General features: G+C 38.7%; 2 protein-coding genes across 4 annotated transcripts; one reads left to right on the top strand and one right to left on the bottom strand.

Annotated features, from left to right (window-relative positions):
• Positions 1–14,060: 14,060 nt before the first annotated feature.
• On the bottom strand, positions 14,061–42,621 carry LOC104588263 (uncharacterized). 2 transcript variants are annotated; one of them, XM_010246120.3, is made up of 8 exons: positions 42,053–42,617; positions 41,167–41,223; positions 40,953–41,063; positions 40,649–40,878; positions 40,315–40,573; positions 31,606–31,785; positions 14,610–14,774; positions 14,061–14,531 (listed from the first exon to the last, which is right to left on the bottom strand). In XM_010246120.3, exons 3-8 carry the CDS (start codon positions 40,995–40,997, stop codon positions 14,355–14,357), a joined length of 1,056 nt encoding a protein of 351 aa, XP_010244422.1. In that variant the 5' UTR covers positions 40,998–41,063; positions 41,167–41,223; positions 42,053–42,617; the 3' UTR covers positions 14,061–14,354. The 2 variants fall into 2 exon arrangements, with proteins under 2 accessions (XP_010244422.1, XP_088747553.1); XM_088891427.1 differs by lacking the exon at positions 31,606–31,785 and having other exon boundaries at positions 42,053–42,621.
• An 8,677-nt stretch (positions 42,622–51,298) lies between these two features.
• DGS1 (dgd1 suppressor 1) lies at positions 51,299–133,197 on the top strand. 2 transcript variants are annotated; one of them, XM_010246117.3, is made up of 14 exons: positions 51,299–51,659; positions 55,908–56,022; positions 56,159–56,362; positions 75,294–75,431; positions 75,604–75,774; positions 79,051–79,245; positions 89,945–90,045; positions 97,157–97,246; positions 117,324–117,396; positions 117,482–117,510; positions 117,585–117,708; positions 119,551–119,661; positions 132,475–132,575; positions 132,678–133,197. In XM_010246117.3, the coding sequence occupies exons 1-14, from the start codon at positions 51,430–51,432 to the stop codon at positions 132,796–132,798; spliced, it is 1,803 nt and encodes a 600-aa protein (XP_010244419.1). In that variant the 5' UTR covers positions 51,299–51,429; the 3' UTR covers positions 132,799–133,197. The 2 variants fall into 2 exon arrangements, with proteins under 2 accessions (XP_010244419.1, XP_010244420.1); XM_010246118.3 differs by having other exon boundaries at positions 51,300–51,659; positions 75,607–75,774.
• Positions 133,198–144,179: the final 10,982 nt, after the last annotated feature.

Below are 144,179 nucleotides of genomic sequence, written 5' to 3'. Positions count from 1 at the left end.
AGGGGCACAATGATTTTATTCAAACTCGATGTCACTGAAACAAGGCTTTACATATGCCAAGCTAATCAATAAGAACCGTGTACCGTGGTGAAAAAAAAAATTGCTTTTTTGCTTTTCACGTACTCATCAGTGACTCAAGATACTATGAGTGAAAGGCCTAGCTTTCATCTAAAAAAGGCCAAAGAAAGACTACTTGTTGATGACTTTGACCAGCATTAATTCAATGGGTTGCTATGATATGTCCTCTTCACTTTATCTACAATGTTGGTTTGTGTTTTCTAGTCTAAACTATCTTTGTTTGCTGGTGAATTGAAGCAAAAACTCATGTTAATTGGTTGTATATTAATTCTTTTTTTGTTATTCTTCACACTAGCTAGCTGGTACAACTTACTTAGGCAGTTTATATTGTTATCTCTATACCCAATGTATATATATACCTTAAAATTTTATTAACCAAAAATATTATAAAAATTACAGGGGACATAGCCCTGCCTTGCATGCCCCAAATCCCAATAACAATAAATTCTCTCTGAACCTCTCGGGCCCATCCAAAGCATTAAAAGACTCTTAATATAGGAAGGCCAGTAGTATCTTCAAACATTAGGGTTTTATGCAAAACTGAGTGTAATAATTCATAAAATATACTATAGCATACATAGATTAATACAAAATTCTTAGGCCTTCTACAGTTCAACTATAATTAGCACATCTCATATAATGTAGTATATATACAAGCAAGTTGATGTCATATTCATTAATTTGCTAATTCTTGTAAACAAAACGTTATCAATCCATAAAATGAAAGCTTGTCAAAGTTGTTCAGCTTGTTTCTTATTGCAGAATTTGAATCTGGTGTTTTAGAAAAAAAAAAAAAGGTAAATTAAAAAGATATAAAGGTTGGGTTCACTTTCACATTGCATTGCTTTTAGACATGGTAGGTGCATGGTAGCTGAGATGAAAGGACCAAAGCCATTCATGTAGTCCCCCAGCCAATTGTGAGCTCTTATTCACTTCGAAAGTTTTGCCTACAAGGATCTCAGCCGCATCCCAAAAGGGAGCCTTTTTCTTGTCTTGTTTTATTGAAAACGAAGAACTGAAAAAATTTGACAATTGTTTTCAGCTGGGAAAACTTAAATACGCAAGGGCAATGAGCTTATATGGATAAGGCCACTTTTCACTAATGGACTAACTGATGAATGGATCGTGTTATTCGTCCACGTGCAGAGAAGAGAACTCATCTTGCATTAGGAGTAGGACACATCAGCTACTTTCAGCTATTAAGTGGAAAGATTGGAATTTAATATGCTTGGGAAATTGACCTCCCATTCTAGTTGTTTGGTTTCATCCTCAAGATACTTTTTTAGCAGAAGATATATTTCACCAGTTGTTTTGGATAACTTTGATCGTATTGATGTTGTAAAGAGACGTTTCTCTTGGTTATACACTAGAAAATTGATCGAATCATGAAACAAATACAAAAAGTAAGTGCTAAATGGTTATCCTATTATCCAACACTACCTCCTTTTCATGTTGTTTTAAATTCATTAAATATTATATATTTGAGTCTTAAAAAATAGGGATGCATGGCAATTTCTGCCTTACCCGGTGGGTATCCGCCCCTACCTTACCCGATGGGTAGGTTTTTTTGTTTGAAGAACGGGTTTTGGAGAGGAAACGGGTTTTAGGATTCTACAACCCGTATGGATACAGTATTAGGCTAAATCCAATCCTCCCCGACCTGCATATTTGTTTGAAAGTATAGAAACTTTATATACCAAGTGTTGAATTTAATAAAATTTTGAATTTTATGTGAAAGATAATTGATAGTTCATGTTTTTTATTTTACTTATTTATTGTTTATATATGACAAGAAATAATAAGAAATTAGATATGGGTTCCAAATCCAACCCTTACTACCCTTAAATTCAGGGAGGGTTTTGTGTTTTCATGTGAGGATAGGGTTTGGATTCTCAAAATCCAACCCACTACGGGTTTTGGGGTGGGTACAGGTTAGGAGGTTTAGGGAGGCAGATAGGGTCTAAAATTTACAAAACCCTCCCCAAACCCGCCCCGTTGCCATCCCTATTTTTTTATAGAGAAAAGATAAAAGTTTATTAAAAGAAAAAATGGGTAAATACAACGGATAAGCCCAGCAAAAAACAAAGGTTACCACCCAAAAAGGCCCATAAAAGCAAGACAAGGAAGGCTCAGCTCACAAAAAGAAAAAACCACCCTGCAAATCTCCTTATTAGAATCCATGGAACAAAGACAAGCAGTCAAAGTGGGCAACCCCTTGTTGTGTAGTACCATGAATCAAAAGAAAAAAGAAAAGGCAAGTAATTGAAGCATGATGTACTGATGGATTTTTTGGTTTTATATTTTGTATTCTAGTTTCATGATTCATCATTAAAAAACAAATTCTTATTTATCGCACTTTGTTTAAGATTATGAATATATAATATTAGATATGTGTCTAACTATTTTCTATAATTTTTTTGTAATTTTGTTATTTTTAAAGTTTTTGTTTAATTAAGACATCATGGACTAACCCATTTAACCCAAAAAGTTGAAGCACTAGCGCAACAATTGGATAGGAAAATGGTTTTGCTTCCAGGTTGGTTTTAAATTTTATATTTCATTTTCATCTTTAATATAAGTTATTCTTATTTATCACATATTTTGGTTTAATATGATGAGTATATAATATTAGAGATGCCCCAAATGTTTTCTACAAATTCTCTAAACTCTCCATAATTTTTTTTTTTTTTTTGTGTGTGTTTCTATTTTTTTGAAGTTTCATTATTTAATTATGACATTATAGACTGACCCATTTGATTTAAAAGGTTAAACCATTAATCTACCACTTGGATAGAAAAACAATTTCATGTTTTGGACAATTTTCGATTTTTATTTTATTTTCATCATTAATAAAAAAAATCCTTGTTTATAGCAATTAACTTTGTTTACTATAATCTATATATAATATCAAAGACGAGAGTTCCCGTTCAACAACATTGATCCAAATCGTTAAGTTTCTTGATTAGAAAACTCAGCACTAGGTATAGAAGCCTCCTCCTAAGAGTCATCAATCTCAATCTAAACCTCATAACCACAACCACAAGAACAAGTTGTTCAACAAGAAGGATGAACCAAAACACTCACAAGATATACTCTAGGAATGGTCTCTTTACAAATCACGACTTCTGGTAACAAGAGATTAATTGTTGGAAGTGCCAACTGTCACAAGTCTTGCTAATAGTAATGTTTCCCCCACGACTCCTTGGAGACAAATCATGATACAGCCCAACCCAGATTCTTTCCACCAGAATCAAGCCTTGATGAGACTGCAACAAAGGCACCGGTGGTTTAGAGCAAGGTGGGCCCTCCCCCAACAAGAGAGAATCAATAGGAAGCAAAAACGACTGAGGAGCTAGGGAAAATCCTAGAAGAAGCCTCGATTGGGTTAAGAAAAACGACGCAGGTCAAACTTGGAACCATGGTCGTAGGAGCCCCATAGATCACCACTCAATGTTTTCAAAACTGGACTGAACCAGATGGTTAGACTGGAAAAACCATGAATCAGTCATTTGATCGGTTCCGTTTTATCCTAAAACTGTTGTTTGACCAAAAACCGCTGATTTGGTAATAAACCATTGACCCGGATGGTCAAACCGTCGAACCATTCAACCTGAGAATGGTTTTTAGCAAATTTTTGGGTTTTTATTTTTTTTAATTTTTTTGTCAGAGCAAGCCATCTGTTCAGACTGTTCAACCTAGAAACCGGACCCAGAACAGTTTCCTATCCAGTCCGATTTTAAAAAACCTTGCTTTAAACTCATCCAGGACCACCATTGCATCAACGGCAGCAAGAGGAACCCTTCCTCCGTTCTTTATTTTCTTGGGTTGCCATCTCCATCATCTATGAATAGCCTTGTTGCATCAACCATCCACTCTTGGATTGAAGGTGCCTATAACTCCAAGCTGGCCCTTCTTCTTAACCGTTGGTTCCACCCTTCCTAAACCGAAAGGATTTTACAAAGAGGAAGACTCTAAAGCCAACAAGATAGGTTTCTACTTGAAGGGATTCGAGTTCCACCTTCCTTTTGAAAGTAAGCAATGTCCTCGACAACAATTCTCAATAAGAATCTCATCTCTAATTTGAAGCTAAGGTCAATCTCATCATTGCAGTCATTCCTGTCTTTCTCATCCTCTTCTTTCTACCATGAATGCATAACCTTTTTTTTATTTTTTGAATTAACTCTTCTTCTTCTAAGCTCTCAGGGACCTCTCTAACATGTTCTCCATGAATGTTGTGTCTTCCCAAGTGTCAGCACCCAATTTTTGTTCAGTCCTTTCACCCAAACTTATATTTTCTTTTAAGACTCTAAACTTGAAAACATAACCAGAACAACTAAAGACCAAAATTCCCTCTTTTTGTCACAATCTATATATTCAACACCCAACTAAACTACACTAGTAAACTTAATCTTTATTAACAAGAATATTAAAATCAACATCTGGCACTACATAAACTTTAGTAATCCAATCAAATACAATTCCTAGACTTAAGAAACTAAAACTTAATTACACATTGAATTTCATGTCCAAACTACAAAGATCCTTTGTTCATTATACAAATTTTCTTTTCGACAGTCCCAATTTATGCAATTTTTGAATCTTGACTTCACAAAATTAAATACGATACATCCATTGCCTCAAAGATGCTAAGATACAATCAACCTCCAAATTTCACCTCAAATCTATGACGATCAACCATAAAAAAATCCAAGATTCCATTTCGACATATGTCAACACCCAATTATCCCTACGGTTCATCAAATTATTACTTACCTCTGATTCGTAACCAACAATTGTGTTGTCAATTATGCCTCTGATCCCCTAAATTTCTAAGTATGTTACTAAATTACATGATATAATATTTTTTCTTCTTTCCTAAAACCAACAATATTTTATGTTTTAGCTTAAATTACAAGTAATTTAATATTTAAGAATCCAAGTACATATGCATAAACACTCTCTATATATAAAGTAATATTTTGCATATCCATTTGATTTAATAACTTCATTTTTTTACAGATGAAGTAATATTTTACATCACTTCTAATAGCATTGTTTGTACAAGTTAACAATATAAACTCTCATAATTAAATTTACCATTAATCTCTTTATACGTCTTCAAAACATTTTTATCTTTTATCTAAACTTAACAACAAACATAATGTTAGTTCTAGTTTCAGTAACTCAATGAATGCACAAAGAACTTCTAGTTTAAGAATAAACTAGGGAATGTATGTTAATGGGGATCGAAGAATCCATACGAGGCATGCTTGGTCTAGACTAGCAATACTTATGGATATAAAACATAGAAAATAATTTAGCATTATATTTTTATTAAATAATTAAACAATCAAAAATAAAAAAAAAATAGTTAGTTATACAAACAAACAAAAAAAAAAATTGCCAAAGGTTCCAGTTGGAGAGTTGCTACTTTGTGCATTTTTTATGCCAAAGATTAGAACCATATCCAGTACACCCTTTCCAAGGCCCCATATAGTTTGGACCAACATGTAGTAATGGCCTTTCTTATAGAAACAAAAAAAAAATGCTTAAACGTATGTAAAATATGAAATTAAAAAAAAATAATCCATTTTGGAATTATGAAAAAAATTCTCAATTTGTATATTGAATGATGCAATAAACCTAAAAATAAGGCATATAAATAATAATTTTCTATTAATTTTGAATCAGTGAGTTTGAAACTCATTATTTTTATTAATTTTGAATTTAACATGATCAAACTTAAATTTTTCTTGAAAAAAAATGCATATTTTTTGTCTTAGTTTTGAACTTTATCCATGGCATGCAAACTTATGTTATAATCTAGGCTATCGTGTATCAGCAATTTTAATAAATCAATTCATTTTTGTGAAATTGCTCTTGTTAACAATGAAAATTTGATGAAGACATCCCCATCACTTCTTAAGGAGCGTCAAGAAAACTAAGCCATGAGACACCATAGGCCATAACCCATGTGACTGTGAGGCTGAAAGGTTGTTCAATAACTATTGAAGTGGCTGAATTGAACGAAGGGGCATTGCTTTGGTTATAAAAAAGGGTAAAGCAGGAATTAAATTTATAATTTAATTGAATGATACACCATTTCATATGATTCCAGAGCGTTCAGCCTTACGGCAACCGAACACACTTGCTGAAGTCACCAGATCCTGGAAGGCATCATCAATTCAGAGTTAAGGTTTCAGCAGTAACAAACAGGCCTTTAATGGATAAAATAATTAAATTATAAATTCAAAAGCACAGTAATCATCTAAGTTTGATCTTCAGCCATGATGGAGCACCCAACCTACTTCTTGATAACTAATTAATTCACTAAAAGACAAAGTTATGAGTAATTTAGTTCATCAACCACTTGAGTTGCTATCAAACGACCCCTCTATATATCTTAACTCTGCTGATAAACTGAAGATCTTAATTACTTGGCTGATGATTTGAGTAGTTGGATATCTTTATAAATAATATCAGAAGGAGAATTAACAGAATGAATCGTACAATGTACTATGTTTCAACTTTCGTGAGTGGATGGTGATACGAATCGGAAGAAAAGGAAAAAAATGGTAAGTTTAAGTATGGTTTTCTTATTAAATTATATATCAATTAGAGTGTTAAAGTTGATGAAGAGGCTTAATTTGGCACCATTATATATAGTGAGGATAAATATCAAATTGATTACAAATCTAACTACGTGTAAACAAATTCTGTTGCACATTATCTTTAGAGTAAGCACTTTCTTTATTGGAAGGGATTTAATTTGTTAGTGGTTCCCACATCAGTGTAACATCATCTACTTTCAGCCTCGACTATGTATATCAATCCCTGTTAGCCCTGTCTCAATTCAACAATGTAAACTCAAGCAAGTTTTGCCACAACTAAGACACACTTGTACGTACATTGTCACCAATCATGCAGCAGTCCTACCACCCAGCAGCAATATTGCACATATTTTTTGAGGTCTGATGAACATTCATGGAAGTAGGAACTCACAACCTCCTTAATAACTTATTCACACTTATATATAAACAAAGCGATCAATCACTTCAGCTGTTATCAAATTCAGCACAAACTACTGTTATGGGTTCGTGTCAATTTTTCATTTTTGTTTTACCTATACACATGGAAATTAAAGGGTCAAGTGGAGCTAGCCTTTTCTTTTGTGCTTAGTGCATGCATATAGAATATAGGGCTAAATGTGTATATATATATATAAGCCAACTGAGACAGTATATCTAATGGCAGACCTTCTAGATAAGCCACATGTTTAGTGTCTATGTCTATGCCAGTCCCATAAGAAAACAACTCTTTAATTTCCTTACTTTGGTCACAGATGGGTCTCAATCTTTCCATCAAGAAAAAATTATATGGCAAAACACTTGGAATCCTAGACCCATTAATTTCTGGCTGACATGCACCTAAGTTACAATTTATGACTAACTAATCTGGTTTCAGGACATGGTTTTGCCTTTGTATGATCAGAATTCCATGCTTCAATTATAGAATATATAGCCTTTATGTAAGAAGAAAAGATTTTGTAGTTCATTCCTTGACACCCAAAAAAGCATGCAAAATGATAAAGGATGCAATTTAATTAATAGAGAAAGTGGATTACACATACCATGCATCCTGTCACCTCAAAGCATAAGGTGACCAAGAATTCTCTCATGGCGGTGAGTGTGATCATCACATATAAACATCATTTCAAGAGTTATTTTATTCAAGAATGGGTGAAAATTTATATATATATATATATATATATATAAAGCTAGCCTCACAGCATCAACATGCATTAAGTCCAATCTCTAATGTAATATCATCTCTTTCATGACTTGAAAGTTGAAACGTATGGAGTTAAAATTATTGGAACCAGCTGACTGCTGAAAGACGGTAGTCACATAATATTATCATATGAACTGAAATAAAGCCTCAGATGTTTCCCTTCTTTCTCCATTGGACAGTCTAAACCTAACCTGCAGAAGTGTCCCTCACGAAATAAATCAGGCAGAATATATATATCCACACAACTACTGAAAGTACAATATTGATTCATTAATCTCTCCTCTATGGGTTATTAGTTTAATGTGAAATCCAATCTTCTCTTTGACAACCCCATATGTATGATTGTGTTAATCATTAGTCTCTACAGTCAAGATTGTAGATAATTAGCCATCTTCAACTGGCTACATGTATAAATATATAATTAATGGGTGGTGATAGACGTGTCGTCCAGGTATTGAGTGTAGATAATGCTGTTAGGTAACAAATTTACAAGCTCAGATTATTTTCGATAAAAAAGGAGGAGTGGACCAGTTGTTTTGCAAATAAAATCTAAGGAGATGGCCAGTCCACACTCTGCACAATTTCCCTAAGAGGTCAAAGTAAATGATACCTTTAATTTGCTTTGTGGATTTGTCTCTAATTCTATATATATTTGGTTCAGGAGACTTAAATGAGTTGCACTAAGGTTTTGAGACGGGTCAAGAATATAAAATAAAATATTATGTAACAAAAAAATTAAAGAGAGAAAAGAAAGCAGGTGGAGGCCTTTCTTGCTCCCAAAGAATACTAAGATTAATTGGTTGGGATGGTTCCTGGGAAGTTGTATTAACCGTTAAGGATGGTATTAATTAGATGGTCAAAATTCCAATTATTCCAGAATTTTATTTAAAGTAGCCGCCCCCTTGTAAGAGTCAAGGTTCTCTTTGTTTCAAGCTTCATCTATATACAACACTTTAATACACTTGTTCTATCTAGGATATTTAGGCATTAGACCAATGTTATTAGGATTGTAAATTCTAATTCAGAAATAATTAATTAATTTACTCATAAATAGGAAAAATATAAAAAATGGTGACAAAAGCAAATTTTAAGAAGGGTTTCTTAGATATCACCCACCACTTTCAAGGGAATAAAGAAGCAAGCCTGCTTTAAGTAGATATTGATTATATTCCTTTTGAGGAGGGGAGGTGATCACTGATCAGATAGGCAAAATAGATTAATTCCTTAAATTGAACTATTTAATCTACAATTTTTAAGAGAATAAATAAAGAAGCAGGCCTCGACTCGTGTAAGTAGATATTGATTCCATAAAAGATAAAACTAGGTTGCTCTTCAACCATTTGGCTGAGTACTGTGTATTCAATTCAAAGCATGAATGGATCCAATGATACTGACAAATGACAATGGCATCGTCGTTGTTGTCTTCATCAACATCATCCTAACCACATAATATATAATAGTAAGTTGGAATCATTTAGATGCTCCTGAAAAATTAATCACTTTGAATCATACAGATTCTTCTCCAAGACCAAAAATGAAACGAACTCATGATCAGTACTCAGCGCAGCCGCTCCCATCATTCATGTCAATTGTCAGGCACCAAATTAATTACTTTGAATCTCTGCAAATGCCCCTCAGTCCCTCAGATTCTGGAGAGCGTTTTTGGAGAGGACCCAAACAGCACAAATTCATATTTGACTCTTTCTTCAGAAGTTCAGAGTGGTTCTTAATTGGCAGTCATTCCATATTCGTGGATGAATACTTCAACACTAGACAAGCAAGCATGTGAACAATGTGCATCAGAAGAGAAGAAAATGAGTAGAACGAACAAAGCCCAGGTTCAGAGATCCAGAATCCCTTTAATTTCCCTAATTAAAGGACAAGTTGATGGTTGACTGATAGACGGTTCTTTGAATCTTTGAAACCACTTGTGCCTGCAGCCTGCTGCCCATCCCCTCATCACAAAATTGGTACGTGTTTTTGGAAGCAATCTCAGTTACTGGAATTGTAAGTGGCCCACTGGTTTTCAAGAAATCCCTTTTCATCGTTATCATCGTCATCATCATCGTTGTTGTTATTGTTGTTGTCAAAAGTAAAGGTAGAACCCAATTTATATGATCATTTGGGAGTAAGAGTGTCAATGGACTAGTTTTGGATTGGACCCCGTCCAGTACAAAATCAATTTGGATGGATTAGACGGACCAACAAGATATATTGGATTGGATCAGGTCTGTTCGTAATAAATTTATATTGGATTGGGTTGGATTAAGCCAATATCTAATCCATTGATATAAGATAAGAATATAGGTGTCAATGGACGAGGTTTGGGTTGAAACCAATCTAAATCAAAATAAATTTGAACAGATTGGATGGTCTAGACATTGAATTGGATCAGTCCAAAATTGTCCAAAAATTTTATTGGACTGGATTGGACCTGGTCCATTTATAATGGACTTACATTGGACTGGATCAGATTGGACCAAATCCAGTCCAAATGACACCCCTATTTGAGAGGGTTTTCATGCAACAGCTACTGGGCATTGCAAGGTATGACCAACTTTATATGCCCAAAAACACTTGCATTGAGCTGAGAAATCAACTATCCGATGAAACTAGTTTTGGTAGCTTCTTAGAAAAGGTTTAGTCAATGCAGCTTAATCAATGCTGAAGCCCTCCCAAATAGGCCCTATATGAGAGAGAGAGAGAGATAGAGAGAGAGAGAGCTGATTTGATGTAAGAGGAAGGTGGAGCAAATTTTGCATCAGCTTTTGAGATACAAAATTTAGTAATTTACACTCCTAATGAGTGCAAATGAGACAAAAACAAAAACAAAAAAAAGTATAAATTTTGTGTTAGGTAGGAGTGCAAGTTACAAATAAACAGATGCAAAACTGAATCAGGTGCAAATTTTGCATCTGATTCAGATTAATTTGCACTACACCAAATGCAACCTAAAAAGGATAAAGTCAAGCTTGTCTGTGGACTAGAATCCTCTTTATATAAAGCATCTTGTTGTTAAGAGGGTGATTTCTTATAAGTTCAATTATGACATCGGAAAGACATTATACCGAAAATTTTTACAGCAAATCAACCGATATCATAAAAGAGGGTGACCAATTGGGTGGTGTTCAACAAAATTCACAAGATACTTTGATTGCTCAAAACTCTTATGGTACCATCTTTTTCAGTTTCATAGTTTTTATTTAATAGATTGGAGAAAATAAGAAAACAAAAATTGACCATGAAAAGTAGCTCATTTACCTCAAGAGAAGAGTATCAAAAACTGCATTAACAATTAACCCTCTTTTAAATCCCAGATCCACGATAAGCCCTGGTTGTTGGCATGGTACACAGTTTCGATACGAATATAGTACAATACGTATTGGTTTTTTAAGTTGCCAATATGTCAAATGGTGAGAATTGATGGAAGTGCAAAAATAATAGTTTCAAACAAACATGCAAAATTGAATCGAGTGCAAAATTTTTAGCCGGTTCAGATTAATTTGCACTGCAACCAAAATACAAGGCTTTGCACTACATATTTATATTTGTATTTTTTTCAATCCAAGCCTAATGCTGTGTTTGGATGCAATGTAAATAAATTTATAGTTATACATTCAAAATTATGGCAGTGCAAATGATTTGATTGTAAACTCTGATCTTTTTTTGTTTTAAATTTTAGCTTATTTTGTAAATTAAGACATAGAGCATAATAAAGTAAAACCTAAAACAAAATTAAGTGAAAATTTACATTTTTTTCATCTGCACTTGCATTTGTACTAGTGCAAATAAAATTGCACTGCAACCAAACACAGCCTAAAAGAGCAAAATCAAATCTGTTTGTGGATTAAGATCCTCTTTATACAAACCATCTTAGGAGTAATTTCTTATTTAATCGATTAGAGTAAAAAAAAAAAAACATGTTTGAAACCAAAGACACCTCGGTGCTTCTTCTCCTGAGGAAGGTCTCCCTAAGTATATATTTTTGTATCTTTATATCCTTATGAATTGATTCTTTGCAGTTCTAACTTCTAACATCGAATTCTTCTCAAAAATTGACTTGCATAAAAAATCTCATTCTTTTTCTTGACGACTTCGACCAAACCAGATGATCCCTTGTTATCATAATTCATAACTTACTTCCATGGTTTTCAAAATCAGACCGGACCGGACAGTTGGACTGGAAAAACCGGGAACCGGTCACCTGACCGGTTTCGTTTTCCTTCAAAATCGTTTTTTCCCCTAAAACTGTTGATTTTGATCAGTAAACTGCTGAACCAGCTGGTTAATCATTCAAACGATTTTGACCGTTTTCCAATTTTTTAATTTTTTTGTCAGAACGGGCCAGCTGTTTGAGTCGAATGATCGAACCATTTGAACCGGTAACCGGACCCCTGACCAGTTCGGTCACCGGTTCGTTTTTAAAAACCATGCTTACTTCTGCAATTGAGTAATTTTCTTCAGCTTCTACATTCACGATCTTTTCCAAACCAACTAATTTGTCAATTTCATGAGTTTCATCCAAAGCGATCTCTTTGTCTCTTGAAACACAACCTTTTACAAACAAGTATGAGTGTATCAGCCGATGCACTTGATGGGAATAAATTTCGACCATTCCACTTGAGTTGCGAATCAGTAACCCTAAAAACCGATACCATTGATATGTATGTTCTTTTTTTTTTGTAGCCAAATAGTTTCTTTTTTTGTTTTCTCTAATAATATTTTTTATTATTAAATAAAAGCTAGAACCACTCAACAGGGTGCTTAAAATCACTCACTCACCAAACTTGGCAAAAGCTATACGAAACCAGTTACATTCCTTTAATTCATTCCTCCATATTTTTGCACTATAACATAGACACTATAAGGTTGGACTTGACCAACCCAAATAGAACTTAGAAAATTGAAAATTATAGAATTTCCGTTTCTAGTATCCTAAGGATTTCTATGCCAAACTACCTAAATGTGGTTTCCTCCTTGTTCATTGTTGTGATTTCTTGTTTGTCTCTGCAGTTGTTATTTCATTATATGGTTAAGGACTTCTGGTTTTTTTGGCTTCCGCTTATGCTCTCTAGGTAAACTAGACAGGACCAGATGGTCGGACCAGAAAAACCAGGACCGGTTCCGTTTTATCCCAGAACCACTTTTTAGCCAAAACCATTGATTTGGTCAGCAAATTATTGACCCAAGTGGTCAAACCGTCAACCTGCCAAGCCAGACAACGGTTTTTGGCCGTTTTTTACTTTTATATTACTTTTTATTTTTTGTCAGAATGGGCCATCTGTTCAGTTTGAACATTTGGACCATTCGACCCTGGAACCGGACCCAGAACGGTTTCCTGTCCGATTCAGTTTTAAAAACCTTGCTTTAAACAGCATTTACCAAAAAAAAAAAAACAAAACTTTAAACAGCATTACAGTGTAGAAACCCTTGCTATACCACTGCTGATATGCCCAGTTTCCAAAATCGCAATACACCAAAGGTCTAAAACAAAGATTATGGGTCGAATAAAATTATTTTGAAAAAATAAAAAACAAAAACAAAAAACATGGTTCAAAGTTCAAACCATCGATATGTATCATACCGTATCATACAATGTGTATCGGTTTACAGGGTCACCAAAACAATAAATACTGGAAGTTATGGCCTTTTAAATTTTAATAGGTTTAAATATTAAACATTGGGCTTTTCGCAAGATAAATGACCAAGTTTTCTCAATTAACAAAGTCGTTGATGTTTACAAAATCATGTTCAATTCGGTGAGTGGGAAAATTCCACAATTTTCTTTGACTAAATTGCCCTTTGCTAAAAAAGCATTGCTCTCCGCATGCTTATTTTTTACTTCTTTTCTTCCTACATTCCTCTCCTTTGACCTCTGTTATAGGAGAAAGAACACAGGTCGATTTTTTAGAGCAAAAGAAGGAAACTCTCTCTAAAAGGCTTTTGCCTTTTATATAGGGCCACTTTTGTATGAAAAAAAAGAAAATATTGATTTTTGTCCTGATCCCGATTACCTGTTTGGTCCTTATTTTGGAAACATAAGGGAACTTGACAAATTAGAAAACTCAAATCATTTATTTTGTAAAAAGTCCTTAAACATTAATGCACATCTTAATGTATCTACTTGCGATCTATGAATTTATCAAACTGAACAAGGAAAAAGGAAAAAGAGCATTGCACATTGAAAACTCTGGATCTCAAAATCCATCATTTAAGATTTCATCAACAAAAAGGAATTCAATTACAACATCAGAAACTATTGGCCCTTTCAACATGATGAAATAAAATGGAGGAAAAACGGAGGTTTTTCCAATCTAAAAGTGTATTGGCCCTTTCAACTTAATTTCATAAAATCTAAACTAAGATATCAAATATTGAGAAAATAATAGTGCATTACAATACAAGTATGTAGGCTATATGATAGAAGATGCGCAAAATTGTAATAAATATACAATGACAAACTGATGAGAAGAATTACAATGCTACTAGGTATTGTAATCTGTGTGGTGGAGAAAATGTTCATACCGAGTGTCTTTGAGTATCTTGTAAACATCCTCCCAATTGTCAACTTGCTCTGCTGGGGGTTTTGTATGAATTTTAACTTGCCGGCTCGTTAATCTTCTAATTGGAACTTTAAGAAACTCTTGAACATCAGCTAAGGCCTATTAACAATGATGTGAGTGACTGAGTGTAATCACCAGATAACAAATAAGCAAGAAAAAAAAATTATTGGCACTTACAGTTTTCACCCTATGGTTATTGATAAGATCTTCATAATACAGGATTATATGCCGAGTCCTATTGAAATATTGCAATGAATCTGCCATGATGCGTTCAGCATGACTAAGGTCAGGCAACAACCCAGTGACATTGATCGTTGGCTTGTATCGTGCCAGTATCTCAGCCTGAAACAAGTTATTGAACGAGTGCATCAGCATAAATAAAAATTAAAAATATAGATAAAAATAAAACCTCAATGGCAAAGATAACCTACAAGGAAGACAATAGTTAAACTTGATTTCTTTTACGAAAAAGATAAGATCCACCAATGATTGAAAGAGGATAAAAGCTACAAATGGATCAGCGAAAAGATTCTCAAGTAAGATGCTAAAGAGAACCCAAATCTATACCTCAAAGAGAACTGAACAAGAAAGGGGAAAACAGAAGGCTACAAAACATAAAGCTACCCAAGGAGAGAGGTACCCCAATTCAATTATTGCCTTGCTAACCCTCCCTAGAAAGGCAAGAATAAGGAGTTAGCTCGTTTACAGATCCAACTAAAACTCTACAAGCTAGATATCAGGCCTCCGTAACTGAATGTCCCAATCTCTAAGGCTCTACTATGTTTCCTCTCTAATGCAGGAATTGATAAAAAGAAAGACACCATGGAAGAGGATATCAAGTTTCTTTAAATTCTTATACCAATGGCAATTTTGTGGTTTTTAATTTAGTTACGGCTGCAACTTGGGTGGGCTTAGGTTGAGGCTTTGTTAAATTTTGAATGGACCCGTCCTGAAAGCCAAAACCGATGCAATGTAAAATCTTCAACTTGGATACCTGAGTTGGAGAAACTTTGGCTGTTTGGACCGTTTTTGGGCATGACACATCAATCCATTCAGTCCCCTAATTGTCTTCTTGGTCAAATAAATACTGAATGTATTACTCTTTTACTCCAAACCCATGGTAATGTGTCATGCCCGAGGACACTTCCAAACAGCAAAAGTTTTTCCGAGTTGCACCCATAGACTTATTTGAATTTTGTCAATTTGAATCTTTTAAGAGTTATTTTCTAATTTGTCAGTGTCATAGTAGTAGAGGAAATCATTTTATAGGGCCATAATAGTTTAAGTGTCTTTATAGAGAGTTTTTAAAATATGAACTATGGCTGTTATCAGTTGAACTTGGGTTTAATTCAGTGTTTTTCTTTTTCTAATTCACAGTTACAAGGATAAGATAACTTTTTTATCATTATTAGTAGGAGCAGTCTTGTAACTAAGTTTCTTATTCCATTACATGTACATATGAGGGAGGGCCAATGGCCCTCAGGTGCTATTTTGCAATTACAATCTTTTTCCTCTTTCTTTCTTATTCAATTCTCTCCTCTCTTCTGTTCTCTCCCTAAGGGGTTCTCTGCCAACTACTGGTGCCAGTTTTCTTTCTATCTAATCTTCAGGGGTCAAAACTTGTCCATTTTACCTGATTTTGGTGTCATCAGATATGTTATTCAGTTATCTATCCAATGAGACCAACATCTTGTAAGTTGTAAATCTGATTTATTCTGGGAGTGAAGGCTTTTTTTTTTATACATAGGTTAACAGTCTATGACAGGATTTCAATTTTCTGTTTTTTTAGATCACTCCTGGAGTTGTTTTTTGTGTTTTTTTTAGTTTTAGTAGAATAGGTAATGGGTTATTAAGTTGTTTCAGGAATTGGAGTCTTTATGGGTTATCTACAGGTTTTAGTTTAAAAGTATCTAGAAGTTTTATGGGTCAGTTTCCTAGTTCAGTTTGAAGTCTATAAAGGGAAATTTGAGCTCTTATGTTGAGTCTACAAATAGAGCCATTACAATTGCAAATTAAAAAAAGTTCATTTGATGAATAAAAGTTTCATTAAGGCTCTGTTCGCTTTTCGGTAAGTTACTTACCCAGGTAAATGTACTTACCCGGGTAAGTGTTTCCCAGGAAAGACTTACCCGGGTAAGTACATTTACCCATGTTCTTTTATTTCCCATGTAAATAAGGCAATGACCATTTTAGCCATAAAAAACCATTATTAAAAGGGGCATTTTTGTCCCATTCAAGTGTTGGCAATTTTCTCCCCAGGTGGGAAAATTACTTACCCACCTAGGAGATGGGTATCACTTACCCGGGTAAGTGATCCAAGAAAATAAACTTTCCCTGGCCCCTACATAAATCTAAAAAAAAGAACATGGGATTCTTGGTCAATGGGAATCAAAATCCCATTGACCAACTTTCCCCCCTCTCAATATCCAGAAAAAGAACGCCCCCTAAGTGGCTTCTGGATTTTTTAGATCAATAAGTAAATTCTGGTTGTCACCAGGTATTTTTTCTATTTTTAACCCCTCTCATTTATTTCTTCTTTTAAGAAATCTATCTCTTCACTGGTCACTAGAAACAAAAGTTCTTTTCTTCTCTACATCTCTAATCACCTAAGTTGTCTTCCTTCAACTTACAAAACTGACAACTGGATCTGAAAGTAATAGAATCCTACCTGTCATACATCAATCTAATTAAAGTCCTTTACTAGATCATCTAAAATCTAGGGATTATATAAACCTTGTCCTTGAAGAAGTTCCGCCATATTGACCCTATAGAGTCCCCCTCCCCAATTGACCCTAAGCACACCAGGAGAACCTCTCCTCTCCGGTACTTAAAGGCTCAACCAGTGCCCAAGGATCCCAGGTTCCTGAGTGAAAAATCCATCAGAATTGAGATCAATAATCATTGATGGGACATGGGCCTTCCACAACAATGAAAAGGAATAAGTTGCAAAGCCTACCAAGGAGTTGTAGGAGTCCACTAAAAAAAGGCTATTATTGTCAGCCTTCCAACATCTTGAATCCCCCTTCCCCACACAGATGGTAGATCACCTTAGGCATTCATGTAACAATATCTAGGTGTTAGCCTCCCAGCCATTAACACATGCGATATAGGCAAGGAGCTCATACCATTGAATAACTAATTAGATCGTAATAATCTTTTAGTATTGCAATTTTGGATGAATCCATGTTAAAAAGACTTGGGAACTCAAGAATTAAAGGGTGATCCCCAAACCAGAAATAGACTTTAGAGCCTTTGACGCAGCATGGAAGCAATGGAAATCGGAGCTGGCTATGCAAGCACCGGGCGATCGCTAGCTTCTAGCGAAGAACACCGAATTCTCTAGGAAAGAGAAAAGGTGGCGAAAACTCAAAGAAGAGAACTTGAAGAAATTTTGAAAATCTGAAGTATGAATTGATGATTAATTCTGGGAAAATAGCAGTATTTATAATACATTTAGAAATTGTAAAAGAACTAGGAAAGAACATGAATCTTGATCTTGATCTTGATCTTGATCTTGATCTTGATCTTGATCCTCTTGGGCTGTCTTGATAAGGTCGAACCCTCTTGTAATTCTTGGGCTTGATCTTCCACCGTCCGATCTCCCTGGCTCTCCTTATGCATGAATCTAGGAGTCTTGGATTTCTTGATGCTTCTTGGAGTCTTTGTTGGATCTTGATTGGAGTCTTGAATTCTTGCTAATCTTGGAAGAGTTTTGATAATCTTGGATTCTTGATAAGTCTTGGAGTCTTGGATTAAGTCTTGAATTATCCTTTCTTGACTTATCTTGGACTCTTGTCCTTATCCTAGGAGCTGCCGCCCCTAGGGGTGAGATGGGCCTTGGGATGGACCTCCATCATTCTCCCCCACTTGGAGAGAACTCGACCCCGAGTCGTGACTAGGATAGGCAAGTGTTATCTCTGGCAGGTACCGGTGAAGGTCAGCAACGTTGAAGGTCTTGGATATACCCATATGATCTGGTAGGTCCACTATATAGGCATTATCATTAATCTTCTTCACGGTCTTGTATGGACCATACTTCCGAGGCTTCAACTTGTTGTAGGTACCTATGGGAATTCTTTCCTTCCTTAAGAAGACCATAACCTCATCACCTACATCAAACACTTGAGACCGTCGGTGCTTGTCTACGGCCATCTTGTACTTGGGGTTGGATTGCTCAAGCTTTTGCTTCATGGCCTCTTGGACGGACTGGATTTGTTCTGCCATCTGTTCTGCTGAGATACTGTAGCTGGGTACTCTGGGTAGCTTCACTAAATCCAGTGCATGGTTAGGGACCTTCATGTACACGATGGAGAATGGGTATCTGCCTATAGAACTCTGCACTGCATTGTTGTAGGCGAACTCAGCCTGGGCTATGGCGAAGTCCCACTGTTTTGGCCTCTCCCGACATATGCTGTGAATTAAATTCCCTAAGGTCCGGTTTACCACTTCCATCTATCCATCTGTCTGCGGATGGGCTGTACTGCTGAAATTAAGTGATGAATCAAACAACTTCCATAGGGTCATCCAAAAGTGACTGAGGAACCGTGTGTCACAATCTGATGTGATGGTCTTGGGTACCCCATGCAAGCGGACAATCTCCCTAAAAAACAATCTGGCTGTTGTGGATGCATCTGCTGTTTTCTTGCATGGGAGGAAGTGAGCCATTTTTGAGAATCTATCAACCACCACGAAGACGGAGTCCATGTTCCTCTAGGTCTTTGGCAAGCCTAGGACAAAATCCATGGACAAGTCTTCCCATATAGCAGTAGGAACGGGTAGGGGCATGTAGAGACCTGTGTTCTGGGTTTGTCCCTTAGTTGTCTAACAAACATAGCACCTGCTTACAATGGTAGACACGTCCCTTCTTAATTTCGGCCAATAATATCGCCCCTTAACTGCTTCTACTGTTTTATCCCTTCCCAAGTGTCTTGCTAATCCACCCCCATGCAAATCCCTGATGATCTTTTCGCGGAGGGAGGTGCAAGGGATACACAGTTGTTCCCCTTTCATAAGGAACCCATCATAAATAAAGAAGTCCTCTGCTGGCTGCTTATTCATGCATTTCTCCCATACCTGCTGGAAGTCTTCATCCTGGGCATATAAATCTTTCAGGCACTCAAAACCCACAATCTCAACACTGAGGGTCTTGATGAGAGCTACACGCCTGCTAAGTGCATCAGCCACTTTATTTTGCTGTTCTGCCTTATACACAATTTTATATGGGAACTTGTCTAGGAAGGCAGACCATCTAACATGCAAATCACTTCTTAATTGCTTTTGCCCACTAAGATATTTTAGGGCCTGGTGGTCAGTGTAGAGAACAAATTCTTTTGCAATTAAATAGTGTTCCCATGTTTTCAGGGCTCTAATCACAGCATAAAACTCCTTGTCATAGGTGGACCACTTTCTTCTGGCTTCACATAATTTTTCACTGAAGAAAGCAATGGGCCTCTTTTCTTGGGACAAGCCCCTATGCCAACTCCACTGGCATCACATTCAACTTCAAATAACTTATTAAAATCTGGCAAGGCAAGAACAGGAGCAGAACATAATTTTTCTTTTATGAGAGCAAAACTTTGTTCTTGTTCTTCTCCCCATTGAAATTTACCATTTTTCAAACATTCAGTAATGGGAGCCATGATACTACTAAAATTCTTAATAAAGCACCTATAGAAGGTTGCCAACCCATGAAAACGCCTGACATCTGTGACAGTGGATGGGGTCGGCCACTCCCTAATGGCTTTCACTTTTTCTTCATCTACTTTCACACCATCCTTGCTTATAATAAATCAAAGGAATAATAAATTATCATTCATGAAGATGCATTTCTTCAAATTAGCTTATAATTTATTTTCCCTCAATGTTTTCAGGACCTCCCTAATATGTCCCACATGCTCAGTGATAGATTTGTTGTATATCAAAATATCATCAAAATAGACCACCACAAATTTACCAATGAAGGGGCGCAATACCTGGTTCATCAGCCTCATGAATGTGCTGGGTGCGTTAGTTAGTCCAAAGGGCATGACTAACCACTCGAACAAGCCATCTCTAGTCTTGAAGGCTGTCTTCCATTCATCTCCGAGACGGATCATGATTTGATGATAACCACTCCTGAGATCAATCTTTGAGAAAACTACAGCTCCGTTAAGCTAGTCCAGCATGTCGTCCAGCCTGGGAATAGGAAATTTGAACCCAATGGTGATCTTGTTAATGGCCCTGTTGTCGACACACATTCTCCAACTGTCATCCTTTTTAGGTGTTAATAAGGCAGGTACTGCGCAAGGACTCGTGCTGATTTGAATGTGTCCCTTTTTCAATAATTCTTCTACCTTTTCCCGTAAGATTTCATTCTCCTTAGGACTCATCCTGTAATGTGGGAGGTTAAGTAGACTGGCACCTGGAACAAAATCAATATGGTGTTGTATGTCTCTCATGGGAGGGAGTTCATTTGGTAACTCCTCTAGAACTACATCATTGAATTCATCCAGTAATCCATGTACTTCTATTGGAATTTTATTTTCATCATTAACATCTTCTCCTTTTACTACTAGCAAATGTCTTTCATGAGTATCCTTACATTCTTTAACAAATTCAGCATGATGATGGGTGATGGTAAGCAAATTCTTCTCATGTGTTTTTGGAACAGTTGTAATATTTTTTCAGCTATGTGTAACAAAGTATGACGTGTACCTTCTTTTTCAAGTTGGTAGGTATTCTTCCTACCCATGTGCCTTGCATCTGTATCAAACTGTCAAGGCCTCCCTAACAAAATATGGCAAGCATCCATATCAACAATATCACAATATACTTCATCATGGTACTTATCAATTGAAAAAAGTACCTTGCAGCGTTCTTTCACTCGTATGCCGCCTCCTTCCTTGATCCACCCAATTGTGTATGGGTTGGGATGTTTTTTAGGAATCAGCTGTAATTGTTGGATGACATCCCTGCAAATAATATTCTCCTGACTGCCACTATCAATAAGTAAATTAAATAATTTTCCCTTGACAATACATCTGGTACGAAATAATCTGTCTTTGAGAAGTATCTTTAGTTTTCTAGGACAACATTAATTTTCTGACCACACAAGTATACTCCTCATGTTCGTATGAACCCTCTTCATCCTCCCCATCAGGCCCACAGTATACCTCATCCTCCCTTTCTACCATATTAACTGCCTTCCTCCTGGGACAGTCACTTGATCTATGTCCAACCTCATTACATTTAAAACATTTAATAGGAGCAGGCCTTGCATAAGGGTTACTGGGTTTAGGAGGGTTGGAAGGATTACCTCGAGTATGTCCTCCTGTAGTAGCCTTACCGGCGTTACTGGTGCTTGCCGTGTGAGAGGGTTGCACTGCTGGGACTGATTTGTTCCTGTCGACAGTTGCCAGTCTGTTGTCGCTCCCGCTGTACCAGCGGTAATTATCATTGTGTGCCTTGTCTTGAAACATTAATTCTGCTTTCAAGGCTAGGTTCCTTGCTTCCTGCACACTAAGAACCATTTGTACACCAATTTTGTCCCTGATGGACAGTCTTAACCCGCTCAAATAACGGGTTGCCTGCTGGTTATCACTTTCAGACAACTGGTTTCTTTTTGCTAATCTTAAAAATTCTGATGTGTACTCATTAACACTATGTGAACCCTGCGCACACCGCTGATAAGATTCAAACATATATTGTTCATAGTCAAGAGGTAAAAATCTACCTCTGATTAACTGTTTCATGTGCCTCCAGGTTCGAACAGGACCCCTTCCTTCTCTGATCCGGGTCTCTTTCATCCGTTCCCACCAAACAGATGCGCCTCCCTTTAATCGGAAAGCTACCAGTTTTACCCTTCGTTCCTCTGGTATTTCCATGTAATCAAAGAATCTGTCAACTTCTGTGATCCAATCCAAAAGTCCTTCTATGCCAAGATCTCCACTAAAGGTAGGAATATCTACTTATAAGTTTGAATTCATCATTATTCCTACGGGGATTGAAATTACCTTGATTGTGCCAATTTCTGTCGTTTCTGTCATTGCCGGGAAGAATTGGAGCACCACCAAATTCGAAATCATCACTGTCGTCGTCAAGAACTAGACGTCGGGACGCAGTAGCGACGGGTGGTCTGTTGATGTCTCCTTCGATCTGCTGTGGATTTTCCCGGTTCCGTGGGACAACCTCCCGTAACAAGGTTCGCAGTTGCTCAGTCACCTCTGCCAACTGTTGTTCGATGTTACGTGTGGCCGTGTGTTGTTCTTCAATCGCTCTCCAAACAGTTGGGAACCCCTGATCTCTGTCACGGGGTGGGTTGCGACTGCTACCGTTTGGGTTGGACATGACTGGGCGAATTCCCTACTCTGATACCACCTGACGCAGCATGGAAGCAATGGAAACTGGAGCTGGCTATGCAAGCACTGGGCGATCACTAGCTTCTAGCGAAGAACACCGAATTCTCTAGGAAAGAGAAAAGGTGGCGAAAACTCAAAGAAGAGAACTTGAAGAAATTCTGAAAATCTGAAGTACGAATTGATGATTAATTCTGGGAAAATAGCAGTATTTATAATACATTTAGAAATTGTAAAAGAACTAGGAAAGAACATGAATCTTGATTTTGATCTTGATCCTCTTGGGCTGTCTTGATAAGGTCGAACCCTCTTGTAATTCTTGGGCTTGATCTTCCACCATCCGATCTCCCTGGCTCTCCTTATGCATGAATCTGGGAGTCTTGGATTTCTTGATGCTTCTTGGAGTCTTTGTTGGATCTTGATTAGAGTCTTGAATTCTTGCTAATCTTGGAAGAGTTTTGATAATCTTGGATTCTTGATAAGTCTTGGAGTCTTGGATTAAGTCTTGAATTATCCTTTCTTGACTTATCTTGGACTCTTGTCCTTATCCTAGGAGTTGCCGCCCCTAGGGGTGAGATGGGCCTTGGGATGGGCCTCCATCAGCCTTCTCCAGTTTATAGGTGATATGCTAATGAAACTCTCTTAAGTCTTACCTGCATATTTCCTTCCATAAGGTTGCCCTATGGAAGGAAATATTCATCAAAACTCTAATTATTCATCAAAAAAGGTTGTCCTATAAGATGATTAAGTAGTAAGGAGTCGCAATCATATCCTGACCTCCCACATTTAATGGTTCTCCAGGCCAAGGAGTGTTCCATTCATGATCTGAAAATGTTGTAATCCCACCCTTTCTCCTTGAATGTGTACACTTTTGGCCATTTTCACCTTTACAGGGCCCCATAACCCATTTGATCTGTAATTAGCTCCTAAAGAAAGAGCCAAAAATTTTGATGGGAGTGCACCTTATCTGGCCATTTCAGCAATGTCTAGCACCACAACTGTACTTTGGTATTGACCCACATTTTCGTAAGTTAATATTTAGCCCGTATGCATCTACAAAGTGGCTGAGTATGCATCTTAGGTAAAGGTCTTCATGGGCATCCTCTTGTAAAAGTAATGGCATTGTCTGCAAATTGACGCAATGATGTGATGGGGCTGTCATTGCAAACCTCAAACCTTCAAGCCATCCTCCTGATTCTGCCCACCAGGTCTTCACGGCATCCCTATATGGCCCGATTACCTGAAGCAGTAACCTAGAGCTGGGTTTGATAGGTCCAAGGCTGCTCTTATTCAATTGAGGTTTAAACAAGCCCAATCTGACCACACCTTTTTACTTAATAAGTCTGACAATCTTCTCCCTACTCTTATTGTTTATGTGGATGATATCGTTGTAACTGGGAATTACATCTCTAGCATTGCTGAGGTGAAGCAGTTTTTGAGTAGGACCTACGAGAGCAAAGATATTTCCTAGGGATTTTCTTGACAAAAGGATATGCTTGATTTTCTTAAGGAGACAGGAAAGCTTGATGTTAAGCCTTGGATACTCCTATTGATCTAAAACCATAGGCTTTCTGGTGAAAGTGGGAAACCTAAAGGACAAGGGGAGATTTCAAAAATTGGTTGGCCAACTATTGTATCTATGTATGACGTGACCAGATATTTCCTATGTTGTTAGTGTCATTAGTCAATATATTCATTCTCCCAAGGATGTTCATTCAGCTGCAGCAGAAAGGGTTACGGCCTAGTAGTGCCTACCTTAAGGGACAGCTTAGACATGGCATTCTTTTCTCTAACTATGGCCACATGAGGATTAATGGGCTTACTAATGCAGATGGAGGCTAGCCAGTTCCATGGATGATAGAAGGTCAACTTCATGTTATTGCCCTCTTGTTGCAGGTAATTTGGCATCTTGGAGGAGTAAAAACAATCTGTTGTGGCATGGTCTAGTGCCAAAAATAACTTCTAATTAGCCCATAACACAGTTGTCAAGGAGTTAACCAGATTGTTTTTTGGGCCAGGCCAATCTCAAGGGTGGACCATCAGAAAGTATTAATAATAGTATTGCCAATGGTTTTAGGAAAGGGACTTCTTGAAAAAACAAAAAGGAGTGAGGAAGGTGATCGAGAAGTTGGAAGGGGGGCTTCTGCGGCATTTTCATTTCCAAGCAAGGAACAGAGGAGGAATGGGCGTGGGTTGTTACCAAGTATAAAGGGAAGGAGGCAGTGAATCAGAGAGGTGTTCCAAAGAGTCTGAAAAGCAATAGTGATGTTCAAGGTAAGGAAACTCAAATAGATGAGGGGAAGATTGATCAAGATAAGGGTGCCACTAGGAAAGATGAGAGCAGAGGGGGTAAAGACAAGAAAATCCAACTGACTAATGTTGCAGAGAAGTTTCATGCTTCATAGGTCAAGTTTCATCATTGTTTGAGTGCTGCTTTCGTTAAATCTACAGAATGGATTGATGTGGTTAAATCAGGGCTTGAAGATCAGTATGTGAAAGAGAATGCTAAGATTAATATCGAAGCTGATGTTGAGCATGGTGAAGTCTTGGCTGAGGAAGGTGGCTACAGTAGGGGGTGGGGACGCCAAAGATGGGCTAACAGTTGTTCGTTCAGGAACATTGATGTGGTTTAGAAGGTGAGTTCATAAGTGTGAGGAGAGGATGGGGTTAGAGGTAAGAAGAGGATGGTTGTTCAGCAGGGAGGGTGGACAATGTGTTGAACAAGAGTACAGGTGGTTTAGAGGGTGGACAGGCAGAAGCTGTGGGCAGAGAAGGGGGCAAGGGGTTGAGTTTGGATTGGACAAGGGGTCTTTTGAGTGAGTGGGGGGATTCTACCAGGGTTGTTAGGTTGAATGGTGGTCTGAAACAAAAAGGTTTCAGGGAGGGTAGTGATAATAATGGGAACAGAGAAAGTAAGAGGGGAAAATAGTTGGTTGGGATGATGTAGTCGGTGTAAAAATTGTGAAAGAAGGAAAAAATGCAGGACTTTTTTTTGGGTACTTGGTGCATTGCACCAGTAATAACCCTCCCCTTTCCCCAAATGGGTGGTTGCAGGAATCGATTCCACGTCAATGCTGGAGCGAACCAGCTAACATACCAACGAGCCACCCCTCGGTTGGTTGAAAGAAAAAACAACCAAATGGATTATGTGAGTTTAGATGAAATGCACATAGTAGAGTTTGATTGACACCGATGAGGTTGTGAACAAAGAAGTGGAGGTGAGTAAAACGTTGGGGTTGTCTTTTCTTTGGGGGGGGGGGGGGTGAAGTGTGTGCAAGGAAGGTGTTTAAAGAGCTCGAGGAGAAGGATCAGGAGAGTGATTAATTGGATCTTGGACAAGGTGGTTTTAGTTTAAGGGTTGAAGATATACAAGATAGACAAAGGTCAATTAGATGTGCAGGGGGCATTGACAAAGAGGGTGGAGAGATGGATGCAGTTCAGACCCTTGAGAAGAATGCAGTGTCAAAATCAAAGAGAATCATTGAGAGATCTAAGGACTTTTTTTATCCAAGGGGCTACAGAACGGGGGCAGTCAATCCACCAACCCATAACCCCCCCCCCCCACCCACCCAGGTGCAGGTGGGACTCAATCCCAAGTCTCTGCTACAACCAGCAGGAGACCTTACCAACCAACCAGTTGGCACCTTGCAGAGATCTAAGGACTTGAGAGATTGAAAAGGAGTGTGAACACAGTGAGACACTTTAGTTATCAGAAAAAACATTGAGTTTTTCAAATTTCAAAAGTATTCAATGCATTAAGAGGGGGTTTATTTGGGGTTGGGCCTAACAAGAAAGTGAAGAAAAAAAAGTTAAGAGATTGCTGCTCAAATCATTGGTGGAGATGAGTGTTAGAGCAAAGTAACAAGTTTTTAAGTTCAAGTGTAAATTTGGGTGGGAGGCTGTGGTCTTTTTGTTGATTTGGAGTTGTGATTGTTGTAATGTCCATTTGAGTTTTTGAGGTTGAGATAGGTTCTGGTTCCAGGAACAAGAACCGATGGGTCATATATATATATATATACTAAATAAATTAATATTATATATAATATTTTTAGTAGGTTTATTATAATCAGGACCATTGGGTCAGAGCCGGTTGTCCTGAGAACCGATCAATTTGGTTCTGGATCTAAAATTACAGACCGTATCGGGTCCAGTTCAGTTCTGGTTCCTTAATATTTTTTGTCGGGTAGACTCCGGTTCTGCATGGACCCAACCCTGACCCGACCCATTGACAGCCTTAGGTTAAGATTTTGGCATTGAGTTGTGATTGGGTGGTGGGATGTTTTGTTATTTCTTCTCTTCGGGTGATTGCTGGTCACCTTCCTTGTAACTTTCATTTTTCCTTTTAATAGACTTTACTTTACCTTAAAAAAAATGTTGTATTGTGATAATCAAGCTGCTATTAATATTGCCTATGATCGAGGACAACATTACAGAACCAAGCACATTTAATTAAGTCAGACTAGCATTTTATCAGGAAACGTGTAGTTTCTCAAGATGTTTGTCTTCCTTATGTCAACACAGATAGGCAGCCCGGATTGAGGGAGAGAGTTGAGAGAACGAACTCTTGATGAGCCTGCTATGTATTGTTATTTATTTATTGACTGGCCTGATAGTGTGTTAATGGGCCTAGGGCTGTCAATGGGTCTGGTCTGGGTCGGAATCAGCTGGAACCAGAACCAACCCAACATGAAATATTGAGGACACGGAACCAGACCCAATATGGTCTGTAATTTTTGGACCTGGAACTGAACTGATCAGTTCTCAGGACAATCGGGTCTGACCCGACAGACCCAATTATAATAAATAAAAAATAAATATTTATGTTTAATATATATTAAATATTATATAATACATATTATATACTATATATAGTGTATATATATAATTTATTTATTTAATGTATTATACATTATATATCAGGTCGGGTCTGAATCGGTTCGGGACTAGGTGGAACCGGTTCCGAACCGATAGTAATCGGGACCCTATATCAGGACCCAGAACTGACCCATCTGTTCCAGTTCCTGGAACCAGAACCGGCCCAATCAGTTCAGGTCCGTTGGATCGGACCCGACCAATTGACAGCCCTAAATGGGCCTTAGGCCCTACTTGTATTTTTTATTTAGTTTTATTCACATCGAAGAAGTTAATATAAGTATTAGTGGGTTCTCACCTTAAGATCCATGATCTTGAGGTGATTAAATTTGGATTAAATTTAGTGGATTATTGCTTGCTAAATCACAAGTGTTGTATAGCAAAGATGTTCCCCTTCATTTCTAGGGTGATGCAATAGATAAAGCTGTTTACCTAATAAATAGGATGCCACCCAAAGTTCATCATCTAAGCTTTGTCCCAACTATGTGGCATCAGCTACACGAATCTTATTTTGCCATTCTGTTCTACTCATAACTAATATCCATTGTTGAATTATTTTTTGATAATAAAATAAAAATTTTAAGAGAGAAAAAAGAAGAGGATACAAGAGAGGTGACCAAAAGATCCAGAAGTCACCCGAGCACTTCTAGCCCCCTCAACATGTAATAAATCACTTCTTACGGGTATTGTAAATGGTCTATCTCTACATATGACCAAACCATCTTAGTCTACCTTCTCTTATTTTATCACCCACTGGAGCTCCTAGGCTCCTTCAAATAACTTCAGAAATATAGAATTGGAACAAGACTCTGCAGTAGTGATAAGTAAACTGACAAATAAGGAGATGGTACCATGGAAATAGGATCAAGAGTGGAAAAGTCACTAAATTACAGGCACTTTTTGGTAGAAGGGACTCAAGGGTAGTAGCTGGTTGGTTAAAGAACAAACAACAAGGGCAATGGAAATTTACAGACACCATTACAGAATGGGATAATTACTTATATACCCTGAGGTTTGAGGAAACTACTTATATGTACCCTGTAATTTCAAAAAGTACTTATATATACCTTGTAAGATGGTCCCACATAACACAAATAGGCAATCTGTTAAGGAAACATTCAGGACTGTTTCACATGCCCGTTATTTTTTTCCAAAATCCCAAATGTACCCTTCTATTGTTTATCAAACTAAGATGTTGTGTTTCTGTTACAAACCACTACAGCAATTTCTCATCAGTGACGCATGAGACCACTGCAGTGATCAGGCAAGGAAATCCCTTGGGACTCTTATCCTATGAGCACTCTCTCCTCACTCCTTAGTACCCCAATGTTTTTGTCTCTTGTTGGCACAAAAGGTCAGATTAAGATGTTTTTCTACTTTCAACGGGGGAGCAAGGAAGACCCAAACCTGAGATTGTGGCTCTGCTTTAATCTGGAGAACCGGCTGTGAACGAGGAAACAAAGGTGTGGAGTGCTCGATGAGAAACCAGATGAGAACATAGCAGTGACGGGCTGTAATAGGTTCGGTTTCAGACCTGGCTTTAATGGAGCGGAGATGAAAACCACACAAGTAGATGACCACCAGTGATTGCAGCTACATATTACCAGCCACAGTAATAGATCAAGGTAGATTTCTACCTTCTCTGATGTCAGCCAGGTGAGACTGTTAGTCTATAGCAAGTGACGGAGCTTCAACTGTCAATGAATGGTTCAAACTATAGAGATCCAGGCACATCCTCTGCTTCATCTATAAAATAGTGTAGAGGGTGACCTCCGCTCGGCGGCAGTAATGAAGAGGGAAGAGGAAGTAAATAAGTAAGACAAGGTGTTTGATGGTTGATAGTGACAATGGAGATGCAGTTGGTGACAGTGGCTCAGTTACAGTGGAAGTGGAGCTTATTTCAACAGTTGATGATGCTCAGTTTATGATTTGACTGCAGTAGCAATGGAGAATGGGGGAAATGAAAAAGAAAAGGAAATAGAAGAAGAAAAGTGGAGAAAATGGGAAGATATCAATTTTGATTAATTTTTAGAAGGGAGAAACCTAAGAGAACGAGATGATTGGCAAATTTGTAGGAATTTCTTAAGGGGCAAATGAAGAGTGCTCGATTTCAGGAGGAAAGGCCCATCGTCGTTTTCTGTTGCTCATCCTCAGCGACCACCGTCCTTGAATCCTTCTTTGTTTTGTTTAAGTGGGTGCCCATTACTGTTCTGAAAATACCACCACGAAGAAGTGGGAAGATATCAATTTTGATTAATTTTTAGAAGGGAGAAACCTAAGAGAATGAGACGATTGACAAATTTATAGGAATTTCTAAAAGGGAAAATAAGAGTGCTCGATTTCAGGAGGAAAGGCTCATCAATGGTATATTTTGAAAATTTAATTAACAGTTAAGGACATCTTGGCCCTTTACGTTTTGTCTGCTATGTTTAACGTTTGAAAGGTCAACAAGGTACATATAAGTAACTTTTGGAACTATAGGGTATATATAAGTAATTTTTTAAACTATAGGGTATATAAGTATTTTTTGAAACTGTGGTATATACAAGTAGTTTCTTCAAACCTCAGGGTATATAAGTAATTAACCCTTAAAGAACTGCAGTGCTTGATTTGGGAACTGAATGTGACCCTCAATTGGGTTTTTAGATCAGCCAAAGGTTAGACTGACACATTAGAAAAACAAGGGGCAAAAAGGGAACATTTTCCACGGGCAAAATGTAGGGTCTGTTTGGTTCACAGTCAGAATTGGAATCAAAATCAGAAATGGAATGGTCAATTCCCATAGTCTGTTTGGTTCAGACAGGAATGGGAATCAGCAGGAATGAGATTTCATTCCCAAGGGAGGGGGATGGAATGGCCATTCCCTCAAATGGGAGAATGCCATTCCACCAGGAATGGGAATGGGATTCTGATTCCACCCAACCAAACAGTTGGAATCGGAATAGCCCATTCTGATTCCAATTCCAGACCCCTATTCTTACAAACCAATCACAGCTGTAATTAATGATCAAAACGGGGCTGGGGGCTGCCAGTCCAAATCAAGGGTTTCTGTTTGACTGTATATTATACATAGCCCATTCTTTTATTCACTTAATAAAAGTCGTAACCTTGCCAATTAAAAAATATTAAAATTGTGAAGTTGTGAACCATGACAGAGAAAAGCTGAATGGATCACAAAGATACCAACCAGACAATTTCAAAACTTGAATTTCAATTCACAACAAAGAAACTTCCTCCTATTTTCTTAAAACTGAATTAATATCCAACGTAAAGTTAAATATGATGAGGACTGAGGAATAATCATGCTAAGGCATTCAGGAAGTTGAGGGTTCACCACTTACATGGATCCTGCCGACAAAGAAGGCAAAGCAACAATCAGAGTTTACAGATAACACAATTATGCTTTTGACTGGGGTTCACATGGACAGTCAGGTGGATGACGGCTCTATTAATTCACCAAAAAATAATGTGCATATCTGATGGTTTACAATCATTTGATGTGCTGATTTCCATAGAACTTTTGAATGTGAATCATCCAACAGTGGTGCAGAATTCTCTGAACATGGACCACATGGAAGTAATGCGGTCCAGACCAAGATAAATGCGTACGTGCATATCGTGAGGGAGGGAGGGAGAGAGAGAGAGAGAGAGAGAGAGAGAGAGAGAGAGAGAGAGAGAGAGAGAGAAGGCACATTAATTCTGAATGCTGATAGAAGATCACTTTTGTTGGATTGGATGATGACTCATCTGGACATCAAGGATACCTCTAGAGTATTCTTCAGTGATCAGTATTGGACTAAACAAGATTATATGCATGTGCATCTGCGATGTATGTCTCTGAGACATTTGTTTCACTCTGTAGTTGAGTGTTTTCTCAACACTCTCATCTCATGTACATTACCATTTTTTAGTTTAATAAAATTATTGTTTTATTATCAGAAAAACTAGAATGAGAGAGAGAGAGAGACCTCTTCCTTCGTATGCACATGAGACTTGTGTGTGCCATTCAGCTGCTTTGCATCTTTGTCAAAAACATTTGCCAGTACAGAGATAAGTCTTCGCAAAAGATTTTTCCGGAATAGAATTATCACAGAAACCCCCTTCCACTTGAAATAGTTAGCAATTTGCTGGTGATAATCCATAACAGCCTAAAAAGATATAATCCATAATTTAAACAGAAGGAATATCATAGAGATAGAACATTTTATGCATTTATCCAATGAAATCAATACAAGACATAGCATCAATTTATATAATTAGTGTTTGATCAAAATTAAACTGTAGAGCATCTACATTTGAGTATAATACAAATATATAGCCTCAATTTACTCTACAATATCAACTTCAGTGATACAATTGTCAAAAAGCATAGAGACTGGGACACATACTGCAAGACATGCTTTTCAAACAGCAAAAAACACAATCCAACAATTTACTGTTAGAGGAGATTGTAGAGATAGTGAGCCAAATGGCCTTTCCTCTTTATTTGTTCCCTTATCAGTCTTTATTTTTGGGTTAACGGGCCTCCTTTTTATTGGCGTGTCATTGAACCAGCTGCCCTATGCCGGCACTCTTGTAATTGTACCTAAAGTTATGATTGGTTCTAATAAAACACAATTGGGGCACTGAGAGAGAATGAATAGCTCTCTTCTCTTCCTTTTCTTCTTTCTTCTGAGCTTCTTCCCTTTTCTCTCTCTTTTCTCATTTTCTTTAATTCAGGATCAGATTTATTGCTGGTTTGGTTTTCAACTTGGTATCAGAGCATGTCTCACTTTCTTCTTAGGCCCATGCACAGCGTGTATGGAGAATTGATTGATGATTGACTGGTGGTTTATGTAGCCTAATTGGAGGAGGAATACACATTCAGATTGAGGCCCAAGACAGGCTCTTGTAGATTTTCCTAAAAACCCTAGCTAACTGGAGAAAGCGAACTAGGGTTCTAGAGACTGATTCAGGTTGGTGCTTGGGGCTTGAAAGGAAGCTTTTTGATCAATTTTGAGATCGATTCAGGTTGGTGAGGATTCTGGAGTTCCTGGAACAAGCTGCCACAATTTCTCTTCTTCTCCCAGGCTGAGGGTTTTGTGAAACCCTAGACTGAGGTGATAGAGGAGTTGTTTTCACTTCAGGTTGGTGTTTTGTGGTTAGTAGTACCATATTCTTGTTTTCATTTATTTTAGGGAAATTTTTCTTAAACTGCCCTTAGGGTTCCATCACAATGCGCTCACATGCTACATGACTGTTATATTTTGAGAAAATGACAGTAATACCCTTTCCGATACCAGTATTGATTTATCATTGAAACCTTTTCCAGTGCCGGGGTGTTTTCAGTAGCTCTCTCTCTCCAGTGAAGTTTTGAAATTCAGCAGGGAGCTTGTCACTGCGCATTTCTGGAAGCAAAATCGCAGAATAATTCATTAAAACGACTTGACCTGCTTCGGTGGTTGCAACATGTTGTTCATGTAGCTTCTTTACAGCTACAACCCACCTGTCATAGAGCTGGCGGAGATAGACGGATTGCGGCATATTGCTTGTGTATCTAAGCCTCCAAAGTTCTAACCAACCAGAACAGAGAATAGAGAATTTTAACTTTTCAAACGAAAAATAGAAATCTGACAGTTAAAAGGGGATCTAATGAACATTCTACAACTTTTCCAAGTTTTCTTTCTGAGATTGATGATGATTTCTTTTGGTAGGTGGGATTTTGCTCTACTTTTTGTTTGGGATTTGGGAAGGAACCCACCTCAAGTAGACCATTGGGGCTTGGGGGATCGTGGGAGACAATCAGAGCATTAGACCAGCCTGTTCATTTCTAAGAATGATTTCTACGGTGCAGATAGTTGTAATGGCGCTTACTGTTATCGACAAATCAATTGACAGGAAATACAAGACAGGTTATGTATGGCAAGATTTGGTGGATGACGACAGCCAAGGACGCAGATGGAGACGGAGACAGAGATGGAGATGGAGATGGAAAACGGAGGCAGAGACAAAAACGGAGACAGAAATGGAGATGGAGACAAAGCAACCTATAGACTCTGGGTTTGGTCAAGGAGGGTTTGTACTCTATAGAGACATTATTAGATGCAATGACTATTGTGAAACTAGACGATACCAACTTTTGGCTAGGTCTCAGTTAGTGAGAATTCATGTCTGCAATAGAGGAAAATAGGGGTACATCATTGTTAGTAAGAAGAAACCTAAGAAGGATGACCCTACTTATGAGAAGTGGATGCAAGAAAACTACAAAGTTATAGGATGATTAGTTCTATGCAGCCTCATGTCAACCAACACTAAGATTCTAGCAAAAGATGAGGTGACCCTATCTCAAGCATATGCTTTGATTAGTAGTGAAGAAAGCAGAAGACAAGTTCAGATGGTAAAAGATCCAATTGACTGCTTTGACAATGTCAAGATGAAGCCAAATGTTGCTAATGAGAAGAAGGATGTTGTGTGTGAATATTATAAGAAATTCCAGCACACAAAGGACACCTATTGGAAGTTGCATCCAAAGCTTTTACCTGCAAGGTTCAAGAACAGTAATAATGGCAAAAAGAACAGGAGTAGGAGAGGCAGTAATGCTAATGTAGCCACCTCTTTAGAGAATGAAAAGGGGCCTAGTGGTGAGAAGTATGTAGGGAGCAGCTTGCAGCCACCAGAGCAAAGTATGAGAGATATGGCCAAATCATCATTCACTTAGAGTCTACTGCTACAGCTCTTACTCCTCCAAGCAACGGCTCTTCTTCTGCTTATGCACACTCATATATTCATCCCACCACAAACCATGCTTCCATCTCAGGTAATCATAGGGTCCCCTAGATAATAGATTCTAGTGCTTTTAGTATATCCCATTTATTTACTCCCTACCAACTCCTATCTGGCCAAAACAAAATTTCCCTTGTTTTTTGATGAATGAATAAACATTTTATTAATCTAGAAAATTAAGAGTTACAGGCAGCCCGAGGAGATGAACATAACTACAAGGTAGCCCAAAATAAAAATAAAAATAAAAATAAAAATAAAAAAATCCCAAGAGACCCCCTGTTTAGCAAGTGAGTCAGCCATCAAATTTGCTACGATGGTTCATTTGCTCCCATCTCAGGCAAGGGAGACATCAGGACCTCAGACTCCCTTACCTTGTCTTTTGTCCTTCACATAACGTAACCTTTTGACATACTTATTATGTTTTTCAAGACATGAAATCTCAGAAGGTGATTGAGAATGGCCATGAAGCGAATAAGATACACCTGCTAGGCATGCTTGAGCAAAGCCAAGTACCACCTCAAAGAGCAACCTTTGGATGAAATGTGTTCGAGTCAATTAGTTGTGTCATGTTATGTCACTATTGCCTAGGTCATATTTCTTTTTACTTGTGAGTTTTATGAATTCTCAAAGCATCGTAGAAACTCTTACCCCACAAGTAACAAAAGATCTACTTTCCCCTTTAATATTGTTCACTCTGATGTGTGAGGGCCTTACCATTTACCTTGCATGGAGGGGTGATCATAGGCCGAGCTGGGCTTTGCACTTATGATATGGGCTCCCGAGTTCCAAGCTTGAAACATAAGCCTGGGTCCAAGCTGAGCCAAGCCTATGTCATCTATATATAAAATATTACATATATATAATATTTCATATTAAATGGCATATAATATGCATATAAATTTACTTTATACATTATATAATATAAAATGTTATATATAATATATTATAAGTGTCATACTATAATATTTATGTAGAAAATATATAACATAACATAAGATAACATATATACATGTGTATACATTATATAAAAAATACATATCTTTACATATATGTGGTCCAACCCGAGCTTGGGCCAGGCTTGAAGTATCAGGCTAGGTCAAGCTTGAACACAAAACCAAGGCCCAAGCCTGAAATTTCCAAGTTGGGTCGGGCTGTAATCATCATCCCTACTTGCATGGGTGGCTATAAATACTTTATTTTGTTTATTGATGATTTCTCCCATTATACCTAACTTTACCTTATGCGTTCTCATATTAAAGTACTAAAGCTTGTAAAGCAATTCGATTTGTACTCATCCAGTTTGATACCCGCATCAAAATATTTCGATCAAACAATGCTAAGGAATATTTTGAGAAAGACATTAGCTCTTATATTAAGAAATTTTGGGGTTGTTGGGGTTGTTCACCAAAAAAGGCAAGTGGGCAGCAACCCCTCATATTATTTATATTAGGGCAGCCATAATAAAAGGGGAAAAGATAGAGCTACCCCCAAACACTAAACCAAACATAAAACAGCATAAAAACAGTATATCGATAGTATAAAGGACACTACAAAAGACCCCCTCACGTTGGATTACACAATATCAATCATTCCCAACTTGTTACAAAGCTCAACATGACGAACAGAAACTCCTTTTTGTGAAGATGTCACTATGTAAGCTAACTAGTTTGTGAAAGTAATGTAAAGAGTACAAATTTCACCCATCTCCAACTTCTCTTTGATAAAGTGCTCATCTAATTCAATATGCTTTGTTTTATCACGAGGAACAAGGTTGTGAGTATTGCATGATACCAAGGGCAATGGCAGCTTTTTTTATCAATAAACATGTATTTTATTTAAATTTCAGATTGTAAACAGCTTATACAACTTGGTGATGGGACTGTTGATCCCTTTAATCACTCTATTCTATCCCTCATTACAGTGCAGCCCAAAATAATTGTTGTCTCAAATCTCAATGCCCCTGTTTTGATAAACAATCAGCTAGCCCATTTGCACTCCTTCAGACCCATTTAAATTCAGCCTCGACCTCCTTTGCAATTTTCTCCTGTTCCCTAATCACATGTTTAAACGTCCACGGGGTATGGCTGTTGTTTGCTGCCCAGGAAATTACTACTTTTGAGTCCCCTTCCACCTCAACATGTTTGTATCCTAACTGTTTGGCTAGCTTTAAACCTTGTAGTAATGCCAAAAGTTCAGCCTTCAGTGAGTTTTTTGTGCCAATCAGTCCTGAGAACATACCCAATATCCTCCTTTCAGAATTTCTGAATACTCCTATTCCTAGAAGGCCCGGATTTCCAAAGGAGCTCCCATCAAAATTCAGCTTCACTTTATTGCCTTCTGGTGGCTTCCGCTCCAGCCTTACTTTCTCTCTTACTCTCGACGACTGTGCTTATTTCAGACCAGGTTCTTAGCATGTCTGTGACTGAGAAGACTTGAAAGCTATCCAAGGATTTTACCCAATGAGCTACTTTCACCTTAATGCTGTCAATCACTTCCTCTACTATTTTGCTTCTTTCCAAGAAAATCCTGTTATTCCTCTCCTCCCATACTATCCAACAAATTGTTGCTTTTGTTGCTTTCCACATTACCGTCCCTCTTTTCTTTCATTGTCTCAAGAAGTCACGGTTGAAGAGTCTTGCCACATCTTAAGGGGGAGCCCACCTACAGCCAAAGAGAGTACAAAAGAATTCCCAAATTCAAAGCACAAAAGAACATGATATCATTAAATGAGATAGGGTCTCACCACTTTCCTTACACAGCACACATGAGGAGAAAGGCAAATGTATGGCCTTCTTCTTTGCAGCATATCACAAGTGTTTACCTTACCAAGGAATATTTCCCAACAAAAGGCTTTAATCTTTGGGGAAATAGGCTTGCACCAAATTTCATTCACAAGGAAATCCCCACCTAGGGGGTTGGGGGAAGCAAATGCTCTGAAGAAAGAAGAGCAAGAAAAGAGACCGTCTGGAGAGCCTACCCAGATTCTAGAATCTAGGTATAAGGCCATTGGGTTGGTCATAGGAAGCCCCAATTCAAGGAGAGTGTTCTTCACCCATAGCGTTTCAATCACCCCATGTGCCATTACACAGTACTCAACTTCTGCACTTGAATGAGCCACCACTTATTGCTTCTTACTTTTCCATGTTACTAAATTTCCTCCCACAGAAGTGCAATACCAAATGTTGACCTCCTATCATCTAGGAAGTATACCTAAACTACATTTATATAGGTTTCAACCTTCTAGCGCCCATTGTTAGCATACAATATGCCTCTTCCAGGGTGCTTTTTTAAATACCTCAAAACCCTTTTAGCAGCTAAAACATATGAAGTCTTTTTATCAGTAAAACATATGAAGTGTTAAAGCATGCACATGCTAACTGAGGACACCAATGACATATACAATATCTGGCCAAGTCATAAAGAGGTACAACAACAGCCTAACAAGTCTTTGGAACTGTCTTTCATTCACAATTGTATCTCCTACACCATCTCCTAGCTTGTGGTTAGGTTTAATAGGAGTGTAAGTTGGTGTGCACCCAAGTTTACCTGCATCCTATAAGAGATCCAAGATATGCTTTCATTAGGAAATGAAGAAGCCTTTCTTGGGCCTAGCAACCTTAATCCCAAGGAAATATTTGAGGGGACCTAGATCTTTTACCTCAAACTATGAGCAAGTAACTGTTTCAACTTATATATCTCAGCCTCCTAGTCACCCGTGAAAACAATATTATCCACATACAAGTTTCTTGCCTTCCCTCTTCACAAACATTGTATGGTCTAATTGGCACTGTTTAAACCCCATTTGTTGAAGAGCATTGTTGAACTGGCCAAACCAAGCTCTTGGTGACTACTTCAACCCATACAAAGAATTCCTAAGACGATAGGCAAACCTTCCCTCCACTTCCCTTCTCATGAAAACCTAAAGGTTGAATCATATATACTTCTTCCAAGTCCCCATTCAAGAAGGCATTCTCCACATCAAGTTGATGAAGATGTCATCCTAAATTGCTTGCCAAGGACAATAAAACCAGTACGGAGTTCATCTTTGCAACAGGTGTAAAAGTTTATGTATAATCAACACCATACATATGTATGAAGCATTTAGCTATAGAGTTTAGCCTTAAATCTCCCAATAGACCCATCCGCTTTGTGCTTTACTATGAAGACCCACTTACACCCAATAGGCTCCTTCCCTTCAAGAAGATCAACTAGTTCCCACATGTTGTTCTTATGTAGGACATTAATCTCTTCTAGCATAGCTTTAATCCATTCAAAGATTCTATGGCCTCTATAAGAGATTTAGGGATAGAAACACTAGACACAACAAAAATGCAAGCACGATATGAAGGAACAAAGAATTAAGAGAGGCATAACGAGCAATAGGGTGCCTAATGGTGGAGATCTGACACCCTCACAATGGACAATAAGAACATCAAGGCCATTAATGATAGCGTAAAGGTAAGGGAACAATACCTAGTTGTGAAGAAGATGGACTACAATGTGGATCTGCCTCCTAAGAGTCCATTGGCATTGATTGCACAACTTTTGGTTGCTCTACACTTTGATATACATATTAGACCTAATGACGATGACAATCACGAAAAAAGTCCACGTCTATCTTGCATAAAATGTCAAGCCTTCCCCCTCTGCACCTAAAGTCAATTAGTTCATTTGAAACTAGGACTCCATTCAATACCTCTCTCCCTAGCATAAATGCATTCTAAGGGTTAAAAATAAAAACAGCCAGCACCTCCTTCAACTCACATGCAAATATTTTCCCTAGTATTTTGTAGAAACCACTGATCAAGTTTATTGGCCTATAATCTTTCAACTCCACTACCCCCTCAATTTTCGGAGTTAGAGTAAAGAAAATCACAATTAAGCTTCTCTCCAACATTGTACACCTATGAAATTCTTTCATCCCGTTCATCATGTCTTGCTTCAGCTTGTCCCAACACTTCTTGTAAAATAACAAAGTGAAATCATCATAACTTAGGATTTGTCCCCATCAATCTCATTAGTCATCCACCACCCCTCTCCTTAAATGGGTTCTCTAACTCATCTCTTTTCCTTGTGTGTCCAACTTCCCAAAACTTACCCTTTTTAGAGTCAGTCTTCTCCATTCCTCCTTGTAAAGCCACTTGTAATAGTTTATAGCTAAATCAAATATGTTCTTTGACAATGGCAATAGAAGAAAGGAAGTATAAATCACTAGGATCCATTTGAATATGACATACCCAATACAAATCCATCCAGTAGGACACACACACACACAGACAACAAAATTATAGCTACATGCTTATACAACAAAAGTACCATAAACAGCTAACCTTGGAGAGTGGTTCCCCAATACATCCTAAATCATCCAACACCATCTCATGCCAGATTATCAGCCAGTTTTGCTGATTTCCAAATCCATCTAAATGAGATGTTTACCAAGGATATCAAAGCCGAAGCCTTTCTGATATAATGACAAATTCCAAGAGCCTTCCACCTCATCTCTAGAGCAGCTTATAACCACATAAGACTAAGAGTCCCTTTCCACCTCCATCTGAGATGGTCCTACCATGGTCAATGGTTGAAGGCCCTAAAGCATTGATCCATCTAATCACCACCAACGAGACATCCTCCACCACATGCTCAAGGTTTAGTGAATGCATCAACATGAGGCCTTGGTGTAGGGACAGGTTCTTTGCTCTTGCAGTCTCCAATACCCAATTGGGGCAACAAAGACATAGAGAGACTAAAAGTAAATTATATTCTGCATCACCCCATAATCACAGGGCATAAGCTTAATCAGTATCACTTTTCTCATAATTAATGCAACTTTATAGTATATATCATGAAAATAAAAGTAGACATTGTACATGAAAAGACACGGGAAAGATAATAAAGAATAGAAAATTAAAATAAACCTGGTTCAGCATCCACTTGAACCCAACTGCAGCCACACATTCATTTTTAGCGGCACTACTATTCCATTCTAAGTTATAGATGGTATCCAATGTTGTTAGGATGGACGAAATATTGCTTCTCCTTTGTTTTGAAGAGAAGATTTCCCCATTAGAACTAATGTTTGGGTGACTGTTCAGCAAGGTCTCAAACCACCCGCTTCCAGATCTCTGCATGGATAAAATAACAAAGAATCGGACAGGGGTACATGCACATTCCGCCCTGTCAAAAGTCACTCATGAATTAAACCTTGCAAATAAGGCAAAAAAATCATAAACAGTAATGACATTGTACAACCTGCTATAAGTTCTGGGTTGTGGAAAATGCACAAAGGGGGTTTCCTCAGGTGGGATGCTATGTATATCACAATGTGTCCCAGCCTTCCCTACAACCAGAGGGGTATTGTTTGGCTTTATCTGTCTCAGGCTTACATAGCAAATGTACACTCCAAACGCCATTACAAAGAAAAAAAGAACCATACGCAGAACAAATGGTGCCCTTTTTGAGGTCTTGAATGAAAATATGTTCTGCAAAGGGAAACAAAAACAGTTAGAAGGTTGACAATACGGGGGGAAAAAATCAAACATCACATGGAATTTACCTCCTTTTCCATTGTCCTGTCTCTCACATGAAAATTTACAAGCATGGAACATCATCTCATCCTACTTTCTTGCTTCTCTATGACCAGAATAATATATCTCATCCATAATGCCTGGCAAAAGATTTCAATATTTCGCATTATTATTGCATTATGCTGATGAAAAGATAGGATGGCATTTCAAGAATCTACAAAACTAAAAATAATGCAAAATTACCAATTCAGAGAATGATCACTGTGTTGGATATTCTTCGGTGCTAAATCTCCAAATAGACTGAAAACACAAAGAAAGGGAAAAGAATCAGCATTACAATTTTAAGTAGTACAAAACTACCAACAAAACAGAAGTTCTTCCTTTTTTCAAATCAATTTATCATTTCAGTAAGAATGATAATAGACTGAACAAAGTAGATGAAGTTTGCCTCTAACAATTTTTTTTTTCTTTTTTTCTTTTGTTCTGGGGATGATTATTAAATGTCAATAAATTCAGTGGACCAAATGAATCCATTACCTAATTGAAGAATCATCTAATTGTAACTGAAAGGGATGCCTGAGGAGACATGTACATTTACTATCTCATCAGGAATAACTTACAACATCAAGGAATAATCAAGACATGTCAATGAGACAAGATGCTTATGTATTTGGACTACTAATCAAGACATGTCATCAAGATGAGCTCTTAGTTACTAAGGTGGGTGCGTTTGTGCTTCATATATAGTATAGGTGTCCATACACTGTAATATATATACTATATAAAAAGCTTATATCCTAGCATTGTGCAAGAAACTGGCACTGTGGACATCTCCATTGCATGAACACTACTTCGCTGTTCCCACTGCAACACAAGATCGTATATACTTGATTCTCTGTTATTTCCATTCACCATAACTCCAATCCCTCCATGTGACCATCTCCCATTCCCAAAAGTATAACTCTTGAAAATGAACAAAAGGGCAACTTTAACATGATTTGCCATGAAACTTTTCAACCGAAATGTCGGTCGTTTTTCATTAGTCAGGTCAAATTTCTTAATTGGGACAATCAAAATCAGAAAGGAAAAAAAGAAAAGAAAAGAAATACAGTACGGTAATTCAGCTTACCAGGACGGTTTTCAAGCGAGTTCCGACCATTTCTTTACCCCTTTTTGGCAAATGCCCCTAGAGCTCTAGAAATACCATCGATATCGAAGTACCAAAGGCGCAAAACCCTGAAGAAATTCCTCTAGTCTCTGCTCAGCGGACAGCAACAGTGAAAGGCGCAACGATCGTAAGGAAGAAAGCGCGTGAGACTAAAAACAGTGACGCAGACGCAGTCAAGGACACAAGAATCGCAACTCGTTTCTGACCGGAAATGTCCGGTTTCGATCAATGTTTAAAACCCAAGGGGTGTAGTACTGTAGATCAGTACTAAAGCTCAAGTGCTTGACTGAGCTAGGAAGCTACTAAGAGCCCGTTTGCGAGGGTTTTTAGCTTTGATTTTACCACCAATCTCACGAGTCGGGATCTCCTGCCCACGCCTACCCACAATACACTATTCCCGTGAATTAAGAACATCTCCCCCGACATAATATTATGCAGAGGATGAGGTATTCTCTATGTATAACTGCAATAAATGTATTTCACGGAAGCTTCAGCATTTTTTTTAAGGCAGGCTTCAGCAATTTAACCTATATTTTTTTTATGAATGGGTATTTTACCAAATATATAGCTTGTAAGCTTTTTCATGTGTGTGTCCAACTTGCAGAGTGATTATGGCTTAACGGGTGAGATCTTCGGCAGAGACTCCAGATCAATTCCATTCCCACTGCCACTAGGGTTGGTGCCTGGGTGGGCAAGGGTTTGGGGAATGGGGGCCACCCCATTGTATAAACCGAAGAATATAAGTACAAGTGAGGGGTGAGTGGGTATGATAGCCGGTTCAGTCTAGCATAGACACTGATTTGATTCTTGCAACTACCAAATTTGAAAAGCGGGATTATTAGTGTGGACCTGTGGTATATAAACAAAAAAAAGAGAACATAACTACCCAAAAAATTGCAAAGCAAGAAGCCACAGTTGGACCATTGGATTCAAAAACACAACACATTATAGAGACTACAATATCAAACACTCTAATCAAGATCGACCTGATTTCTTATCTGAGTGACAGTTCACCAATTGATCCACTTTGGGTGTGTTGAAGCTTTAATTTAGCTACTTCCATTGATCCACTTTTGAAGAAACTACTAAAACAAGTTTCACCTAAAAAGCCTTTTATTTTACTTTAGTTGAACAATAGCATATTTAGACATTCCAGATCCAGATTTTCACCTAACATTGCTTATTTATTACTATTTGCTGTTCATATTGAGCTACTTTCATATGGCTGCTTTGGATAAGCCACTAAAAAACTTAAGCAGAATACCACATTTTTGCATGGTTTTCAAGACCGGACCAGACCGGATAGTTGGACCAGAAAAACCGGGAACCAGTCATCTATTTTTTCTTAAAATCGGATTTTTTCCAAAAAACGTTGATTTGGTCAACAAACCACTGACCTAAGCGGTTGAACCACTTGAACCGTTCAACAGTTTTAACAATTTTTTATTTTTTTAATGTTTTGTTAGAACGGACCGACCATTCAGTTCGAACGGTCAGACCATTCGACCTGAGAACCAGACCCCTGACTAGTTTGTTGTCTAAGTCAGTTTTAAAAACCTTGCATTTTTTGTTATAAAATAGCCTTTTTTAGCTTTCCATGCTTATCAACCAAACATGTTTATGGGCTATCCCGATGAGGCCCACCTTGTAAAGGTGTTTAGAATATGTATATCAAAATTGTGCTTCTATCCAACAAGAGACAAAATATGCTGACCACAACACATTCTGGCCACATCAGAATAACTGCACATCAGTGGCATCTTTCATGAATGACAATATAAAATACAGGAGAGCCGATGTGCAGATATGTTTATGTGGCAGCAATGTGTTGTGGCCAGTACGTCGGAACTCATCCAACAAACCAAATTTCCAAAACTTTCAATGCGTTTTTCAAACAAAAAATGGAGTGGCCATTAGACGCTTGTTTTCCCTTTAAGCTGAACTTGGTTGAAATACAAATTTGTTTGCACTAATACAAAACTATGATAGTGCAAATGACATGGGTGCAAATTTTATCATTAGTGTTTTAAATTTTACCTTATTTTGTTTGATTTCAATATAAATGAAGTAAAATTAAACCTAAAGCAAAATAAAGTAAAACAAAATTAACCCATCATTTACATTATTTATTTGCATTACCATGCATTTGTCAATTGCCATAGTACAAACTACAAATAATATTGCACCACAACCAAATGCAGCCTTAGATACAAAACTATAGGGCAAACTAAAAAGTGTACAGCCATACACCCTCTACAGGTCCCAACATCCTCTCTTAATCTTGTGAGAGGGGGAGCCAGGGGTGGCACCCTATCCATATTTGATAGCTTCTGGCCTATCCATATTTATTAGCTTTTGGCCCTCTATTCATATTTATTAGTTTTTAGCCTCTCGGATAAAAAATCCTAACTCCGCCCTAAGGGCTGTGTTTGGTTTCATCGGTGTTTTTTCAATAACCGCTGCCATATCAGTGACATATAGACATTTCTGCTTATTGCTATTTATTGCTTACAAGATTACTGCTTGGTTATAGTGTTTATCAAATAAACACAGAAAAACAAAGACGCTTTGATTTATGTGAATGGAGCCATCGAGGGAAGTCGCTGCTGAGCTGGTGTGGCGTCATGGCGTGATTATGATTCGGTGCATTGCGGGTCACCGTTCTAAAAGAAAAATGCTACCTAAAACCCTAAACCCAACAACACTTCAGTCTGAGAAGAGATCGTTGTCACCCTAGCAAAGAGAGCTCCTTCGCAAAACCTTGTTGTGGACGCCAGTAAGTCTGCCCTCATAGAGAGAATGTCGTCATTTGAAGCCGGCAACTTTTTTTTAGACCTGCTTTGCTTTCTTCCTCTTCCTCTTCCTCTGGTTCTCTTACTTTGCTTTCTTTCTCTTCGATGGCTTCTCCCTTTGCTATGCTGCCTTCTATCTTATTCTTATCTCCTTCCATCTATAGTAATTCAATTCAAAATTCAACCTTGGGATTGCCTTCATCTAGAATTTAGGGATAAGTGGACTGCAATCCACTTCAGAAATCTGAATGGCAGCCCTTTCCTAGTCTATTAGTATCATCCCTATAAATTGCATCCTGCCCGTAAATTTGACATCAATCCACGGGTAGGATTCAGACCACCTCTATAAATCTTAGCTCCACCCTAGGGGTGGATTGAACTATAAAAACCCCTAGAATCTAAGGATCGAATCTTATTCCCAAATCATATTTTTTTGTTTGTCACTTACTCCAGGAGTTAAGATGGTGAATTAGATTGCGTCAATCATAAAATCATGAACAATTTTGATAAGGTCATACAAACAAGAAGCCAAATCTCCGCTCCTGTTCTATCGCTGGACCAATGGGACGACTCACGATCAATTTGTTCGGTGTTTGTCTCCACCGGCGAATTTCTCAGTTGCGGTCAATTTGCGAAGGGAAGAACAGCATGAGCACGACAACGAGTGGTTTGTACATATGGATTGGTCAATTAATTCATGGGAGACTCCGGTGTATGGTGCAGCTTTGGATAAGGACATGGCTGACATCTTTGTCGAAGGCTTGAATCTTCGGTTATATAGGGAATCGGATCTAGCCCAATTCAGTTGCCACTTTGGTTTGGACCGTTAGATTGACTTATGGCACTCAAATATCAAGAGCATATACCAACACTATAACATTCATACAAATGTTTCTTGAAATGCCACACCAAACACCCAAACTGCAGAAACGTTTATTAATGTAGACGTGGAAAGTAGCTTTATGGGTTAAACGCCCAACCAAATAACAAAAAAAAAAAAAAATAACATGTTTAAAGTAGTGTTTTTCAGATAACCCCCCTCAATAAACGCCAATCGAATCAGACACATACTTTATCTATTAACATTTGATACAAATAGCATATTTGAACAATTTTTTATTTATTTTTCTAGTATAAATCATATTTCCACCCATCAAAAATGCATGAGATGTATTTCAAAAAGGTCAAATTTCTTAAGCTATCCTTACAGTTTAATTAATTAATTGACTAATTCTATCTTTAATGTTTATATATTGTCTTAGTATATGTTTGGCATCGATGTTGCATATTTGTTTGGAAACTTTGCTATCAAGTAGGACATTTACTAGGCCAATATCAACACCTTATGTTTGGTACTAGTGCTCCATATATGTTTTCAGCATTGGTACCCATTATAAGAAGTCCACCTCACTACTACATTATGTCCTCGTTGGCAATAACAACTCCAAATTGAGAAAACGTCAAATTCAGCGTTTTCCCAAACCACACCTTCTTGATTTCCAACGTATGGTTTGGAAAAATGGTTCCAAACATATTACCATTTTCTAGAACACCAATTTTACCAACGTGGTGCTGATGTGTCACCGTTTTCTAAAGCAACGACATCGATGCCAAGCACCGCCTTAAAGCATCCCTATTGTTTCCCACAATTGTCTAAAACTTCCCCTATTGCTAACTTTCTATCATATGTGCACATAACTAATATATTTTTCAAAAATTTATAAATACCATTTTTTTAATTTGGATGATCTTCTTCCTTGTATTTGAGATAGTGATAAGGCTCTTAGAGTACATCCAAACAGTTGAATGACTTTTTGGGTTGTACTTGGTTCGATTTAAGCAAGGTGCCAAAGCGAAATGGGTTCCACCGGACAATGATGATTATTCAAACTTGTCCTTTGATCAATGTTTTCAAAACTGGATCAAACAGTTGGATCGGAAAAGTCGAGAATCGATCACCTGACCAGTTCCGTTTTACCCTAGAATCGTCTTTTGACAAAAAACCATTGATTTGGTCAGCAAATTGCTGACTCGGGCGATCAAACCATTCAAATCATCCAATGGTTTTTGATCATTTTTTATTTTTTTGTCAAAACAAGCCATTTGTTCGATTTGAACGATCAAACCATTTGACCTAGAAATCAGACCCCTAAACGGTTCATTGCCTGATTCAGTTTTAAAAACCTTGTCTTTGATGATCATACAAAATCATGAAAGAAGAGTGACGAGTTAACACGTCTCCTGAGAGTTCTACGAGAGTCACGATTCGAAGAATAAGCCTATGCATACTATCAAATGATATAAAGAACAAACACCCCACAACTACAACAATTATAGCATGGTGGGAATGCTTATGTGGATATGGATATGCTAGAGTCAGACCCTCTCCATTTTGAGGTTATCTAGTAAACCAAGAGACTGCTTATTGGAGCCCATCGAACTATGCCATAGCCGTTCACATTTTACAGCTTGTTTCAAATTCTTGCAAATGAATTGAATCTAGTAGGATGCACATCTAGCATAGAGAAAAACTCTCAGACCTTGATTTGGAATTCAGATATAGAAAATATATAAGAACAATTTTGCACCTCAGTAAGAATGAGAGGTTTTGAGATTACACTTCCATCCACAAATGCCAAAATTTAGAATAGCATAATATAAGAACTATGATACTCCTTATGTCGATTAAATAGGTGTTTGGCATCTGGGAATATCACATCATTTTCAAAGAAAGCGGTGCTTATTTTTTGTTTAGAACCGGTGCTACTACATAGGTTGTTTTTTAAAAAAATAGCATTGGTTTTGTTTAGTACCATTGCTGTAGAACCATTTTCAGCATTGGTCTAGATTATTCAACGTTCAAAATGATGTCACATTGATGCTACATTATTGCACCGTTGGCAATAATACGCTGTTTTCTCATAAAACTTTAAATTTAGCGTTGTTCTAAGCCATACTTTCCCAATTTTCAAGGTGTAATCTGAAGCAACGTTTTTTTTTTTTGAAAAAAAAAATGTTACCAAACAAGAGGGTCTTTTCTGAAACACCGTTTTCTCTTATATGACACCATTTTATTTCTTAAAAAAATGGCATTGATGTCAAACATCACCTAAACTCAAATTCATTTATTGGAAATGGCATAGACATCTCCGTGGGCTGTGACATGTTCTTAGAGCAGCTTGGTACGTTCTCCCCTACCCCATACGGCCCATGTTCTCTTCCAATTTTCAACCTCCCGTATCCTCACTTTTCTTTTCTCATTTTCTGGTAGGTAGGTGGCCCCCGAATCAGGTCCACGCAGCTTCAGATTCTTCACATTCTATGTCCCCACTTGATTATGGATTTGGGATAGGTGGGTATAAATCTTTCATCTCCATATAATATAACGTTTGGGATCACAGTCGATCATTCGTACAGGAGTGGCTGAAACAGATGAATAGATATTGCCGCTTGTTACAACTTACAACCGTCTCCGTTGTTGACCTGAATAGTGACCACCGAACAGTTTTTCTGATCTGCAATCTTTTTTACAGTTGGGTTTTATTTTGAAAATGTGAGAAGATATAAACTCGATGTTTTGTTTTTTTTTTTTTTCCATAGAATTAGTCAATTAACTAAACCACATGGGTACTTTAAGACATTTAACCTTTCAAAAATCATAAAAGGTGTTCCAAAAAAGATAATAAAAAATAAATACAAAAATAGCTATGGTAGCCTCCTGTTTAACAACTTTGTAACGCTTATGAATTATGATCAATGATCAAAACCTTTGAGAGGGAATTCAGATTGAGGAGATGTTTACTTTGTTTTAAATGGATAAAAAACTTTCAAAAAGCATAATGCATTTGTTCATTTATACCTTCAATGCTCACTATATATGCATATTTTAGCACTTGGAATGCAATAATATATTTATTTGTTGTTGAAATGCAATAATATATATGAATGATCTATTAAGACCCTTGATCCATCAACGATATATGTCAAAAGAATAACTTTTTTTTTTAGTTTTTGATAATTTATAAAAACTACAGAATAATTATTTAAGCAACTAAAATTCAGGAACTGCTTTTGATGTGAAAAGTATCTAATAAAATTTAATGGGTCTGGTATAGTTTTTTAAATTAAGATTATATCTATGTAAAATGTTAAAAATTTAATTACAACAATAAAGAGATCTTTATTGTTTATAAAAATAAAATATTGAAAACAAAACTAACTTAATTTACATTAAGTGGGGTGGGTCAACCAAAATAAACATGAAAAGAAATCCTAAACTTCAACACTAAAGTTAGCACAAGTTAAAGCATACAAGAATACCTATACATGTAAGGGTATCATGACAAGTGGGGTGGGTCAACCAAGCCTAAACCAACCTTAGATTAAAGAATCAAAACCCTAACCTAATTCTTGGGTCAAACGACATTTACCATTTAACTAGACATAATCATGAGATTCCTTGCAAGCAAAAGCTCTACGTGCACATACACATATACACACATATACACACAAAGGGGGTTGGTCGGTTCGGTTCTATTGTAGAACTTATACCATAATGGTATAACCTACCTTGTAGGCAGGGGCGGAAGTAGGATTTTTTATTGGTGGAGGTCAAAGCATAATAAACTTGGATAGGGGGGCCAAGAGATAGGAAACATGGGTATGAGGGGCAGAATATATGTGAAATTTAAATGACTACTATAGGGAATTTCAAGGCATAGGGGGGGGGGGCATGGCTCCCCTCTACCACCCCCTGGCTCCGTCCTTGCTTGTAGGGGTCAATTCCAGGTTTCTAGAACGAGAACCTACCATGTGAAGGTCAATTACATGGGCCGTTTTTGGCCTTGGAGCTCCAGGGTCTACCCTTGGAAACCCCATTATTTCCTTACTCTCTCCCTTAAAAAAAACATATTCTCTAAAAAACTTAATTTTCAATAAATATAATATATAGTTTAAAATCCATATCATCTTTATTAATTAAATTGAGCAATCTAATGTGTAGATTATCATAATATATTAATACATGTTTCAAAACTTATTATTAAATTTTAAAATTTGTAGATATTTCCTTTTGCATTATTTATTGTACACATTTAACTATTAAAATGAAAACAAATGATGAAATCACAAGTAGCTCAATGGTCAAGAGAGACCATAGCCTTTGTAATCATGAGCATTTGGATTCAAACATTTCCCATCCTTAAAAGCATTGTGAGGTTTATTTCAAGACAAAATCGGTTCCAAGGCCAATTTAGTAAGTCGATTCAAGTAGGGTAAATTGACCTTGAAACCGGACTAGGTGGGGAGTTTCAAGAATTTGAAACGGAACTCTACTCTCTAACATAATACATAGGGTCGATTCAAGGCCAATTTGAAGTCAATTCCATTCCATTTGCTCACCTATAACACACACACTCTAAAATCACGAGAATTCAGCCGTACATTGAGACCATGAATTTTAGCATAGGAGATGCAAGGTTAAAATATTGTCACATATCGACTGATTCGTATCGTATCAGAGCCTTGTCAATATGCCTCTACAAGGGGTGTTTCAGGTTGACGAGTGGTTCAAGGGGTAGACCGGCCCCTCCGAACTAGATTCTAAAAAAAAATTAAAAAAAAAGGTACTAATACAGGCTAATACACCCTACCAACATATCACCTTATATCAATATTTTGAACCTTGAGGAGATGTTCCCAATGTGCAACTAGATGTGATGTCAACAGGGTTTTTGCAAAAAAAATATGGGTTTGCCATATACGAAACTACATCACTTGCCAACAAAACACTTTCCACCCCCTACCAACATGATCTTATACGGAACGTCTCCTACATGATGGATTCCACTTTTATGAAGGGTCCTAGTCAGAGACTTGGATCAAGTTGTTAGAGAGTTGGAAAGTGTTTTCTTGGCAGAAGATCCCAACTCGGCATTGGTAATGGGGACCGTGGTTGAGTTGGGATCACCTGCTAGACATTCAAACTCTCTCCAACGTGATCTAAAACCGCACATGGACCTACATAAAAGTGGAACCTGTGTCATGTAGGAAATGTACGGTGTCAGATTATGTTGGGAGGATGTTGGACCGTTTGATCTACACTCACTGTTAGGGGTAGCCACAAGCTTCATAAGCTTTTCAAGTTTGGCTCGGTTTCAACCGAGCTTGAGCCGAATTTATAGGCTCGATTAATAAATGAGCCAAGTTCGAGTCAAATAGAGCGAGGCTCATGAGCCAAACTTGAATATATATAGAGAGAAATAAAATATATATAATAAAAATATTATAATTCTTAATTTTTAAATATTAAATAAAAAACAGTTTTTATTTTTTATAAAACTATTTTTCTCAAATCGAACTCAAGCCGAACCGAACTCGAGTTTTTAACTCAAGCCGAACTCAACGTTCTACCTCGAACCGAGCTTTATAGGGTCTCTTCCGGAAGTCGGAAAATGCGCCATATTCAAACGCCTGAAATTCTTCCTCATTTCCTCGGTTAACGAAGTCTCACCGGAAGTTGCAGAGCTCGGCTAGAGAAAGAAACACATGGCTGCTTCACCTGCAAACCCTGGAAACAAAGCATTGGATGTTAAATCCTTAATCTCCGCCTATTCGAGTGGAGCCTGGACAAGACTTCTCAGTTTCGTTCCTTCATTCAATTCGAATTTACTCGCAAAAGTTTTAAATCTATATGCACGAACATCCCGTTCAAGATATCGGAGGCGGAGATCGGGCCTTCCTCTTCCATTGCCATCAAAGTCGCTAGAATTGTCTGTGTAAGTTTTTGTTCTTCCCTGTGGTGTATTCTCTTTTTCTTTCTCGTCATTTGGTACTTCTTATTACCTGTTTTTCTATATTTACTTGTTGGTCTAGAATGTGGAAGAGAACAATCTCTCCAGTCGATTGAATCGTCTTAATGGAAGAGAAGAGAACGAGCCTACAAAAAAAAAAAAAAAAAGACGAGAACAAGGTCTTTTGAAGTCATTTATTGTATTGCTCAATTGCCATCTATATGAATCCCGACTCCTATTTAAATGACTGAATTCATGAAGCAAGTCAGCATGTTTATCTGAACCAGAAATTTCCACTCTCAAAGCAACTTGTGATATTCTGAAAATTAAGGCATAATCTCAAGTTTTTGCCTGATAAGTGAAAGCTTTATTTTTTGAACGAAGTCTTGAGAGAAATGGGTTCTGTAACTGACAAGGAAATCAAGGAGTTCATTTATCTTTTCTCTATCTATTCATTCAATATTGTTGGGAGTGGTGTAGCGGGCAACACAATTATTACATGCTCAAAAGGAAGGGAAACACCCAAAAGAAAGAAAGGAAGAGAGAACAACAGATTTAAAGTGGTTCGGCCAAATTGCCTATGTCCACGGATTGCACCTTGAAGCTTTCTTCTTCGCTATAAAACAAGAGAACTACAACAGCATCACCTCACTAGAATTTCACCCTTACAACCCCTTACAATTTAACACATAACCCCCACTCAATGCCCGATACTTTGTACACCTGAAGTACAAAGAAATGAATTGTTGAGAGGTTATGAACTGAAGTGAGGTGCCCTATTTATAGTTTACATTAGGGGCAGAAGTGGAATTATAAAAATTATTTTGAGCCATATGATCTACTGCCACTCACTGCCAATGTAATGGGGGGTGTGGATTAATGTTTGACTGCCCCACCATTATACATTGATGTTTCATATAGCAATGATGAAGAAATGGTTATCATTGCATGTTTTATCAAATGGTGGATCATTTGATGGGTTTTAGTAGGTGGAACCAACTTCACCTCAACATTCTCCCACTTGAAGACCATATCCCTTCACAATGAGAAAAACATTCTTGAGAACAGCTTCCAACAGGACTTTAGAACCAGATAGACTTCTCTCTTGTCATTGGTTTCGGAAAAATATCAACAACATTGTCATTGGTGTGGATCTTAAAGTATGAGATCTAGCAATCAACTACTTTACAGACAAAATGGTACTGTAAATAAATGTGCTTAGTTCCAAATTCCAATATGGTTCCTTGAAAAGACTTTGATGCAATTCCTAACACTGTCCTTTTGCAACTACCATAGCCCCTTTAGTGATCTTCAACTGGCTTTTCTTTCTTGCAGACTTGTAGCTGTTCTCATCAAAGTTTCCAAATTGTAGGAGACCTTTTCAATTCTAGAACATATTGTATACTAGAAATTTAAGTGATGCCATCAAATATTGTGATTTTGACATCTCCAACTCCCACTATTTTGCATTTGTTGTTGTCACCCATGTAAAATATCCCGGCATTGTACGATTGATATGTGTATAACCAATCTCTGCACGGTGCCATATGAAAAGAAGCGTTAGAATCCAATATCCAGTTATGCTTTAAGCTTTCACGTGGATCAACTAATAACACCTCACTGTCTTTTGATGAGTTGCCTACTTCAACAATATTTTCTCGGGAATTCTTTGAATAATCTACAATCTTTTTGAAGATGACCCTTCTTGCTGCAATTCCAACATTTGAGCCCCTTACTTTTGCCTCTCAACTTGGATCTTGTCTAATCTATACCAGAGCTATTTTTCTCACTAGATCTTCCTCTTACCATCATTACACCAACAGGAGATTTCTGACCAACTTTTTTATAGGACTCTTTTGTGAGCAATGTAGAAACAATAGATTCCAATGACAGATCTTTTGTGTTGCTCAAGTTCATAATCAAACTATCCCAAGAATTAGACATAAAACAAAGCAAAAGAGCAAAATTCTCATCATCATGATCAATGAGTACTTCTACAATTGCTAATTTGCTTACTAGATTGTTGAATTCATTCAAGTGTTCCTGCAGAGAGGCTCTTTTCTTCATCCGCAGGTTGTAGATAGACATTGATTTCCTTTCATAGAGATTAGGCAACTTGTCTCACAAACCCTTGGAAGTGGTTTCCTTGGACATGTTGAATAAGACTGAATCTTCTAAAGCGAGAAGATTATCCACCATGATTATTTGGTTCTTATCAAATTCTTCATCTTTCATATTGATAGACTTCTTCTTCTTTTTTTTTTCCTTCCAAAGTGGTTGCACAATCTTCTTTCACTAGCACTACATGCATCTTCAACTTCCAGAATGCATAGTTGGAGTTGGAGTTGTCGATACTTGGCACATTGAACCAGGTAGATTTTGAACTTGCCATTTTCAACATGTGTAACACCGAAGAAGAAATACAAATTGGTGCAAAATCCCAGTTTGTTGGGAGTGGCACAGTGGGCAACACAATTTCTACGTGCACTGAAGGAAAGAGAACACAAATAACAGAAAATCAAAGGGAGAGAAAGAGAGAGCACTAGATTTAAAATGGTTTGGCCATATTGCCTATGTCCACAGGTTGCACCTTGAAGCTTTCTTTTTCACTAATAAGAGAAATGCAACAGCATGACCTCACTAGAATCTCACTAACGCACACCCTTACAACCCATTACAATGCTATACATAATCCACACTCAATGTCCAATAATTTGTACATCTGTAGTACAAAGAAATGAATTGTTGATTGAACTGAAGTGGGGTACCCTGTTTATGGTTTACATTAGGGGCAGAAGTGGAATTGTCAAAATTATTTTGAGCCATAAGATATACTGCTATCCACCACCAATGTCATGGAGGGTGTGTATTAAACAGTGAGTATTAGGTGGTGAAAATGTCTGACTACTCACAATTTTTTATCGCATTATACTTTGATGGTTTTTATATAGCGGTGATATAGAAATGGTTTTCACTGCATGCTTTATCAAATGGTGGACCACTTGGTGGGTTTTAACCTGTGGAACTGACCTCACCTCAACAAATATGCTGGTTTAGAATGGAATTCCATGTAGTGCATTCAAAGGATTAGCTCTGACAGGTCCATTAGGTTATGGAAAAGGGCACTGCTGCTCATGCATTAAAATGGCTATATGTTGGGTCATGGTAGTGGGACAAAAATAGAGAGAACATTGTTTGTAGCTTAGAAGCATAGGTGATCTGATTTGGCACTACTGGCCTGTCACAAACCGGGTCCTGGATACCTCAAAATATGTGGTTGACAGAGTACTTTTTTTTGATAAATAAAAATAAAATTTCACTAAATAGAAAATAGAATACAATCTGAGTAGGTGTTAAGGTAACACCTAACAACAGAACATTTAATTATGATCCACAGGTGTTTACTTTCACTTTCACTATGATTTTTTTATATGTTATGCTTATGTATTTTGATGATCTGAGATAATAAGATTTTTAAAGCATTTAAGTTATTTAAAGTTCAGGTTTCTATATTTTTATGTATTAGTGTTTTTTTACTATTTGAAACTTTAAAAAAATTTGTTCTTTGCTTCATCCATGCGTGCTACTCTCTTCATCCATGAATTGTGGCTATGTTTTCGGGGCCAATAGGAGTGGACGCATTGAGAGCAGAGGTGATGGCCTTGCTTCAAGGTGTTAGATTTGCCAAACAATTGGGAAATTGGTGCGTGCTTTAAATATAGAAACCTGAATTAGCTGCAATCAGGTAAGTTGGGAGCCTAGATTTATAGACAGCCCATAAGGGAAATCCTCAATATAATAAGGGAGATTGGCTAAACAAGGGACTGTGAGGGAGAGTATGTTCTGGGCAGTTTTGTAATAAAGATAATGGGGACTCAATACCTGTTTAGGGGTTGACAGTTGTACTTAATATTGTATTAATGAAGGTACTGTTTCCAATAAAAAACACTGGGTGTTCTTGAAAGAAGCACAAAGTGGATCTGGGGCGTGGTGATTTGTCTTCATGTGAATGGGTCTTAACTTAGAACCTTGACAGAAATGCTTAAGCATAAAATTAACTAACCAAACTCATAACAAGCATTTTTACCAAATTAGTGTTCTTGAACATAATGAAATGTATGGACAATGACAACATGTTTTTTATTTATTGGAGATGAAACCTTGCTAAATTCATAGATTCAGACTTTAAATCTGGAAATATTCTAATCATAGCTGCAAACTTAACATGTGTAGGGGCCTTACCAAAGCATCTAGAATCTTTGATGTTTTGGATGATATTTTGGAACACATCTTGACAAGTTTGCATCACATCCAGAAGAATTTACACTTTTGGCAATCTAGAGCTGAGGTTAGTACATAATGGTCCAGACTCCAGAGAAGCAACAAGTGGCAATTTTTTTTTTTTTAAAATTTGGAGCAAACTACATTTTGGTCCATATTCCATGGTAATATGGTTATTCTAATTTGTCTTATTGTTGTTTTAGGGATCAGATTCCCAAAAGGTATACTTCATGGTGTTTGAGAGAGGTCCACAGGCATTTATTGATGGAACTTTTCAATTGATACGCGGTTGTTTCACAGAGGGGTCTTCTATACAACATCTTTGTTATTCTGCAGCTGCTCAAATATCTGAGAGGATAGCTGTTTTAACTAGCCTAAGATATTGCCTTGCTACATTTCTTGCACAGGTTTTCTTTGTCTTGTTCTCTTACTTGCAAGTAATTTGTGTGTCTAGGATTATCTGGTCCATTTTTATGCTGTCATTATGAGTGGGCTTTACCCTTTAATATGACAGTAATATTAACATTTTAAATTTCTTTTCTTCGATGCTATCCAGATCACTGGGTTATATGAATTATATAAATGATGGATTATAGTTGACATCAGATTTAGGATAAGATGAATGGATGCTGGGAAAGGAAATGTAGGATTTCTTAATTCTGAACTCCGAACTGAAAAACTTAGACAGTTACATCCTATAAATGTAATTTGTTGATTGGATCAAATTTTGATGTTTTTTTTCCTTATCTGGAAGATCTTTCAGTTTTGGTGTTATTTTGCTTGAAAGGAATTCTACCAATCACACTCCTTGTCAGAAAGATCATTCAAGGTTTTGGCCTATATCAGGGTGAGTGTCACAGTGTCACCGTCAACCCCACTAACCTTTAACAGCATCTTTTCAGATTTTACCAATTCATTAAAAAAGGTTTGAATCATTCCCCGATTCCTTAGCTCCTTGTCTTCCCTCTCATGCAATAATTTTCCCCTCTCCTTTTATTCTATTGCATCACAACCTGTAGCAGAAGAATGTTGCTGTAGGTGCTCTTGATTGGTTTTAGCAATGATAGCCGCAGAAGACACAACACAAAATTGAGACATTGCACTAGAATTATTCAACACATGAGAATTAAACAGAGGCTCACCCTCTTATTAGCTGTTATCTATCAGCTCTGGTTATTAGTCTACTAAAGACATCAGCTACCAGTGTGAACAGAAAGTGGTCCAGTCCAACCTATAAATTGGTTAGTTGAAAAAATATCGACCAAGTCAGAAGTCCATTCACTTGGATGGGTCAAATTGGCAACCATTTTATCTGTTCAGTAGGCAACAGGTTAGATCATTCTCTTCTCTTTTGAACAATCAATTAAGATTAACTTTTCTTCTAATGCCACTGATGTCTTTAACTCTTAATCTCTATATCAACTAAAAACCGATTAAGAGAGAGTGAAATATGGGTCAAATTGAGAGAAATATGTTCATCAGTGGCACTATAGCTGCGGCATTCAGCAGTGATAGCAGTGGCAAGCAAGGTTCAAAGTATCTGAAAGACAATTTTAAGAGACATATTGGGATACGCTTTGGATACGTATGGATATGGACGAAAAATCAAGATACACATAAATATGATAAAAATTCAAATAAATCTTAAAAAATATATTACTAACTATATTTACAAATTTTATATGATTGTAAATAAGCCATTTAAATGTAAAAAACTATAATTTAATGGTTTATATAAAGTGTGACATATCGGGACACAATTAGTAACTGTTGAAAAAATGATGGAATAACTAAATTGTAAAAAAAAAACTAAAATGTGAATGCCAATTTTCAAAAACCAATATAATTATTCTTAGTATTTATTAGTATATAAATTTTATTAATTAATTCTATCATTTATTAATAAAAACTTGTCACTCATTAAGAAAAGTGAAAATTTACTTAAAATTAAAAATACATATAATCATAGCAAGCAAATATGTGTGGCTCATTGGCGAAATTGTGGTTGTTAAAACTTAAAATCAAGTGACCAAGGTTCGAATCTTGCTATAGCTAAAATTTGAAATTTTTACTCTGACAAAACGAAACTAATAATAGGGGGTCATTAATTAAAGGAATTAATGAAAGAATTTGAATTAGGTGCTAAAATTCAAATTCAAATTTAACTTTGCCTTGGAGTAATTGGCTAATTAATGAAACAGAAATTAGACTTAAATAAACGACATTAATGAGAGATTTGGTATTAAATCCCGATACGGGCTCGTATTGGCCGATACATACGAAAGAAACGAAACAAATGATTTATACACGTTCCGCGTATTGGGTTCTTGTTGGAACGGTACGTACCGGCCGATACGGACCGATACATTGCGATATTTTGAACCTTGGTGGCAAGCGAGAGTAGGGTAAGTCTTTCATTATTATTATAGAAGAAAAAAATTCCCAAATAAAGAAAATAAAAAATCTGATTAAAAGATAAAGAAGCAAAGAAAATAGTAAGAGGAGAAGAAGAGGAAGAGAAAGGGATGAAAGAGAGGAGTTGTTCGTACTCTCTCTCCTTTCCCTAATCCTTTTAATTAAAATGGTTAATTACTGATTAACAGAAAATTACAAGTAAGCCCTTAGTGGGGCGGCTAGCTAATTAAAACAAGAGAAACTAATGCTAATAGGCCCATAAGAAAAGGCCCATTAACAGAATAGGCCATTTGGCCCATCTTCTCTACACTCCCCCTCAAGCTGAGCATAAATGTCAATCATGCCCAACTTGCTTGTATCATGTTGTAGCTTCGCCTTGGAGACTCCTTTGGTAAGAATATCAACTAATTGTTCTTCAGATGCAACGAAAGGTAGACAAACATCTCCAGAGGCCACTCTTTCTCTGATGAAATGCCTATCAACCTCAATATGCTTCGTTCTATCAAGTTGTACAGGATTGTGGGTAATGTTAATGGCGACCTGATTGTATATCAATGGTGTGTCATACTCAACACCCAATTTCTCCATTAGGGACTAAAGCCAAAGCAACTCTGAAATTCCATGAGCCATAGTTTTGTACTCTGCCTCAGCTGAAGATCTAGCAACCATTGATTGTTTCTTGCTTCTCCACGAAACAATATTACCTGCAACCATACTATAGTACCCCAAAGTTGACCTCCTATCATTAATGTTACCTGCCTAGTCAACATCTATATAGATTAAAAAATATGTGGTTGACTCATCAAGATTTTGTGAGAGAAGTGGAGATGTGTAATGAAGAGTTGAGAAGAGTGGAATGGAAGGGAGTGAGGTTCTGCAAGAAATTTCAAATATTGGATGAAAAGATTAAGGAATGGAACAATAAGCACTTTGGTAGATAGATAACCGCTAATGAGTCAGATCGAAGAATTGGATGAGAAGGAAAATCAAGGTGGATTGATTGAAGAGGAAAGAGTGTTGAGAAGGGATTTGAAAAAAAAGATTTGGAGGAGGTCCTATACAGGGAATATTGTTAGAGTTTTTGTTGATCACTTTTAATCTATTTTCAAGAGACCTTTGAATCAGAGAGAGATTTTGGAAGAGTTCAACTGGCCTGTATTGGATCTAGAAGTATCAAGGTGGCTGGAAAGGAACTTTTGAAGAGGAGGAAATTAGGAAGGATGTCTTCTATATGAATAGATCTAAGGCCCTTGGTCCTGATGGTTTTACAATGCCTTTCTATCAGGACTATTAGCAAGTAGTGAAAGAAGGCTTGTGTGAGGCTTTCTATGAATTTGCAGAACAACATTTCATTAGTTGAGGGATTAATGCTACTTTTTTGGCCCTTATTCAGAAGAAGCCGAATGCTAGTAACCCTAAAGATTTAGGTCCATCAATTTGGTGACTAGTATTTATAAGATTATTGCCAAGGCCCTATGTATGCGACTAAAGTTGTGCTCCCATCCTTAATGAGCCAGTTCCAAGGTGCTTTCCTCTAAGATAAACAATAATTGACCAATTTCTTGTTGCAAATGAGTGTGTGGGGAAGCTGAAAAGATCTAACTACAAAGGTTTTATTTGCAAGTTGGACTTGGAGAAAGCCTATGATTTGGTGGATTGGAAGTTTTTGATTGAGGTGATGAGGAATTGTGGCTTTGGTAATAGGTGGTATGAATGGGTAAGGGAATGTTTTTAAATCATGTCACTATTTTGTGTTGGTTAATCTGATGGTGAAGGATTTTTTTAGGCAAATAGAGGCCTGAGGCAAGGGGATCCCTTATCCTTTTTCCTCTTTACTCTAGTTGTGGATGTTTCTAGCATACTCATTTCAAAGGCGAATAAGGAGGGGGAGACTAGGGGTTAGAAGATTGGTGGTAATAATATTGTAGTTGCCCACCTCCAATTTGAAGCTGTCTTGAATCTCAAAGTTAATTTTGAAAAGAGTTGCATTGCGGTGATTAATTTAGAGGATAGAGAACTAGAGGCTACCGCGGAGAGGCTTGATTGTTCCATTTCTCGTTGGCCTTTGACCTACTCGGGGCTTCCTTTAGGAGCAAATCCTAATGAGAGTAGTTTTTGGTTCCCAATTTTAGAATGGTGTGCAAATCAACTAGCAATGTGGAAGAAGAACTACATATCTTTGGGTGGGAGAATTACTCTGACAAGATCAACTTTAGCAAATTTGCCATTGTATTATCTGTCAGCGTTTAGGATTCTGCAGGAGGAAGCTAGGAAGATTGAGAAGGTAATGACTAATGAGGGATTTCCTATGGGAACTAGGGAGGATAAAAAAATGTCACCTATTGAGATTGGAAATAGTGACTATAGATCTAAAGGAGGATAAAAAGAACTTAGCTTTGTTAGGTAAATGGATTTGGAGGTGGCCTTTGGAGAGGGTCAGATTGTGGTTCCAAGTGATTACTAGCATTCATGGATTTCTTCACTGGTTTCTTAGCTTCATCAGGTATGATGTGTGTTCCAGGGTGGCTGCAAAGTTTTGGGAAGATCTTTGGGTTGGTTCCTCAACTCTTTAAGGATCTGTTTCCTTCCCTTTGCTCAATTTCTTTGTACAAAAACAAGTGTGTCTCAGATGTTATTGTTTCTCCTATCATTCCACTGAATCATAATTGGGATTTTGGTTCTCGAAGAGGGTTAAGGGATGCTGAAATGGTAGAGTTGAATGGGCTTTTGCAACTTCTGGACTGACTCCATTTTCTTGGATCCTACCAAACCAGATAGACATATTTGGATTCCTCATCTTGAAGGTCTTTTTCCTTGTGCTTCTCTTTTCAAGTCTTTGTTTATCTTCTCCTCAGCCTCTCCCTACCAAGGAAGTGTGGCATCGACTTATTCCTACCAAAATTGGAGCCTTTTGTTGGGAAGCGTACCATGGGAAGATCAACACTATGTATTTGCTACAAAAAAAGAACACCCTTTTTACGCTTAACCCCAAACTGGTGCACCCTTTGTAAATCCAATGAAGAAAATTGTTACCACTTACTAATATCCTGCCCCTTTGCTGCAAATAGGTGGGATTGGCTTTTCTCTTTGTTTGGTTGCAGGTGGTCCTTTCCAACGGAGGTAGATAATCTTTTTGACCCTTTGACCTTTATTTGGCCTAAAAGGAGGGGAAGAATTATGTGGAGAAGTGCTAGATCAACAATAATATGGATTCTTTGGGAAGAAAGAAATAACAGAATTTTCTCAGGAAACGAGAGATGCATAGAAGCGGTAAGAGACTGCATATTGGTAAGGGTGATACATTGGCTAGGACCATGGATTCTTTTTTGTGTTGGTCCTTTGATGATATTTAGAGAAATTGAGGGGTAGTGGCTAGAATTTCTTCCAAAAAAGAAAAAGAAAAGACTTTATGGAAACCCTAGTTGCAGACTTCGTAAAATTAAATTTTGATGGGAACAGTCAAGGCAACTTGGGCCCTTCTGGCATGGGGGGGTGCTGAGAAATAAAGAAGGAATTATCATTGCACTATTTTCCAGTCGTGTAGGAGTGGGGAATTCTATCAGGGTAGAATTGCTTGCGGCTGTGAGAGGGCTACAGATTGCAAGTGATATGGCCCTAACAAATGTGGAGATTGAAGGGGACTCAAAAATGGTGATAGGGTGACTGAAAGATCTGGAGTCTATTATTTGGTGTTTTAGGGATGAGATGAGAAAGTTTAAATGGATAACCAGAAACATGAATTGGTTACCTCTTGGGTTAGGAGAGCAGCTAATGCTATGACAGATGGGTTAGCTAAACAACGGGTCAATAGGTACAACTTGTATTGGGCTCAGATGTAATTGTTTTTGATACTTTCTTTTATTACGTTTGTGTGAGAGCTAACACCTCGTGCCTATCTTTGGGATGCTTTTAACGCTTATTCTCTTGATATTTAATAAATACTTGTTTAGATTTAAAAAAAAAAAAATTTGTGGCGAAATATAGAGGGAGAGAAGAAGAAAATTTTCTTTGTTAATCATGAAAACATATTGAGCATACAACTTAAATAAGAAAAGATAGGAAAGACAAACCCCTAGAATCTCTCTCAATCAGGGATTGACTAAATCTTTCCCTTAATCCTAGGATATGACTTTCATAAACTTATTCAAATCTAATCTTTCCTAAATTTATTCAAATCTCTTAATCAATCAAATCATATCTTTCTTAATTTGCTGCAAATCCTATCTTTCGTAATTTCCCGACACTCCCCCTCAAGTTGGTGCAAAGATATCTATCATGCCCAACTTGCTAACTTGAAGTTCAAATGGTGTCTCAACAAGCCCTTAGTAAAACATCTACAACTTGCTGCGTGGTTGGTACAAACGGAGTGCGGATTATTCCTTCTTCAAGCTTCTCCTTTATAAAGTGTCTGTCAATCTCAACATGTTTAGTCCTGTCATGTAGAACCGGATTATGAGCAATGCTGATAGCTGCCTTGTTATCACAATACAGTTTCATAGGAAAACTCACTGGTCTCTTAAGATCTGCTAGCACCCTCTTTAGCCAAAGAACCGCACACACTCCTTGAGCCATTGATCTAAAATCAGCCTCAACACTACTTCTAGCAACTACACTTTGCTTCTTGCTTCTCCAAGTAACTAAATTGCCCCAAAGAAATGTGCAGTACCCCGAAGTTGACTTTCTATCAGTGATCGAGCCTGCCCAGTCCGCATTTGTATACACCTCAACCCCTCTCTTCTCATTTTTCTTGAAGAAAAGTCCTTTTCTTGGTGTGCCTTTTAGATACTTAAGATTTTGATACACAGCTTCAAGATGTTCTTCGTACGGGGAGTGCATAAATTGACTCACCATGCTCACAACGAAGGCAATATCAGGACGTGTATGTGACAAGTAAATCAATCTTCCTACCAGCCTTTGGTATCTACTGGAACCCCATCTTTAACTTCTCCAAGTTTAGCATTAACTTCTATCGGAGTGTCTGAAGGTTTGCATCCACTCATTCTAGTTTCTTTCAAGAGATCTAGAATATATTTTCATTGCGAAACCACAATGCCCTTCTTTGATCTTGCCACTCCCATTCCAAGAAAGTACCTTAGCTGGCCTAAGTCTTTAATCTTGAATTCCTTGGCTAAGCTCTGCTTTAGTATGCTAATCTCTTCAATATCATCTCCAGTCAAGATTATGTCATCAACATAGACAATCAAAACCGAAACCTTGTCTTTGGTGTATCTTTTTGTGAAAAGAGTATGATCAGATTGTCCTTGACTATATCCTTGAGTTTTAACGAACCTTGTGAATCTTTCAAACTAGGCTCTGGGAGACTGTTTAAGTCCATATAGAGACTTTTTTAGCTTGCATACCTTAGTTCCAAACTTCTCAGTGAAACCAGGTGGAGGCTCCATATATACTTCTTCTTCCAAGTCTCCATTCAAAAAGGCATTCTTCACATCCAGCTGATTCAGTGGCTAGTCAAGGTTAGCTGCAACAGATAAGAGTACTCGAACTGTATTTAGCTTCGCCACTGGAGAAAAGGTCTCAGAGTAGTCCACTCCATATGTCTGAGTAAAGCCTTTAGCTACTAGGTGAGCCTTGTATCTCTCCAAGGATCCATCTGAGTTGTACTTCAGAGTGAACACCCATTTACAACCAACAACTGTCTTTCCATTCGGCAGATCCACTTTCTCCCAAGTAGCTTTCTTTTTCAAAGCTCTCATCTCCTCAAAAACAGCTTCTTTCCACTTAGGAACATTTAGAGCCTCCTGGATACTGTTAGGAATGGATACACTAGAAACTTGTGAAATAAAGTTACAATATGAAGGTGAAATATTTTTGTAAGATACAAAATTTGACAGAGGATGTTTTGTACAAGACATAACACCTTTCCTAAGAGCAATGGAAAGATCAAGCTGACTGGAAGAATTAGAATTACCTGGAGGAATATTTTCAGGAATTTTTGGAGAATGATCATGAATTTCATGATCCAACCTTAGATCAAATTCTTGTTGATGCTGCGGAATAGTGCATCTCCTTTTCTGTGCTAGATATTCCCTTGAATATACAAGGCCTTTATACTGTTTCGCATGCATCTCTGTTGTTTCAACTTTTTCATTTTGAGATGGCATCACCAAAGGTTGTTCATTTTCAATATTTAATTCATTTGTTTCCACTAATTTTGTATTTTCTTCCTCTCTTTCGGTGACTGGTTGTGAGGAACATCATTATGGACAAATTCAAACATTAAATCAGAACCACCTAAAAACCATCTTCACTAGTGTTGCTCTCCCTCTGAAGATGGGAGTTGCTGTAGTACGAGGTTCCTTCAAAGAATGTGACATCCATAGTCACAAACATCCTTTTCAAAACTGGATCAAAGCATTTGTAACCTCTCTGATTAGTGGGGTAGCCTACAAAAATACATTTATGTGCTTTTGGATCAAGTTTTGAACGTTTAGGATCATGGTTATGAACAAAAGCCACACTTCCAAAAAGTTTTAAGGGAATGTTTGTCACTAGCCGAGAATTTGGAAAACAGTCAATGAAAATCTGTATGGGCGTTTTAAAATCCAGAATTCGTGTAGGTAGTCTGTTAATCAAATAAGTGGTTGTTAAAACGACTTCTCCCCAAAGATACCTAGGAACTTTAGTTTTAAAACTTAGAGCTCTAACAACTTCAAGGAGATGTTTGTTTTTCCTTTCAGCCACCCCATTTTGTTGAGGTCTATTATTACACGAACTTTGGTGTACAATTCCTTTCTCAGCAACAAAATTCCCTAACACATTGTTAAAAAGTTCCTTTCCATTATCACTTCGAAAAATTTTAATCTGAGTATGAAATTGTGTTTGAACCATGTTATAGAAAATTTTGAACACCGTTTCAGCATCAGATTTCTCTTTTAAAAGGAAAACCCAAGTGACCCTAGTATTATCATCAATAAAAGTAATGAACCAACGTTTTCCAGAAAGAGTTGTTACTCTAGAAGGACCCCAAACATCACTGTGAATCATGATAAATGGTTTTGATTTTTTATATGGTTGAGACTGAAAAACAACACGATGATGTTTTACTAATTCACAAGATTCACACTTAAAAACTGAATGATTTTTATTCATGAATAACTTGGGAAATAGATGCTTTAAATATTGAAAGCTAGGATGTCCTAATCGATAATGCCATAACAAAACTTCACTGTCACTAGAAACAGAGATAGAACTGAAACAAGTCTGTCGGTTTTGCCTTGAGGTAGAGACCACCATCCTGTTTAGCACACCCAATCATCTTCCCTGAGGTTAAATCCTGAAATTCACAATAAGAAGACCAAAAATTAACTCGACAATTATGATCAAGGGTTAGTTTGCTGACTGATAAGAGATTGTATGATAGGTTAGGAACATGCATAACATCTTTGAGGTTTAGAGAAGGAGAAATAGATTTAGTTCCTTTCCCAGCAACAGTAGCAAAGGAACCATCTGCAATCTAACCTTTTGATTCCCTGCACAGGGTGTATATGAAGAAAAGAATTGCGAAGTGCCAGTCATATGATCAGTGGCACCTGAATCTAATATCCAGGAGCCATTAGATTTGGTACAAGCAATGGTTGCAGTGAAAAAATTACCTGACTGAGCTAGAGAACAGGATGGGTTAGAATTTCTTAACGATTGAGATTGAAACATTTTATATAAGTGCTCTATTTGTTCCTTTGTGAAAGGAAGAGACTCTGAGGATGATTGCTGACCTGGATCCGAGTTGCTTACTTGAAGTGCACGGACATCTCCTCTTGACTTGTTGTCACTGCCTGATTTTTTCTTCCAACCCACCGGTTTCCCGTGCAACTTCTAGCAGGTTTCCCGAGTATGCCATGGCTTTCTACAATGATCACACCAAGGCCTCTGCTTTCCTCCTCGTTTATTTCCGTCTAAGCCTGCACCTCGGGCCACAAGAGCGGACCCTTCATTCCCTGTTTTTGTTTCACTAACATTCTTCAACATCACTTGCCCTCGTGCTTCTTCTCTACGCACTTCTGAAAAAAACCTCTCTTATAGTAGTGAAGGGCTTTCGTCCTAAGATACGTCCCCGAACCTCATCGAGTTCTTTGTTCAAACCAGCCAAGAAGACAAAAACCCGACCTCTTTCTATCTTCTTTTTGTATCGAGCACTGTCACTTGGACTTTCCCATTCTTCTTCTTCAAATAAATCCAACTCCTGCCAAACAACCATCATCTCATTATAATAAGTTGTTACTTCACGTTCACCTTGCTGCATCTTCCACATTCGAGTATTCAATTTGAACATTTGTGAATGATTGTCCTAATCTAAATAGGTTTCCCTAACAGCTTCCCACACATCACGAGCCGTTGGCAGGAACATGAATAGTTTTCCAACCACCGGATCCATAGAGTTGATCAACCAGGCAGTAACCATCGAATTTTCAGAACGCCACTGCCTGTACTTTGGATCATCAGTGGCTGGCGGTTTCACTTCGCCGTTCAAATAGCCGAGTTTCCCTTTGCCGTCGATCACCAACCGCACGGACTGAGACCACTCAAGATAATTTTTTCCATTCAATTTGTGAATAGTAATTTGAAGGGAATTCTCAGATAGAGAAATAGCTGCTGACTGAATACCTCCCTCCGAAGACGTCACACCACTGGTAGCATCCGAAGATGCTGAACCGGAGACAACCATGGCGGCCTTAAAATTCATGATCGAATCCTAAAGCTCTGATACCATGTTGCGAAATATAGAGGGAGAGAAGAAGAAAAAATTCTTTGTTAATTATGAAAACATATTGAGCATACAACTTAAATAAGAAAAGATAGGAAAGACAAACCCCTAGAATCTCTCTCAATCAGGGATTGACTAAATCTTTCCCTTAATCCTAGGATATGACTTTCCTAAATTTATTCAAATCTAATCTTTCCTAAATTTATTCAAATCTCTTAATCAATCAAATCATATCTTTCTTAATTTGCTGCAAATCCCATCTTTCTTAATTTGCTGACAATATTCATGGTATAGAACCTCATTTTATGATCATATTGCAAATTATATTGAATTTGAATGATACTGTGGGTTCTTTAACAGAGCGATTTACACGGAATACTTCTATGTGGAGCAGCTGGATTTGGTTGATTTTCTCTTTAGTTTTATCACTTGTAAAATTGAGAGAATTATGTATAATTCTATAGACATGCAAGAGCACTTATGCCTAAATACTAAGAAAAGTTTGGGTTATCTTGGCCTAAATACTAAGAAAAGTTTGATATTCAAGCTTGTCTAGAGCAAATTGAAAAGAAGGTTATCATGCCTGACGTATGTTAAATGTGTTCAGCGTCTAGGCTTTATCCAGCCCAGGTTGATGATGATGTATCCTATCAAAAGTGTAACGCCTAAATTAGCTTATTGGTTTTTCCAATGACTTTGATCTCTATTACTGAGTAATCATACGCTTCCCCTCCCACCTCCAACCTCAAATAAAAGGAAAAGAAACATTCGCATGCATACATGCATCCATAAAAACATAATTGCACATTCACATATGAATACATGAATATGTAGAGTTAAAAAAAACTCATTCTTTAACATATTTCATCAGAAAAGTTCCAGTAATCGAAGAATTCAAAGCATTTTAATTCTAATATTAGACCAGATGTGGAATTGAGGTGCACTCTGAGAGAGAGGATTCAGAGCAGTAGGAAGATGGAGGGCGAGAGAGGATTCAGAGCAGTAGGAAGATGGAGGTCTGAGGTGTCGATTGAAGCCAAGACGTTCAAGTTCGAAGAGGAAAGGACCAAAGGCAAGGTTGTACTGATAATCAGAGAGAATAACAGGGCGACAGTGTTGGTGTCAAAGGAGGTTATAGCATGGATGAAAGGTTTCGTAGATGGGGCTATCAACTCTGGTAAGGTGAATGGTTGGAAAAACTCCTTGTCAGTTCCAGGCAAGAGATATGTAACAGAACTGAATAGAAACAAGAAGGGGTGGTTCGTCACTGTGGTGGAGTTTTTTGGAACAAATGGAAAACAAATGCTTTGTGTGCCGGAAGAGAGATTGCAGAAAGGGTGGATGGCTTTTGTGCAGGTGCTGCAGTCTTACCTTGTAGCTTCAGAAGAGAAGGGAGTGGATGGAGGGAAGGCAACTGGCCAAAAGCTTGAAGACCAGAGTCAAAAAACTCAGGAGGAGGCAGCATCGATTGGTACCTCTGGGAGTGTAGAAGTGCAAGGCCATTTGAGTCCTGAAATGGTGGTTGCTTGCTCTTCTATTCATTGAAGAATATTGGTAGGAGTGGGGAAGGAGGAATGGAAGAAAAGAATGGTGTTAGTGGCTGATAAAGGGGTGACAGACTGGAAGAAGGTTCTGAGTACAGTTGCAGGAGAGATAGGTGCTGGGAATGAAGCGATGCTGTTCCCTTTTGCGGAGACGAAAGCCGTGCTTGATGTAGGCAACCAGGAACTAAGCTTCAAAACAGTTGTGGTGGATGGAGGTCTGATACAGGTTCAGAACTGGAGCCCAATCTGCAATGAAGTTGAAGTTCAAGATGGGTGTGTTTGGCTGAAGCTAATAGGCCTTCCTTTTCACCTATGGCGGGACCCTATTCTTGAGTATATAGTGCTGAGCCTGGGAGTTATTTTAGTGAAGGCTGATAGACGTAACCTGAGTGCAGTGGAGTTACAGGTTGCTGGTGTTAGACACGAGAACTTGCCGAGGTTCTTTGATATCTGTTCGGATGAAGCCTGGTACAAGGTGTGGGTGGCTTCAGAAGTCGAATGGTCGTGGTGGGAAGGAGGTCCTAAGGTTGAAGATGATGAGATGGCAGGGTGGTGGACACGTGGAGGGAAGAGGAAGGGCGGTGAAAAGGTGGAGCAGATGAAGGTTAAATCAGGGGTTACTGTGTCGGTTGTGGAAAACCAAACGATAGGCAACCTATTTAAGGAAATTAATTCAAATGGGTTTGAATTAAACAAAATTAGGGCGGGCTCTTCATCTTATGCTGACGTGACAAAGAAGCAGATTGCTTTTTGGAGCAGAATGGCTTGGTTCAAGCCGGTGAAGGTGGTGGGTGGGTCAGGTGGGCTGAAGATTAAACTGGGACAAATTTGGAAGGAGCCACGTGACAACATAAAAAGTCACGTGGGTGGGTTGGAAAGTGAACCGGGCCACTCATTTAAGGGCCCACGTGACAACTTAAGTGGTCACGCGGGTGGGTCGGGCGGGCCTAATACCGAACACAGGTCTTTCTCGAATGACCCACGTGATAACTTAAGTTGTCACGTGGGTCGGGGTAAGGAGACACAACATAGACCATTACTAGACAGTGAACTTGGTCTATCTTCGTCCCAAATGGCGAGAATGGATGGGGGACGCTCACAGCAGCAGAAGTTGGAGAAAGGGAACTTTCAGTGGTTCCCCGCCGGAACTGTGAGGGGGTTAGCTCCTTGCGATGCTCCTCAGACAGGCCGAATCCAAGATATGCAAGGGAAAGAGCAGAAGAGAGGGAAGAGGCGGATGAAGGCTGGGTGCAATGCAGTGAGGAAGATGAAGATTTGGATGAATGCTCAGATGATGGTACCAACGTGGGCAGTGTAAACGACGAAGGTTGTTATGCTGGAGGTGACATGGATGGGTGGAATATTGCAAGCTTATTTCAGGGTGAAGGTTGTAACCAGACTAATTCATCTCCAAGACTCCAGAGTGTGCAAGGTACAACAGAAGGGGCAAATTGGGAGAACCTGAAGCAGAGAAGGAACACACCTTCTAGGGGTGATTTAGGGGTAGAGAGGAGAGATCACCAGAGTGACCAAAGGACAGAAGTACTTTCCAACCAACTCAGGGAGAGAGACGCTTACCAACCTTTGGAACAAGAGAGGGAGGCTGGGAACAGTCCTTTTCCACCTTTCCATCAATCCCAGGTAACAAAGTGAATTTGGTTTGTGCTAGTAATGTGTCTCCTGTGTCTTTGGTTCCAGATTTTGTCCTGGCGCCATGTACTGTAGCCCATGAATATGCAACCAAGCTAGATGGTGGGTTGTCCGAGGTAGTGGAGAAGGAAGTGAAGGACTGTGGGGAGGAGTGGGAAGGGAGGTATAGGAACACAAAAGTGTGGGAAATCATTGAAAGAGTGTTTAGTGAAGTTGAAGGAATTCTGACTTGGAGGAGGGATGGGGAGGAAGGAAGAGGGGAGGGGTCAGTGGAGAGGAAGGAAAGGAAGGAGGGTAGTGTGGGAGAGGAATGTGGGAAGAGAACATGGCTGGAGGCAAGTAACAGGAGAGGGGGGATGGTTGGAGAGGAGAGAAGAGGGGTGGGACCAGAGGTGAGGAGGGAAGGGCAGGGGGCAGAGTTGGAGGGGAAAGTGCAGGAAGCATAAGGGTGGAGGATTCAGTGAAAGAGGACATGATAACATAATTTGTGGGGAAGATGGGGTGTAGGCTGGAAGATCTGAATGTGCTGAAAGAAGGTCTATAGAGGAGGAAGAAGGAGATAAAAACAAAGAAGAGGAAGCTGAGTGAAGTAGAGGGACTGAAAAGAGATGTAGAAGGGGATAAGAAGTTTGGGGCAACAGGAGATAGAAGAAAAGGGGGAAAGTAGTGGGTAGGTAGAGAGGGAGTCAAGAAAGAAGTGGAAATGAAGATACTTAGTTGGAACATGAGGGGAATAGGGAGTGCAAGAAAAAGAGCAACAATAAAGGAGGTGATAAGGTGGTATGACCCAGATATTGTTCTGTTACAGGAGTCTAAGAGAATGGAGTTAAATAATAGTTGGGCGAGGAGTGTATGGAAAGCTAGGGGGATTAGCTGGGTGGTTGCTCCTTCTTGGGGTGCTTCGGGGGGGATTGTAACAATGTGGAAGAGGGATGCGGTTGAAGGCTTGGAGGAGCTGATTGGGAAGTATTCGATTTCCATGAAGTTTAAGCAGCAAGAGGATGGTTTGTATAGGTGCTCACAAATGTATATGGACCAAATGACTACAGAGAGAGAAAGGAGTTGTGGGAGGAATTGGCTGATGTTAGAGGACCGTGGGATGGGCCATGGTGTGTGGGTGGGGACTTTAATGTGATCAGATACTCGAAGGAAACCAATAAGATTAATCAGAGGGTGACAAAAAGCATGCGGAAGTTTAACAAATTTGTGGATGCCTTTGAGCTTAAAGAGATTCCTTTAGCCCACAAAACATTTATGTGGTCAAATCTCCAATCTAGTCTCTTCTGCTCTAAGTTGGATAGATTCTTGTTCTCTTTGGATTGGGAAGAACATTGAGGAAATTTGGCTTATAGAGCTCTCCCAAGGGTGACCTCGGATCATTGGCCCATAGTTATTTGTAAGGAGGAAAGAAGGAGTGGAGGACCCACCCCATTTAGATTTGAAAACATGTGGTTACTCCACCTTGGGTTTACCAATAAAGTAAGGGAGTGATGGTATGACTGTAACCCAATGGTGGATTGGGAGGGGATAAGATTCCATAAGAAACTACAATTTGTGAAAGCAAAGGTCAAGGAGTGGAATCTTTTGGAGTTTGGGAGGTTAGAAGAAAGAAAGAAAACGCTGATGGACCAGCTTGAAAACATTGACTCTAAAGAAGAAAGGGGAGAATTTGGATAGGAAGATAAGAAACTCAGGAGAGGCTTGAGAAGATAGTTAGAGGATTGCCTGCATAAGGAGGAAATAAGCTGGAGGCAAAAATCTTGGTGTAAACGGTTGCAGGAGGGGGGTAGAAACACTAGGTATTTTCACTCTTTGGCGGATGGAAGGAGAAGGAGGAACTTTATCTCCAAATTGGTAGTAGGTGGAGTTGAGTTAACACAACAAGAGGAGATAGCCGGGGCTTGTGTGGAGCACTTTAAATCCATTCTAACAAGGCCAGTAAGTAGAAGGGTGTGGGCAGAAGGTTTGGATTGGCCAGATGTAGGGGTGGAGAACAGGAGAAGGTTGGAAAGAAGATTTGATTTGGAAAAGATTAAGGAGGCTGTGTTTTCTATGGATAGAACAAAAGCTCCAGGGCCAGATGGGTTCACAATGGCTTTTTATCAGGGCTATTGGGATATTTTGAAAGATGATCATTTGCTGGTGTTTGAGGAGTTATTCAAGAGAGGAATTATCAATCCGGGTGTGAACTATACATTTATAGCTCTGATTCCAAAAAAGAAAGATGCCTCCCACCCGAAGGACTTTAGGCCAATTAGCTTGGTTAATATCCTGCACAAGTTCATTGCTAAGGTGTTGTGATTGAGGTTGAAGGAGGTTTTGCCAGACATCATCGCACAAAATCAAGGAGATTTTGTGAGTGGAAGACAAATCACTGATCAAATCTTAATTGCTAATGAGAGTGTGAAGACCTTTAAGAAGGCTAAAAAGAAGGGAGTGGTCTGTAAGTTGGACTTGGAAAAGGCTTATGACTTGGTGGACTAGGAATTCTTCAGGAAAGTTTTGATCAAATTTGGGTTTGGTGGTCGAGGGTGCAATTGGATCATGGGTTGTGTCCGGAATTGTCATTATTTAGTGCTAGTGAATGGGACAATGGTAGAGTTCTTTCCAGCCAGTAGGGGTATAAGACAAGGACACCCTCTCTCTCATTTCTTGTTCATACTAATTGCTGAGGTCCTGGGGAAATTGATTCACAAAGCAGACTCGAGGGGTCTCATTAGAGGTTGGAGAGTTGGGAGGATGGAAACCCCCCTCACTCACTTACAGTTTGCTGATGACACGATTCTCTTTTGTGAAGATGGCAATCTGAGCTTTATTAGGAACTTGAAGTTGGTGATACCACTGTTTGAGCAAATGTCTAACTTGAAGGTGAACTTTGGGAAAAGTTGTGTAGCAGGGGTGAATATGGAGGAGGGAGAGATCAGGGAGAGTGCAAAAGTGTTGGGGTGTGAAGTCTTAGGGTGGCCATTGAATTACTTAGGGTTACCATTAGGTGACAACCCTATGAGGGAGAGCTTTTGGAACCCGGTGGTGGAAAGGTTTGAAAAAAATTGGTCTCTTGGAAAAAGAACTACCTCTTTCTTGGTGGAAGAGTTACATTGATTAAGGCCACACTTGCTAATTTACCCATCTACTTCCTGTCTGTGTTCAAAATCCCAGTGAAGGTATCTATTAGGTTGGAGAAGTTGATGAGAGACTTCTTGTGGGAGCCGGGAGAGGAGAAGAGGGATCATAGAGTCAGCTGGGAGGTAGTGTCCAGGACTAAAATTTGTGGTGGTTTGGGGCTCGGGAATGTTAGAAGAAGGAATATGGCTCTTCTAGGGAAGTGGTTGGGCAGGTTCCCCTTGGAGAAGGAGAAGCTATGGGCTAGAATAGTGGCAAGTATACATGGGCTGGAGCACAATGGTTGGGCTGCTGGAATCAAAGCTAGGACCACAAGCTTTTCTCCTTGGAAAGCCATTCACGATCTGCTTCCAGTATTCTCCCCCAATATCAGGTATGATCTGAATTCCGGTAACTCCATAAAATTTTGGGGACAAACTTGGGTGGGGAATGCCCCTCTAAAGGATCAGTTTCCTTCTTTGTATGCTCTATCTGATCTTAAAAATGAGCCAGTTTCATCCTTCATTATCCCGTCCTCTTCCAATTCTGGGTTTGGGTGGAATTTGGGTCTCAGAAGGGCCTTGAGGGATTCAGACTTTGCTAATATTTTGAGCCTTCTTGAACTTCTTGATAATGTTGTCTTAGACCCCATGAGGGCGGACTCTAGAATTTGGACCCCTACCTCCACTGGCTTCTTTTCTTGTGCTTCCTTTTTCAAAGTTCTAAGCTAGTCCACCATTCCTGTAACCCCCCTTTCCCTGTTGATGAGGTTTGGTGCAGAGCAATCCCTCCTAGGGTTGGTAGTTTTTGTTGGGAAGCCTATTTGGAAAGATTCAACACTGGTGATCTACTCCAAAAGAAGCGACCCAATACTTGATTGTCACTTCATTGGTGTGTTCTATGTAAAGCGGATGGGGAGACTGGTTTTCACCTACTGGTGTCTTGCCATTTTGCGAGGTCAATTTGAGAATGGGCTTTTTCCCTCTTTGGGTGTAGATGGAACCCTCCATCAGATCTGCAGGGCCTTTTTTCCCCTTTTGTCTTTAGGTGGCGTAGGAAAAGGGGAAGGACTATGTGGAGAGGTTTGAGGGCTGCAGTATGTTGGACAATATGGGAAGAAAGAAACTTCAGGATATTCTCAGCAGCTGAGGGGTGGAAGAACTAAAGGCTATCATTCATTTTAGGGCTGTACAGTGGCTGAAATCTTTGGAACTATTCACAGGTTACACAGTGGATGACATGTTGAGGAAGTGGGGTGAAATAGCAAAGTGCACGCAGACCAAGTCAGTAATGAGTGTGTCTTGGACACCTCCACCTGCTGGGTTCTTGAAATTAGATTTTGATGGGAGTAGTAGGGGGAACCCTGGACAATCAGGGATTGGGGGTGTATTTAGGGATGAGAATGGGGTTATTTTTGCCTTGTTCTCAGGTCCAATTGGAGTGGGTGACTCCCTTAGAGCTGTGATTTTTGCAGTTATGGAAGGAGTCCAGAAAGCCAAGGAGATGAACATCAGAAAACTCTTATATGAAGGGGATTCAGAGGTGGTGATAGGGTGGCTGAATGTAGACAGCAATGGTTTATGGAGGTACAATAATCAGAGGAGGAAATTTAAGTGGCTGATGCGGGAGATGGAAGTTAAAATGTGCTGGGTCAAAAGATCAGCCAATTCTCTAGTTGATGGTTTAGCTAAACAAGGGGCAGAAAGGGATTCAATGTTTTGGGCTAAGTTGTAATTTTTTGTCTCTACCTATTCTTTTGTTTTCTTGATTGTACTTGGAAGATAAGTGTGTTTGTCTTCCTTATGTAACCTCTTTGGTGAATTAATGAAATTGTTATTGATAAAAAAAAATACATGAATATGTAAATGCGATCAGTTCTGAATTAATTTCTTGATGGCACATTAGGTCTATATGGAGGTTGACAAAGTTGTGGAGGATTTGATCAAGGATCCAGAGAAGTCATTGCCCTCATTATTGATGATCATTAATAGCTTATTTTTGAAACTGGAGGCATCAGTTAGCCATCCACATGGAATGTCTCAGGTACCTGCAAGGAGAACATATATTATTACATCATTTATGGTTAGAAAGCTTCAAGATCACTTCTTAACAGTTATAGTTTCTAGACTTGTTATCATATCATTTACAAATATGCATAAAAGTCCCTATTCCTACGTATTTTCAAATTTCAACCTTTTCTAATGAAATGATCCAGCAGAGCAATTCTTCTGTTCCTGTTGATGGGAGCAACTCATCTTCTCTACTGTTTGAGAAACTGCCAGAGGTTAACCAGGATGGGTCCCAGTGGACAGATTGTGAAATAAGGGATGCTATCAATTTGATTTATCAAAATCTCCACAAGCTTGATTCCTACTTATCTCTCCTTGTAAGTGTTTTCAATGATGCCCCTATGTTCTATAAAATAAGTTCTGAAATGGTTAAACAAGAAGGGAATAGAGGTAGTATTTTTACTGTGATTGGTAGTTTACTGTTTCCATACCTTTTTTTTTCCTAAATAACTCAAAATTGTATTAATTATAAACGGAACTGCACATAGCTTTCAAGAACTGTTACCTTACCTTGTTTATTATAACAGTTTTTTGAATATCATACAAGACTTTTTTCATTTAGTGTTGAAGTTTTTCTGAGATGAGTAATGGGTGATGGGTATACCTTTTGTATTAACCTAAATACCTGACTTGAGAATAGCTGAACTTTAATCAGTGTTTTTAACACCACTCAAGGAAAATTCTCAAAGGCTCAACCTTGAAGTTCATCCCTTAATGTATGAAGCACATACCTCACACTTGGGATGCCATTTTGTGTGTGTGTATCTATATGTATGTGCTTCTATCTATGCTTTAGGATGGTAAAAATTATTATGAGGTATTATATCAACATTTAGTGTGGCAGAGATGCGTATGCTGAGATGGATGACTGGAAAAACTAGAAAGGATAGAGCCAGAAATGGAGTCATTTGAAGGAATCTAGGAGCAGCTCCAAGAGGCGATAAATGAGAGAAAGTAGACAAAGATGGTTTGGTCATGTGCATAGAAGACCTTTGACAGCACCCATAAGAAGTGATTTGTTGCAAGTTGAAGGGGCTAGAAAGGGTAGGGGTAGACTGAAAAAGGACATGGGTCGAAGTAGTAAGAATGGTTGAAGCACTAATAATTTGACAATGGATATGACATTTGACAGATGGAGTGGTGAAACAGGATTCATGTAGTCAACGCCCTTATAGTTGAGATAAGGCTTGGATAATGATGCTGATGCTGATATCAACATTTAGAGCTTCTTAATAGTTGTTAAATGATTTGTAAGACCGTTGGATTTTTATAAAGCTTCTAATTTTCTAAACTCCTGTTTATTTGATCATTTATATTCTTTTCCTACATAATAATATATGCTCTTGTATGCATATTTATATACTCTTCCTTACCTCATATGGTCACACCATTGCATTTTTAAACAATTAAACATTGATTTTAATGTTCAAGGATTATCTGTATCCCTGTATTTATGTAAGGCGAAGAAAGTAGGAAGAAAGGAAGAGAAGAAAGAGGAGATTTTTTTTGAATAAATAAAGAAAGAGGAGAAATGGCAAATGACTATTGGGCTGTTAGCCTATTCATTAATCTTTATTATATGGAATACAATGACTAAATTGCCATTAAAATAACCAAAAAAGAAAAAAAAGACTGAAAGATACAGATACTAAATAAAGTAATACTCCCTCTCAAGCTGAGCATAGATGTTGAGCATGCCCAGTTTGACAAGTAAAGCATTGAAGTTAGGCTTAATGGCTCCTGTGAGAATATCTTCTAGCTGACTTTCAGGTTTCACAAAGGGCATGCACTCTTTACTGGAAATGACTTTATCCCTGATAAAATTCTTTTCAACCTCTATATGCTTCAATCATGCTGAACTGAGTTCCATGCAGTGTCAGTTTCTGCTTGGTTATGAAGTCACATATGCCCTTCATCCCACATCTACAAAAGAGTCTAACCACAATAATTTGAGGTGAAACTTTGTCCAGAATTGGTAATGGACTTTTTGAAATTCTTGAGAACTGGAGGATTATCCAAGAGGGGAAAATTGGCATGGAACATGGATCCAGCATCGGTATTTTGGTGCATTTGACAGGAGAGATATGCAAGACAATTTAAGAACAAAAGTAGCTCTAGTAATTCAGTATTTCAGAAAATTGTTGGCAAAATGCTCTCTTTGCTTTCTGTAAACAAGTTGTCCAATGGCAAAGATTGTTGTTCTTTTTTTGTACATTATAACCTTTTTTTTTTTTTTTGTAAAAGAACAGATTGGCAAAACAGGATTCATGTAGCTGACCCCATATAGTTGGGATAAGGCTTGAATGATTATGATGATAATCTTTTTGTAAAACAGGGTGGGGGTATTAGACTGTGTGGGAGTGATTGAAAATCCCTGTGTACACCAGCTTGTTGTACATGTTTTCTTTCTTTTCTCATTAATGACATTACACTGTACCTCTTCTGAAAAAGAGAACTTCTAATGTATTAAAGTAGCATCATGAGCCTCATTTATTTGCCGTTAAGTTTTCAGAAACATTTGCAAGGAAGGATGCATTAATTTTGACTTCTGTGACGAAGGCCTTTTTTTTATATAGTGACAAGAATTCATTGAAGATCAAGTATAGTAGAAATATACAGAAACAGAAGTATAGGTCAAAAGAAGATCTAGTGGAGGCCATAAAGATAAAAGTTGCACACTGGGTAAAATCACTCCAGCTCTTTCAAAATTGCTCAATTACTGATATAGTAAGAGTATGGATTGAAGTGGCACACACTGCAGAGAAGAAAGAAAGGTGATGGATTGGAAGCCCCCACGTCCAAACAAGATTAAGCTGAACTTTGATGGGAGCTCAGTAGGACACCCGGGGATGGCAGGAATTGGTGGTGTGATCAGAGATTCCTCACGTAAGGTTGGCTATGTACTCGGGACCTTTAGGGGAAGGTGATTCTTTAAAAGCTGAACTATTATTATTTCTGCTACAAGGGTTAAAAATTGCCAAGCAGGCAGATCTTAAGAACTTGGAGATAGAAGGGGACTCAAAAATAGTGATATCGTGGACCAATTCAAGCGGTAATGTTCCTTGGATCTATAGAAATATGTTATGGGAGATAGTAAGCATAGCAAGGGAACTCAATGCCTCATTCACATGGCTCAGGAGAACTGCAAATGAAATGGCTGATTCTCTATCTAAACAGGGAGTTAAAAGACAACACTTTTTTTGGGCTTTATTGTAACTATTTCTGGTGCAATGTCTGCTTCTAGCTGCTGTAATCCTGTATTTATTTCTCTTAATTGAATGAAATTCTCATTTTGCTGATAAAAAAAAAACAGAGAAACAGAAAACAAAAGAAAGGTGAAAAACAGAAAAGTGGAGAGAAAGAAAGACCAAAACTGTCAAGGAAAGAGACAAGAAGAGAGGGGGGCATAGACTGAAAATGATAATTTATTTTACAACAAGGTGGAGTTTCACTTTTAATTTGTAAAAAAATAGAACTCTAATAGCAGAGCAAGTACAGAAGTACAACTTTGTGATTGTAGTCCTGTTGAATTGGATTCTAGGTGCTGGACAATATACCAATTTATGATACATATTTCTTTCTTTCTCAATAAGGTTTCAAGATACCAAAAACCAAGCAGAATGACATTATACTGGTTTCGCTATACATGTGGAGCAGTTGGCCTTTCAGTTTGTTCAGTGTGGCTCCTTCGTCATAGTAGTTTGATGGGAAGTTCTGACATTAACAATTGGATTGATGAAGCAAGGAATTCAACTCTTAGCTTTTGGAATGATCATGTAGAGCAGCCGGTATGCTTCTTTTTGGCTTTCTCATTTATTAGTTTCTTTTCACTTTACCTTTTCTGGGTGGTTTTATAATCAGCCTACATACTTCATTTTTTTTATAATAAATAAAGACTCATTAAAAATGGAACAAAATACCCTAAAAGGTGATGAGGAATCACTGGAAAGAAAAAGAAAATATATCACAAATACACCGAACCACACCTCAATTATTAACAATGAAAATAATCATCCTCATTATCAATAGGACCCAAAACAGCATGAAAAGAACTTAAGTCCTTAATTCTCCACTGGACCAGCCCATCCCCCCACCCCCACCCCACCTAAAATACACCATAATGCTCAAGCTAAAAGAGGCTACATCTCCAAACCTCCATTCAATTGGAAATTATGCCTCAATCACCATGGCTATTAGGCCCAATGAAAGTTTGGTCAGCAGTATCACCCTCCCTATTCTTGAACTCAAAAACTTTCTTGTAAACACCTTACCTCCCAAGTAAAAAAAGCCAATAGTTTAGTTGAACTTTTCTATCAATAACTTTTCCAAGTTAATCTCTTTCTCTATCTTCCTAATTTTGTCACAAATCTCTTCATTGTCTACCTTCTGCGTTTTGGTATCTTCATCTACTTCTATAAAGTCTTTCCTTCATTTCTCAACAATTGTCTTCTTAGAATTAGTCACACAATGCTCAGAAGCTGATTTGGAAGCCACCAACCTTGAAAATGACTTATGCTCCAAATTCTCACCCCTTGAAATGACTCCAAACTTCATTTTTTTTTTCTGTAAATAAATACTTACTTAATAGGTACCAAAAAGTAAAAAAAAAGATCAAGTTATTTCTTGGAAATTAATTCATGTTCCATGATTATGATATTTTAGTATGGGTTATCTGATTTTATTGGTAACTGACCAAATAATTAAGTTTACTTGATTTGTATAAATTATCATTTTTTTTTCATTTAAAAAAAAAAGGTTTTGAGCTGTATGCTTCATCAACTTGAGGTGAAAGATGATGGGGGCATACAAAGACTTTGGGATATTTGTCAATTTTATGTAATGTTAGTAGTTATAAGTAGAAGATCAAGACTGTAATCAGTCTTGAATCCTAATAGGTTTTAGGTTTACAAAACAGAAGAAAAGTGAGAGAAAGGAGAAGGAATAGAAGAGAAACAGGAGAACACAAGGAGTTGAAAGGAGGGACAGATTCTAACAGATCTGTCGCCGCCACTCTCTTATTATTTATAGGTTATGTTCAGTACATAATGGAAAGGACAGATCTGCCCTTAGTACTTACATGATAAATAAAGTAAATAAAAACTGAAATAAATAACAACTGAATTAACAAACTGACTCAAACTGACACTACTATAACTGAAACAAATAACTACACATGCTGTCCTACGAACACAGTGGGGACCACTGCTGTGGGGCCCACATCAGTGTTCTCTACACTCCCCCTCAAGTTGGGAGTAGATATCTATCATTCCCAACTTGGATAGGTCTGTCTCTAACTTCTTCCTTGGTACAGCCTTGGTGAGGATATCCGCGAACTGCATATTAGATGTGATGTACGGAAGACACACTTCTTGTGATGTGACCCTCTCTCGCACAAAATGTCGATCAACTTCGATATGTTTAGTTCTGTCATGCTGCACTGGGTTGTGGGCTATATTAATAGCTGCCTGATTATCACAATACAACATTAAGGGCTTTTCATAGTCAATACCCAACTCTTCAAGTAGTGACCTCAGCCATAAGATTTCAGCCACTCCGTTAGCCATTGACCTGTATTCCGCTTCAGCACTGGAGCGGGAAACAACACTCTGCTTCTTACTTCTCCAAGAGACAAGGTTACCTCCTACAAAGGCACAATATCCAGAGGTAGACCTTCTGTCATCAACACTCCCAGCCCAATCAACATCTGTATAGACTTCCACCCTCATGTGATTATTGTTCTTGAGCAGTATACCTCTACCTGTGCATCTCTTCAAGTAGGCTAATATTCTCTCTACCACAAGAAGATGAGAAGTTCTAGGGGAGTGCATGTACTGGCTAACAACACTAACTGCATAGCTGATATCTGGCCGAGTGAGGCAGAGATATAGGAGCTTTCCAACCAACCGTTGGAACATAACTTTGTCTTCAAGAGGCTCCCCGCCCTCTGCACTAATCTTGTGATTTTGTTCAATGGGTGTATCAGCCGGCTTAACACCCAACTTTCCAGTTTCCGCCAACAGATCTAGAACATATTTTCTCTGAGATAAAAATCCCCTACTTGGATCTAGCAACCTCAATACCCAAAAAGTACCGTAGTGCACCAAGATCTTTCACCTCAAACTCTTGATGAAGGAGCTGTTTGAGGGACTCAATCTCATGGCTGTCATTTCCTGTCACCACAATATCAACATATACTGCAAGTAGTGTCAGAGAGGACTCCACCCTCTTGATGAATAGTGTATGATCTGACTGGGCCTGTACATAACCAAACTTTCCAAGGGCATCTGAACCTATAAAACCAGGCACTAGGTGACTGCTTCAAACCATACAATACCTTGTTCAGTCGGCAAACCTTCTTACCTGTCTCTGTATCATAGAATCTAGGAGGCAACTGCATGTAGACCTCTTCCTGCAAGTCTCCATTCAGAAAGACATTTTTAACATCCATTTGGAACAAGGGCCAAGAATGATTTGCTGCAAGGGATAAGATAGGGTCAGTTCGTGTCGTCATCTCCCTTGCAGCTATGTATGATTGGCCTCTACATCAGCTGGATATCAAAAATGCCTTTTTGCATGGTGATTTGCTCGAGGAGGTCTACATGGAGCAACCACCAGGGTTTATTGCTCAGGGGGAGGATGGTAAGGTATGCAGAATTAAGAAGGCTATATATGGACTTAAACAGTCCCCTCGAGCATGGTTTGGTAGGTTTAGTGAGGTGGTCAAGAAGTTTGGTATGAAACAGTGCCAAGTTGATCATTCTGTCTTTAGTCTTGACTCTTCGACAGGCAAAATAATATTGGTGGTGTATGTGGATGATATCGTTGTGACTAGGAATGATAAAATGGGCATTGTTAGATTGAAGTTATTCCTACAGGAACACTTTCAGACAAAGGACCTTGGCAAGTTGAAATACGTTTTGGGCATAGAGGTAGCAAGATCTAAGCATGTCATTATTTTGTGTCAGAGGAAATATGTGCTTGATTTTCAAGACTGCTATTCGGTCTTGATCACTAAGAGATTTTAGGTTCGACGAGAAGAGAAAGTGAAGAAGATGTAGAAGAAAGAGTGATGGAAGAGCAATAGAACACAGATTTTGAAGAGAAGAACAGAATGTCAATATTTTGCCGCCGCCACTTTAAGTTAATATATATAGGTTATGCTAGTTACATGAAAGGACATATCTGCCCTTGGTGTTTACATCATAACTGCTAACAAATAACAACCAATATAAAACTGAAACTAGAAATAACAGAACAACAAAATAACCACAGCTGAGACTAGATACATTCTACCCTACGGATAGAGTGGTACCACAGCTGTGGGGCCCACATCAATGTTCTCTACACTCCCCCTCAAGTTGGGAGTATATGTTCATCATTCCCAACTTGGATAGATCCGCCTCTAGCTTCTTTCTTGATACGGCTTTAGTAAGAATGTCGGCTAGTTGCATACTGGATGTGTTGTAAGGGAGGCATACTTCTTGAGATGAGACCCTCTCTCGCACAAAATGGCGGTCAACTTCAATGTGTTTGGTTCTGTCATGCTGTACTGGATTATGTGCTATATTAATGGCGGCTTGATTATCACAATACAACATCAAGGGCTTCTCATACTCAATACCCAACTCCTCAAGTAGAGATCTTAGCCATAGGATTTCAGCCACTCCATTGGCCATGGACCTGTATTCTGCTTCAGCACTTGACCGGGAGACCACACTTTGTTTCTTACTTCTCTAGGAGACAAGGTTTCCTCCCACAAGGGCACAATATCCCGAGGTAGACCTTCTGTCATCAACACTCCCAGCCCAATCTGCATCAGTATAAACCTCCACCTTCATGTGATTGTTGTTCTTGAAAAGTATACCCCTACATGGGCATCTCTTCAAGTAAGCTAAGATTCTTTCTGCCGCAAAAAGATGTGTGGTTCTAGGAGAATGCATGTACTGGCTGACAACACTAACAACATAAATAATATCTGGCCGAGTGAGGCAGAGATATAGGAGCTTTCCTACCAGTTGCTGGAACATAACTTTGTCTTCAAGAAGCTCCCCACTCTCGGCACTAATCATTTGATTCTGTTCAATTGGTGTATCTGCAGGCTTGACACCTAACTTTCCAGTTTCTGCCAACAAGTCTAGGACATATTTCCTCTGAGATATAAAGATCCTCTGTTTGGATCTAGCAACCTCAATACCCAAAAAATACCGGAGTACACCAAGGTCCTTCACCTCAAATTCTTGGTGAAGAAGCTGTTTAAGAGACTCAATCTCATGGCTATCATTCCCTGTGACCACAATATCATCAACATATACTGCCAACAGTGTCAAAGAGGACTCCACCCTCTTGATGAATAGGGTATGATCTGACTGGGCCTGTACATATCCAAACTTCACAAGTGCTAGTCTGAATCTATCGAACCAAGCCCTAGGTGACTGTTTCAAACCATACAAAGCTTTGTTGAGCCGACAGACCTTCTTACCTACTTCTGCATCATAGAAGCCAGGAGGCAAACGCATGTAAACTTCTTCCTGCAGATCTCCATTCAGAAAGGCATTTTTCACGTCCATTTGGTATAAAGGCCAAGTGTGACTTGCTGCAAGGGACAAGAGAGCTCGAATAGTAGTCATCTTGGCTACCGGTGCAAATGTCTTCAAGTAATCTATGCCATAAGTCTGTGTAAACCCTCTTGCAACTAACCGAGCTTTATACCTCTCAATAGATCCATCTGCATTATGCTTCACCGTAAATACCCATCTGCACCCAACTGGTTTCTTTCCTTTTGGCAAATCAACTACCTCCCAGGTGTTGTTCTTCAACAGAGCATCCATCTCAACTTGCATTGCATCTTTCCATTCAGGGACGGATAGGGCTTCTTGCACTGTTCTTGGAATAGGGACATTGGAAATGGAGCTAAGGTAGGACATGTAGGTAGGAGATAGGCGATCATAGGATAAAAAATGGGAAATACAGTGAGCTGTGGATGTGGTACAATGTCGTTTCCCTTTACGGACTGCAATTGGAAGGTCAAGATCATCTGTAAGGGAAGTCTCTGTGGGCTCTGGGACTGAAGTATCTGGACCTTGAGCTGCAGATGAGATTGGAGCTGGTCTGGACTGCTGATGATCAGGATCAACCTGCCTGCATCGCTTGTGATAAACCCTCAACTTCTGATCCCTCTGACCACCCTCACCATTGCAGCTTTCCCTCAACTCCTGATCCCTCTGACCACCCTCACCATTGCAGTTCTCATCACCCAATGGAATAGGTAAAGGAACTGCCCCACTCTCACTGCTCTCCCCCTGAAGACAAGAACCCAAACCCCCACTCTCACTACTCTCCCCCTGTGGGGCAACCCGAGGATAATAGGGTGTCCCCTCAAAGAAAGTGACATCCATGGAGACAAACTTCCTCCTGGAGACAGGATCATAACAACAATAACCCTTTTGAGTTTGTGCATAACCAAGGAAGATGCATTTGGAGGCTTTGGGTTCGAACTTGGAGGGATGGGGTCCGAGAAGCTGAACAAAGCAAGTGCAACCGAATGTCTTAAGGTGAATAGAAAACAAGTCCTCACGTGGGTGTAGAAGCGAAAAAGGAGATCGCATATCAAGGACCCTGGAAGGGACCCGATTAATATGGTATACCGCCGTGAGGATAGTGTCCCCCCAGAAGCGAATAGGGACATTGGAAGTAAACATGAGGCTTCTAGCCACTTCCAAAATGTGCCTATTCTTCCTCTCGGCAATTCCATTCTGCTGAGGTGTATGAGGGCAAGAGCTCTGGTGGATAACCCCATGATGAAGAAGATAAGATGTCAATGATTTAGCAAAGTATTCCTTTGCGTTATTAGATCGGAGAACTTTGATCTTGGCATCAAACTGGGTTAGGATCATTTGGTGAAAATTTTGGGTCAGGGAAGGTACCTCATCTCGTGAACGCATGAGATAAACCCAAAAAAAGCGGGTATGGTCATCAACAAATAACAAAAAATATCTGTACCCACCCATGGAAGGGATATGATAAGGCCCCCAAACGTCAGTATGCACAATGTCAAAAGAATTATCACTCCTTTTATTACTCAATAAATAAGGCTTTCTACAATGCTTAGCAAACTCACAACTTTCACATTGTAGCTGAGACAACTCAATAGACTCAAATAAAGTAGGAAACAGACTCTGTAAAGATCAAAAAGACAAATGACCTAATCGGTTATGCCAAAGCATAACCAGACTCACACTCTTAGAAACAAAAGACAACTTCTCTACTGACTCTCCCTGACGAAACCGCTCCCCGAGCAGATAGATCCCATTCGTCTCACGGCCAGTCCCAATCACCTTCTACGTCTCCAAGTCCTGAAAAACACATCGGTCAGGGAAGAAGGTTACTGAGCAGTTCATATGCTTGGTAATACTACTGACTGAAAGAAGATTAGTATCAAGCTTAGGCACATGCAAAACAGATGATAGGGAGATAGTATCTGAAAGATTGATGTCACCCTTCCCAGAAATAGGAACCAAGGAGCCATCAGCAATAGATACCTTATCCCTACCAGAAGACAAATGGTAAGTAGTAAACAGTGAAGGCAAGCTAGTCATGTGATCAGATGCACATGAGTCTATTACCCAACAAGGTTCAGTAGTACTTGGAGCATAAACAACTGCAACCTGAGGCTAGTAGTCGACTACTACGAAATCTCTTCGTAGTAGTCGACTACTATTAGTATCCTGCTCCTAGTAGTCGACTACTACCTCAATTGAACATGAAATAGCAGCAATTGGAACACCTCCACTACTCACAAAAATCACTTATCACACCACTATTAAACTCTTCACAACAACTGGAACACCTTCACAACAATCGGAACCATAGTTTTCAAGGCGCCAAGGTGAGGCTAGGTGACAAAGGGGTGCCTTGATGCCCAGGTGGTGGATTTTTTTTTAAGTAAAAACATGTATCCTAGGATAGTTTCCTAGGTTCCATGATCATATTTCCTTAATAAATATCCATAATTTTCATAAGACAAGTATAAACTTCTTTTTAAAGTATAGAAAATCAACATATTCCAACATATTCATGAGAAGAAAAAGAAGAAAGAAAAGAAAATTAAAAAAATATACGGGCTGAACCCCTATTTCTATTATAGGAAAAGAAGAAAAGAAAAGGTGGAAGAAGAAGAAGAAATTAGTGTATAAACACACAAAATTAATAAAGAAAAAGAAGAAAATGTGTTGATTGGACAACATTTTAAGTTATTCTTTACTTATTGGTTCAAGTTTTGAAGTCTTTGAGGGTTCAATACGGCATTTAGCAATGCTTGTGTTGATTAAACCCTAACAAATAAGAAGATAATCAAAAGAAATTAGTATATAAACACACAAAATGAATATTTTAGTTTAAAATGTCGGTTTTATAATTAAAAGCTCAAAAAGTTAAGAATATAAAAGTTTTTTATAACACACTATAGAAATCTGCTTGGTGAGCCTCCAAGGGCACCTTGTCGCCTAGGCGCCTGCCTTGACAACTATGATCGGAACACCTTCACAACAACCGGAACACTTTCACAGAAACTTGAACACCTTCACAAGATATGGAACACCTTCACAACAACCGGATACCTTCACAACAACCGGAATACCTTCACAGCAACTAGAACACCTTCATAGCAACCTGAACACCTTTGCAGCAATTGGAACACCTTCACAACAACCGAAACACCCGCTCTTTACCATGTTAAACAACATAAAATAGCTTTGATACCATGTCAACCAATATAAAATAGAATAGTAACTCAAGGAGGAAACAAGAAGAAGAAATAGAGAAACACCAAGGTTTAATGTGGTTCGACATGGTAGCCTACATCCATGGGAGTAGTAGAGGAAACATATACACTATGGGAAGAAGAGATACAAATCTCTCTTTCTCTCTTTCTCTCTCACACTCTTACTCTCTTCCTCACTTTCTAATCTCACACAACCACTTGCTTAAATAAGAAAAAGATTGAAATTACATCAGAGTTACACATAAGCCCCTTTTTCTAACATAAATTCATATAGGTCACCATAACTTAGCAATATTACAAATACAGCCAAATACAATGTATCTCTCAACACTATACTTGTGGAGCAATCACCTTAGAACAAACATCCTCTTCATCCACAAAACCTTTGTGGGGAGCCTTGCCTCCCTAGTACCTTTGTGTTTACCATATCCAGGGTGATGTCCCTTGCTCTTGGCCTCCATTCAACTGGCCCGAGATCGAGAGTGGATCTTGGTTGGCTTCCTGATGATAAAACCATCCTTGACCATCTTTCTAATATTTTGCCTGGAGTTGGCCATGGAGATTTCATTGACCTCATTAGGGTCAAGGCATACCTTCCCTCTCCCACATTTGAGAACGCTAGTGGCGAGCTGCTTCTACAGTTTCAATGACACCATTGTGTCCCTGATGCTCAACTTTCTGCCGGGAAACAAAAAAACGATCGAGCCTCACTACTTTCGTCCACCCTCCCTATGCCATCACAACCAAACTCCTCAATTTTTCTCCAATATAGTCTTGCCACTAACCCCACCTCCCTTCCTCTTCATGACTTCTTTCAACTCAGCATCATCCTTTGATTTCTTAGACGTTGTGTCTTCATCCATCCCCTAATAGATATCCTCCATTTCACTACTACTCCCCTTCCTAAATCCTAACCAAACTTTGATCTTATCTCCTGAACTCTCGATACCTTTAGATCTTTCCAAATAACTTACTTCTTTACAAACATTGAAAACTACGAAATCCTTGATAATGCCTCTTCTCTTGACCAACATAGCATCTTGCAAAACATCTTCCTCCACTAAACATTCATCTACTGATGTATGACGAGGATTAGGAGCTTTGAATGTTTCTTCTCCCCCCCCCACTCCCAACAACAACAATTCCAGACACCTGTTCAACTCGTCCATCCCATTTAAACCCTCCTTCAGTTTGGTTGTGAATGCTTTGCTGCCTTCACTGTGAAGACTCCCTTCTCACCCACATCACATGTCTGCATTGCAGTTCCCTGACCACAATTAGTCACCGCCTTTTCACCTTGGGCCTCCTTACCTTGAGAATCATTCATTACTAGACTTGTTGCAACCATTGGTTCTGACACCTTCTTCCTCTCAAACTTTATAAGCACCCACATCCATTACTCCAACTTCGGATTTTGCTTGATATCATTAGATATCCCTTTAAGTTTCCTCTCAAACTTTGTAATCACCCACATCCTATCCTCTCAAACACCTTCTTCCTTTCCAACTCTGTATTTCCCTCTAATCTTACTCATCGTCTCTTTTTTGAATCCTAGAATAACAACTTCCTTTTCCTTAACTCTCTTGGTTTCTATTGGGTTAAGTAATGACCCAAAGCTTTTTAAAAAGCCTAGTCCATCCCCAATTTCATCCTCAGATCAAGCTGGTCACCACTTTTTAAAACCTCAGGTCGAGCCACCAACTCATGAATTTCAACTTATCCCTTTTAAACTTCTTCTCCATGTGCCGCTCATTTAAATCATTCACCTCAAAGCCCGACCCAAATTGTATTCCTAATACCCTCATCTTCAATCTTCGGCTCCTGACCTTTTTACTTCAAACTTTCCAACTCCCCTTCACTCACCACGAACTTCTCCTTCCTCCAATCAGAAGCCGACATATTCATTAATTGGTCTAACCATCTTACTGCCTTCAACTACAACTCTTAAATCAAATCATTCCCCAGAAAAATTCTGTGCCATGGATGAAGGATCAATTGTATTTCCTCCACTTTAACCAAAATCCTTGCAGTGACCAAGTTCTTTTATGGGTCTGTACTAGAGTCTATTGCATACACCATGCTTGTAGGGGGATGCCAAAGACATTGATCCAAACAAGACCTCTTACTCCTACATTTCTTATTGCTTTGCCAACGGATTCCATCTTCCCAGTCTAAGCTTTAATGATCTAACTTGGTTCTAATCACATGGTCCCACCAAAGCACCTCTTGTGCTTCCTCTTTACTTCTAAAATTAAAGAGAAAAAAATCCAGTGTTGAGTTTGCTAACCTGGAATCAGTTCTTGCAACACCATTCAGAACCAGCCCATTTCATAACCTCCTCGTCTTTATCAGCATTGACAAAGTGACTCACTGAGCAAGCTTCTGGCAGTTTTAATCTACCGAAAAATTTCCCACAGTATATTCATGATCACTTCCTTAATTGAATCTTTATCAGCAGAAAAGGGAAAACAACTTAACAGATGACTAATAGAAAAAAGTTAAAGCAATAAGTTATTCAGTTCAGCCACTTCAGCCATTATCTAATGGCCCTTAAATTAAGGGATGGGTGTTACAAAGTAAATTGAGGTTGTTTAGTAGATGACTAGCATATCTAGTTGTTTGACAATCTCTCATATTTTTAGTTTGTGTCGATTAGTTAACTGTCTATATTGTCTGTCAATCTTTCATATTTTGTGTCCATTCTTCAGCTTTTATCCATTCGAGATGAACTATTTGAGACATTCAGGAGGAGACACAAAGGTGTAATGGAGATTGAAGAAGTGCAGTTAACTGCAAATTCTCTTCACAGGTTAAATTTTCTTTCTAATAGGTTTTTGTAGTTAATGTAGGAGCTAATGGCTTGTCATGTAATGAGAATATATTTCTTTTAGTTATCCAAAAAGAATTTGGCTTCTATGCATGTACTTACCTTATATAATTCATAATTGATTTCAAACTGATTTTCTTGGTGTAAATCTTTCTAGAGTTTCAATCATTATTTCTAGTTTAGTTATAAATATTTCAAATCTGGTTTTCAATTTTTTATGAATACAATTTGCAATTTTCTTCTGGTCCTATAATGGCAATTTCTTGGCAATTTTCAAATTGAAGTAAACCATTATCTTTTGTTATTTTCTTTCTCCAAAAATCTTGCTCCTTAGAAGAGGAGCTATTTTTCAATGGGGGGTAGAATCACATTGATTAAATAAGTCAAGCTTAGCAAACCTACCAGTTTACTTCCGCAATTCCCCTAAGGGTTGCAAAATTGTTGGAGAAAATTGTGATAAGTTTTTTTCGGGACCATGGAGAGTTTAAGAAAACCCATCTTATCACATGGAATACTGTTTGTAGAAAGAAGATAAATGGAGGAATGGGTTTGGGTGATGCATTAGCAAAAGGGGTGGGAAGGAATTAATTGTTCTGGGCTCAATTGTATTGCAATTTGTTTTTTGGCGAGTTAAGAAAACTTCTCTTTCCTAATCTTGTAATCATCTTTATATTTTTTAAGGAATTATTGTTACTGATAAAATAGAAATCGGTTTGGGTGGATTGGTAGGCAGTAATAATTTGTTGCTTGGGTAGTGGTGTGGAGATTCTCATTAGAAACTGATATGTTCTGGCATTTTGTTATTAAAAGTATTCATGGCCCAACACCCAATGGAAGGGATGCTGGGGTGGATCCTAGAACCTCACTTGCTTCACATTGGAAATCAATTTCAGCCATTCTAAATGTTTTTCTAAATTGGACTTGGTATGATTTCACATTGGGGGAGTGTTAAATTCTGAAAGACTTATAGATAGGGGAAATGCCATGTGAAGATAGATTCCCGAGTATTTGCCTTCTCATTGAACAAAAAGGAAGCTGTCTCCCCATTTATCACATTTGATAGTTTGCAGTTGGTTTGGGATTTTGGATTTACATGAGCTACAAAATAAGACTCCTGGTGCAGGGGGAGGACAATACATTCCTAAGTGCCTTCTAAAATGATCACAATCATAACCTAGTGGAGGAAAAGGTGGGGGGGAAGATAACAAAGAATTCTAAGAAACAACTGCAGGGGGGAGAGGGAGACGAGTTGAAGGAGGAAGAAGGTGAGAAGGTGGAGAGTTGGAGGGGCAAAAAAGGAAGCATATGATTAAATATGGAAAGTAATGGACAAGTGGCGAGCGGTGAAGGGGAGGGAACTAAAAGGACTCAGGCGGGTGAGGTTGTTGGGTGCCTAACTGTGGTGAAGAGGTCCCGTTCGAAGGAAAGAATTCCAAGAGGCCTAAAGAAGAAAGGATTAGGAGTTCGGAAGGGTAGGGGTGCAATCGGGAAGAAAGTTTCTAAAGGAGGGAACAAAGATAAGATGAAGAGAAAAATGGAGGGAGGGATTGGGTTTGGGTAGTAATGTAGTATGACAATGGCCGCAAGACTATGACCATGGGAAGGGGAAGAGGAGTTGAAGAGGTCTCCAACACTAGATACCCACGGGAAGGGATTTTGAATCCTTAGGCTGTCAAAGAGGAGACGAGATCCACTGGTTCACCCCGGAAAGAACATTTGGTGGTAGAAACTAACCAAGTGGCAAGGACCAATTTGGGTGGCCAGGAAGACTTGAGCGTAAATATCTCTACTTGAGCACTACAAAAAGAACCCGACCTTAACATCACACCATCCAAAGCTGGCCTTTTGGGGAAGAGTTTCACGTAAGAGGAAGGTAAGGAAGACGAGGCCCCCGTTGATAAAGAACCTGAGGATCTCTACAGACGAGAGAAGACAGAGAAGAGAGAAGACAAGAGAAGACTGAGAAGAGGAGGTTTGGACTTAGGAGGGAGGAGTGTAGGGAAGCTGAGGTGGAGAGAGTTGGGGGGGGGGAAGAGGAAGAAGAAGGAAAAGGAAACGAAGGATCACTTATAGAACAAGGTCTACAATACTTGTAGGGTGTCTATTTCGACTCAAGGACTAACAGGGGAGGAACATGCTGAAGATATAGTGGGGGAAAGACAAAAGGGAGGGGAAGGAGAAGGGAGTGGAGAGGGACCAGAGGAGACCTCGGGTCAGTTGATGATGCTTGACTTAGATAGCCTTGTGGAAAGGGAGGTGGCGATTGGAAAATTGTTAGGCCTTCATTTTTGGGGAGGGGAAGAATTTGCAAAAATTGCTTTCAAACGATTTGATAAAAATAAAAGAGAATAAAAAATAAAAAAAAGGAAGAGAAAAGTCATCAGGAAAAAATTTGGGACGAGGAAGGGGGTGAGGAAATATATTTTGTAGGTGTGGTTGGAGGTAGGGGAGCCAGGTCGTGGGCAAATCAAAATGAAGATGTTATCCTTGATTTTTTGGGGCCTAAAGGAGTAGAGAAGTGAATTGGCTAGAAATTTGATTAGAACTCACAAGCTAGAGGTGGTTTTATTAAATGAATCTAAATCAGAGGATTTTGACATTAGAATGAAAAACAAAATATGGGGAAGGGGTAACAAAGAGTGGGTGGTGTCAAATGCAGCAGGGCAGGTCGGGGGTTTGGTTATTTTATGGGACCCTAGGGCTTTCAAGAAGTTAGGAGAATGGGTTGGGGCTTTCTTGGTGTTAGGATGGTTGCAAGAGGCTTCTTGAGAGTGGAGTTGGGTAGTGTCCAATGTGTATGGACCCAATGAAGAAGTGGGGAGTGTTGGGAGGAGTTAGACAAAGGTGGGGGGACCCCTGGTGTTTGGCAGGAGATTTCAACGTTGTTAGGAGAAGATGTGAGATGAAAGGTGGAAGGGAAGAAAGAGTGAGCTCGAGGACGAGGAGTTTTGAGGGCTTCATTAGAAATCATGAGATCATTGACCCCCCTTTGATGTTGGAAGGTTCACTCGATCAAATGGCTAGTGTCCAATTCTGAGAAGGTTGGGTAGATTTCTATTTACAGGAGATTGGTTAGATCATATGTGAGAAATATTTCAGGAGCTGCTAACAGTTCACATTATCAGACCATAAGCCTTTAATTCTAAGAAGCTTTGCTTTGATGTTAGGACTGAAGCCCTTCAGGTTTGAAAATGTTTGGTTGTATCAACCAAAATTTGCAGATTGGGTCTAGGAAAAATGGTGGGGATTGCAAGTGGAAGGGTCGACAGGGTACAGGGTGATGAGGAGGAACTCAGAGGTAGGAGACCAAAGGCATTTGGTAATGAGGGGGATAGAAAAAAAGAACTGCTGGATAAGTTGGCTAGATTGGCAAAATTAGAGGAAGAAGTTTTCACAAGAGAAGCAAAGTTTGAAAGGGAGATACTGGAATCCGAATTAGAACAACTAATCCTAAGAGAGGAGGTGGGGTGGAGGCAGAAATCAAGGGCAATATGGTTAAAATAGGGAGATAAAATTTCATCTTTCTTCCATGCTATTGCCAGTGGGGGAGAAGGAATCTGATCTGATTACAAGGATTCAGGTGGAGGAAGTGGCAGACTCCTGAGAGGATATTCAGGGTTTGTTGGTGCAGTTCTATAAAAAGCTGTACTCAGGAAGAACTTGGTGTTGGATGTCTTTGGGAGAAATTGTACCTAAAAAGCTTAGATATGTAATGTTAGCAGGTTGGTTGGAGAGGGAGATTGAGGAGCCAAGGTGGAGGCTTTAAAAAGGATAAGTGGAGATAAAGCTCCAGGACTCAATGGCTTTAATTTTAACTTTATAAAACATTGTTGGCATTTTTTGGAGGAAGACTTCATGCTGATGATCAAGGAATCTTGTCAGAACAAGTGTCTTGGAAAGAAGAGCTAATGCAACATTCATTTCTTTAATTCAGAAGAAAAATTGAGCGGTGAATATAAGAGATTTTAGGCTAATCAGTTTGATAAGTAGTCCTTATAAATTGATCAAAGTCTTGTCTTTGTGGCTGAAAAAGGTGCTTCATGAAGTTGTGGGAGATTCTCAGATGGCCTTTGTAGAAGGTAGGCAAATTTTGGATGGAGTTATGGTGGCTAGTGAGTGCATCAATTCAAGGTTAAGAGTTTGGTGTGCAAGCTTGATATAGAGAAGGCCTATGATCATGTGTAGTGGGTTTTCTTGGAAGGAATTCAGAATCTGATGGGTTTTGTGGAAAAATGGAGGGGGTGGATGTTTGGGTGCATATCAACTGTGTCCTTTTTAGTGCTACTAAATGGATTGTCCTCGGATCCAAGCCTCTAGGGAGCTGAGACAAGGGGATCCAATTTCCCCTCTATTGTTTGTACTTGTTATGGAGGTGCTGAACCTACTGTTACTGAAAGGGGTTCAGTAGGGTTGGTTTGAAGGTTTATAGGTGGGGAGGGAAGGCCCATGCATTTCCCATTTACAATTCGCAGATGATACACTGATCTTTCTTGATGTAGATGTGGAGCAAGTGTTGAACTTAAGAGCTATTAGAAGAAAACAGTCCCAAAAGAATGAGAGGACTGATTAAAAAGGTGTGAAATGAAAAGTAGATATTGGCAGAAAGAAGAAGAAGAAGAAGAGAGAAGAAGAATAGTTCGGCTGTGAGAGGGTTGAGGAGAAGAGTTCTTCGTACAACTCCTCCTTCCATAATCTTTTCATTAAGAAATAATTACTATTTTTCTGAAATTACAAGTAGGCCCTTAATTGGGCGATCAATTAATTAATCAAGAATAAAAAAAGGTTTAACAGGCTCATTAGTAAAGGCCCATTAGCAAAAATAGAACAAAAACATAAAGAAATAAAAAAACAGCTGTGGTCTATGGGCTATGAACCATTTGGTCCATCCTCTCTACACTCCCCCTCAAGCTGAGCATAGTTGTCAATCATGCCCAGCTTGCCAGTGTCACGTTGTAGCTTGGCCTTGGAGATTCCCTTGGTAAGAATGCCAGCTAATTGTTCTTCAGATGTAATGAATGGCATGCAAACTTCTCTAGAAGCCACTCTTTCTCTAGTGAAATGCCTGTCAATTTCAATATGTTTAGTTCTATCATGTTCCACTGGATTGTGGGCAATGTTATTGGCGGCCTGATTATCACAATATAGCATCAGTGGTTTATCATACTCAACACCTAGGGCTAGTCATAGAAAGATATAGCAGTTTCCCTTGTAACCTTTGAAATACTCCTTTATCCTTCAACAGTTCACCATCAGAGGCAGAAAACTTGTGACTCATATCAATGGGAGTAGCCACTGGTCTTGCACCCATTTTTCCTGTTTCAGTGAGCAAGTCTAGCACATACTTGCATTGAGAAATAAAGATTCCATCCTTAGACCGAGCCACTTCAATACCAAGGAAATACCTCAACTCCCCCAGGTCTTTGATCTGAAAATCTGTATGAAGGAAGGATTTAAGATCATCAATCACTGTCACATCAGTGCCAGTCACTATAATATCATCCACATAAACTATAAGATATACCACCTATGAGCCTCTCCTCTTCACAAAGAGGGTATGGTCAAACTGAGTCTTTGTTCACCCAAAGTTAACAAGAGCAGCCCTAAACCTTTCAAACTAGGCTCTAGGTGACTGTTTGAGCCCATAGAGAAACTTCTTCAGTTTGCACACTTTTCCCTCCATGTCTGTGCCATACATCCTTGGTGGGAGGGACATATAAACCTCGTCATGTAATTCTCCATTCAAGAAGGCATTTTTCACATCTAGCTGATAAAGGGGCCAGTCTGAATGAGCTGCCAAAGATAGCAGGACCCGCATAGATGTTATCTTCACAATAGGAGCAAAAGTCATCTACAAAGGCTGAATATAGGGCTATGTCTTCTGTTTGTAGTGAGATAGTTTGGCTCCAGTCTCTCCTTGCTGATCTTGGTGTCCATCTTCCTATTCCTATTCCTCTCTATGCTGATAACATCAGTGCCATAAAGGTTGCATCCAATCCAGTGTTCCATGAGTGGACTAAGCATATTGAAGTGGATTGTCACTTCATTAGAGACTTGTTTCTTGCTGGCTCCATCTCTCTAACTCATGTAGCTTCAGACTTGCAGATTGCTGATATATTTATAAAGCCCATGACAAGATCTAGACATCTGTTTCTTGTGGGAAAACTGATGCTTATGTTCCAGCATCAGTTTGAGGGGGAGTTTGAAGAAACATGATGTATTGCATTACTATAGTCCCTGTTGTACATAGTCTTGTTCTTTTCATATTCTTGTGTTTCTATGTCAGCCCCTATAAGGGCTCTTTTGTATTTTCTTCTTTTAATCTTTCAGTCCTCCAATGACACCCCCGAAACTCTTTGGTGTGGGGGTCGAGTAAGCTGTTTAGACACCCATGAAACTCTTGCTCTTCTCTCTTTCGAACTGGTTTGGTGACAATAGCCATGGGCTGCAGTGTACGGAAGACATATTTGTGTTGGTGGTGTTGGCAGATCCTATTTGAGCTGAGTTATTGTGGTTTTTGAGAGGTGTGCAACTAATGCATGCCCTTGGTGTGTACAACTTAAGGGTTTATTTTTGTTTTCATTGATTCTTTGCTTGTATCTGATCTTTGTATTTCTTTCATTTTTCTTGTTGAAAATCTTTTAATTTGTTTTAGCAACAAAATTGCATTAGTCTGTTACTACTAAAAAAGGAACAATACAGAGGATATAAGAAAAAAAAAGATAGGATGAAAAATCTTTTAATTGTTAAATAATTTCATATCTCTTTCTTTGCTAAACAAATTTACTCTGTTTAAAACTAATATGCAGGAGACTTCTTCAATCATATAGGTTGCCATGAATTATGAATAATTTATTTTTTCTTGGTGTGTTAGCTCAGTTCACTAGGTGAAGCATATGTCATCTATCCTCGATTTTGTTTTTTAAATTTTTGATGAGTAAAACATTTCCTTTGGAGTAATGGAATTAAACATGGATTAATCTGACCTTTTATTGATTCTTTGCACCATATTATCTCATTTCTCTGTATTGGACAGTCTTGGCAAATGTTATAGGATAGTTCTTCTCACTGAGACGATTCATTCCCTGGTTTGCAGAATGTTATTGGCATTCAGTGAACAAACAAAAGGTCAGAAACTTCCAGAGAATGCATCTGATCAGGAATTACTGGAAATAGTTATGGCCAGGTGAACATCTCAATTTTTGAATTGATGGTAAAGATGTTGATAAAGGACATTTTATTAGTTCCTTAATGTTATATGTTTTATTTTCTCTATCATTACAACATTGAGATTTAAACCTCTTCTAATAGACGCTTTACAGATTTACAGTTATGTGAGATGGTAAGACATGCTATTATGTTTTCTGCTGCTGTCTTAATCTGTTCTTCAGTTCTTCCATACTTAAGAATGCCTTGGAATTATAGTTTTACTTAATTGGGAACCTGTAAAACTCAATAAAGGAGGTTCTGGTGACTCATTTTGATGTATATACTGTTTCCTTAATTGCTTAACCATGAAAATGCATATTCTAATTGAGAGAGCTAGTGATTGGCTTCAGAGTTAACCTAATGATATATGAAGACCTAAATCACCAAAGGTCCCAGCAAAAAATCAGTCGTATCTAAATTCTTCTCTCTGTAGTTTTCACTTTCCTATTATTGTTTCTTGATATCAGCGAAGCAGCAATTTCTTTTCTATATATTGATCTAGCATGTTGGAAATACTGATCTGAATTCTGAAGTTAAAATTCAACAAAGCAGAAACATATAGTTTTAATTTTTCTGGGATACAGGCCAATCCATATTTCCTATGTAAATCACAGTTGTCAAGGTAACACCTAGGTGATGCTTAGGTGATAAGGTGCCAATGGAGGGTCACCTTGTTTAAATGCCAAGCTATTTTGTACATGGCACTCTGGAGTATTTTGTATATTCTTTATTTTTCAGATTATAATAATAAAATTGATATCATTAAAATAAATTATTCATTTTGTGGGTTTATACACTAGTTTCTTTTTATTATTTTTCTTATTTGTTAGGGTTCAATTAACACACATGTTGATGTATGATGTCTTGAACCCTCAAGAACTTCAAAACCTAAGCTAATAAGCAGGGAAGAGCTTAAAAATTTTGTCCAATCAACACATTCTTCTTCTACTTGTTCTTCTTCGTTTTTGTCCACCATTTCTTTTCTCCTAGGATAAAAATAGGGGCTTGGTCCTAATATTTTCTGGATTTTATTTTCTTTCTTCTTTTTTCTTTTTATGAATTTGTTGATTTTCTATATTTTAATATATAGTTAATACCTTCTTTATGGAGGTTATAGAGAATTACATGTGAAAGATGGTATCTGGTTGCTAAGGAACCTTGGGAATTAACCTGGGATTCATGATTTTTATTTAAAAAATCCATTAACTAGGCTTCCTTCTAGTGAGTAGGTGAGAAGGCACCCCCCTGTTGCCTAGCTTCAACTAGGCACCTTGAAAACTAACACGTAAATGTTTGCATTAAGTGATTAGATATGCCATCCCTGAGATTGCATGCAGGCCTCTTTAACCAAATACATTCAAGGTATTGGTTTGCATTTTGGTTCGATAAGAAACAACATTGTATAAAATTGAAAAGAGATGCCCTTTTAGAATTCTTATGCCTTATGAAGTTCTAAGTGTTTTTTTTTTTTTGACTAGTATTGACACAATATGCCCGTGTTTCTTACAAAAAATGTAGAAATTTATCTTCCTGGCATTCCTGCAGTGTGAAGCTATATGATTTCAAATGTTAGAAATATAAGTATATAGAGGAAAGGTTGGGTGGCAGGGCATTTTTGTCCATTCATTCAAAATTTACTTTTTTTTTGGTAAAACATTCAAAATTCACTTAAGGGTAGTATTGTCTCAAATACTTCTAAGACAACCATTATAAATATAAGTTGGACGCAGGTGGGAGACAAATTTCTAACTCCCATCTATCATATTGATCATCTTTTAAGCCCTTTCCTTTTCTTCCTCCTTCCTGTTTTTGGAATCTTTTTTGAGAAAGTTGAAACTGCAGAGGTTAGGAAATTTGGAAGAACATGAACACTGACAGTGTGGAGGGGAGAGGTGAGAAGAGGTAAAGTAAGATTTTCATTAAGAGATATAAAAAGGGGAGAAACATACAAAAAGCTAAGCCACTATCCCATGAGCAATTACAAAAAGATTTACATGATCAAAAAGGGAACTGAAATCTGAACCATTTAAGTTAAACTGAGCTGATGACCAAAAAAACAGTTTGCCCATAATTTTTTTTCACACATCCTCCACTCGGCTGCCTTTGTTCTTTAAGATTCTAGAGTTTCTCTCCTGCCATATAGTCAGTCCACCACACTACTCTAGGAATCATTTGCTCCGCCCCCGGACCCCCACGCCACGCCCCTCGAGGCAAGCCCAAACAAGTCCATGTTAGGGTCTTAAATTCTTAGTTCTCACACAAAAACTAATGATTTATAGTTTTAATTGCTTTTTATGTAGATATTTTATTAGGATGAATGAATCAACAATATTATCAAATAGGGGGTTCTTAAAAAGCAATTAAAACTATAAAATCATTTTTTTGTGTGAAAACTAATAATTTAAGACCCTAACATGGACTTGTTTGGACTTGCCTTGAGGGGCGTTGCACAAAAGCGGCTTGTAGAATTAGGAATGTAATATGTCACATTAGCTACTTGAAGTAATGTAATTGAGATAAAAAGAGATTGTGGGTTTTATATGCTTCAAAATGTTTTATATGCTTCAAAATGTTTTATATGCTTGATTTTATTTTTAAATTATCATTTGAATATGCTTTACATGTTATGTTTATGTATTTTAATTTTAGATAATAGGTTTTTTTAAAACATTTATTTTAAAATTTAAGTATATTTTTATTAATATTATGTTTAATAATTTTTTGTTTTTTTTGCACATTTTTGAATTTTTTTGGCTTTTTTTGATTTTTAGTATTTTTTTAAGTTTTGTGCCTTGCTTAAAAAGGCACGCGCCTCGTTTTGCGCCTTAGGCGCAAATTGACCCCTGCGCCTTTTTTGCGCCTTGCGCTTTTAAAACACTGGTTCTGACCTTTTAGATGCCACCCTTTCAAGAAGCTCTCCACTGATGCCAAGCAACAACCCTTGAAGGCAAACAAACTGTACACTTTCACCCAGATGCTATAAGAGAATTTACAATGTAATAACAAGTGATTAACTGAGTAGAATCAATTCCCACACCTCTGTTCAAGAGATTATGCTTAGGATCTTATTAAAATAGGCAGACCAGATGAAAAAAGCAACTTTCAAGGGAATGTGTTTGCACCAGATTAGGCTCATAGGGAACTGCTGATCTTCTTCCCTAGTCAGCTTGTTATAAACGGAACTAACAGAAAACTGCTTATCCTCCCCACCCAGCCACATTCTTCTGTCATCTCTGTTAGAGTCAATAAGGATATTACAAAGCTTTTGCAACAAACGAGCAAATGGTTCAATCTCCCAGTCATTTAAGGCTCTTCTGAAATGGGGGATTCCAAACGCAATTCCCACTGGAAAACTGCAAATAATCTGTTACCTTTGCTTCCTTATCCACTTCTACTACAAATGACTCAGGGAAATTATCTTTCAAACGATTACCTCCACACCAGCAATGAGCAATCCTTTCAGAACCGGGCCTTGGTTCCTTTCCCCACTTCAAAAATGATTTCTTGCTGAAATGACTATAGCTTTTCTCTACCCCTTTCCATACCGAGCATCCATATGGCTGACTTGCTTCACTTGGATCCCAACCCCTGCTTCTTAGACCATATTTTGCTTTAATTACTCTCCTCCACATGCTATTCTCTTGCTGACCAAATCTCTAAAACCATTTGCCGAAAAGGGCAATATTCAAATCTCTCAATCTTCTGATTCCCAAACCTCCATTTTTCTTGTGCTTGCAGACCCTTCCCTAGTTTACTAGATTACTCTTCTTATTGTTGTTCCAGCCTTTCCACAAGAACTCTCTTATCTTCTTTTGATAAAGGTTGCCATCCCAGATGGAATTGAGTACAAGGGCAGTAAATAGACCGGAATAGATGACAGCACTTTAATTAAGAAGTGAGCTTACTCCCTTTTGATAAATATTTGGACTTTCACGCAGCCAAATAGATTTTGCATCGCATTTAGCCCCTAAAGGCATTCCCAATTACTTGGTTAGCAACTTTCCCTCCTTGAAACCTCAACAGTTTGCTCATTCTTGCAATTCCTGACCCTCTCCCACTGCCACCAATTCACTTTTATGGATATTCAGATGCAGCCCTGAGACTGCTTCATGCCTCCACAAAGTTTCCATCAAATACTCTAGTTGCTCACTAGAAGCATTGCAGAAGAATGCTGAATCATCAACAAACTGTAGAAGAGGAATCTCTAATGTTTTCTACCCCACTGTGAAACCCTCCAATAAACCACCCCTAGCTGCTCTCAAGACCAACTGACCCAAGGCTTCCATCACAGACAAGAATAACAAGGGAGATAGGGTTAAGAGGACCAATATTTGATGGCTCAGTTAAGCCCATTAAATAGGTGTACATCAAGGGACCTTGCAAGATGGCCCAATATTCACTGATGATATAACCAACTAGGGGTGTAAATGGATCGAATTCGAATCGGATCAGGCAATATCCGAATTCGAATCGGATCAGGCAATATCCGAATTCGAATCTGATTAGAAAATCCGATATCCGAATTTGATTCGATATCCGACGGATATTAAAAATTAATATCCGAATTCGAATCCGATCAAGTATTCAAATATTTGATTCGATTCAAATTTGATTAATTATTTATTTTAGATAATTAATAAATATATGAAATAAATATTTTATTGATATAAAATATATAAATACAAAAATTATTTATATAACTTAATTATTATAATATAAATTAAATAAAATATTTTATATTATATGTAAGAATTAAATAATCGGTCCAATTCGGATATTTATTGAATCGAATCAGGTCATATCCGAATTCGAATCCGATTAACTATTCGGTATGAATAGGATATCCGAATTCGAATGATTAGATATTCGAATTATCCGAATTCGATTCGATTATGTTGAATATTGAATTCGAAATCGAATTTTCGAGTACTGTTGACACCCCTACAACCAACATCTATAAATAGCCCATGTTGTAATTAGAAAGGCATTGAGCCATTTGACCTCTCTCTCTCTCTCTCGCATTCTCCCTGGTTTCTCATCAACTTTGGTATTAGAGCCATAAATACAATTGGTGATTAGGATACTCCATGCCGCAAACTAGAGCAACGACAATGGAGGAAAGAGTGGATCGTATTGAGGTCAATCTGCACAAATTTTCTGGTGATTTGCGAGAGATCAAGGAGGCAATCTCAATGGTTATGTTGTAGTGTTAAAAGATGACCGCAACCAGAAATAGTAAAGAAAATGATTCTGGTAGCTCTAGTCAAGACAATGTTCGATGGTTTGGGAGAAATGCTCGTTGGCTGGTCAGAACGGATTTCCCTATCTTTAGTGGAGAAGATCTTCTTTCTTGGATCTACAAGGAGGAACAATACTTCAATGCAAGAGATTACGAGTCATCAGCGAGTGGCGATTGCCTTAGTGTACCTGGAAATTGAGGCGATCAACTAGTTCCGATAGTACAAAAGATCTCATCCTTAGATGACATGGAAAGAATTCTTGGAAGCTCTCTTTGTCTGATTTGGACCATCCTCTTTTGAAGGTTTAGATGAAGCTATGGCTAAGCTACAACAAATAGGTAAAGTGTGGGAATACCAAGTTGAATTCGAACGTCTAGCGGTGAGAGTGTATGGATAGCCTAAGAAAGCTCTTGTCAGATGTTTCGTCGGCGGTCTTAAAGACGAGATCCATGTGGAGGTAGGTGAAGTCTATGCAACCTACCACCATGTTCGCAATTGTTGAACTGGCTAGACTCCAGGAAGATAGGTTAAATAGCTTGAAGAGGATAAATTGAGGACCAAGACTGATCCTAAAGACTCTGCCCAATCGGTTAGAAAGCCAGATGGTTAAGTCAGCCTCTGCATTGACTCAAGCTATTCCGTTGAAGAAGCTGTCATGATTGGGAATGCATGCCTGTAGAGAACGGGGACTCAGCTACAACTTTGACTAGAAATTCTCACCTGGCCATAAATGTAAGTGACATTAGGTGTTCACCTTACAAGTCGATCTTGAGGGAGACTATGAAGGCAACTTGGCTGACAGTCCAGGTGAACTAAGCCAGATAGGTGAATCGGAAGTACCAGCCCTCACCGGGTTGCATTCAGCCAGATGATGCGGGTGATGGGTCAGCTTTTGGGTTGATGGGTGGTATTGTTAATCGACAGCGGAAGTACTTTGAATTTTATAACTCAGTGCTTGCTAGGCAAATGGGGCTGGTTTTTGAACTGACAGTCCTTGCTCTGATACCAAGTAGTCGATCAAGACTACAATCAGTCTTGAATTCGAAAGCAAAAGAAAAGATTTCAGAAGAAGAAAAGAAGAAGAAGAGAGGGAGAAAAGAGAAGCACATGAAGGGTTTTAGAAAAGAGAGAGAGGGTCAATCTTAATGATCTGCCGACCCACTCTTAATATTTATATATGTTGACTAATTGTAAAAGGGCTGAATTGCCCTTATTGCTTACATGGCAAATACACTAATAATAAAGCTGAAATAACAAGCTGTAACAACAAACTGAAATAACTACCAACTAACACTGACATAACTAACAAAAAAATATATGCTATGCTGCCATACGAACACAGTGGGGACCACAGCAGTGGGGTCCACATCAGTGTTCTCTACACCGGTGGGGCATGAAGAAGCAGATTTGTGTCAATGTTGCCTCTTGTGCGATATGTCAACGACATAAGTATGACAATCAGTCTCCAGCTGAACTGTTATAAACCCATACCTCACCCTGAGCAAGTGTGGGATGAGGTAACTATGGATTTCATTACTGGTCTTCCCCTTTTTGGAGGTAAGACAATCATTGTTGTTTTTGTGGATGGACTGTCCAAATATGCGCATTTTGCACCACTAGCCCATCCATATGCCACAACACAAGTGGCCAAAATTTTTATTCAGGAGGTTTCCCGTTTGCATGGAACTCCCAAAACTATTATTTCCGATCGTGATTCAGCCTTCATGAGGCGGTTCTGGTCTGAGTATTTTCGGGTGCAAGGGACAAAACTCCACTATTCTACAAGTTGTCATCCACAGACCGATGAATAGATGGAGGTTGTATATCATTCCCTTGAGACCTGTCTTTGATGTTTTAGTAGTGGTTACCCCAGGTAGTGGGTCAAGTGGCTTTTGTGGGCAGAATGCTGGTACAATACTTCCTTTCATGTTTCAATGGGCATGTCACCTTTTCATGCTCTGTATAGACAGGAGCCACCTTCCATATTACCATATGAAAAGGGATCCACTGTTGTTGTAGGGTAGATGCACACTTGACGGACAGAGATGCAGTCCTTAAGGACTTAAAGGCCAACAGAAAATGAAGGCTCAATCTGCTAAGAAACACTGAGATGTCCAGTTTGAGGTGGGGGACTGGGTTTACTTGAAGTTGAGGCCTTACCGGAAAGGTAGCCTAGCTAAACAGTGTTCCCAAAAGCTAGCCCCCAGATTTTATAGTCCATTTTGTGTTCTAGTGAGAGTGGGTAAGGTAGCTTACAAGTTAGACCTTCCTAGCTCTTCCAAATTACACCCCACATTTCATGTGTCTCTATTGCAGAAACACTTGGGGCCTGTACCTTACTGCTTCAGCTAGCCTATCGGATCTTTTTGAGGACAGGGCTTTGCAACCTGAGCTGGACCATATTGGTGATTTCACGTGGATCAGAGATGGTAATAAGACAGTTCAACAAGCTTTGGTGGTCTGGAAACACCTACCACCTGAAGATGCAACAAGGGAAGACTACTCTCATTTGCAACAGCGACACCCAAACTTTAACCTTGAGGACAAGGTTATTTTAAAGGGGGGAGGAGTTGATGGAGCTATTGATAAGAACAATAATGTGAATTACCCAATTAGGCCCATTAAACAGGTGTACATCAGGGGACCTCGCAAGATGGCCCAATATTCGCTGATGATGTAATTGGCATCTATAAATAGCCCATGTTGTAATAAGAAAGGCATCGACCCATTTTTCAAATCTCTCTCTCTCTCTCTGGTTTCAGGAAGCAGATCCATTGAAGAAGACTCCTTTGGTGAGCAGGCTCTCATCAAGGACATGTGGTGGATTTCTTGAAGGGTGATGGTGCTTTTTGTATAGTTCTCTTCAAGGACATGCGCTGGAGGATAGCGGGGTTATGCATATTTTCTGCTGTCACTTTTTTATAGGATAGTAAGCTTTGTATCTTGAGATCGTTGGTCTGGCTTCAGATCATAATTTCCTTGAACCAGTCTAGTTAGTTCTTGGTTCGAAATGCAACCTAATTCAGAGTTGCTTGTTTGTGAGAATCATAAAAATGGCTGTTGTTTTCCAACTTCTGACTGCCCTGGTTGCTGATAACCTGCCCAGCCTACCCTTCCCTTCATTATGATTTTTTTTTTTTGAAGAAGAGGTAAAGTGATTTCATTAAAGAAAGCATACACTTAGAGAAGCCATAGAAAGCTCTCCCACACCAACTACAACATCATTATGATTGTTATAATTCAGGTCTGCCTTAGAGTTCGGCCTGACTGAGTTCAGTTATGTAGAAGAAGAAAAAGTGATAAAGAAAGAGAGAAAGAGAGAAGAGGGAATTCTGGTTCGAACTGAAGGAGTCAACTTGTCTTCTCCCAGTCGGCCAGTAAGTATTTATATTATTAATAAAAACATAACTGAAAAGACCTATGTGCCCTTACTTAAGTTAAGAGCACAAGTTTCAACACAACATTACAGATCAGCAACATCAATCAAGGTATAAAGACAGAAATACCCCTACGCTAACACTCCCCCTCAAGCTGGTGAGTATATATCATATACTCCCAGCTTGTTACATATGTAGTTCACTCTTCCCCGACTCAAGCCTTTTGTAAATAAGTCAGCCCACTGATTTCCTGTATTAACATGTGTAGTGTCTAGCTCTCCATTCAGCACCTTCTCCCTCACAAAGTGACAGTCAACCTCAATGTGCTTGGTTCTTTCATGAAACACTAGATTAGAGGAGATATGAACTGCAGCCTGATTATCACAATAGAGCTTCATTGGAGTGTTAATGTTGTACCCTACTTCCTATAGAAGGTTCCTTAGCCACACTAATTCACAAGCGGTATGCGCCATAGCCCTATATTCTGCTTCTACACTGCTTCTTGCCACAACCGTATGCTTCTTACTTTTCCATGTCACCGGGTTACCTCCCAGAAACGTGCAATAGCCTGTAGTAGACCGCCTATCAGACATAGAACCGGCCCAATCAGCATCAGAATACCCTTCTATTTCAAGTTTTCCCCCACTCTTGTATATCAGACTGCGACCCGGGGCCCCTTTTAGATACTTCACAATTCTCAGAACCGCATTCCAATGAGGAATTAGAGGTTTTTGCATGAACTGACTTACCACACTAACTGCAAATGAGATGTCTGGTCTGGTAATGGTTAGGTAGTTTAGTTTGCCCACAAGTCGTCGGTATCTGCCAAGGTCTTCAAACACTTCACCCATATTACTGCTTAGCTTGGTATTTGTGTCCATGGGTGTTTCAGCTGGTTTGGCACCCAACAAGCCTGTTTCTTCCAGCAAATCAAGCACATACTTCCTCTGGCACAAGTTAATCCCATACTTGGATCTCGCTACCTCTATCCCCAAGAAATATTTCAGTTTACCCAGATCCTTTGTCTGAAAGTGATCCTGTAGATAAGTCTTTAGCCTGTCAATACCAATGTTATCATTCTCAGTAATAACAATATCATCTACATACACCACTAACAGTATTTTTCCTCCCGGAGAGTCATGACTAAATACAGAATGGTCAACTTTGCACTGTTTCATGCCAAACTTCTTTACCACCTCACTGAACCTACCAAACCATGCTCGAGGAGACTGTTTAAGCCCATATATAGCCTTCCTTAGTCTACACACCTTACCATCCTCCCCTTGAGCAACAAACTCTGGAGGTTGCTCCATGTAGACCTCCTCGAGTAAGTCACCATGCAAAAAGGCATTCTTGATATCAAGCTGATATAGTGGCCACTCATACATGGCTGCAAGAGAGATCACAACACGAATTGACCCTATCTTAGCAACCGGTGAGAAGGTCTCTGTGTAGTCAATGCCATAGGTTTGGGAGTACCCTTTTGCAACTAATCGCGCTTTCAGGCGTTCAACACTACCATCAGGCAGATACTTAACCGTATAAACCCACTTACAACCAACAACTTGCTTCCCCGGAGGAAGAGCAGTGAGGTCCCAATTATGATTATGATGAAGGGCTGAGAGTTCTTCTTCCATGGAACGACACCACCCTGGAGAGGCAAGGGCTTCCTGGACATCTTTAGGAACAATAATTGATGATAACAAGGTAACAAACTGGCGATGGGAAGCGGAAAGGTGAGTAAGAGAAACATAATTAGAAATGGGATGAAGGGTGCAAGTACGTTTACCTTTCCGCAAAGCAATGGGTAGATCAATCTCAGAAGCTAAGTGGGGGTTTGGTGCCCGATCTGTCGACGGAGATGTAGCCAGAGGAGTAGTAGCTGGTGCACGTGGGCGATGTGTATACACATGACGGATAGGTGGGCGTTCAACAGGTGGTGGCACCGGAGGCAAGGATTTGGTCATGACTGGAACAAAGGGAGGAGGATCGACAACGGGAAATGGAAGAGGAGAAGGTGATGAGGAGGAAGAAGCATCACCAGACCCCAAAAAGAACGGAGTAGATTCAAAGAAACTAACATCTGCACACACAAAAGACCGTCAAGAACCAGGATGGTAACGCCTATACCCTTTTTGGGTCCGAGAATAGCCAAGGAAGATGCACTTGAGAGAACGGGCATCAAACTTGTCGTTTCCGGGATCCAGATTATGGACAAAACAGACACACCCAAAAACTCTCGGTGTAAGAGGGAACAGAGACAAAGTGGGAAACAAGACCTGAAACGGAGACTGACCATCAAGGATGAACGTGGGCATCCGATTAATCAGAAAACAAGAGGTAAGCACTGCATCACTCCAAAAAGGTTTGGGAACATGCGTGTGATGCATTAGGGATCTTGCTGTTTCAAGGAGATGGCGATTCTTTCTCTCAGCCACCCCGTTTTGTTGTGGGGTGTAGGTACACGAGGTCTGATGTATAATGCTGTGTTGGTCCAGGTATTCCTGAAATGATGAGGATAAATATTCGCGGCCATTATCAGAACGAAAAACTTTGATGTGGGTACCAAATTGGTTACGAATTTCAGCATAAAATTTTTGAAAGATGGTAAACAATTCACTCCTTTCTTTCATTAAATAGAGCCACGTCATCCTTGAAAAATCATCCACAAAAATGACAATATCTGTATCTATTATATGACATTACTTTATAAGGACCCCAAACATCTGAATGAACTAAAGAAAAAGGACTCGACACACGGTTATCAACCCTAGAACTTAAGGGAACACGATGGTGTTTCCCAAACTGACATGACTCACAATCCAAAACAGAAAGCTGACTCAAGGACGGAACCAAGGACTTCAAGACTTTTAGCGACGGATGACCAAATCGGCAGTGCCACTGGAGAGGAGAAAGAGATGACTGGAGAGCTGTTGAAGTTCTACCACCACCACCGTCAAGATAATACAGTCCACCTGCTTCATGCCCTCCACCAATCTTCATCCCCGTCTTGAGATCCTGAAAGACACACATAGAAGGATAAAAGGTAATGGAGCAGTTAAGTGATTTGGTCAGCTTACTAACAGACATAAGGTTAAAAGGCAATTTAGGAACATACAGAACTGATGAGAGGGATACAGGATCTAGGTCAACATTACCAACACCACAAATTGAGGATGTGGAACCATTAGCAAGGGTGACAGATTGTGATGTTGAGCAATGAGATAAGGAGGAAAACACACCTGGAGTTCCAGTCATGTGATCGGAGGCTCCAGAGTTAATGATCCAGGGATTGGGTGTAGATGCCAGACAAGCCATACCTGAGTGAGCAAAAGTCGCCGTGTTCTGCTGTGATTGGATAAACCTCTCATATTCATCACGGGGAACACTCACCATCTCCTTCATGGGACCATCTGTGGATGTAGGAGGCAACTGGTCAGATGAATGATTCTCCTGTCTAGAGCTAGAACTTGAGTCACCGGTTGCGGCATCATTGGACCAGGTTGAGGGAGACCATGTAAATCATAACAATAGTTGATGGTATGTCCATCCATACCACAATGAGTGCACTTCCTCGGGTCTGAGCTACGTCCTCTACCACTGGCTCCCCTTGAATCTCTGCTCCCAGTACGACCACCACCACGATTATAAGTAGACCCACCATTGCCACTTCGGCCATATGCAGAACCACCACCAACACCACGGCCAGACTGAGCTCCCCGAGCTCCACCACGGCCTCTCGATGCAGCAAAGGCAGATCTATCTGAGATATTAGAGTTCTCAGTAGATCCAATAGAAATCCTCCGAAGTCGGGCAAATACCTCTTTTAGGGACGGAAGAGCTGATCCCCCTAATATCTGAGTACTGGTTCATATTCAGACTTTAGTCTCACCAAAAATCTAGTCACATCAAGCTGCTCTCTCTGTTGTTGCTGAACCTTGACATCAGAAGTGAGAGGATGATAGACATTCAACTCATTACATATGTTCCTCATGTTGGCATAGTACTCCTCAAGACTTTGATTGCCCTGTTGCAGATTAAAGTACTCTTGATAAAGCTGATAAACTCTGGTTGTATTGTCCTGTCCCGAATACAATTTCTTTGCATGGTCCCACACATCTTTGGCAGTATCAAGTAAAATGAAGTTCACACTAATCCTGGGTTCCATACTGTTCCACAACCATGTGATGATCTGAGCATCCTCTTGCTCTCAGTCTGCATACTTGTGAGAGTCAGAGGAGGGTTTCTCCTCTCTGATGTGTTTTACCTTCTTCTTTGCCTTCAGAAAGACTTCAACGGATTTAGCCCAAGCCACATAATTCTCTCCATTTAACTTAATGGAGGTCATCTGAACATTCAGGTAGCCTGTAGGCACCATCACACTAGGTTTATAATCATTATTGTCTCCCATTATGTTATCACCAATTCTGCATACTTGCTGAATTCTATTATCACTGAGATCTGCACACTACACACCACTAGGTCACACCTGTCACACTGATTGCAGCACTAATTGTTGCTGGAATGTGTGCTCTTTACACCACAAACCCTAAATCACACCTGTCACACTGATTTCAGCACTTGTTGTTGCTGAAAAGTGTGCTCACACCACAAACCCTACTCCTACAACTACCTGAAATCTCACCACTATATTATCATATCTCTTCCTTCAAAATGCACAAAGAAACCAGCATAAACCCTAGCTCTTACTGGCTGAAACCCTAGCAAATGGTCTGAAACACACCTCCTATTTAATCCATAACAGATATCATGCACTGAAATCTCTTACCTTATCGCTGAAGTAACACCCATGCGAGATGCGAGCAGGAGAGCAGTCCACACACAACAGCCGCTTCACACACAACAGCCACACACAGTTCGGCCCTCTATTCTTCCTCTACTAGGAGAGGGCGATCTCAGAAATCACAGCAACCGACCACATACGACCTGAATGGAGGCATAGAGACCCCCAAGGGAAGAGGGCGATCACTCCTTTTCAGCCCTTTCCCTTATCTCCAATCGAACACAGAAAAAAAAGAGGAAAACCCTAGATAGGGTGAGCAGAGAATGAACCCTAGGCAAGCAGAAATCTAGGCAGATTTAACCTAGCTCTGATACCTTGTTATAATTCAGGTTTGCCTTAGAGTTCGGCCTAACTGAGTTCAGTTATGTAGAAGAAGAAAAAGTGATAAAGAAAGAGAGAAAGAGAGAAAGAGAGAAGAGGGAATTCTGGTTCGAATTGAAGGAGTCAACTTGTCTTCTCCCAGTCGGCCAGTAAGTATTTATATTATTATTAAAAACATAACTGAAAAGACCTATGTGCCCTTACTTAAGTTAAGAGCACAAGTTTCAACACAACATTACAGATCAACAACATCAATCAAGGTATAAAGACAGAAATACCCCTACGCTAACAATGATGAAGGGTACTCCCGTCGCCTGCCAAGTCACGGTTGCTGGTCCCTGTTCTCCTTGCTGCTTCATTGTAATTGTTTCCTTATTTGTTGATTAAGTTTTTGCAGAGGAGATGGGCCGAATGGCCCATAGACTGTCATTTCATGTTATGTTATGTTATGTTTCCCTCTGTAATGGGCCTTATTCTGGGTCCATACTCTGTAATGTTATGTTTTTTGTATTTTCTTGCCCACTCAAGGGCCTCTCTGTAATATTTCAAAGATTAACTTCTTAATAAAATGTTTAGAGTGTTAGAGGGAGGTTATATTCGAACCTCTTACTCTCTAACCCTCATTGCCGCCAACTCTCTCTCTCTTCTTCCTCTCTTGTTTGTTTATTTTCTGGTTTGCATCTAATCTCAAGCAGTTCCATACATCAAGAGGACTGTTTTTCAACTTGGTATCAGAGCGGGCCATTGCTTAGCGTGTCCCTGATGTGGTTCTAGTTCAGCCAACTGCATGAGGAGGTTCTAGGGCTGAAAGTTTATAGTGATTTGCCTGGTTCTTGGAGGTCATTGGAGGGTGCCCAAGTCTCTACACAATTGGAGAAGGGTTCGGTGACTAGGAAGAATCAGAGAGCAAGGTGTTCGGCCTGATTTGAAATCGGAGAAAAGGATTTCGAAGTTATCTCAGAGAGCAAGGTGTTCGGCCTGGTTTGAAGTTCAAATCAGAGATTCCCTTACTATAAGTTTTTCTCAGTTCTTTGCTGGGTTATTTTGTTGTTTTGGTGGACTGTTAAAGCATTCAAACCCCTCTTCCATTCTGCCCTACTGTTGCTGGACTGATTCAACTCAGAAATTTCTGGGTTATTTTGGAAGAGCTGTTCGGCTGTTATTGGACTACCAAGCTGTTGGAACTGATTTAAACTAAGTGGTACTAGTCTCATCTTCATCCCAGCCTCTTCTTGGACCTATACAGAACACTTTGAAGTGGTTTCTTCTAGTTAACAGTAGGCTGTTAACTACTGCACACTGAGTGTTTGACAAAAGGTCTCTTAAGGACTGTGGCATTTTTTCTCTCTTTGGGACAATGGTTGTTGGGGACCTAAAATACCTTGTGATTGGGGGTTTGCTGGTTGTCCTTTGAAGGCTGAAATAGTATAGAAAGAGCTACCACCGAGCTGGACTGTCACAGTTATCAAGATTGAACTGATTCTATGAGCTGGTTGTTGTTGCCTATTCAGCTCAAACTAAGCTCATCAAGTCCAGTACTTTGGAAAGCTTATTTAAATCCTAATTGGAGCCTTTACATGATGGATTTCTCAATCCTTGAAAACAAGAATGCTACTGAATATGGACAGACTTTGGGAACCCCAGCTGATTCTATGTTGGCTGTAACTACAGTTAAACTTGATGGGACCAACTACTTGGCTTGGTCACAATCAGTTAAAATCCATATTTGTAGCAGAGGAAAATGGGGTTTTATTTCTGGGAGCAAGAAAGCTCCTCCAGAGGATGATCCATCTTATGAGAGATGGGTGCAAGAAAACTACACAGTGATTGGGTGGCTTGTGAACTCAATGCAGCCACAGATTAGTCAGCAATATCTGTGGATGAACTCGGCTAAAGAAATCTGGGATAGTGTTGCAGAAACTTACTCCCAGAAGTTGAATGTTGCCAGAGCCTACAAACTGAGAAGTGATGTGAAGAATCTAAGGCAGGGGGAGAAGTCACTTGCAGCATACTTCTCAACCCTGAAATCTCTATGGCAAGAGATTGATTTGATAGAGGCTGTGACATGGGATACCTTTAAGGATGCTGAAACATACAGGAAATTGGTTGAAAGGAATAGGGTTTTTGAGTTCTTGACAGGGCTGAATTCTGAATATGACATCACAAAGCAAAACATTTTGTCCAAGGAAGATGTTTCATTGTCTCAAGCATATGCTTTGGTCAGTAGTGAAGAAAGTAGGAGGCAAGTGCAGGTTCAAGGAGTCAGTATCAATGATCATTTTGCAAATATGGGAATTAAACCCAAAGGGGTTATAGGAGCTCCCAGTGGCACAGGAAAGAAGGAGGTGGTGTGTGAATATTGTAGGAAACCGAAACACACCAAGGACAAGTGCTAGAAATTGCATCCCAGTCTTGTCCCTATCCGATTCTAGAAGAAGAATGATAGTAGAAAGACAGGAAGTGCACATGCAGCCACAAGTACAGATACAGAGGTTGAGTCTGCCAGTGCACAGTTGGCAGCCATGAAAGCTGAATATGAGAAGTTTGGAAAGATGATCAGCCAGCTTGAATGTGTAACTTCATCATCCAACCCTTCTGGAAGTCCAACCACCACCACATTTTCTTACTCAGGTATAAGGGGTTTGCTAACCATGCATCCACCTTAGGTAATCTCAAGACCCCTTGGATCATAGACTCAGGTGCTTCTGATCACATGACCAACCTTTCCACTTTGTTTGTTTCATATGATTTGCTTCCTGGTCGTGACAAAATCACCTTAGCTGATGGTTCTCTTGCCCCTATTTCTGTCAAGGGAACTGTCAAGCCTATAGACTCCTTACTCTTATCTTCCACTCTTCATGTACCTAAATTAAATACCAACTTATTATCTGTAAGTAGCTTGACCAAGTCATTGAATTGTTGTGTAACCTTTTTCCCTTCTCACTGTGTGTTTCAGGACCTGAAGTTTCGGAAGGTGATTGGGAGTGGCCATGAAGCGAATGGAATATACTTGCTCCACACCCCTAGCCAATGCTTTGATCATCCCAAGAATGTTGCTTTTGGTTCTACTTCTTCAGAGTCTGTCAGTCAAATTATGTTGAGTCGTTGTCGGTTGGGTCATTTACCCTTTTCTGCTTTAAGTCATTTACTTCCCAAACTGTTTAAGGGAGTCAGTGTGTCCAGTCTCAATTGTGAGTCATGTCAATTGTCAAAGCATTGTAGAAACAATTACCCTGTGAACAATAAAAGATGTTCTTTTCCTTTTCATATTGTGCACTCTGATGTGTGGGGGCCTTACCATTTATCCTCTATGGGGGGTTATAGATATTTTATCCTGTTTATTGATGACTTTTCTAGATTCACTTGGATATACTTAATGAAATCCTGGGATGAAGTCCCAAGACTTGTGAGGCAATTTCATGAGCTTGTTTTAACTCAATTTGATACCAAAATTAAGGTTTTCAGATCTGACAATGCAAAAGAGTATTTTGAGAAGAGTTTATCCTTGTATCTCTCTGACATGGGGGTTATTCACCAAAGCTCCTGTGTTAGAACCCCTGAACAAAATGGAGTTGCTGAGAGGAAAAATAGACATATTGTTGAAGTTGCAAGGAGCCTTTTGTTTGCCTCACTTGTTCCCACAAGATTTTGGGGTGATGCTGTACTTACTGCTACCTATCTCATAAACCGTATGCCATCCAGGGTTTTAGGGTTTAAATCCCCCTTCAATCTTCTTCATCCAGACAAGGGTCTCTTCCCAATTCCTCTTCGTGTGTTTGGCTGTACCTGTTATGTTCACATTCCAAGTGTGCAGAGACATAAGTTTGAACCAAAAGCCCACAAATGCATCTTCCTTGGTTACTCCCCCACACAAAAGGGTTATTGTTGTTTTGATCCAAAGACTGACACCCGGCATGTCTCTATGGATGTTACCTTTGATGAACTTTCTCCTTTTTATGGTTCATCTCAGGAAGGACATTGTCAACAGGGGGAGAGTCTGTCACAAGTTTTTGCTCTTCCTATTCTTGTCCCTGTTGAGTCCCTTGACAAGCCTGTATCCTCACCAAATGAATCAAAGGAGGATCAGCCACTTCATTCCTCTTGTCCTAGTGCCCCTATTTCTTTACCTCCTCGTCCTACCCTTAATCCCAAAGTGTATCAAAGGCAGAGATCTAGGAATGAGCAAGTAGTTTCCCTAACAGATGAGGCTCATACATTCCCAATCACAGATGAGATAACATGTACTGCTTCAGCCCCCTTGGAGTCATCCTTCCCAGATCTTGATGTCCCCATTGCTGTTAGGAAAGTAAAGCGGAAGTGCATTGCACACTGCATTTCCAAACACCTTTCTTATGACCTACTTTCTCCTTCATACTTTGCCTACCTCTCTTCAGTTGCTTCTAACCCCATTCCTAGGTCTGTATTAGAAGCTCTTGGGATTCCAGAATGGAGAGATGCCATGAAGACTGAAATGGATGCTCTACACGAAAATGGTACTTGGGAGGTGGTGGATTTGCCTGAAAGGAAGGATCCAGTTGGGTTTTTACCATTAAATACAGGGCTGATGGGACTATTGAGAGGTACAAGGCCAAACTTGTTGCAAAAGGCTACACACAGACATATGGGATTGATTACCTGGAGACTTTTGCCCCTGTTGCCAAGATGGCATCTGTGAGGGTTCTTTTATCTCTGGCAGCTCACTTTGATTGGCCTCTCTATCAGTTAGATGTAAAAAATGCATTTCTGAATGGTGACTTACATGAGGAGGTCTACATGTGTCTTTCTCCAAGAATGTATGGGAAAGATATGCAAGGAAAGGTATGTAAATTGAAGAAATCACTTTATGGCCTCATACAATCTCCTAGAGCCTGGTTTGAGAGATTTAGAGTTGCACTTGTTAAATTCGGCTATGTTCAGACACAGTCAGATCATACTCTTTTTGTGAAGAAAAGTGGATCTCTAGCAGTGTATCTCATTGTGTATGTTGATGACATTATAGAGACTAGTGATGATGCCTCAGGCATTCTGGCCCTTAAGTCTTTCCTCCGTACAGAATTTGAGATTAAGGATCTGGGGGAGTTGAGATACTTCCTTGGCATAGAAGTTGCTAGATCCAAGGATGGGATTCTTATTTCCCAGAGGAAATATGTCTTTGATTTGTTGTCTGAAACTGGAAAAATGGGTGCAAGACCTGCTGCAACTCCCATTGATATGCGTCACAAACTTTCAGCTTCGGATGGAACTTTGTTGGAAGACAAAGGGGTCTTTCAGAGACTTCTTGGGAAGCTTCTGTACTTGTGCATGACTAGGCCAAATATTGCGTATGCTGTCAGTTGCATTAGCCAATTCATGCATGCTCCTAGAGATACCCATATGGCAGCAGCAGAACGGATTTTGTGCTATCTGAAAGGCTCTCCAAGAAAAGGATTTCTATTTACCAAGCATGGTCATTTGAAACTTGAAGCCTATACTGATGCTGATTGGACTAGAAATATTGATGATAGAAGATCTACTTCAGGGTATTGTAGTCTGGTGGCTGGTAATGTTGTCTCTTGGAGGAGTAAGAAACAGTCAATTGTGGCCCGATCCTCAGCAGAAGCAGAGTATAGAGCCATGGCACATGGAGTCTCGGAATTGTTGTGGCTAAGGTCCTTGATGGAAGAACTTGGGATTGATCATGACAAACCCATGATGTTGTACTTTGATAATCAGGCTGCCATCAACATTGCTCACAACCCGGTACAACATGATAGAACCAAACATATTGAGGTTGATAGACACTTTATTCGAGAAAGAGTCTCCTCCGGTGAAGTGTGTCTTCCATTCATTACTTTTGAAGGACAATTGGCAGATTTCCTCACCAAGGGCATTTCCAAGGCAAGGCTTCAACATGACACTGGCAAGCTGGGCATGATTAACATCTATGCTCAGCTTGAGGGTGAGTGTAGAGGAGATGGGCCGAATGGCCCATAGACTGTCATTTCATGTTATGTTATGTTTCCCTCTGTAATGGGCCTTATTCTGGGCCCATACTCTGTAATTTTCTGTTTTTTGTATTTTCTTGCCCACTCAAGGGCCTCTCTGTAATATTTCAAAGATTAACTTCTTAATAAAATGTTTAGTGTTAGAGGGAGGTTATGTTCGAACCTCTTACTCTCTAACCCTCATTGCCGCCAACTCTCTCTCTCTTCTTCCTCTCTTGTTTGTTTATTTTCTGGTTTGCATCTAATCTCAAGCAGTTCCATACATCAAGATGACTGTTTTTCAACTGTTTTGTTTGCCAACAAAATTTCATAGGTATCTCTATTGCAGGTATGAGAAGGAGTTAATGCATCCAATTCAAAATCTTCTTGGGGGAGAGCTTGCTCGTGCTTTGCTTATTCAGGTATTGCACACTATTTTAAAGGACATTTGCTTATTATTTTAGCTTCATATTATGTGACAGTTGGTTTGTGTTTATACTATTGCAGATTCAGAAGTTAAAACTGGATATTGAGACGTGAGTTAAATAGCAGGCATCCAAACAATTTCATGCTTTGTTGTAAGCTTTCTAATTTCTTTATTTCCAAACAGGGCAATGCTTGAACTTGACCAGATTCTGAGGGCAAATGAAATCAATTTTGCAATTCTTGCTGCTTTACCAGCCTTCTTTCTCTCACTTATATTTCTCATGGTAGTGCGTGCATGGTTGAAACAGGTGAGGATACAATGAGGATCTTCAAGATGTCTCTTAATTAATCCATGATTAAATATATACTTGACAGAATTTATATGCATGTTAAATGTGTCTGTCCTTGTGTGGTTCAATAGTTGTTATAGACATGGCTTGCTGACTTGTGTTAATTGAGTTTGAGCTGAGTCAATTACTAAGATTGTTTAGACAGGTTCACGAGACTAGTTTTTTTCTTCATAAATGGTAGTACGATTGTATTAATATGAGGGAGAAGGTTGCTCATAAACATGTAGAAGTTAATGAGACTTTTGAGTCTATCATCCATTCTCTTCCCTTGTATTCAAACATTTGTAACCCCAAGTCAGACATCATTTGAGTCAGGATAGTGAGAGTAATTTAGTGCATTTCTTTTGTTTGGTTTGCTGTATTCTTAACTTTATTTTGTGGTTTATTGAATTAAAAAACATTGGATGCAATCTCAAGTCTCACCAAACCCAATTTCAATTAATATTTCAGAGAACAAACAACTGAACTTGACATTGCTTGCAGATGGGTAGATGTAACAGTAGACTATGAATTAAAAAACTCCTGAGCGATCGTCAAATGACTCCCACACTGTCTAGATAAAGGAAACTGGGTATCGAGTAAATCACCATTCTTGTGATCTCTTGTTAAATAAGAAAATTCTTACCTTCTGCATGACTCACTGCTGTTAAGATCCTTTGAAATTAATAAAATGACAATCCTATCAGTGCAAATTCTTTCATGAGATGTTAAGTTGGAACTGCATTAGGATGGAGGAGAGTTTCATCTGAGCAATAGGATGGAGAAGAACTCTCAAGATAGAAGCCAAGATCATTGTGATAGAAGAATAAACCAGCAATAATCTGATTAATTTAATCAAAGAGAAGGAATACAAGTGAAGAGAGAAGAGAAATCAGAGTTGGGAGAGAGAAAAACGGTGATGGAGAATAGAAAGTCAAACCTCTCTCCAGTCCCCTAATTAGATTAATTAATCTCTGTTAACTGAAGTGTAAATTACATATATCCTCCTTTGCTGATGGCAAGAACTTCTCAAACTAAGTCACCATAATCGGCAGTTTCTCCTTGACGTCCTTGATATTTCTGGTCACCTTGTGCAGTTCAACCTCAATGCGTTATACTTTTTCGTCCACAGATGCAGATCTTGTATTCGGCATTGCAGATTGAGAGCTCTGATACCAATTGATAAGATTGGGCTTGTTTGAGGGAGTTCTTCCTCCTGAAATAATTATACAGAGAGAAGTGAAAAAGTTTGGAGGGAAAAGGAAGAAAACTGGAGGCAAACTCAGATCTGTCTTTGTTCTTCCCATCATGTATTATTTATACACTTGGTGACAACTCCAAGCTGTAATAGACGCTGTTGTGGCTTTCAAGAGTAGACATATCTGAGTGTAGAAAAGAAACTTGTGGTCTTCTTGTAGCTAGCCTGCTGGGTCTGTGTATGGGCTGCACTTCCCCTGACACCCTGGGCCTTGGCTGGAGGCTTATCGCTGGGCTGTCTTATCAGTCACCCACACCGGATGATAATATAAATATACAAACAACCCATATATATTGAATTAATGCACTTCTTGCACATATTAATGGATCAAACAACTTTTATTTGTTCATATTGATTTGATCAGGTATTTGATATGGTTTATCACATTTTTTACCAAGCCATTTTGTTTTCTGAAGTTCTACATGTCTGAAAGAATTAAAAGAAGTATATTTTACCCTCTAATACAGTTGGAAATCTTTCAAATTGACTTGCTGATAAAATTATTCAGTGTATTTGGCAAGTTTCTGTCATGCATTCTTTTATTAAATCTTATTTTTAATCAGGACACTAGGGCTGAAGGCCGAGGAAGGATTGCTCGGCTCCAAAGGAGGCTACTTATTGTGGAGGTTGAGAAGAGAATTATGCAGTTCCAAACATGTGTAGATCAAGGACTGGTATAAGTTTCATTCCCCAAGTGCTGTTTCTTTATGAAGTTTCTCTTATTTTCTTCTTGTGTGACCACTCTGGCTTTTAAAATAATACTGTGTGCAACCATATTTAATAGTGGATGCAACCATATTTACTCTAGGAATGCCTATCTCATGGAAGGTAGATGTTTCAACTAGATCAACTCACATGTGGTGTGGGCCATTGCTCTATACTCTGCCTCAACACTACTAGCAACCACACTCTGCTTCTTACTTTTCCAAGTGATTAGATTGCCACACAAAAAGGTGTAGTAGCTTGTAGTAGACCTCATGCCACACAAAAAGGCTAGTTCTCCCCTTTCTTGTTTAGTAATCCCTGGGCTAGAGTACCTTTCAGATATGTCAACACTTTTACAACACCTTCCTACTGAATGATTGTGGGGTTCTGATTCATCAAAAAAAATAAAAAAATGATTGTGGGGTTCTGCATGAACTGGCTCAGAACCCCTACACTAAAGGAGATGTCAGGACATATGATTGTGAGATAAATCAGTTTACCAACTAATTTCCTATACCTTATAGGATCACTGAATGGCTCCCCTTGATTATTAATCATCGCATTAAGATCCATAGCGGTCTCAACTGGTTTAGCCCTTGGTAGACCCGTCCAATAAATCCAAGACATACTTTCGTTGTGACAAGGAGATTCCCCACTTAGAGCGAACTACTTCAATATCCAAAAAATACTTCAAGTAATGACTATGTCATTAGTTGTTGTTGCAAAAACTGTTTTAGATCACTAATCCCACCAACATCAGTACTAGTAATGACTATGTCATCAACATACACTGCCAAGATGATCTTCCTAGATGTTGTATCCCTACTCAAAACTGAACGATCAACTCCACTTTGCTTGAGACCAAACTCCTACACAACACTATTGAACCTACCAAACCATGCTTGTGGTGATTTAATCCATAAATGGCCTTGTGCAACCTACACACCTTTCCAACCTCCCCCTGGATAACATACCCTAGAGGTTGCTCCATGTACACCTCTTCCTGAAGGTCACCATTAAGAAAAGCATTCTTGACATTGAATTGGTAAAAGGGCCGGTAACAATGGATAGCTAGAGAAATAATAACTTGTATAGAGGAAAATTAAGCCATTGGGGAGGTCTTAGAGTACTCAATATTGTAAGTTTGTGTATAGCCTTTGACCACCAGCCGTGCTTTAAGTTGCTTAATGCTACCATCTTGTTTGTGCTTGATGGTACACATCCATCAACATCAAATTGCCTACTTCCCAAGAGGTAAGGAGGTAAGGTCCCATGTAGGGGTGGAAATGAGTTGAGCTTTTCATGAGCTATTTGAGCTCGGCTCGTGAAAAGCTTGATTTGGCTCGGCCTAAATTGAGCTCTGAGTCGAGCTCGAGCCCAATATATAGGTTCGTTTACTAATCGAGTTGAGCTCAAGCCTTATAGAGCTCAACTCATGAGCCAAATCGAGCTTATATATATAAACATACATAAATTAATAAATAATTTTTATATGTATAATAATGCTTTTATTTTTTATATGTATGATAATAAATAATATTTTTTTGAAATTCTTAAATATTAATATGTAAAATTATATATATATATATATATAATTTTTATTTTTTTATAAGAAGCTTGGCTCATGTTCGAGCTCGAGCCTGATGGATTTTTGGCTAGTTGAGCTCGAATAGTTGTATATTTGGCTTGGCTCGACCCTAATCCACCCCTAGTCCCATGTATGGTTAGACTGAAGAGCTTGAAATTTGTCATCCATTTCCAAATCAGATGAGGAAAAAGGTTCCTAAATAGACCTAGGAACAAAAACAAAAGATAGAAGAGACAAATTTTTGTTGGGCAGGGGATTAAATGAACAAGGGAGCAATAGTGGGAAATGGGATGGTTCGTACAAGAGGGGGACAAAAACACTAGGTTTTTCCACTCTCTAGCAGAAGGCAGGAGAAGGAAGAACCTGATCTCCAAATTGGTAGTAGATGGAGTTGAGCTAGTGCATCAAGAGGAGATTATCGGGGCTTGTGTGGAGCACTTCAAATCTATCCTAAGAAGGCCTGTGTGTAGAAGGGTGTGGGTAGAAGGATTGGATTGGCCAGATGTAGGGGTGGAGAACAGGAGAAGGTTGGAGAGAAGCTTTAGTTTAGAAGAGATCAAGGAGGCTGTATTTTCTATGGATAGAACAAAAGCCCCAGGGCTGGATGGGTTCACAATGGCTTTTTATCAGGACTGTTGGGACATTTTGAAAGATGATCTTTTGCAGGTATTTGAGGAGTTTTACAGGAGAGGAATTGTCAATCTGGGTGTGAACTCCACATTTATAGCCTTAATTCCAAAAAAGAAAGATGCTTCCCACCCGAAGGATTTTAGGCCAATTAGCTTGGTTAATAGCTTGTATAAGATCATTGCAAAAGTGATGTCTTTGAGGCTGAAGAAGGTTTTGCCAGATATCATTGCACACTACCAAGGAGCTTTTGTGAATGGAAGACAAATTATTGATAAGATTTTAATTGCTAATGAGAGTGTGGAGAACTTTAAGAGGGATAAGAAGAAGGGAGTGGTTTGTAAGTTGGACTTGGAAAAGGCTTATGACTTGGTGGACTGGGAATTTTTGAGTAAATTTTTGACTAAATTTGGGTTCGGGGCTAGATGGTGTAAGTGGATCATGGGTTGTGTCCGGAATTGTCATTACTCAGTGTTAGTGGATGGGACAGTGGTAGACTTCTTTCCAGCCAGTAGGGGTATAAGACAAGGAGACCCTCTTTCTCCTTTCTTGTTCATTCTAATTGCAGAGGTTTTGGGGAAATTGATTCACAGAGCAGATTCTAGGGGGCTCATTAGAGGCTGGAGAGTTGGGAGGGCGGAAACCCCTCTTACTCACTTGCAGTTTGCTGACGACACGATTCTGTTTTGTGAAGGCGGTAATGTGAGCTTTATTAGGAATTTGAAGTCGGTGATACAACTGTTTGAACAAATATCCAACTTGAAAGTTAACCTTGGGAAAGTTGTGTTGTGGGGGTGAATTTGGAGGAGGGAGAGATTAGGGAGAGTGTTGAAGTGTTGGGGTGTGAAGTCTCGGGTTGGCCTTTGAACTACTTAGGGTTGCCTTTAGGGGTTAATCCCATGAGAGAGAGCTTTTGGAACCCAGTGGTGGAAAGGTTCGAAAAAAGACTGGTGTCATGGAAAAAGAAGTACCTCTCTCTTGGTGGGAGAATTACTCTTATTAAGGCCACGCTTGCTAATTTACCTATTTTTTTCTTTTCGGTGTTTAAAATCCCAGTGAAGGTTGCTATTAGATTGGAGAAGTTAATGAGAGATTTCCTGTGGGAACCGGGAGAGGAAAAGAGGGATCATAGAGTGAGCTGGGAGATAGTTTGTAGGAGTAAGACATGTGGTGGCTTGGGGCTTGGTAATATTAGGAGAAGGAATATGACTCTATTGGGAAAGTGGTTGTGGAGATTCCCCTTGGAGAAGGAGAAGCTTTGGGCTAGAATAGTGGCAAGTATTCATGGGCTGGAGCATAATGGATGGGACGTTGGAATTAGAGCTAGGACCACAGGCAATTCTCCTTGGATAGCCATTCATGACCTACTACCTGTTTTCTCCCCTAATATCAGGTATGATTTGAATTCCGGTAACTCCATAAAATTTTGGGAACAAACCTGGGTGGGGAGTGCCCCTCTAAAGGATCAGTTTCCTTCTTTGTTTGCTCTTTCTGATTTGAAAAATGAGCCAATCTCGTCTTTTACCACCCTGTCCTCTTCCATTTATGGGATTGGGTGGAACTTGGGTCTAAGAAGGGATTTGAGGGACTTAGACTTTGACATTATTTTGAGCCTTATTGCAATTCTTGATAACATTGTCTTAGACCCCACTAGGGCAGATTTTAGAATTTGGACACCTTCTCCCAATGGCATTTTTACTTGTGCTTCTTTTTTCAAAGTCTTAAGTCAGTCCACCAGTCCTACCTTCCCTCCTTTTCCTGTTGATGAGGTTTGGTGCAGAGCAATACCTCCTAGGGTTGGTAGTTTTTGTTGGGAAGCCTATCTGGAAAGAATCAACACTGGTGATTTACTCCAAAAGAAGAGACCCAATACTTGTTTGTCACCTCAGTGGTGTTCTTTGTAAAGCGGATGGGGAGACTGGTTTTCACCTACTGGTGTCTTGCCATTTTGTGAGGTCAATTTGGGAATGGGCTTTGTCCCTATTTGGTTGTAGTTGGAACCCCCCTTCAGACTTGCAAGGCCTTTTTTCCCCTTCTTTTTTCAGGTGGCGGATAAAATGGGGAAGGACAATGTGGAGAGGACTAAGGGCTGCAGTATGTTGGACACTTTGGGAAGAAAGAAACTCCAGGATATTCTCAGAAGCTCAAAGTGGAGCAGAAGATCTGAGGGCTATCATTCATATTAGGGTGGTACAGTGGCTGAAATTTTTGGAACTTTTCACAGATTACACTGTGGATGACATGTTGAGGAAGTGGGGTGAAATTGCAAGTTGCACACAAACTAAGTCAGTAATGAGTGTGGCTTGGACCCCTTCCACCTAGTGGATTCGTGAAACTAAACTTTGATGGGTGTAGCAGGGGAAATCCGGGACAATCGGGGATTGGGGGTGTTTTTAGGGATGAAAATGGGGTCATTTCTGCCATGTTCTCAGGCCCAATTGGAATGGGTGACTCCCTTAGAGCTGAGATCTTTGCAGTTATGGAAGGAGTCCGAAAAGGTAATGAGTTGAACATCAGGGAACTCTTAATTGAAGGGGATTCAGAGGTGGTGATAGGGTGGCTGATTAAAGATCACAATGGCTTATGGAAGTACAATAATGAGAGGAGGAAATTCAAGTGGCCGGTGCGGGAGATGGAAGTTAAGATACGTTGGGTTAAAAGATCGGCTAATTCCCTAGCTGATAGTTTAGCTAAACAAGGGGCAGAAAGGGATTCACTTTTTTGGGCCAAGCTGTAACTTTAGTGTGTTTTCTTTCTTTTTCCTTTTCTTGAGGTTCTTTGTTGCTCTTGGAAGATAAGCGTGTTTGTCTTCCTATTGTAAATCTTCTATTGATGAATTAATGAAAGTGTTATTGATAAAAAAAAAAAATGGGAAGATCAAGTTCTAACTGAGGAGGATCAATCGTTGATTTAGATGCTAATGGAATAAAACATCACTTGAGTGGGGATAGGCTCCTCGCGAGTGGGGAGAGGAATAAAATATCACTTGAGTTAGACATGAGAGGGTTCATGTCCAGAGAAATAAGGAAGACTTTTATAGAAGGTGACATTAGGAATGACAAAAGGACTTACGAAGGACTGATCATTACATTTGTAACTTTTTGAGTGCTAGAGTAGCTAAGAAAGACACATTGGATTACTCGGTAATTAAGTTTATCATGTTTAGGGCCTAGTCAGTGGACAAAACAAACACATCCGAAGACACGGGGAAGAAGAGGGAAGGCAGATCTAGAAGGGAACATGATAGAGAAGGGAGAATCACTAGAAAGGATAGATGCAGGCATGTGATTGATCAAGAATAGCATCACTCTTGCAGATTTTGGGAATAGACATTTGAAGTAATAAAGCATGAGCTGTCTCTATAATATGTCAATTCTTTCGTTCAACTACCCCATTTTGTTGAGTGTGGGAATAGGAAGATTGATGTAAAATTCCTGAAGTATCAAAATAAGTTTGAAAGGAACTATGAAAATACTCCTCTGCATCAACAGAACAGAAGACTTTGCTGCATATACAACAAACTGATTTTGGACTTCAACAAGAAAAGAGAGGAAAAGAGAAAATAATTCTGAACATTCTTTCATTGAATATATCCATGTCATTTGTGAATGATATTAATAAATGTTACAAAATATCAAAAGCCATCTGAGTGAACAAGATCAAAAGGAATCATGACTCTGTTATCTTTTCTGGGAACAAAAGTGACTCTATGATGCTTGTTGAGCTGACATGATCCACAATCCAACTGAGACACTTACTCCAAAATGGGAACTAATTTCTTAAAAACACAAAGCGAATGATGTCCGTAACGATGTTACCACAGGTGAGGAGTAAGGGATGAGTGTAGAGCTCTTAGTGGACCATTGACATCTAGGTAGTGCAATTCTCCAACTTCACGACCTCTATCAATCATCTTCCTCGTCGTAAGATCCTGAAAACCATAATAGGAGGGAAAGAAAGTAACTAAACAATTTAACGATTTAGTGATTTTACTTATAGATAAGAGAAAAAGGGAAACTTATGGAATATAAAAATAGAGTTGAGACTAATATCAAAACCAAGGGAAACATTACCAGTACCATTAATAGAAATTCCATTAGCTAAGGTGTTTGTTTGTGTAGTGGAAGGTGGAGAGGAAGACTCAAAAAGATTTGAAGATCCAGTCATATGATTTGAAGCTCCGAAATTAATTACCCAGGGTGAATGTTTAGAACTAGAAGCTAAACAAAATGTACCTGATTGAGCAAGGGTAATTGTGGTCTTAGAGGACAAAGTAGAAGTCTGGTGTCTCTCATATTCCTCACGGGTGATAGAGACCAACTCATTACTCTTACCAACTCTTGTAGTGGGTAGCTCGTCATTAGAATCTTTAATACTAGTGTCATCCTTGACTACAATATGATTGGCATAGCAGTCATGACCACGAAGTGAGCACTCTCTGGCAATGCCAAAACCACCGTTATTTCTGCCACCACCTCTTCCTTCCCCACTTTCACCATGACCACCTCTAAAACCATGGCTGGCACCTCTAACTGCACTTCTTCCCCTAACATCTCTACCACCATCACCGGTAGTAGAATGATCACTCTGGGGTTGGGATGTCCTTTGGATACGAGAAAACACCTCAGAAAGGGAAGGAATCTGGCAACGTGTAAATGTTCTCTTTGTGTTTTGTTGTACTTCCATATCAGTAGAGAGAGGCTAGTAGACATTCAGCTCATTTTGTAGACTTTTCAAGGTAGCATAATACTCTTCTACACTCTATCACCCTGTTGAAGAGAGAAAAAAATCCTGATATAGTTGGTAGATCCTTGTCATATTATCCTGTCTTGAATACAACTGTCGGGCTTTCTCCCGAAGTTCCTTAGCAGTGTCCAAAAACATGAGATTAATACTGATGTTGTTGTTGATACTATTCCATAATGAGGTCATAATCTGAGCATTTTCTTGCACCCATTCATTGTAACCTTCAGAACCACACTTAGGCTGATATTCTTTAATATGTTTCACAGATTTAGCCCATGTACATAATTAGTACCACTGAGCTTACTAGTAGTTAACTGGGTGTTTATAAGGTCTGATTGCACTACTATAGTAGACTTGGAGCTACTATTGGAAGCGGCTATAGGTAAGATAAGACACCAAAGAGTGAGGGAGATAGTTACAAACATCAATGAAAGATGAATAACTCATAGAACAACTTTAAGCCCAAAAAGAGTGATTGCAGTATCTTGCTACAGTAGTTTACAGCCCTAAAAACTGAATCTGGATAGCAGGCCACACAAGAACTTGTAGTCTACCAAATACTCCATACACCATAGGAAGAATGTTCCCACACCACATCGCACCAAATTACACACCACAATCTGTCATTGAACTGCTGCACCTAGTACATATACGCATCTTCATGTTTAGGGCTGTGACAAGGTGAAGGCTTTGCGCACCACCAGAAACACTTCAAACAGACCAACCTGAGGCATTAAAGCCTTTTTTATAAGGGGCGACCAGGCTTTTTAAGTCCCTTTTAACTGTTTGTATTAAAAAAAGTGAGTTATTGACTTCTAGGGTGCAAAAAAAAGGGTGTGAACAGTAATAGTCAAATTCACTGCTCCGATACCTTATGTAAACTTGAGAATATATGGTTTGGAAAGAAAAGAAAAAGTAGAGGTAAAAGGTAGGAAAAGGTTCTTGATACAGTAGAGAAGAAGGAGAAAAAAAGAAGAGGAGAAAAGGGTTTCCAAGGAAGAAGATTTGAACCAGTCTCTCCCCCTTGTTGACCTAAACTTTTATTTTATTAGAAATAGATGTGCAAATTACAGAATTACTCCTGTTAAGTGGTTCTTAAGAAGGAACTTACCAAACCATATTCAAAAGAGAAAAATGCCCCTTACGGGCATACATTTCAACACAATCCACATGAATTATTAGCCAATTCAAAATGAGTAGGCTAATGTGAGCATAGATTCTTCTATTATATTTTCTTATTGTATTTTACATTTTTCAAAAAGCCATAAGAAAATCTAATGGTGATAATCATGTGTAAAGAGTGGTTCTCAAGAAAAGAAAATCAAATAAAGCTGCAGTCCTTTTGGTTATTGATACATGTCAAACATTATTTTCATGCCTGTCAGCTCAACTCAATAGGGCTTTATCCCAACTGCATGAGTTATGTTTCGTCATTTCACTGTATTAAGGGTCATTTCCATTGCTAAATTCTGAGCCTTAAATCATTTCTCACTACCTCAGGTCCTCGACCTTTGTTATTTTTGCTCCTCTCCTAGATATCCTTGACCTTCAAGTTGAATCATATCACTTCTTAGTTCTTACTGGTGCAGTACGTGGTCTTTTCTGGACATGCCTAATTTGGTTTACTTGCTGTTTTTTGATCACCTATTAATTCTATTACTGAATCCCCACAAATATGTTTATTTCTAATCATTGCTTTCCTGCTTATCTATCTCAACATCCACATCTCTGCTATACTCATCTTTATTGACATATTGCTTGGCTGTCCAACAGTTAGGCCTTATATCCGTCTTCTAAAAATTTTGCTTTTCACCTACTTCTGGGGTTCACTTGATCAAATGTTTACTTTAACTATGGGCAAAAGTCATCATGAGTATTCATGAGCTCTTGGATAATGGATGGGATGCAAGAGCATTGGCAAGGGCAAACCAAGCATCTCATTGGAAGGCCATCAATAAAATCTTACCTCTTTTTCCTTCCTTTTATTAGATATAATCTTTGCAGTCGCAATGGTATTAAGTTCTGGGAACACACATGGTTGAGATCTTCTCCTTTGAAAGAACAATTCCCCTCTTTATGCCCTAACTTGCTTCAAAAATGAACCTATCTCCAAGTTCCTTGTTTCTTCAAATTCTAGCAATGGTGTAAGTTAGGATTTAGGATTCAGGAGGGCTATAAGAGATTCTAAGCTTCAAAATTTGATGAGCTTGATCCAATTGTTGGAGGAAGTATTCCTTGTGCTCCATTCTTTAGAGCTCTTTCCCAGTCCTCCATTAGTCCTTTGCTCACTTTCCCAACTAAGGAGATTTGATGCAAGCCTATCCTATTAGCAGTGGTGCATTTTGTTGGGAAGCTATCCACAAAAAGTTTAATATTTGTGATTTGCTTCAAAGAAAGCACAAAAATTGGAGCTTATCCCCACACTGGTGTCTTATGCAAAGCTAACGGTGAGTCTGGTTACCACTTATTCATTTCTTGTAATTTTACTGTATCTATTTGGGAATGGTTCATCCAAGGCTGAAAATATCGATACAGGGTGATATGCCAGTAAGGGCGTATCGGCCTGTATCAGTACTGTTTTTTTTGTTATTTTTTTATTTTTTTCAAATCTGGTTCAGAGGGGCCGGTCTACCCCCTGAACCACTCGCCTACCTGAAACACCCCCTGTAGGGGCGTATCGGGAAGGCTTCGATACGATATGTATTGGCCGATACGGTTCGATATGTGATGATATTTTGAACATTGGGTTCATCTCTTTGTTTGGATGTAGGTCGAGTCCCCTGGTTGATTGCAAAGCCTATTTGCTCCAACTTCCTTCCTGGGGCCAAATAAGAGGGGAAGATTTTTGTGGACTTGTGGAGATGCACTAGAGCAGAAATATTATGGATGATATGGGAAGAAAGGAATTCAAGAATTTTCATGGAAAAGGAAAGAAGCAAGGAAGGCTTGATTGAAATAATAATGTTCAGGGTTGCCCATTGGATAAAGTCTTTAGACATATTCTCTAGTGTTACTACATATGACATCCTTAGAAATTGGAAGGAAGTGGCAGTTTCTACTCCAAACAAGATTGGTGCTATTCATGTTTGGTCTCCACCAACACTGGGGTTTATCAAGCTCAATTTTGTTGGTAGCAGCATGGGAAATCCAGGACTATCAGGAATTTTGTTGGTAGCAGCAGAGATGAGGTTTTGGCAATGATGGGAGTGCAAAGGGAAAGGACTTCGAATGTGAGGAAATTAATAGTGGAAGGGGACTCACAATTGGTGGTAAACTGGCTTCAAAGTGAGGAAATGAAGATATGGATCTAAAAAAAAAAAAATTCAGGTGGTTAACAAGGGGCATGGAAATCTCCTTCAATTGGTGCAAGTGTAATGCTAACTCCTTTGCAGATACATTGGCCAAACAAGGGGTGGGACGACAAGATCTATTCTAGGCACAATTGTAAGGAAGGGGTGCTGTCAATGGGAGAGATAAGCTCTTTTATCTCTCACTATCATTACCTGTACCGTACCATTTTCCTAATCTTAATGAAAGTTTACAGTTATTGATCCAAAAAGAATCAGCCTTAGCCCCAACTATTTTAGGTTAGCTACATGAATCATGTCCTGCCATTGTGATGTATCAGGAGTAGGGGTGCCAATTGGACCAGATTTGGTGCAATCCAATATGAATCCATTACAGATGGACTAGGTCCAATCCAACCCAATGAATACTTTGGACCAATTTGGACGGTCAAGTTCAATGTTTGGACGGTCCTATCTGTTCAAATTGATTATAATTTAGATTGGTTCCAACCCAAAACCGGTCCATTGACACCTGTATGCATATCTTCTATCAATGGACTGGATAATGGGTCAAATATTCAATCTGACCCAATGCAATATAAATCCATTACAGATGGACCAGGTCCAATCCAATTCAATAAATACTTTGGTTCAATTTAGACTGGTCCAGTTCAATGTCCTATTGGTCCGTCCAATGCATCCAAATTGATTTTGATTTGGATGGGTCAAACCCAAAATCGGTCCATTGACACCCCTAATCAGGAGCAATGTTTTTTTGTCAATTTGTCAAATTATAAGTCTTGATTTCTGTCAAATAATAAGTCTAACCGTGTACTCAGAAATTCCAGCAACTGCAATCAGTTTTATTGGAGACCTTACACTGATCAAATGAAGCGAGAATATGGTGATTGACTTCACCTTTTGTAAATATTGAGAGTTATAAGCACCTCAATTTCTGCCCAGAATTTGTCCATGCAAAGTTCTGCCTGCTCTTCCTATTGCTACTTTGAACTTTAGTATAGACTTTCTAAAGCCATCTACATCAGATTCCCATTTATTCAAATGAAATTTCTTTCTTCCACCCCTATCACCTATTCATCCCATAGAAAAGTCTTATTTTTTAAGACTTTGTTTGCTACATGTTATAAGAAAGTAGACTAAGATGGTTTGATCATGTGCATAGAAGACCATGAAAGAACGCATAAGAAGTGATTTATTGCAATTGAAGTGGCCAGAAGGGTTTGGGGTAGACCAAAACGGACATGGGTAGAAGTGGTAAGAAAGGATTTAAGTTCAATAATTTATGAGCCAACCCCATATAGTTGGGATAAAGCTTGGATGATGATGATGATATGCGCTGATGCTTTAATAATACAAGGATAGTAAATTAGCATACTTTAGATCTTTAGTATGCATGGTGCTGGATTTCTGGTCTGCCCTGAGATACACATGCATTTCTAACCGGTCAATATTTTTCCCACTTTCAATAACTGGTTGCCATCTTGAAAATGAAGAAGCCTTCACACCAATCTGAATACGTTAGTGAAAAGTTACCAGTCTTGCATCTAAGAGCCTATATATATGCTGCATATATATATAATCAAGTTGGTTTAATATCGCCAACACTTACAATCACACTTTTGGTAAGTTCATTTTAAGCCCTGACAACGCTTCTAAACACTTGAGGGTCTGACTTCTGATTCATCTCATTCTTAACATGTTTTGAGATTAATTGTTGGTCCTAATATTCATTGAAGATGCCAATGAAGCAGTCTGAACAAGGCATCAGAAGAGAGACTGTTATCAACTTGTGACTTTTGGCCAGTTGGTTCATGCATCATCTTTAGCTCTTTGATGCCAATATAAGCAGCAATAATGGTACACATATATAAGCTGATAATTGCCACCTTCAAATGAAGAGAGAAAAACTCCAGATTATGATTGGCACTCCTTGTATTAACTACACCCTAAGAAGAAAATAAAGAAAGGAACATGGGAAGGTGAATAGAACGATGAGAAAATAAAAGAGACATGGATCAGATTTTTCTCTAATACCATGTTGAATTAAGAAGTAAACTTGTAATTTGACTCATAACATAATGAAGTAGTGAAGATAGGCCAAGCGATAAGTTGCTCCGTTCTGTTCTGTACTAATGAATAAATAATAATGGGGTACCCTCCATTGTTTTAATTACTCTTAAATCTTAATGATAATTATGTACAGGAGTTCTCAGCCTTTGGATCCCTGTCAATTCCAGATCCATGCGAGGCTGAACAAATTCCATTAATGGGAATGATGCTATTTGGGCTGAAAAAAAATCCAAGTCTTTGGATTGTTTTTCCTTTTTTTTTACTAATCATCATCATTATCTTCATGTTATTCATGTTGTGGACTCATGCATGAATGCCTTTGTCTACACCCTTGCTCATCGCAAAGTCTTTCTTTTGTTATTACTCATTTCTTCTCGTCTTGATGAATAGTTTTGTAGGAAATCTTTGATATTCATAGATACCACTATTTTCATATGTTGCAGGAGGAAGATGCTCAATGCATGTTGGGATTGGTTTTATATAGTCTGGATCGCCTATACAAGGCTGTGGAGCGGCATGCAAAAGCAACAGGCGAATGGCTAAGGTTAGTAGTACTTTTTTGTTTCAGTTAGGCTTTTTGATTTTATCAGAACGGAAAATGAAAAAAGCAATATGTACCTAATGAATGAATGGTTTCTGCATATAGTTTGAGACAGGATATCATTGATTTGGCAAAGCCCGACTTGCAAACTGCATATAAACTCACAGTGACATCACGCATAGGACGAGTTTATGATTGCTTGCTTCCTTCATCAAAACTTCAGTAGCATCTTGTATTATTTCCCCTTATGTTTTCTTTGTTTTTGTGAGGCTAAAACTTGATTTTGGGAGAGCATTGAGTCATTTTTACCCTAATGAAAGGGCAAATTGCCCATTATCTTGGCATCTATTCTCTGTAGCAAAGATCACTTGTAGGTGGTTATCGGTGATAGGGAGAATTTGTTCAGAACATATCCAGCATCATCTCCTCTGGTTGAACTGTTGAAGCAGAAATGCTGGTGGTATGGAAGCCTACCTGTCAGAATGCCAGTCGCAGTTTGTAACTAAGCTATGCTGTGCTACTATAGATGTTTCTTGTGTCTGGAGCTATTTGTATATTCGCAGAATGGAAAGTGAATGAGCAATGATCAATTTCATTTCAATATAAAATTTTTATTATATTTATGCATAACGCTTTTCTGATAGTCTAAATCTACATCGATTAGTATTCCATTCTTCATTTATGGAGAATGATCAAGGATAGAGTTGTATCTGACTAGATATCTTTTCTCTAGGGTTTAGCGTATATAAATGCGGATCGGCTATTTTGGTCTGATACAACAAGGTTGAAAACCTTGTTTATTTATGTTGCCATATTTTCAACAAGGTTGACTGGATATATATGTTGAAAATATGGTTAAGAAAGGGTTTTAGCCTTTTAGGACACGATTTGAACAAGGTTGAAAATATGATAACATATCGGTGCATATCGTACAGTATATGGTTTATTTTAGGGCTATTCACGGGTTGGGTTGGATTGGTTTACTGAGGTTTTTTCAACCGATCCGACTTGGTCACATTACCTGAGATGGAAATCGAAACTGACCCAATGTTAAGCAAAATCGATCTGGTCGGGTTACCTGAGATGGAAACCGAAACCGATTCAGTGTTAGCAAAACCGACCTGGTCGGTTTGAGTTGGGTTGGGTCGGTTTGGGTCGGTTTCGGCTCTAAGTTCATCCATACCCCTCATGACCCATGTGCCTATGTGGTGCAAGTTTGTGTTGTCAGATATTTTAGTTTTTATGTAAAACTGAAATATCTTTATTTAATAGTTTTAAATATAAAATATATTTAAATTAAAACTGATATATATATTTAAATAGATTAGGCCAATTTAATTTAAAATCAAAATATATATTTAAATAGATTATATTTAAATAGTTAAGTAAGAACTAAGTCGGTTCGGTTTGGGTTGGTTTCGGCTTTCTTGTATGAAAACCGAAACCGACCCGAACCATCGGTTTATGAATTTGTACAATCCGAAACCGATCGGTGCTGATGAAAATCTGGCCGACTTGGGTTGGGTCGGTCCGGGTTGGTCGGTTTGGTCGGGTTGGGCCTTCTTATGAACAACCCTAGTTTATTTATTAATTTTTGGGATAAATAGACTGCACTCCACCTCAGATCCTGCCCGTGGATTTGGCATCGATTCACGGTGTTAGGATTCTCCCACCTGTACGGTGGAAATAAGATTTCTAAGAGTGGACAGAACGGTAAAAACCCCTTTATGTTTTTGAAACTGCTTTGACCACTGGTTTCCGGGTCAGTAGTTTGACCGTCTGAGTTGAATGATTCAGGCGGTTTGATGTATTGGTTGTTGGCTGTCAGCTGGAAAAGAAAAAGAGGAGATAGTGGTGGTTCAACGGCGATTATGATGGTTCACCACAGATCTGATCTCAGATCTCAGATCTCTCAATTTCTATCCAATTAACATTGTTTATTTATTTTTTCCTCTTTCAAATCAGCCCCCCACAATGTTCCACAGCACATCACCGCCGTGTATTGAGAATATCTCCCGATGATAATATTAAAAACGATGATGTTATCATTGGGAGATGTTTCCAATACATGGCGGAAATATGCTGTGCGACGTTCTAGGGGGCAATCTTGTGGGGGTCTGATTTGAACTCCCCATCTTCAACCATTCAAAAACCATGTCTTTTCTTAATGAACAGTTCCACAGGACAGAACTAGCTGGTTAAAGTTGAAGGTGGCGAAACCCATGGTTTTTAAAACCGACTCGGAGATCGAACCGGTCAGGGGTCTGGTTATCGGGTTGAACGATCTGACCGTTTGAACCAAATGGTCGGCCCGTTTTGACAAAAAAAATAAAAAAATAACAAATGGTCAAGACCGTTCGGACGGTTAATCACCTGGGTCAGCGATTTGCTGATCAAAATCAATGGTTTTGGGCAAATTACCGATTTTGGAGAAAACCGAAACTGGTCACCTGACCGGTTCCCGGTTTTTCCGGTCTGACCGTCCGGTCTGATCCGGTTTTGAAAACCATGGCGAAACCAACTGTAGATTTGTAGAAAGAGTACTGCTGCCCTAGCTTTCATTTCTCTCATGGAAAAAAAATCTATGAAATAAGTCATCAATTAACAAGAAAAATTGGAAAAAAAGTTCAAAGATCCACTGCACAAAAAAATCTCCTTTAACTGTTCTAGATATGAACCCAAAGACAAATAGCTTTCTCCATATGCTATTTTGCATTCTTTTATTGATGGATGGGCTTCCTTAATGATGAATGACCTTATCCAATTTGGGCTGAATTTCCTATTATACTTTTCTTGTCACAGATGTAGTACCATTTTAAGGACTTTATCGCCCTTAATTTGTCTCTGTAGCCTCTATCCATGTATCTCGACAAGGGTGTCTGACCTGTCATACATTTGTTGGTATATGCTCTCTGTATGATATTGCTTATCCATCGCATAAGCTACCCTTGCTGATACCATCTGTATTTTCGCTGGTAAGATTACCTCGTCGCCATAGACCAAATCATAGGTGTATTCTTCGTGGCTTTCCTTATGGGTGTTCGGTATTTACCCAAACTGTACTTAATGGCTTATCAACTAATCAACCTTGTCCTTTTGGTTTTCACTTATTATTTCACTCAGTATCCTAATGAATAATGATAGTTTTGTTAATAGCTTCTATTTGACCATTCCCCTGTGGGTAATAGGTGGTTGAATTGATTAATTGTGTTTCATAGAATCGTAAGAGGTCTCTAATTTCTTTGTTTTTGAGTGGCAATCTGTTGTTGGTTAATATCCTCATGGGTACTTTTAAAGTGGTAGATGACGTATTGTCTAAACAAATTTGTGATGCTGATTGCAACCAATTTTTTCAAAAGTATAACCTCTACCCATTTGGTGTTGCTATTCGTATAAAATTGTATCTTTGTAATGGGATGTGATTTTTCCAATTAAATTTATTCTCCATGTGTTAAAGGGCCAAGGGGTGATGATGGAATGCAACTCATGAGTGGGCTGATGAATCCTTTTGGCGTGGGGCCAAAATGATGGTTGTATTATTTTTCTACTAGGATTATTAGTTTTGTTTTATTATGTCTATAAAGAGCCCATTTTTTAATGGATCATTTATAACAAAACCCATAGGGGAGAAACAAATGTGTGGTGGTGGTGGTGATGGGTATAAGGGTTTAAGCTAAGGGTCATCATTTCAAAATAGAACCTAAAGCAAGGGTTTTATTGTTTATGTGAAGGAAAAGTTTTAGGATAAATTACACGGACCCCTGTAATATGGGGTTTGTGACAAAGAACCTTTGCATTTTTTTTTTGTGACAAAGACCCTTCTATACTTTGGCCGTTAGACAAAGATCCTCTCCATCAGTGTTCCGAAAATGATTCTATTTTTGCAGTTACCATATTTTATAATTTTTAAATTGCCCTTATGATAATCTTGTGAACAATTTTACCCACTTTCTTCTCTACTGTGTTGAAACATCTAGAGCTGCCACCCTTAAGTACATATCTTGGCCACTGTCCATGATGTATTCCTGGAGATCAAACAGATTGTTGATTCGCTGATCTAAAACACAACCGCTTCCACCTCTGATGAGTTTTGGTATTTGTGTTAAGTTGCAAAAGAATAATTTTTCCAGCATTTGACTTTGCATTCCTAAAGACTTATGCTTTGGTTTACAAATGCTCGAGAACTATCTGGCAGCTTCACCCCATCAATTTTAAGAACTCATCATCCTTCTGAGACACGAACTCGCTTTGGGCTTGAATCCCTTCACACTCACAGATGGGTGAAGCATTGCTGCTGCCAACACCATAAGACCTACAGAGTTAGAGAAGAGTCAGAGCCTCAGAGGAGATTGGAGCTTGGAGCGTGGAAAGATAGTTAACATGCTCCAGAGTAGATGGAGGGGAGTTTACATGGCAATGGAACACGTAGCTCTTTGTAAATTTCAAAATTTATAGAGTAAAGACTTTAATGGCAGTCTGGACTCCAAAGAAACTGCCCCCACACAGCCGGTAAGACTTTAATGGCAGTCATGGCAGCGATTTGCTACATTCTTTCATTCTATGGCATAACCGAGTGCTGGTCTTGGTAGCTTAACCTCAACCCATCGGGACGACTTGGCTAGATTTATGTTTCATCTTCAGACCCTGCTGAACTATTTATTCAATTGATTAGTTTAGGCTTTGAAAATTTTGGGTGGAACACTTTTGTTACCTAGAGGTTTCCAATGTTCATCAAATTTACGCTCTTCAAAGTTTGGGTTGAACGCCTTGGTTACCTAGAATTAGAATTTGGGTCGAATACTCTTATTTAGATTTCCGAATATAATAAGAGTGGAAAGCATATGCTCTGTTTCTCTCTCTCTCTCTGTCCCATTCATTGTTAACTATTTTTCTCCCATTAAAAGTGACTGGATCCTTTGGAGCATAATGTCGCGTGTGTTGTTTGGTGTATCATGTGTACCTAAACAATGCAATAGCATATTTTGCCGTAACCGAAGGTATTTTGTTCGGTTACGGCATTTCATGTGTGTCCTTTGGTGTTGAGTAATTTTGGAATGTGAGGGGAATTTGTAGATTGTTGTTTTCTTCACGAATTTTAGGACTGAAGCAAACGATGGGGTGGTTTCTTCACGGTTGTTATCTTAACCGGTGGCCACCATCGATGAGTAGTTTAAGAATTATTGGATGTGATTGATAATTTGAGAGAAAAAAAAAAGTTTTATTTTAAGAGGGAAAGGGTTTTCTCGAAATGAAAAGAAAATACAAAAAGTTTTGATGGGTATTTCAGTAATTTAACATATTACGTTATTTGACTTAATGACTAAGGGGTCTTTGTGTAACAGTCAAAGTACAGAAGGGTCTTTATCACCAAAAAAGTGCAGGAAAGTCTTTATCACAGATCCCATGATACAGAACAGGGAGGGAGTCCGTATAATTTACCCAAAGTTTTATACTCTTACCAATTACCACTGAAATCGATTGACAGTGGATTGCATCTGACAAATATGTGGCGGTATTGGTTCAACTAGAAGGAAAAATTCCTCCAATCCAAACGCAGACGATGTGTTGGCAGCTTGACAACAATACGCTACAGTGGCAAATGAAAAAAGGGGATACTGTTATGATGGGGGGGGGGGGGCTCTAAAGATATGTGAAAAGCTTCTACATGACCAAAGCTCTTTAGATCTCAAAAAAGAAACAAAAAAAAAAAGGATTAGCAATTGAATTCTTTTAAACGTCAAAAGGGTTTAGAAAAATTAATAATTAAGATAATTTATTTAGTAATTATTTAATTAATATAATAAAATTTATGAAAAATTTATACTGTCCAAAAGATATGATACCGAAAGGGCTTTAATCAATTAAACCATCATTTGGGAACAACTTTTGTACTTATAATCATGGTGAAATTAATAATTAAGATAATTTATTCAATGCATGGTTTGGGATATCATCATGTGGGGCGCATGTGAGGCACGCTGCTGTGTGGGGGGAGACTATGCCATCACCTTGTGGGGCAGGTATCACACCCACTAATTCCCTAATGGTGACATATAGGAAATGTTAAAAAAAGGGGATATTTTATATCCTGCCCGTGGATTGATGTTAAATTTATGGGCAGGGTGTGATTTATAGGGGGGCTTATTAATAGATTAGGAGGGGCTGCAAAAAAGAAAAAAAAAAATCTGAGAGAATTACAGTCCAAAATAAAAAAAAGGACATTATTAAAATTTGAAAGCTTAACAAAAAAATGGAGTGAAACATCAAACAACGAGATCAAATCAGCCCCCCACAACGTCCCACGGCTCTTCCCAACATGGTTTTTAAAACCGAACCGGTCAGGGGTCTGGCTACCAGTTTGAATAATTGGCCCGTTTTGACAAAAAAAATAATAAAAAAATAAAAAAAATTAAAAAATTGAAAAATTGTTAAAACCTTTTCAACAATTAACTGACAGGTTCAGTGGTTTGCTGATCAAAATCAACGATTTTAGAGAAAAACGAAACCAATCAGACGACTGATTCCTGGTTTTTCCAATCCGACCGTCTGATCCGGTTCGATTTTAAAAACCATGCTTCCCAATATACGTCGGGGAAGTGCCGTGGGACGTTGTGGGGGGCTGATTTGATCTTCCAAACAACAAACACAAAAGTGGCTGCTTTGGCCTCCAAGGAATGGGGTACCATACAGCAGACCCCGTTAGTGGGATATTAGGTTGATGCATGGTGACAGGGTACCATTTGGTCCCATTATCATTCACTACGCCTACAAACACAGTTCAACTTCCATTGGTTTTAATCCATGCCTCCTCAACAAAAAGGGGTGCTTTGTGACTAATTAATACATCCATGATTAATTCTGTTTGAAAATTGATTGCTTAAAAGCATTAAGTTCCGGTAAATGTGAAGATCTTTACGCACACCCATCTCATAATATATTGACTGCTACAACTTTTGTAGAAGTAATGTTTTCGAACCGCTGTTGATTGGGATGGTCGGACCATTCGGCCTGAGAACTATCTAAGTAATTGGTTATGTTTTATTCCAAACCTAGTCTCTAACTAAAAACCATTGAATTGGTCAATTATCCATTAATTTGGGTGATTGAACTATTGGATTTTAATCTCATAAGAGAATAAGTCCAATAGGTTTGATTGGTCAATTACATGAGAAATTGCACCTGCACACTTGATTGGAAAATTAACTTTTCTCTTACAAAACCCAGTTTTGAACTTGTTCCACATTAGAAAATTATAAGCTTTGTTTTCAGTATTTTAATAGGAGCTGATTTACACTCCTTAGAAATAGTAGAGGAGAGTATGAGGATTTGATATTGCGCAACGCGCATGCACGTGTGTGTGCGGCGCAATGAGGCGCACTTTGCTCGCACTTCAGTGCGATGCTGACCGTTGATCACCGTTGATGAGATCAACAGTCACCATTCGATCGGGTGTGATCAAGATGCACAATTCAAAGTTAACAGTTAATACCTCTTGAACAGTCACAATTTTTGAAATTGTGACTGTTCAATGTGCCTTCTTTGAACCAGCACCTACCTTTTCTTCATACCTCTTCATAAACTATTTAAGGAGCATAAATCAGACTTCAAAAAACATATTTTTGAAACCCACTTTCTCTCTCTCTCTCTCTCTCTCTCAGTCTGGTCTGCTACAGTCTCACAGAAGGTTTCTTCAGAGATTCTTCAACTTTGCTGGTTGCAGATTCTCGCCCAAGGCTCTGTTGTATCCTAGGAACGGATTTGCCTGTAACCCAACAGCAAACTCAGTGAAACTGAGTGGGGGCAAATAACGTTCTAAAGACAGTGTCTTCAGACGCACCTCAAAGCTTCTCCTCCAAAGTTATAGTGACCCCATTTCCCAGCATGAACTGTCAACCCACTTGACCTGTTTAATAGTTTTGGCCATTTTTCTAATTATTATTGTTTGATTTTTTATCAAAATAGACCATCCGTTCGAATCAGGCAGTTGAACTATCAACATAAAAACCAGTGGCTAGAACGGTTCTAGTTCTAGGTCGTTCTTTAAAACATTGTATAGAAGAAATGAAGTGAAGGTTATGTCTAGTCTCACGTATTCAGGGAGGCAAATTTTGATGCTGATTGCCTGGTTGTGTCCAGTCTTGGACGGGTGTAGATTGGGTTGGTCGTTTAGTTATATTTGTTTTTTGTAATTTTGGGGACGTCCATGTTTTCGAAAGAAATGTTATGATATGTATATTGTATATGATGTACCTTATCTTAGCCTAGCATAGCTCATAGTTAGTTAGAGAGTTAGTTTTTAGCTAATGAGTTGTCCATATTCTAGAATTATTCCCTGCATGAGCTGTTGCATGAGCTGGCAGGTTAGTTACAACAGTTTTTTGTATATAAGGATTTGTACAGTAGAAATATTCGATGAATGAGAATGAAGTTTCTTCTCATCTTCAACCTTTCTTATTTGGCTTGGTTTTAATCCAAGATTGTTCATGGTATCAAAGCTCTTGATCTGATATTGATTTCTTTTTTTCAAGTTTTTTTACTTACTAGTGGTAAAGAACGATGGAAGAGGAGCAAGGAATTACTCTTAGTCCTGCGGCTCGGGTCGCAAATACTACTGCTGGAGCTACAAGGGAGCTCTTATATGGCAACAATGGAGATCCACTTGTGTTGCAGAGTTCAGATCATCCATGAATGGTCCTGGTAACTGCTTTGTTAAATGGAAATAATTATCTTGCATGGAGCAAGTCGATGAAGATAGCTTTGGGTGCAAAGCTTAAACTGGGTTTTATAACAGGGGAATGTGTTAAACATGAAGAAGGAGCACCAGAATTAGCTCAGTGGAACAGAGTGAACTGCATGGTGACTTCATGGATACTTAATTTCATCTCTAAAAAAATTGTTGAAGCCTTCTTATACACCACAACAGCAAAGGAACTCTGGGAAGTAATCGAAGAGAGATTTGGAGAATCAAATGAGCCATTACTCTATTAGATTCAAAGGGAAATCAGCACAATCTCTCAAGGTACTATGTCTATCATGAAATATTATACTAAGTTACATAAGTTATGGGATGAATTAGCATGCCTTATGCCCTTTCCTATATGCACTTGTGGAGCTGCAAGATCTGTTTCTAATATTAATGGTTTTAATAAACTGATGCAATTCTTAATGGGTTTAAACGATACCTATGATAATATCAGAAATCAGATTTTAGTTATGGATCCACTTCTTTCTATTAACAAAGCTTATTCAATGGTCTTACGTGTTGAAAAACAAAGGGAAGTTCATGGTTCTTACAATGACAATATTGAATCAAATGCTTTGTTGGCTAAAACTCAATTCTACAAGAAAGAAGGGATGGAATCTATTAAGAAAGAAGAGGGCAGTGGGAGAGGGAACAGTAAAAGAGTAGACAAGGCCAATAAGCATTGCAGTCACTATAACATGAATGGTCATGTTAAGGAAACTTGTTTTAAATTACATGGCTACTCGGATTGGTATAAGGATTTGAAAGGAGGGAAAGGGTCAGGTAGAAATGTGGCTAACATGGTGGATACTCCACTGGATATTGAGGATGACAATGAGGACAAAAAATCAAACAGAGTTCTATTGCTAATCTGGTACAACAAGAACTGATGAAATTACTGAAAGGCAAAATGACAATAGAAAGTGGAGTACATGTCAATTTTGCTCATCTCAATGATTTTGCAGGTAACACTTTTTCTTATGAATTTTCCTTGGCTTCTGCTTTTAATGCTAACTTACTATTGAAATCTAGAACCTGGATTATAGACACAGGTGCTTCAAACCACATGTGCACTGATATCAAATTGATTGAAAACCCCAAACCAGTAAAACAAATCATATATGTTTACTTACCAAATGGGATCATTCAATTTGTTAAACATATTGGAAATGTGCCTTTGAATTCCAGATTGAACTTAACAGAAGTTTTACATATTCCAACCTTCAAGTTCAACTTGCTACAAGCTTGCTAAATCAACAAATATCAAATTCATTTTTAAGCCTAACCAATGTATATTGCAGGACCAATGGACTGAAAAGATCTTGGCTGTGGGCAAGCTAGTAGGAAACCTATATATTCTAGACAAGTTTTGTTTTGATAATTTTGAAGATCATTGTAAATCAAAGGCAATTTCTATTTTGCAGACTGAAACTAAGATTCCTAAACATGATGTATTTGACAATTCTGGTTCTTTATTTGCTAATACATCATCTTGTTTACCTTTATCTCTCTGGCACAAAAGGCTTGGGCATGCATCAGTTGTTGCTTTAAAACATCTAGATCAGTGTAAGAAAACCATGAATCATCCTTTACCTGTGTGTGATATTTGCTACAAATCAAAACAACATAGACTTCCTTTTAATCTTAGCAGTATTCACACATCAACACCCTTTGATTTAATACACTTGGATTTATGGGGACCTTACAGACAACCTTCCTTATCTAGTGCACACTATGTGCTAACAATTGTAGATGATTTCAGCAGGGCAACATGGACCTATTTACTGCCAAATAAAATGCACACACTCATTGTTTTTATTAATTTTCATACTTTGATTACCACTCAATTTGAGAAAAGAATAAAATCTGTAAGGACAGACAATGGCACAAAATTTGTCAACAAAGAATTTCAAAAGGTTTTACTTGATAATGGGATTTTGCATAAAAAGAGTTGTGCATATACACCCCAACAGAATGGGATAGTAGAAAGAAAGCACAAACATTTACTTCAAGTGGCACACTCTTTGATGTTTCAATCAAAAGAGTTGTGCATATTCAAGTGGCACACTCTTTGATGGAAAACACCTTTTGAGATTTTACATAACAAGAAACCGGATTACAAACATTTAAAAGTGTTTGGATGTTTGTATTATGTAGCAAATACTTCTTCTCATAAGGATAAGTTTGAAAGAAGGAGTTTCAAATGTATTTTTATTGGCTACAGTCAAGGTCAAAAGGCTTTTCAAGCATATGATGTTGAATCACATAAAGTCTATGTTATTAGGGACATTGTCTTTCATGAATCGATATTCCCTTTTAGCAAGTCTTTAGAACACACTGATGCATTACCCCTTCCAATTGTGACAGAAACAGATGATATACTTAATACTCCTCAGCTTGATCAACCCATAGAACCAGAAATTCAACTAAATGATCTCACTCCTGAAATTTCAGAACAAAATGATATTGAGCCAATTCCACCTTCTCCTATTGCACCTGATCAAAGCCCTACCCAATCAACCTTGGTTCCTAGGCGTAGCACTAGGCCTAAACAGAAACCAATTTGTCTTAATGACTTTGTAACAAATATGGCTACTGCTAGCACATTGCCTACTGCCAGAATTTTTGATTAGTTTCAAAGGTCTCAGATATCACACGACCGTGCCCAATATTCACCTCCAACTTTTCCTTTTATTAAATCTTCTTGTTTCAATAGTGCATATTTATCCTTTTTAGCTAATGTGTCTAGCATCCAAGAGCCAAGATCATATAGGGATGCTAGTATGAATGCAGATTGGGTTAAGGCAATGAATAGGGAATTGCAAGCTCTTGAGCAAAATCAAACTTGGGAAATAATAGAACTA

The sequence above is a fragment of the Nelumbo nucifera genome, chromosome 7 (genome assembly GCF_055504915.1).
Source record: "Nelumbo nucifera cultivar China Antique chromosome 7, China Antique-T2T, whole genome shotgun sequence".
NCBI classification, from domain to species: domain Eukaryota; kingdom Viridiplantae; phylum Streptophyta; class Magnoliopsida; order Proteales; family Nelumbonaceae; genus Nelumbo; species Nelumbo nucifera.
The sequence above is the reverse complement of the archived record's forward strand: the minus strand, read 5'-3'. Positions and strand labels throughout refer to the sequence as shown.

Excerpts from the sequence above, each read along its gene's own strand:
- DGS1 (XM_010246117.3), top strand. The coding sequence starts at position 51,430 with ATGGCTGCTTCACCTGCAAACCCTGGAAACAAAGCATTGGATGTTAAA. Across the intron at positions 90,046-97,156 it reads ACTGCAAATTCTCTTCACAG|AATGTTATTGGCATTCAGTG; the intron begins GTTAAATTTTCT and ends CCTGGTTTGCAG. Across the intron at positions 97,247-117,323 it reads CTGGAAATAGTTATGGCCAG|GTATGAGAAGGAGTTAATGC; the intron begins GTGAACATCTCA and ends TCTCTATTGCAG.
- LOC104588263 (XM_010246120.3), bottom strand. The coding sequence starts at position 40,997 with ATGCTTGTAAATTTTCATGTGAGAGACAGGACAATGGAAAAGGAG. Across the intron at positions 31,786-40,314 it reads TCAAGTGGATGCTGAACCAG|GCTGTTATGGATTATCACCA; the intron begins GTTTATTTTAAT and ends ATATCTTTTTAG. Across the intron at positions 14,532-14,609 it reads ATAACCATAGGGTGAAAACT|GCCTTAGCTGATGTTCAAGA; the intron begins GTAAGTGCCAAT and ends CATTGTTAATAG.